This window comes from Mesoplodon densirostris, chromosome 7, assembly GCF_025265405.1.
Source record: "Mesoplodon densirostris isolate mMesDen1 chromosome 7, mMesDen1 primary haplotype, whole genome shotgun sequence".
Taxonomy (NCBI): domain Eukaryota; kingdom Metazoa; phylum Chordata; class Mammalia; order Artiodactyla; family Ziphiidae; genus Mesoplodon; species Mesoplodon densirostris.
The window spans coordinates 114,954,641-115,098,819 of record NC_082667.1 but is presented as its reverse complement, the minus strand read 5'-3'; the positions used below and the strand labels follow the sequence as shown (position 1 = coordinate 115,098,819).

The window sequence follows — 144,179 nt, the reverse complement described above, 5'->3', positions numbered from 1 at the left end:
GTTGGCCATCACAGCAGGACATGATAATGTGTGGGGAACATGGGGTAAGAGGCTGCTGGCCATGTGCACAGACAGCAAGGTGGCAGAGGGCTTCGATAATCAGGCTCCTTGTCAATACTGAGTAGGACAGATAGTGAAAGAGCGTAAATCTTGGTCACGGTTATTCTGATAGATTTAGGAAGAAAGGAAAGATTCAGGGTGTATGGGTAGGAGGCATCAGACTGGTTAGTAGGAGATGCCATTATCCAGGGCAGATGTCTGGAGGAAGAATAAGACTCTAAAGGAAAGGCTTCTGAAGGACTGAGAATTATTCATCTTGGGAAAGAAGGCTGAGGAAGAAAATAAGAGATTGATTTCTTTTTACTAATCAAACTTGTGAGATCCTAGAATGGCTTTTTATGAGACATGTTTTTCTTGTCTGGGGTTCCTTAAAGGAAGCTCAGATTGTGTTATCTATCTTAGTTTAGTTTAACCTTGTTCCAAGGAGGGTGGGCTGGCAGTCAGAAATTACAAATACACAGCCTGCCTGTCACCAGCCCCCCATGTCACACCCACAGCAGACAGTACAAAGCTGATCACTATGGCACTTTTTCCCCTGAAGCCAGGTCTGGCCCCAGATATTCAGGAGAGAATTTTAGGAAAGTCTGGGAATTTTCAGATGGTTGAAGGTGACATACAAGTTAGAAGGTGTTTGTCCTCTGTGGTTCGTGGATTTTGCGACTTCCCTTAAGAGTAGATGATTCTTCCTCCTAAATATCTCCTAACCACTGCTTCTTCTACTGCTGTGCCTTCTCATTCACTTTTGCCTAGATGACTGATAAATGTCTCCTAACAAACTCCCCTATCTCCAGCCTTGATTTCCTTCTCATCCATTCTCTACACTCTTATCAGATTTGCCTTTTTAAGACAGAGTTCTGATCATGCCATTGCCTTGCTTAGGTGCTGTGATGGTCCCACTTCCTTTTCAGAAGCAACCCCCAACACTTTAATGTGGGCAGGAAGGCCCCTTCTCATTGTCCTCTTCCTACTTCTCATTTACCCAAAGTTACCGTTGACACTGGATGATCTCACTTATATGTGGAAATTTTAAAAAGCCAAACTCATACAGAGTAGAAACCCCGGTGGTTGCCAGGGACTGGGTGGGGTTGTGGCAGGGGAAACATGGGGATGCTGGTAAAAGGATACAGACTTCCAGTTATAAGATGAGTAAGTTCTGGGGACCTAATGTACAGCTTAGTGACTCTACTTAACAATACTGTATTGTATACTTGAAAGTTGCCATGAGAATAGAGCTTAAATGTTCTCACCATTAAAAAAAAATAACTGTGAGGCAATGGATGTGCTAACTAGCATTATGGTGATAATCATTTCATAATATGTACATATATCAAATCATCACAATGTACACCTTAAATTTATACAATATTATGTGTCAATTATATCTTAGTAAAGCTGGAAAAAAGCCCACAAATTCACCATTATTCTAGGCTTACCAACTTACTTGGAATTCTTAAAATTCACTGTGCCGTTTCTGCTTTAATATCCATATACTGTCTCTCTTTCCTTCTTAACAAAATATACTCACTCCTTTTTTCCCGCCTAACACGCTTTCTGCTCATGCTTCAAGACTCAGCCCAAGTTCTCAATCCTTCTATAAAACGTTCCCTGACTTTTCCCCAGGACAGCTGGTAGCTCTTTCTTCAGCTCCTCGTGGCCCTTTCAGAGGCAAGGACTTGTCTTTTTCACCTTAGTATCTTGATGCTTAATCTAGTGTCTGGCACACAGTTCATTCTAAAATTTGATTAATAAAAATATACATCGAATGACATGTCAGTATTAGTTTTCCCCAGCCCATTTGGGAATGAATACAGTAAAAGAGAATTGAAACCAGGTTTTCTGACATGCACTCCCTTTGATTTTTCTCCATTTCCATCATTAGGTCAGGCTCTTATTACTTAGACCCCTGAAATGGCCTTGGAACAGGTTTCGTAGGTCCAGAGTTTCCACCAAACGATTCTGCATCCAATCTGTAAGCAAATTAATCTTTCTAAAATTTTTATTTATACCACTTCTCTGTCTAAAATTTTAACCTCTCTTTTTCTACCCAATAAAGTTGAAATTCCTTAGCCATATTTAAGGTTTCAAAATCTGTCCCTGAACTACTTCTTCTTTTTTTTAAAATATACATATTTTAAAATTTTATTTACTTATTTATTTATTTTTGGCTGTGTTGGGTCTTCGTTTCTGTGCGAGGGCTTTCTCCAGTTGAGGCGAGCGGGGGCCACTCTTCATCGCGGTGCGCGGGCCTCTCAGTATCGTGGCCTCTCTTGTTGCGGAGCACAGGCTCCAGACTCGCAGCCTCAGTAGTTGTGGCTCACGGGCCCAGTTGCTCCGCGGCACGTGGGATCCTCCCAGACCAGGGCTCGAACCCATGTCCCCTGCGTCAGCAGGCAGACTCTCAACCACTGTGCCACCAGGGAAGGCCCCCTGAACTTCTTTTACTGCTTTATCTAACACGACTTCCCAAGCAGAAGCTTCTTGTTGTAGCCACCTGCACCACTTCCTGTGGCCGATACATACCTGGCCAGTCTCTTGTTTGAAATACCTCCCTCTTCATGTCAGTCGTCACCACTACAGCTCTCTCCCCATCCTTGTGCCCGTTCTTCCTCTTCTTTTTTCACATCTACTTTGTGATTCCTTTTTGTACCACACCATTCAGAAGTAATCCCACAATTTCTAATCTTCCCCTGCAACACGTAGGTCATTTATACCACCCACTTGGAACTTGTCACATACTGCGTTATCTTGAAGACCTAGAACATTTGGGTTCTAATTCTAGCTTCACCATTGGTTAACAAAAATGACTTATTCATCTTTGAAATGGGAATGGTGATGGGTACCTATCTCACCTTTGTTAGAGTATGGCAGAGATCAAGTATGAAAATGGTATTTGTGTGAAAGTACTTTAAACTGTAGAGGGCTCTTGTTATATTTTATCTTTGATATTAGGTTGCAATTCTTTTTTTTTTTTTTTTTTTTTTGGCTGTGCCACATGGCATGTGGGATCTTAGTTCCCCGACCAGGAATCAAACCCATGCTCCCTGCAGTGGAAGCGTGGAGTCTTAACCACTGGACCGCCAGGAAATTCCCTAGGTTGCAATTCTTATGAAAACCAGACCTGCATCTTATACACAGGCACTTTCCCTTTGCATCCTGAGCACTTTGAAGCCTGTGTCTTGCACATAGCAGGTGCTCAGGAAATAGCCCTCGAATGAATGATGAATCATCTCCACAGGAAAGAGAGGGAGCCAGCTCCTTGTCCTCATAGGGTTTGTTTGTTGACAAATGAGACTAGGGATATCTAGAAATGTGAGATCATGGAGATTCTCCTTTAGAGCTTCTCTTCCCTCAAACCCCACCCCCACGTATACTCACACTCACAACTACTTATTCTTTTCTCCCTGCTGTCAGTGTGCTTTAGAAAGTAAATAGCAGAACCACGAACAGCTAACATCTGCCATTCATTTTACTTTGATGCTTGTGCTTAGGTGAGCCCCTGGACCCTTTGCCCAAGCAGCAGACCTAGGATGTGTTATTGGGCTGAGTGTCTTTTCTTGGTTACGATAAAAATGACAAAGGCCAATGAACTATTCCACCATGTTCTGGAGAGAGAATAATATAGTCAGAGTTGGAAACTGGATACAGATAGCTTTGTGCTTCTTGATTTTTAGTGTTTTATTAAAGTGGTGATCTAAAACATGTCCTCGAATGGACACTGCTGCAAAAGATTAAAGAACCGTTCTGAACATTATTTTGAAAATAACTCGTCCTCAGAATGAAGGGCCAGTGATGCATCTGGTACCACTGATGCAGCTGAGGCCCCTGAATAAGAGCTTAAATTTTACCTTTGTGGAATATCTGAGGCAGGTGTCTGGGTGTCACTTGAGTGCCGTGTCAAGCCACATTGGAACCTAAATCAAAAAGAAAAGTCAGTAACACTGATCCTGTCTTTAAAAAAAACGTATTGTGTTCATCATGGATTTTTTGGCATTGATTTTATTTGTATAATGCTGCGTTAAATATTATTTATCTTGATTGCTGAGATTTTTGGCTCTACATTAAGTCTGTGCCCAAGGCAAGTGCCTCACTCATCTGACCCTAGTTCCAGCTCTAATTCATTTGATTTTAATGTGTGTGTTTGTGTGTGCACCGGTAACGAATGAAATAGTTTAAAAGTTGTCTCAATTGCAAAAAAAGTGTGTGCTTCCTTAAGGAAGCATAGATTAAGAAGGTAATGAACATAGATAGTTCATATATATAGCCTGCAAAATCATGGAATAATCATTATCCTTATAATAACAGTGATTGTTTTTAGATTTCTGCTAGGTGTTTTCCAGAAGGCTTTGGTCACATGTGATAGCTCTCTTCTTGGAATTTATAATCTAGCAACATAGACATACATGCAGGGAACATTTAGATGTGGTTGACATTTAGTGAGCACACACAATGTTCTAGATGCTCTCTGAAGCAGGTTTACATGCTTTATCTTCTTTTATCTTTTTCATAGCAGTCCTGTGTGATAACATTCTATCCATTAAGAAAGAGACTCTTTTTTAGAGTACTTTTTGGTTCGCAACAAAATTGAGCAGAAAATAACACAAAGTTCCCGTATACCGCCCCCCGCCCATCCTGGCCAACATCTCCCACTGTCATCATCCCCCACCAGAGTGGGGCATTTGTTACAGCTGATGAACCTACACTGACATATCAGAGTCCACAGTTTACGTTAAGGTTTACTCTTGGTGTCGTTTGTTCTGTGGGTTTGGACAAATGTTTAATGAGACATATCAGTGTCCACAGTTTACGTTAAGGTTTACTCTTGGTGTCGTTTGTTCTGTGGGTTTGGACAAATGTTTAATGGCACGTATCCACCACTGTAGTATCATACAGGATGTTTTCACTGCCCTGAAGATCCTCTGTGCTCTCCCTGTTCACCCCTCCCCAACCCCTCACTACAACCCCTGGCAACCGCTCATCTTTTTACTTTCTCCATAGTTTTGCCTTTTCCAGGATGTCATGTAAGTGGAATCATACAGTATATAGCCTTTATTCAGATTGGCTTCTTTCACCTAGAAATATGCATTTAAGGTTCTTCCATGTCTTCTCATGGCTTAATAGTTCCTTTCTTTTTTAGCATTGAATAATATTCCATTGGCTGGATGATGATATATCCATTTTCATATGAGGAAAGCGAGGCTCTACACCAAAGTCAGAGTGAGCAGAGGGATGAGATTTGAGCTCCAAATCTCCTGATGCCAACTTGAGTGCTGTATTCACAGATCTACAGTTGCTTCAGATAAGAACTCAGAGGACATTGTCTAAATATGTATGGATGCAAAAGGAGAGTGCATTGATGGCATCTCGGATAAATGGTGAAGTCTTTGGAGCTTCCTTTTTCGATAAGGCATGTTTGGGACAAGCTGCCATTCTTCCTTTGGTGGTTCCAGAATTGTTTCATGGAGTGAAGAGTCCTTAGGAGGCTTTTAAAAGGCTTCTTAATGAAAGAAAGAGACTGAGATTTGGAAATTTCCCAGGCATATGATGTAAATTGAGAAATGTAGAAGGACATGTGAGTAAGTCAACTTCTTGAGAAACTCCCATGCAAAGCACATATAGTCTTATATACCAGCTATCAAAGTAGTACAACTAAAGGATGACAAAAACAGAACTCTTTCAACAGAATCAAATTTACATTTCTCTTATTTTTATATTTTTCTTCTCTACTGAATAGTGGATCTAAAGTGGGTATTAAGTTTGCATTTATTAAGTACTTACTGTGTGTCAGGCCTAGTGCTAATTGCTTTATATGTATTGATTTATTTAATTCTCATATGTTTATAAAGCAGGTTTCATTGTTCTGCCTATTCTACAGATAAGGAAATTCTGTGTCTAAAGAGAAGAGACTTGCCCGAGATCAGACAGAAAATATTTAACGGAGTGAAGTTTGAACCCATGTTCATCTGATTTCAGAACCAGACTCTTATTTACTATGTTTTGTAGAATCTGGCATCCAAAGTGTATTAAACTGATGTTAATTATCCTTCATCACATTTGATCATCCTCTCTAGTCTTCTGAAAAGAGTCATGCAGGAGAACTTAGCATCAGTAAACAAGCACTAAATCTGTCATTCAATAAGGATGTGCTAAGTACTTCAAGTTGCCCAAATGTGGCCTCGATACTCGTGGTAAGAGAAAGGAGAAACATGTTTTATGTCTTTGATATATCTGCAGTTATGTGTAGTTACACCAAACATTTCCACTTCTTAAAAGTAGAGAAGTAGGGCCTCCCTGGTGGCGCAAGTGGTTGAGAGTCCGCCTGCCGATGCAGGCGATACGGGTTCGTGCCCCGGTCTGGGAGGATCCCATATGCCGCGGAGCGGCTGGGCCCGTGAGCCATGGCCGCTGAGCCTGCGCGTCCGGAGCCTGCGCGTCCGGAGCCTGTGCTCCGCAATGGGGGAGGCCACAACAGTGAGAGGCCCGCATACCGCAAAAAAAAAAAAAAAAAAAAAGTAGAGAAGTAAAGTTATATTGTGAGTTGGCAAATTGGCCAAGTCTCATATATTACATCAACAGCCGTTAATGAATAGAAGAGAAGCCAACATTTATTGAATACCATGGCAACCATTTTATTCCCTCAATGATGAGGCATCATTTTGTTCATTTTAGAAGTAAGAAAACCAAAGCTCAGAAAAGTGATTCGTTCAATTACCAAAGAGTCAGTAAGTGGTAGAGTTAGGGTTCCCACTCACATCTGTTTGGCTCGAAAGCCTTTGCCCTCTCTAGTACATCCTAATGCTTCTTATTAAGCTCACTTTTCTGGATAAATGTTGCTTCTGTTTTTTACATGTTGGCCCTGTTGAATGTGGTACTCTTGGGTGCCTTGTAAAGACAGACACGGTTATTAAAAATGCCTATGAGGAGAAAAGATGTCAGGACCATGATGTAAGTTTAATGGTGGCTCTGAAATACTCAGGTGCTCTGTTAAGGGAACACTCAGATTTACCGGTCCTATTCTCTAAACTTCATATTCTCTTTCTACAAGGTGAGTGGAAAAATAGTGTCATAAGGACTCAGAAGTCTTGCCTTATCTATAAATTAGCTGTATGGCTTTTTGCAACTTTGGACATTGGTTTTCCTCAGTTGCAAAATGAGAAGGGATTGGACACATCATGTTCCTCAGCCTGTGATTTTATAACACACCTCTGATTTGAAAGTGTGCTTCAGCTGAATCTTCTTAATTCAGGCGTGTAAGCTGGATCTTATTTTCTTATTTTTCACTCTCATCACAGAGCATCAATTACACTTAGACAGCCTTCAGTGCTTTCCGTACTCGTGGTGACTTAACGTTTGTGTAGCTCTCACTGGTTTCTAAGGTTCCGTTACACACTGTCTCGTTGTCTCTCTCAATAACCTAGATGAACAGAAGCAGCATCAAACATAGGTTTGAGTTACTTCACTTCTTCATCTGCAAACTGTGCATGATATTAGCGTCTGTCTCCTCAACTGGCTGTGAGGAAAAAAATAAGATCATGCACATAGCACGCTTAGCAGGGCGTCTGCCAGCATAATCAGTGCTGAGCATGTGTCGGCTATTTTTTGGTGTTTTCCTCCAGATCCACATGTTCCTGATGACAGGGTTGGTCTAGAACCTCAGTGCTCAACTCAAAGAGAAGTGCTCTTACTCATACACTCTCCTGTTTTTCAAGGTCTGGGAGGGAAACTAGAAGGAAAATGTCTTCTGGGCAAAGAGTGGACCATTGGCTTTAATCTTGGGGCCATAAGTGCTGATATATCCAGTCAGTATGTCTTACAGTCACCCCCTCTGGGTTAGGCACTGTGCTAGGTGCTGAGGATGCTAAAATATAAGGATGGCCCAGTCTTTATATGCAGAGAGCTCACACATAGTGTGAGAGACGGATATGTAAAAAACAGTGTGCCAGGCTTTCAACAAATGTCATTTTAAATAAATAATGAAAGCAAGTGCAGGGTGCCTTGGCGTGGATAAAGAAGGAAGCACCTAGGTGCCAGGGGAATTTGGCAAAGTTCTGCTTGAGCTGAGAGTCCTGACTGATGAGTTGGTGTTAGCAAGACAAAAGGCTGGAGGAAGGAAGGACATTACAGATAGTGAGAATGGCGTGTATCATGGAAAGAATGTGAGAGAACAGGACACACTCAGGGAATGCAAGTACCTCCCTATGCCTGGAGCCCAGCGAGCGTCTGAGGGGTTGACAGAAACTGAATCTGAGGAAGAGGGTAGGAGTCATACTGCAGAGGGACTGTATACCACGTAAGGGGCTGGACATTTATCTTGAAAGCAATGGAGTAACATTTCATGATTTCGAACAACCGAAAAATGGCATGTTTGTTTGTTATAAGAGAGTATTCTGGTGTTTATGTGGAGAAGGATTGGAGATTACAATTACTGGAAGCAGGGTTTAGATTACTGCTACTGTCTAGGCAAGAGAGACTTTGGATACAGATTAAGACTTCAGCAGAGGCCTTGGACAATTGCCTAGGTCGATGAGCTCTTTTGGAGATATTTGGGGGAGGATTGGTTACTGGGAGTGGAGAGTAATTTAGAGGCAGGAAGTGGAGTTGACTCCCAGGTTTCTAGCTTGGGTGACAGTGAATGGTTGGCCATTATTGGCAAAAGGCAAAGAATGTCATGTGTTAGGGGGAGAAAAGGGTGCTGATGATAGCTCTTTTTTAGCCATGTTGAGTTTTAGTTTCCTGGGGGTCATTGAAACAAGTCTTGGGGGACTTTGAAAATATCTCTCTGGTGTTCTGGGGAGAAACCTAGGCTAACAAAAGGAATATGAGTGAGCAGTGTCAGGAAAGTGGGTAGAGGTTGAAGCTTCAGCTATGGAATGGCCCAGGGAGAATGGGAGTGAGAAGTCGTTTTGCTTTGCCTGTGTTTGCAGAGACCAGGGAGTTTCGCTACAGGAATGAGATTGTTGGAGAAAGCTCCTCTAAGAGCCACAGGTCCAGGCATATCACTGGGTCTGCAGAGTTATCAGGGAGCGATGAGGCAGCCAGGAGGTGATTTAGGCTTCCTCCTCCCACCCCTGCTCACCTCTGCCGTGTCACTGCTCTTCTGAGGCTGAATCAAATAAAGGTAAGGAGAAGGGAAACAAGAGTGCACTGGGCTCCATGTGAAAGACCCATAGTTTATTAGGACTGTAGGTGAACCCATTAAACTGTTGGTTGTCATGATGCTATTGTGTTATTTTTGAGTGTGTGTTCCCATTCCCAGATGCTGTTAGGGATGGTGGCCAATTGACCATCTTAATTATGGTCAGTATTCTTTTATGTGTGAGGCATGTTTTATAAAATTTAGTTGTTTTATTAAAAAAAAATTAAAGACTCTTCCCCCCCTCCCCCCACCAAGTTCCTTCCTCCAGAAAGCTGCTCCAGAGTCAGTAGTTCTCTGGATATTTTTCTCGGAAGAACTTCTCTTTTCAGTCCAGAATTTTATCAGCGATTCTTATGCTAAGAGGGGTCAGAAGATGAGGCATTTCTCACGTTACCCTTGAAGCTACTCATGAATAATGGCCTATATCACCTCCATTGTCTGCCCCCCAAACATAAGCAGATAGACAGGAAGGCAGAGGAGAAATTAAAGATTGCTGAATGAGCCAGAGGGGCAGTCTAAGGCTGAGATAGTAGGAATAGGTGAAAAATGCAAGATGCGGCAGAGGGTGACGCAGGGGTAAATGCTTGAGTAGATTAATCAACAGATAGAGAATAAGCCAGATTCTCTGGTTTAAAAGCAAGCAAGAAGAACAACAGAAAAGTATTGTGAAATACTTCACAGTGAGATTAAGGGCATCCCTACCAAAGAGGGATGTAGCTAAAATAAATGAGGGATCATTATTCCGGGCTGAATGCATAATGGATTAAGAAGTTCACAGGGCTTTTCACCGCCCCTTCATACTGTTACTGGTGATTTATGCTGCCGTTTCTGCTGGGGGGCGGGTGGTGGAATCTGCCTCTCAAAATACTTTCCTCCTTCATCAGTGAGCTGATTTCCTTAGGCCCCACTGGGGTTTTAGGTTTGTAGGGGTTGAAGAGACAGGAGAAGGTGCTAAGAGGGGTGACAGAAGTCCACATAGTTCCACACCGGGCTGGGGGGCCAGTAGGACCCATCCTGGGACATGCAGTTCTGTTTCTCTGTGGGAAAGCTGCGTGTATTTTTTTTTTTTTTTTGCTGCCTACAGGTGATGCTATGTATGAAAACGGTGCCTTTTCCTAACTTGAAAGCATCACACCTGTCTATCAGAAAACTCATCCAGGACTCTCAAGAGGGAGGCAACATTTAAAATGAAAACTTGGCGGGGCTTCAGTGCTGTGCCGGCTGAGTCATTTTGTAGTGAGGGGAGGCAACAAAGAACACACCAACCGAGGAGGTCACGGAGTGTGACGAGGATCTGTGAGGAGGCCCGCCGTGCTGCCGTGCGCGAGAAAACCAAGCCCTTTGTGCTGGGGCTCGAGCCCAGGGGGTGATGGATGCTTTAAGTGCAGAGGAGGCTCAGACCATCCTGTCCTGTGGCCTGGCTGCCGCTGGGCCCTGTGAGCTGACTGGCCAGGGGGCGGGGGTCTGGCCTTTTGTTTCAGTGTCTTCCAAGCAGTGACATCAGATTTGATGGGGTCTTGGCATCTTCTGAGAGGCAAATTTTATGCTCCTGTGTTTCTTATTAAAGCTTGTTAGAAGTAAGTAGAAAGGAGCCCTTTAATCCTAACGGGGAGGGAGAGCTGAGACTTTTGCATGAGAATAAGGATAAAACCACAGTAAAATCACTGCAACCCTCCAAGCCTTTCTTAAAAGGTTACCTCACGCAATAGCACCATGAAAACAGGAAGAGAGTAAAATAGCATTGCACTCTGGCCTGAATCTTCCTCGTTTTGTTTTTAAACAAGTATTTTAAGGCAACAGTTTCTTCTCCCTACCCACCCTTGTCAGCCCAGCACTAGCGAATGTAAACCAGTGGCTGCACTCCGGGGTCCTCTGAGAATATGCTTTGATTTAGCGGCAGTGGGGGCAGTTATGATGGTGGTGGAGGGGATGGTCTTCCGTTCCAGAGCTGAGAGGGATCTGATATGTGCAGAGTATCTCTCGAGTGACATGGTTCAGGACTGTTCTAAGGACTGGCTCATACTCACATCATGGACTCTTTGGATTAAAACGGTAACAAATCAGAATCTACCGAATCAGAATTAGACATGGAAAGGGCTTTGTAAGGTCTTTCTTGTCCATCGCACATTGCTGGGCTGAGAAGCCCTTCAGTTACCCTAGACAGATGAAAATCTCCACCATTGGACCCTATGTCCTTCCTTTAAATAAGAACCAGTATACAGTATTAAACACTCTCCTGAAATGACTACCTAGCCCTACCTAGCCAAGAATGACTCAGTTTTGTTATACTCGGAACACTTTCTCTCTTTTTCTTAACCTACTGAAATCTTACAGATATATGGATGAATTGAATCATTCATTTATCCAACAGGTATTGATATGTTAAGTGCCTAGAGTGGGCACAATGCTAAACGAAGCACTGTGGTGAATACAAAAGATATAAAGGAATAGTCCTAGTCCTTGAGGAGTGTATCATATTGAACAGGCAAGAAGGTAATTCATTAAGTGCCTAGAGAACAATGCAGCCCAGTGCAGTGGAAGTATGATACTGGGGGAGGGGGAGGGGGTGAGCAGGGGGACGACACAAGCTCTGGGAAGGAAGGCAGTGTCATGGAACAAGGCCCGTCTTGGATTGGCTTTTGAGGAATGGATTTAAGTTGGTAGAAGGATGAGGGTCTGGGAGAAACATCTTAACTTTTGTGTAGACTGTATAGGAGTTTAAGATTCCTTTTTTCCTTAGCGGCTGCTCCTATCCAAGCTGTAGGGACCATCTCATCTACTTTATAACCCATACTCTCCATCCTTCCCCAACCAAGGCTTCTATTATTCACGTTGGCAGTGCTTTGTGCTGGTTGCTCTCCAAACAGGACCCTGTCTGTGAGATGCAGATTAGGTGCTGTAGAGGAATTGGTTCCATGGAAAAGGCTCTATGAATGCCCACCTTGCCATTCTTCCCTAGTGGTGGGCGGTACTAGACTGGTGTTTCTTTCCACCTTTATCTCTTTCAACGAAGGGCTGGTAAACTTAAGTAGTCAATTGTTCTCCCATTATAGAGCATGGGGCCCACTAATTACAGCATAATTTCTGCTGGTCAATATCCGTAATTTCTTCAACGTCATGGATTGCTTCCTTCAAGTCAACGTTCATGAAAATTTTATACTCGAAGCTGGCGTTGCATCTTTTATATCACGATCATGTCAGCTTAAATACCACTTCCTCAGGGAGATCTTCCCTGCAAATCCACATAATCTTTTTCTCTTCTCAACCGTGGTACTTCAATCACAATTGGTGATGATGTATTTACCTGTGTGGTTACCAGAGTAGCGTTTGAGTCTCCCTCTAGAAGGTAAGATCCATGAGTCAGGAACATAACATACCTTGTTCGCTGCTATACACTTAGCCCCTACCCTAGGTACGGAAATAAATGTTTGATGGCTGGAGGAATGAATTTAAAAATAAAAGCGTGAGTGGGTAGAGATGCATGGTCTTGGGAACTAGGATACCTTGGGATTATTAGAGGCTGCTGGCTCTGAAATCACCCATGGGATCTCGAAGAAAGCAGTAGAGAAAGGAGCCTGCTGTGACGGTCTAGAGAAATGTCATCCCTGTGCTCTCAGCATGAAGTCAGCAGATCCTTGGAACTGGCATCCCAACTGTTTTAGAGGTGTTCCCTTTTCTGTGATTACAGGCTGGATGCCTCTAACATTGCCACAGGAGTCCATTTTATTGCAGTGTGGATTTTCCATTAGGGATGTGGAAGTCAGCTCGGAAAATCAGGTTTAGTTATAGCATATTTCCAGAGGAAAAGAAATTTCCTCTTATGTTTTCAGTTTCTTACGGACTTTTGACCTGGGGAGCTCAGCCGTGCATTCTGAGTACGAAAACAATAACAATAACAGCTAATTTTTATAGACAGGCACTGTTCAAGTGCCTAAGTATATAATTTCGTTGAATCTTCAAAACAGCTGTATGGAGTAGATATCGCTGTAATCAAATGCCCCTTTGGTAGAGGAGGTATAGAGGGAGGCATCAGAACAAACAAGTAATAGGGCTGGCATTTGAGCCCAGATTTAATTCTCCACCTCACGTTCCCGATCTGCCTCCTAACACAGGCTAATATTCAAATGCTACCCATGTATCAGACCCAAATATATGGACCAAATATGTTTTCTTATTTAGTTTTATAACAACCCTACGAGGTGAATACAACTATTGTGCCCATGTTACAGGTGAAGGCACTGAGGCTCAGAGAGGCTAGGGAACTTACTCAGGACCACACAGATAGTTTTTGGCACAGTTAGACCTAAGCTTCGATCGGCTTCCCTCTAAAGGCCATATTTCCAGCCACTGTACCTTGCTCCCTACACTGTCCCAGAAACGCCCCGTGTGGACCATTCAGTGTCGTGGCATTGAGGGGCTAGTTAATTGTGTGCCAGGCAAAAGCAGTAGAAAGCTGACAAGTTTTGCTACCATTATGCCACAGCCTTCCTTTCCCTGTACCTTAAAAAGGGGGAAGCGTTCTTTCTTTTGACTACCCTGTATCATCAATTGACCTGTTTTCCCTAATTGGAAACCCTCACATTTCCAGTACTAGCACACTTCTGGTAAATGAGCTATTTCAGTTTTCATCCTTTCCACTTGAACTGATGCTGGCGTTGCAAAGGGAGAAGGTGGCCCGAGGCAGGTGTTCCTCTCCTTTTATTTCAGACCAAACTCTATCTTTGTACCTATGAAAAATAAGGAAATCTAAATGATCCAAGACAGCTCTCTGTAATAAATTCATCACGTATTTCTTTGGGGAAGTCTAAAGCGTAGTTAAGTTTCTGCAAACTAGATGCCCAAATGCATTTGTGCTCCTTGGCCTGGACTCAGTCTGTCACCCATGCATCGTCCATGTGCTGGCTCAAGAGGCCAGCCCGACTCCTCCACCCTCTACACCCCCATGTTCTGTCTTCTCTTCAGGATGCTTTGGCTCCTGTCTTCATCTGGTTCTGTAAGGATGAGCTCAAGCTTGGTCTGATCTCTTCGAACTTTAATTTGTAAATGCTCTTGTCAGTACCTGGGTCTTGACTTTCTCCTGCAGAGTTTTACTTGATTAACCCCTATGACTCCTGCCTTCCCCTGTTGCCTTAAGGTAGAATCTTCTGCCTTAATCTCAACCCCTCTGAATTCAATTTCAGCCCTTTGGCCATCAAGGCCCATCCAGAGACCCAGCTAGTTTTAGCAGCTGCCTTTATCACCCCCAACATCAGCAGTACAACTTGGCCCAATCCTTAATAATAGGATATTTTTGTCTCACTGTGATAGCAGAAGTCTTTCAGTCCCAGGGATGATGAAATAGAAAAATGCTTTGACAGTTTCATTTATTAGAAAGAATTTAAATACAAACATCTGAATGGAATAGGTGGTCCTGAAACAAGTTTGAATATGTATACTTTATTATACTTAAAATATCAGTGGAGATCAGGATGAAAGGTAGGGAAATTGCCAGTTGAAGCGGAAAAGCCCCCTCAGGTTATATCCTTATCCCACAAAATGCACCAAAATAAAGGTTAGTTATATTACATGCAAAAATTCTTCATATAAAATAGCTCGAGGACAATACAGGTGAATATTTGTGAGTGAAAAGTACTTCAAAGTATAAAACCATCTGACGATATCACAAAGGAAAATACCAATAAATTTGCATATATAGAATATAAAGGTTCTACAAACAAAAAAATCATAAACAACTTAAAAAACATATTTCCAGTAGTTGATAAAGGGTATATATGTAGATATGTGTGTGTATAAGATATACATATGCATGTATGAACCTTATGACTGAATAAGAAAAACAGTAGCAACATAGTAAGGAAATGAAAAAAGGCAAACTGGTAACTAATAAAATAAAAAAGAATAAGTGGTCAGTGAATTCTTAAAAGATCAGTCCGATCTCACTAGAATTCAAAGAAATACAAATTAAACAGCACTACTAAATATGTAGTAGGTATTAAAATAAGTAAAACAACTAGTGAGACTGCAGAGAAATAAAAATTTCCTCCAATAGTTAAGTATGTAAATTGGCAGAAACTTTCTAAAAAGCAATTTAGCAAGATGTAAAAAAAAAACAAAAATTTTGATCCAATAATCCCACTTTCTATACTAAGAAAAGTAGTCAAATAGTTATATAAAAAGATGTTTTTTACAACCTTATGTATAATACAAATCCTAAATATATACTAAATGCCCATTATTGGGAAAATAGTTAAATAACATCTGTCGAATAGAATATTACATAATGTTTTAATATGTTTTGAAGGATATTTAAACACCACAAGTGCTTCAGTTATGGTGTTAAACTGAAAGTAGGAAGCAAAATTATTTACATTTTGATCCAAATGCTGTTAAAAAAAATGCCACATATTAATACATAAACACCCACATTTGTAAAATACCAAAAGTGGTTATCTTTAATTGCTATTATCATGGGTAATTTTAATTGTCATCTTTAAATTTTTTTTCTAAAATTTTGGTAGCGACTGTGTTACTATTATAATCAGGAAAAGTAATAAACATTATTAAAATGTGTGTACCTTCTTTACTTGAAATTTTGTTTCGAGTGTCTGTTCAATATGAGGAGAGAGAGGCAGACAGGAGGGTGTCTGCCTTCCTTCCCTTGTAGGATCTGGGCCAGAGAAGGTTGTTTGTGAAGCAGGGAACGTGCATCTCCAGGGTAGTAGACAGGAGTCCTGGTGAGTTGCATATGTCAGCATATGTCACACAGGGCCAGAGAAAATAAAGACCAATATCAAAAAGAGTGTTGCTAGCATTAAACCAGATGAAAAGACTACTGAAATCTGTTCCTCTCTAAGAAATTTCTGGATCCAGACATATCTAATCTCACAAACCTGTTCTCCTCCTGAAAGCTATCCTAGACACAAAACGAGTATCTGGTTTTTCAATTCTAGATTTTCTAGCAAACTACTCACCTGCCTGTATTGTAATTGTTGTGACGGCAGACTCTTACACTAGTCTGTAAGCTTTTTTTTTTTTTTTTTTTTTTTTTTTGCGGTACGCGGGTCTCTCACTGCTGTGGCCTCTCCCGCTGCGGAGCACAGGCTCCAGACGCGCAGGCCCAGCGGCCATGGCCCACGGGCCCAGCTGTTCCGCGGCATGTGGGATCCTCCCGGACCGGGGCACGAACCCGCGTCCCCTGAATCAGCAGGCGGACTCTCAACCACTGCGCCACCAGGGAAGCCCTAGTCTGTAAGCTTTGATGGGCGTAGGGACCCGCTGTCTGGTAGAGTCATGCTCAGTAATATTTGCTTAACTGAATGCGTGAATGAATGGACTTGGAAACTAAACTAGAGAATAAACAGAAGGGCAGCTTTGTAGCAGCTTCACACTGTTAATATTTTCTTTCTGGCTACAAGTTTTACTTGACTATGTAGACTATGTCTCTTTTTCTCTCAGAGTTTACCCATTGCTGATTTAACCTGTTGGCCATTTGGTCCCACTTTGAACTGAAAATCAGAGCTGATAAAGATCTAAGCGGAAAAAAAAAAGGATGAGAGGCTCAGGAGTGTGGGCTCAGGCATTAAATTGCCTGGCTGTGGAACTTGACTGTGCCATGTGCTAGTTCAGTGATCTTGGGCAGGTCGCTTGACCTCTCTGTGCTCTAGTTTCTTCATCTGTAAGGAGTGATGATGACACTAGAATGTACCTCATAGGGTTGCTGTGAGGCTTGAGTGGGTTGTTATGCGTAAAGCACTTAGCACATTGTTTGGCCCAGTATAAATGCTGTATAAGTGGTAGCTGGTTTTTTTTTTTTTTTTTTTTTTTTTCTGAAAAGCAGCAGACGTTCTCTTCAGTTAACTACAACTATCAAATTAGTATATTTTGGTGTCTGTAAACCTCCCAATGTTTCCTATCCAAACCATGCAAAGATAATGAACTTGATGTCTTCATAAAGCTTGCTATTTTGTAGCAATTATTTTAATCTCTCTCATCTGTCGTCTCCTTTCATTAGGTAATAATTATCATGACAAAGTAATAAAAAGGGTCCTTTAAAAATAGTTCTAATATTTCAGATGTCAAACAGCAATTACCACAAAAATTTACTCCAAGACCTGCAGTATTTTTCTCACTTGAATGCTTTGTAATTATTTTCATTTTATTGATATGATTTAAACATTTTCTCTTCTAGACTCTAAGCTCTTTGAGGACAAACATTGTCTTACTACCTGTATTACTCTTCAGAATATTTTACTGACCTACAAATATTTCTTAAATGAATAATTAGCTCTTTTCTCCTTTTATCACAAACACAGGGGACTCTCAGTAGTGATATTCTTACCTCTTGGCAAAGGTGTCTCTGACTCTTTAGTAGATGATTCCTTGTAATTTCATCTGGGAATTTAAAAATCCTGTTTTCTACCCTCCAACAATGATATCTGCAATGAAGAGAGGATCCACCGGAAGACTGGTTGGTGGTGACCATTCACTAGACACACCTCCTCCAGTAGAAGTGACTGCTGAGATCTCCCCTGTAGGTCTGAAACATGTAACTGTGCACACAAAGAGGTGCTGGAGCATATTACTCATCCTCTATTTCTTTCTGTCTTTTTAAAATAAATTTATTTAGTTAGTTAGTTAGTTTTGGCTACATGGGGTCTTCGTTGCTGCACACGGGCTTTTTCTAGTTGTGGCGAACGGGGGCTACTCTTCTTTGCGGTGCGTGGGCTTCTCATTGCAGTGGCTTCTCTTGTTGTGGAGCACGGGCTCTAGGCACGCAGGCTTCAGTAGTTGTGGCACGTGGGCTCAGGAGTTGTGGCTCGCGGGCTTTAGAGCGCAGCCTCAGCAGTTGTGGCGCATGGGCTTAGTTGCTCTGCGGCATGTGGGATCTTCGCAGACCAGGGCTCGAACCCATGTCCCGTGCATTGGCAGGTGGATTCTTAACCACTGCGCTACCAGGGAAGCCCTTATCTTCTATGTCTTACGCTAAATAACGTATTCATTTTTAAAAGCATTATTGTTATGGCAACAATAATACCCTTCTGTTATATAGTGCTGAAAAGTTTATAGAACGTCCTGTATACATTATCTCATTTAATCTGTACAGTAAGCTTGTATTTTTATTGCTAGTTTATATGTGGCAATCTGAGAATTGAGAGGAGGGAGGGGTTAACTGGTATGTGCCATGTGCTTTACATACATTATCTCATTTAACCTCGTAGCAGCCCTTGAGGTAAGCAGTAAGATCTCTGTTTTATCAATAGAAATCTTAAGTTTCAGAGATGCTTGGTAGTATATAATACAACTGAGATTCAAACTCTTGTTTGTCTGGCAACAAAACCTATGCTCTTCCCACTATACCAGTGGTTGATATTGTAACCTCCATGCCATAGAATCTACTTCTTAGGACTGAAGTCACTGATTCCACACCCCCCAGGTTTATTGAGGTGTAACTGACAAATAAAAATTGTATGTATTCAAGGTGTTCAGTGTGATGACTTGATATATGCATACACTGTAAAATGGTTACCCCAGTCAAGCTAATTAACACACCCATCACCTCACATAGTTACCATTTTTTTGTGTGTAAGAGCACTTAGATCTACTCTCAGCAAATTTCCAGTATGCAGTACAGTATTGTTAACTATAGTCACCATGCTGTACATTAGATCCTTAGAACTTATAACTGAATACCCTTTGACCAGTGTCTTCCCATTTCCCTAACCCCCCAGGCCCTGGCAACCACCATTCTACTTTCTGTTCCTGAGTTCAAGTCCCTGTCCACCTGTAGTAACACTAAGATCTGGACATGCACATGATTCCAGAGAACATCCTAGGACAGCCTTTCTTGGCTTCCTTCTTCCCACAGAGAACTTGTACTTGGCTTTCTCTGTCTTCTGTCTCTGGTGATAAACATGGAGGATTCAGACATCATGTTGCATTGTTGTCTGTCGCTGTTTGCATTGTCTTGAACCAAGGCAATGATTTGGGAATGGGCCAGCCTTCTTAGCATTCTCATCATTTGTTCCCTGTCCCCCTCTTTCTAAACCTAATTCCTTTCTACAGAATGCCCTAGAAAACTAGGATCACAAATTTGGCAATTTGGCTGGAATAGGAAGCAGAGAGCAATGGCTGCCCTGGCTGATCCTCTGACTTTCATTTCAAGGATGTTAGTTCCAAAATTCCCCAAAATGACCGATTTAACTAGATCTGTGGCAATGCGAGAATAGTATAGAGAATCTTGCAAAAAAAGATTAAGCTTGCTTCTGACAAAGCAATCTGATCTTTGGATCCTAGTAACTCTGGTTGGAAGGTAGAAGCACCTTTCAGTGTTCATTTTTGGGTCAGGGAGTCCTTGCTCAATATGCTAAGAGAATTCATTTTCCTTGAGTGTTTTTCCTTTCAAGTCACGTTTTACTGCTGGAGTTACTCAGCGAATTAATAGGTATAGAAATGCAAAGCTCTTTTCTTATTACATTCTATCGATCTGATTGCAATGTCATTAATTGAAAGACTAGGAAGATGTGATGGATAGTTCGGCTCAGGATTCTACATTCGTTTTGGCCCAGATCTGTTGGAAGAAAGCTGCAGAAAACTGAAAGAAGCTGTTTGGTCTGACGTGAATTCTTCTTTCTTTGTCAGTCCTTGTGAGAGCATTCAGTCCTAGTGAGATTTACCATGTGTAATTATAAGCTGTTTTTACTCTTAAAGGAGAATCAGAACTTAGGATGCTTATTTGTAGAGTTGGAAAGAATCCATTTTGTACCTGTCTTTTATAGGTGACATATATATGACATTAAAAAAAAAAAAAACAGTTCTGACAGAAACAAATTCTGACTCAAAAATAAGGAAGTGGGCATTTTGCTCCTTAAGTAATTTCATTTGGAATATTGTGGTTGTGAAACATTATTTTCATTCATCACCATTTCAGCCATCTCCTTTTAGTGGTGTGTGAAACTTCAGAGATTGGTATGTGGTGAAGGATTGTTTTTTAGAGTTATTTTCTTTTTGGATTGTTTGACCTATAATCCCTTGGATTTCCCCCATAAATTTAAATTAACTTGAGAATTTTGTATATGTATGGATATGCCATATATATATTTAGTAAGTGTACTCTAATATGAAAAATTTAAAGGAATCGTTAAAATATTTTAATCCTCTATGTGAATAAAAAATTCCCAGGCTCGAACAAAACCATGTCAGATTATGTCTAATTTGTTTGCAAAGGCCAAGCTGGACTCCTTACTTTCTGCTTATGCTTTAATGAGCTGGGCTAGTTTTCTCTTGTGTTTATTATTTTAAATGTTTGAAGCTTGACGTGAATGGGAGGAATACTAAAATTCAAAGCACATCTATATGACAGAAGACATCATTTATCTCTTGCTTTTAATAAACGTTGTTTGGAGACGTTTCGAAGTTTAAGACATGTTACTAATAATACATGTCCTGCCAAATATTTTTTTATCTTTAGTCTATGGTATTGGAATGGTTTTTCTCAAGGTGTGATTACTTCTCCTGGTTGTGCTTTTGGATGGTAGAATAAGGCATCTGTGGAAAAATAGGAAGTGAGCAAATTGCCACGCGGTGTGACCTCATTTTGGAACACATCTTGAAAACGTATTTCATGCTTTCTGAGCGCAGAGACAATGGATTGTGGTTTGGGGTCCTCTTAACTGACCTTTCGCTTGGAGAGAAACGTGGGCTGCTTCCTCTGATCATCAGCTCCTCTGAGAGTGAGAAAGAGGCTGTTAGGATGTGAACGCTGCAGCTAAGCGGACAGGCTGCCTTACCCCTGATATTATGTCTAAAAATACATCCTCGGAGAGGCAGGCATATGCTTGCGCCTCGGTATGGAGGAGCTCTCGCCTGTGTTCCTTGCTATACCCATCTAGATGCTGGAGTGAGAGATTAAATTATCCCAGAAGCCCTGCCCGTTTTCGATTTGCCATTGTCTCTGCTTCTTCACCGCCTGTGAATGGGGACCCTCGATGCAGGGCTTTCAGAGACCTGCCGGTGCTGATGGGGTCTGTGACTCGCCGCCAGCGCCTTCTCCTTCCGTTTTGCTCTGTCCCAGTCATGCTTTTCTTGCCTTTTTGGGAGGAAGAGAGCACGGGGCCAGGGTTGCAGTTGCACATTTCAACTCCGTTGTCACTGCTGTGGCTGTTACTCCCCTCAGCAAGAGCCAAGGAGCAAACAGGACGGTGGGTCACCTCGCCAGCTATTTAGCACCGTTCCCCTTCCCCTCTCAACATGGTTAGGATTTTTTTCTGTCTTAAGTGACAGGGTTTGAAGGGTGGCGGTGGCGTGTGGGGTGGGGGTGGGGTTCCTGAGCCTCCCTCTCTACCGGCTGTATCTTGTTAGGGACCTGTTTTCTCCTGATTTCTACCACCTCTCCTCATTTTGAAAGCTTGCTAGATTCTCCATCCCTGTCCCTGCAACTCAGTTTTTAGGGTCTGTTGTTGGAGTTTTCTCTTTGAGTGTTATCTCCAAATTTCTCAGCTTCTGTAGTTGCGTCAGAGGTTAAAAGGGGTAAAATGATTGTTGGAATCATTTTGTCCAGGAAGAAGGAAAGCAGGATCGCTTTTTAGAGTGACAGTGCTTAAGAAGAGGGATCCATAGGAGAGGGAAGTAAGGTGGATCTTTTGCAGCCCTTGCCACAGCTTGGCTGTAAATGCATGTCTTCAGGGAGACTTTCTGTCTTATTTACAGAGTTAGGAAAATATATTAACCTTCAAGATATCTCCCATACCTTATTAGAAAATAATTTCAATTCTAACAACAAGTGCTGAGGAAAGAAATGCAGCTTTTTATGCAACAGAAAAGAAGGGCAAAATCACAGATCACATCAGAAACTAAGTACACCATTCCCTTTGCAATGATCGGTATTCAAAAGTGAGTAAGATCAGCTGCTACTTATTCCTCCCTCTTTCTTTTGTATATTCAAGTTAACAGTATTTTGATGGCCTTGAAAACTGAAGGGCAAAGCCTTGTTTTTCAAAAGGGTTGATTTTTTGAGGTTTCTGCAAAATGAGATAAAAGAATTCTTTATATTGTTTCAGATGGTTATCAGGATATATCTAGTGCAGGTTACAACAGATACATCCAATGTAAGCTGGTATTCACAACGTGTGCAGTTAACAAATACACACACACACACACACACACATGCATGCTTATACACACTCCAGAAGAAACCCACCTAATGTTAAATAAAATCCAGACTTGAATTTAAACCAAAATAGTTTCATCTATTGTGGAGAAGAATTAGCCTTCTTATATGCTTTTCTATGGCTGAATACTTCCTTCTCCTTTCATCATTATTTTATTAGTTTCTTTCATAAAAGCCACTGAAATGGACAAAGAACTCTGTAGTTAATTTAAGTTCTGGTGGCAGTTCATTAAAATGGGAGCATGGATCAAATATGTCATAAACTCTTATCTGTCACCTGGTATTTCCTTTCAGTTCAGCTTAATACATTTTATTTCCACTAATGCCAAAGAAACATATATGCCTTTAGACACTCGGTACCTAATTATGCAGCTGGATACATTAATAGCCTGTAATATTACATAGGTTTGAGCGTTAAACAGGAAAAGGCACTGTTATTCATAGCCAGCAAGTTCCCAGGATCCAGCAAGGTCCCGGTGCTGGAGTATTTGCTTGTCTTTCTACCTTTGTTCCTTAAGAGGCGGTGAAGGTCTCAGCTATTGCTAATTGATAGTTGTAGTAACCGCTATAGGCTCCTTAGATCAGAATTGCATGCAGAGATGAGTCTTGATTCAAACCCTAAGGAATGCACACTCTCACTTACTTACATGGGCAGAAAGTCTTCATACTAACAGAGGTGTGATGGAGACTGCAGGACATAGAAGAGAGGGAGAGAAAGAGGGGGTGGGGGGATATGGCTGACAGCAAGTAGACCCCTGCAAATAGTTCTAAAATGCATGTGCAAATGCAGAAGCCTTCAGAACCATCCAACAATTCAGACACCCTTTTTTATTTCTTCTCTGCGGGACACCTCCACCCAGACTATTCACACACACACACACACACACACACACAAACAAACAAACAAACAAACAAAACAGGAAAAGGTGAGAGCGCTGCCATCTTAGCTCAGAATTCATGTGATTTCCTTTTTTCCCCCCTGCCTTGTATTCCTCCATCCATTGTCCACGCAACCGATGGCAGCCGCCCTTGCTCTTGAATGCAAGTGTCACAGCAGGAGCAGAAAGAGGGTTGAGGGAAGGCTTTGTCAAAGCTACCGTTGTCTACTGTTTCTTTGCTTTCACCGCTCTGCTTTTTTTTTTTTTTTTTCCTGAGGCTCTCCCTTACTAGTGGCCTCTGTGCAGGAGGAGGGAGAAATTTCAAGAGTTAGAAGAGTAGTAGAGGATAGCCGTTTTTCTTGCACACTGTTTTGATAAACAGCTCAGCGATACGTTCCTGGAAATTAGGAAATACAGCAAGAGTGGGAGGTTCTGGTGGGACAGTGAGGGGGCGGGGGTCTTTGGAGATTGCTCCAGCCTAGATGACAAGGGCAGTTTCTTTGCAAGCACTTTCGTGGTTGTATTTGTTTCCTGCTGCATTTTCAGTTTTAAAAAATCATGAGAAAAGTCTCATTCCTCTCTCAGGTTTTCCATTTGTTTATTTTTTGTTCGGCTCAACAACTGGATGGAAATTTTAAGCCAGGCCAGATCTGCTGTTTGTGATTTGCTCAAATGTTGAAATCAGTTCAGCCTGAATTGGTAGTTGTCTTTTTCAGATCATTTAAGCTTGCACGTGAGATTTGTTTGGTAACTTTCCAATGTACGTTACAAAAAATGGTTTTGACTATCATTTGTATGGCTATAAATCTTAGGGTTATGCTGTTTTTCACCTAAACTAGCCATAGCTGTTCTTTGGGGTGACATTTATGCACAAATGATTCTCTTCTATGATCTGGCCAACTCCTCTGATAAATCTCAAAGCTGCCAAAGGGTACAGTGGCACACTCTCAAAATAGATTTTTAGGAGAGTATTTCAGATGGGCATTTGACATAAGCGTGAAAATACTGGGACTTTTTCTCAGTGACTTTAACGTCATATAATTTGTATTTCTTCAAATAAATAAAAGTGATTAAAACTGATTCTATATAGAAGGAATCAGAAGGCAGATTAAATTTGAATTCCATTTTCCAAAACTTTTGCTAAAAAACAAACACATTTGCAAATTTTATAAGCTTACTTTTAGCTTAGAAAAATCATATACCTATATTAGTTCTCCATAGTTTTTTTTTCCTTCTAAATACTGTACTACCTAGAAAAAAAGTTATTCTAAGTTGATAATTTTTTTCTCAAGCCATCTAACTTCTGGCATGAGCCCAGCACTCCTGATTATTGTCAGAATTTGCTAAGATTCAGCATTTCAATTCCAAAATGTATTTTAAGTCAAAAGGGGGATATATCTGCATGCAAAGGAAGAAGTTTTTTCTTTTGAGGAGCCATTCCATTTTATGACACATGCTGTTGGGTTGATGTTCAGTATGAGCTCATGATTTCTTTCTTTTCCAAATAATGATTGTAGTCTGCATGTGAATATAGGGGTAGAATACCTTCTCGGGTCCATAAGAAAACACCCTCAATTGGAAGTATAAGATCTTCACTATTATGAGCAGCCACTTTGGCACCCTGCAAATACATTCTCTTCCTTTCCATTTTCATTGCCTTGATTTAGGGGACTTGGGCCCAGCCACCCTGCCTCCTTCTTTTGTGAAGAGACATTCTGAAATGTCTATAGAAAGCAAACTTCTCCAAGAAATGCAGAGCGGGCCACGGTTTGAATGCAAGTCTGAATTTAATTGTGGCCACCCTGGTAGCACACTGTTTAATTTCCAGCACACATCTACATGAACCTACAGTAACTCTAGGCCAGGAATTGTGAACAAGGAAAATTTATCTGTGATAAAGCATATCTTTTCCAAGGAGTAGTCACTTGGGGTTGATTCAGAAGTCAAATTTAAACAGATGTTTCCATGCCTTTGTGTCCTGGGAAATTGGCATTGCTAATTTGTTCAGAGCAGTTTGGACAGAAAGAAATGGAGAGCTCCAACTTTTGACCAATTCTTCTTTGGTAAAGGGTGAAATGAGGGGAAAATGAGAGATATCGCAAGGCTGGCTAGTACTTCCACTTGAAAATACTAAAGACAAAGAGGTTAATGAAAGGCTCAGTGTCTCTATGACTGAAGTGGTGTATAACCCAGCCCCTTCTGCATGGCAGACAGTGTAATTCTCCACGGAGCTGGGAAGGATGCTCATCCCCATGGGAGAACAGACTTGGAGGGAACCCCATCTCTCAGCCTGTGCCACCTGCAGGTAGCTAATTTCTGCTGGATCAAATTAAAAGGAACAGCTAAGCTTGTGGCCAAGGTCAGTCCCCAGACATTTTAAAGGAACAGGTTCAAGTTCAACCATTAATCCAAATATTTCACAATATGGTTGTTCCAGTTGATATAAAACTTCCAAATCATGCAGAAGCCCCAACATGGGCTTTTCTTGAAAATGGAAACCCTACCTCTAATATTATACGTATTGAGCACAGTGTGATCAAAATATTATTTGTGCCTTAAATCTCCTGGGCCCTAAAAATACAAACATCTGTAAAAACTAAAGGGAAAAATAGCATCTTTGGCATGTTAGAAGAACAACTTAACCAAGTATCAAGCAAAAGGTCACAGGTGTGTGTATATGGAAGATAGGATATAGCTCTTCTACGTCTCTTCACCCATATGCCCCCAGGCTGATTTAAAATAACCACTAAAATGGCAGGGTATGGTCCAAAATACAAAACTCATTTTCAGTCCTCTCATTCATTGAAAACAGTTTCTTTTTCAAAAGCGTTTACTCCATTGAGACGCTACAGTTTAGTAGCAGACATACCTTTCAAGGGTTTATTGCTTTGTAAACTCTTTTAGATTTGTATTTTCCCCTCCAAATTGGGAGAACAAAGTGGAGCTGCCCCTTTTTAAGTAGATAGCACACCTTCCCCTACCTAACTGTATGAGACCTTCATAGAGAAAATGCTATTTAACTTCCTTTGCAGTGTAGGGTTCCTAGTCCTCAAAAGAAATACGACACACATTAGCACTGGACAGAGTCTTCATTTTGCTAATCAACCAGCACAACAAACTGTCCTTGTGATATTTGGGGAAGCAAACAGAAAGCTCCTAATAGTTTGGTAAATTAGCAAAGAGGTGGCATTTGGATATGGTGTTACATGTTCAAGGAGTTGTGTTTTAAAATAAGTGGATCTGAAAAATGAGGATTCCATCAATAGAGGGATGCTTTGATGCAGCTCTATTGTCTCCCCAGATTTATTTTTCTAAGTCAGGGGGCATGTAGGCACTAGTCCATTTGTATAAACTTGCTAGGCTAACTGTACATGTTTAGGATTTCCTTAAAAAATAATTATCTTATTTTGACAGTTGGTGTTTTAAGGATAGCATAAAACTCCCAAGAATATTCTAAGAGAAATGATGTGATAATCCAGGGCTGGATTTTTTTCCATATTCATTTAATGTAAAATTCTATGGAAGAGAAACAGTGATGATTTGGCAACAATTCCTCCTCTACTCGTTTCTCTGAGTGTAGATCTGGAAGGGTGGGAGAGGAAGTGTAAAATGCCTACCCCAAAACTGCTAACAAGAAAGTTTGTGGGAGGGTATTAAAAGGGAATCTAACAAGGAACTATCTTCAATATCCTGTAATAAACCATAATGGAAAAGAATATGAGAAAGAATATATGTATTACTGAATCACTTTGCTGTACAGCAGAAATTAACACATTTTAAATCAACTGTATACTTCAATAAAATAAATTTAAAAAAATAAAAAAGAATCTAAGATTAGGCTTCCTTCAAAAAGTGAGCGATTTTGTAATGCCTCTCTAACCTTCAGTCCCTTTACCTAGTCCCCATCCCTTCGGGTGTTCTTATCCCCACACTTGCCCCGGCCACTGGCAAGGTAGACCTAAAGTAAAGCCCAGCAGGAATCACAAGTGCCTTGACCCCAGTGAAAGCAGCTCACCGAAGCATAAATCAAGAACTCATAGAATAATTGTTCAACCTTTTGGAGGAAACAGGTTACTGTTAACTGCTGCAAAATCTTTTCCCAAAAAGCTAAAGTCATTTGACTGTCACAATCTAATTCATCTTCATACCTTTGAAAGAGTTTTGTTATTTTTTTTCCCCTGACATAAGGGGAAAAAAAATAAGGGGACACTGAGGACCAAAGGGAGTTTTGGCTTATCCAGCGTTAAAAAACACATGGTGCTGAATCCCGAGACAAAGACCTGATCTTCCTAGCTCAGCTCCTTGTGCTAGCATGCATCACTTTTCAAGGACACACTTGAGACCTCAGAGGAATTCAGTGGCTGCTCTGGGTTGGTTGGTGGGGCCCTACTGCCTTTAAGAAGTTAACAATCAAAAGGAAAAGTTGTTTCGATATGATGCACTTGGCTGGAACCAATTTCCTGGTAGAGAGAATCAACCCTTTTGCCCACTTGAGACATTTTGAATAATTTAGAGCTTTCTTTACACATAAAGCATTAACCAGGTAGGACCTATGGACATTAAGACGGTTAATGCTAGAAGTGTTGAAACTTCTCAAAATGTTTGTTTCTTTTCACTCCTTGCAAATCTGAGAAATGATCTGAAATGGCAACTCAAGTCTGTAGCGTGGTGATCTTAACTGAGACCTGTCCTTTCTATATTAGGACTCGTTATTTTGGATATTCTAGACCACTCCATGTTATACAAATGAACTTCAGTTGTAGGGATAATCAGTCAGAATCATTTAAGCCCAGACCAATCTTTTTTTCTAGTGTCAGATTTCACAAAAGTAGTCTGTTGCCTCAGTTCTTGATTTCATTTCGTTCTTCTTGATGGAGCCTTAAAATACTGCATTGCAGCTAATCATACAAATGACCTCACTGCAGAAAGAAAATGATCTATCCTAGATCATAGAATTTTAGAGTAATCATGATTCTGGGGACATTTAAATACAGTGATAAAATGTGAATTAAAGTTCACTTATATCCTGTGTCAGGGTCATTATTTTCTGCGTCCAAGTAATTTCATACCTAAACCTACCTGGAAGAAACTAAAATTTTTTGACATCTCTGCTATTGTGATATATGATGATGGTGGCCATGCTTTGCATCCCTCCTCCCAGTTGATGTGCTATGATCAATGTTGAGCTTGTTCTTTTTATTTAACTCAAGTTAGTGTAATTTCCCAACTTCTAGGAAAGCTGTTTCCTCATTGGTTGCTCATTACCTAACTTAATGTTTTGGATGATGGTGTCAGCTAAGCTGTGCCCAGGCATTCAAGAATCGTTGGGTAATTTATAAACTTGTAGAAGCATATTTGTGTTATTTTACTTAAACAGTGGAGAAAAAGAGAGCTTTTGTCATGTTTGTGCTTTCTAAAAGCATGGTAATTATTATTACTGCCTAAAATAAAACCTACCACACAGTGTCTTCCTAACTTTTATTTTAATAATAATGTGAGATTAGATTTATTTTCATAAATATCATGATATTTTAGTTTAGTTTTTAAAAACAAAATTCCAAAACCCTTCAGTTGTGGATAAAGCAATGTTTTTCATTATCCAGTAGGCCTATGTATTATGAATGCATTGAACAGTGATCCAACCCTCAGCTTTGTTGGACTAGAGCTTATCACATAAGTAGACATTATTTTTACTCCTGGTTGAAGGTTAGTATGGCACATGCCATTCTGGTGAACACATCAGGACAACTGGAGAGGAGGGAGATGGCCGGTCCAGAGAAATAAGCTGGGAATTGGAAAGTGACAGATGCAGCCTTTCTAGTGATGTGACAAACCATGCTGAAAAGCAGGATATATACAGGATGACGGTTGGAGTTGGGGGATGGCCACTGAAAGACTAAATCCCTCCTTTCCTGGAAACACAGCCGAGAGGGACACTGCATCCTCTCAAGGCAGGCCTAAACTTATTCAGGAATATTCAATAAGAATGTGTTCATGGACAAATATTTTGTTGAATGTTTGCTGTCAGTCCAGGACTGGAGGAGATGTTGTTGAAATTGTGAGAAGGGTAAAAGATGCAGCGAGGGTCCTTGAAGAGCTTATCATCTGGAAAGAAATCACCAGTAAATTCAGTTCAGTTATTCCAGAACCTTGGTGGGTGGAACTCTTTGTCAGGCACTGTGCAGCATGCTACAGGGCAGAAAAAGATAAAGACATAGTTCCCAGCCTTAGTGTACTTACACTCTTAGGTAAGGATATGAACTCAGAAACAGGCTTTTGCAGTAGAAGGTGGTATTGGCAGTGTGCTGTGGTGGCAGAAGGAAGTCACTGCTGCTGCTTAGAGCTGGTAAATGCTTACTGAGGGGACACTATCTAATCTGGGTCTTTTTTTTTTAAATTTTTGTTGGAGGATAGTTGATTTACAATGTTGTGTTAATTTCAGGTGTACAGCACAGTGAATCAGTTATACCTATATCCACTTTTTTTTTTTAGATTCTTTTCCCATAGAGGTCATTACAGAGTATTGAATAGAGTTCCCTGTCCTATACAGCAGGTTCTTACTAGTTATCTGATATTTGGTAGTGTGTTTATGTCAATCCCAGTCTCCCAATTTATCCCTCCCCCGCTTATCCCCTGGCAACCATAGTTTGTTTTTTACATCCGTGATAATCTGGATCTTGACTGAAATGTTAATTAAGTGCCCAGTAAGATTCCAGATTCTTCCTTGAGGCTGCGGATTCAAAGAAGGATAAGATGGTGTCTGTCTTTGAGGAGTTCACGGTCTAAATTAGAAGACAAACGGGTTATGAACCCCCCCCCCCGCCCGACACACACACAGAGTAGAATAGGGTGTAACTATAACAGAGGTATAAACAGTTACTTAGGGGACCACAGGAGGGACCCGTATCCTATTGGAGGGAGTCAAGAAAGATGGCCTACCTGAGCTGTTACTCAACAGATGAGCACTGTGAATAGAATGAGATGAAGGTGTAGAGAAGGGAATAACTAACTCTGCCTGGAAGAGGGTGAAAATTGGTGAAGACTTTGTGGGGGAGATGGCATTAGTCTGGACATTGAAAGTCAAGTGGATTTTCCCAGGTAGGGGTAGACAAGAACAGAAGGGAATCCCAAGAAGATGAGGTGGCGTGAATCAAGACCCGGGGTTGTGGAAGGGTGTGGTATGTCTAGAGGTACAAGGTCAAGTTTGGTTTGGCTAGAACCCATGGGGCATGGAAGGAATGGGGGGAAACCCAGTCAGGAAAGTGGCCGGTAACCAGAACGTGAAAGCCAGACTGAAAATCTCTTGTTTGTTTGCTTGTTTCTGAGAGGTAGTGAGGAGCCATTATAATTGGAGGTTTTGAAAAGTAATTTGGGCAGTAGAGGGGGAAGGGATTGGAGAGGAGAAAGGTTAAAACAGTGGTTCTCAGCAGTGATGGGCAGTGTATCAGAATAACCTGGGAAGTTTTGCAGGATACACAAGCCCAGTTTTTTCCTTAGTCTTCTGTCTTTTCCCTCCCCCGAGTTTCTGATGGCATATGAGGCGATGGGAAGGTAAATAGGGGTATTTTGAAAAAGCCTGGGGGGTGATACTGATACATTCTGCCCTCTGCTATTGCATGACTCTTACTCTTAAGTCAAGAGATGCTCCAGGAGGGCTGAGAAGATGGAGATGAGAAAGGCTGATTTGAGGGATGCGTGAGAGTTGGAATTAATAGGATGGATTGGAGGAGGCTATGGTGAAGAAACATGAAAAATACTTAGGTATCTAGTGCAAGCAACTGAGAAACTATAGACTGAAACGAGCCCACAAAGAGGAGGTTTGACAAGATTGTGGATTCTACTTGAAGTATGTAGAATTTGAGGTCTCTGGAGGCATTTGGTAACATGTAAGCTGGAGTTCAGGAGAGTTTAAACCACACACACCCAAGTCAATTATGCAGCAGTAGAAAACACCACATCAGTGTTTTTAAAAAGGCAACAGAAAACCAGAGACAAGGGAGATTGTGTTGGCTGGAGCAGACAGGTACGTCTTTGTGGAAAAGTGGAATATGAGTTGCATCTCAAGGCATTAATAGAAAATTCAACTTCAAGCGATGAAGAGATTAAAAATGGAGATTATGTGCCAAAAAGTATGGGGTAAGAAGAAAAATGCTGTTTCAAAAGGGCAGGACAGTAATATAAATGACTTAATAATAAAACCTAATATACCCTCATTTATTTTTCACTCCTAGAAGGAGCCATTATTATTCACAATTTATAGATGAAGAAATGGGTTCAGAGAGGTTAAACAAATGACCCACATGAGGCCAAGTGGAACAGTGGATCCTTTACCCTAGACTCTTGTTGTGATCCGTGAGGTTATGTGTCCTTAAAGGCAGTGTTCATTTCTTATATGTTGTCAAATACCTCCTGGCTAATGTGTAGCCTGAAAATAGAGTAGACCTGCAAAAGATATCTGTTGAATTACAGAAACGAATCAGTTCTTTTGTGCATCAGTTTATAGTTACTTGCCATCTACACTTAAGACTAAATGTGGCATGTAACGTTATAGGACTGAACATTACCTTAGTAATTTTCCAATCCAACCAGCTCACTTTATAGAGGAGGAAATTCACGCTCAAGAAAGGAAGTGACGTACCTGAAACCTCACACCCAGTTATTAGCAGAGCTGAGCCAGTACCTTGACCTCGATTTCTGTACCCAAGGCTGTTCTCTTGTAACATTCCATCCCAGGGAACCATAACACTTCTCCCTCTTCTGAGCTCTCCAGAGCTCGAGGGAAATGAAAAACGTGGATAGGACATAAGAGGTGATTTGATAGGTGAGAACTTTGACTGTCTTTGTAGCCATCCCATCCAATCTTGCATTTAATGGCATGAATAAGAGAAGGCTGACACAGAAATCAGACACAGGAAGTAATGAGCAATTTGGATGAGAAAAGAACAAGCGTAACAGTGACAAACAAAGCTTAAGTGAGGTAGAGACTTCTTCCACGTGTTGTCATGGAATGCTGTGGAGTCACCTGTGTTTTGTTATCTTTTAAGTGCAAAACATGGTCTCACCTACCCAGGACAGATGAGAAGAAATACCATCCCAGGCTAGAGAACTGATGAGCGAGCGGTGCAAGGCAGGATGGAAAGGGTCCAGGGCTGGGATTCAGGACCCCTGGGGATGCTCATGAGCTGTGTGATTTGGGGGACTTTGCTCTTTCAGGTTTCTTGTCTGTGAACGGGAGGGTTAGATTAGGTCTGTCTAGCTTTTGTCTGTCACTGGAGCTCTCAGCTAAACCTCTGCCCACAGCTGACGAGCCCCTCCTTGCCAGCGAGTGGGTTGGGGCAGTGACTTGGGGCGGCTCTGCAGTGTCATGGATGTGGGCTCCTAGGGCTGAGCAGAACCCCTGGGGCTGCAGGAGCATTGAGCGTCAGCCTCTGCGCTCAGTCAACACCATGTGGGTCCCCTTGGCTCCTCTGTTACCTTCAACTTGAGCTGCTGGTATTCAGCGGAAACCCCACCTCAACCAGTCAGCAGCGGGGAGCCCCGTCTTCTCACCTGATCCCCGGCAGCCTGTCCCCGGGGGCTCAACTCTGCTTCTGGGCCTCTGCCCTTTACCTACATTCTGAATAAGGACCATTGCTAGATCTCACTCTTTATCTACGTATCCCATCCTGCCTCTCGAGTTCTACCCCTTTGATTTTTTTTATGGCTCTTTTTTTTTTTTTTTTTTTTTTTTTTGTGGTACGCGGGCTTCTCACTGCTGTGGCCTCTCCCGTTGCGGAGCACAGGCTCCGGACGCGCAGGCTCAGCGGCCATGGCGCACGGGCCCAGCCGCTCCGCGGCATGTGGGATCTTCCCAAATCGGGGCACGAACCCGTGTCCCCTGCATCGGCAGGTGGACTCTCAACCACTGCGCCACCAGGGAAGCCCCTATGGCTCTTTTTTTTTCTTTTTAAAAATTTATTTTTTAAATTAACCTGCAGTGAAACTGACTTGCTTGCACAGTCATATGAATTTTAACACATATACACGTTCATGTAATCATCACCAAACGCAGGGCACAGAGCAGTTACATCAACTGCAGAAAATTCTTTCATGCTCTTCCTTCGTAGTCACCGCCTCCCCTCACCCCCAGTCCCTGGCAGTGCTGAGACGTTGAACATGTTGTACAAATGGAATCATGCAGTGGAACTTTTTCTTGAGAATGGCTTCTTTCACTCAACCTTCGAGGTTCATTAGTGTTGTTGTATGTATCCATAATTTGTCCTTTTTAAATTGCTGAGTGATTTTCCAGTGTATGGATGTAACACGTTTGGTTTATCCATTCACTGGCAGAAGGACATTTGGATGGTTCCCAGTTTGGGGTGGTTCTATATAGAGCTGCTATAAATATCCATGTACAGGTGTTTGTGTAAACATAAGTTTTCCCTTCTCTGGGGTAAATACTGAGAAGTCACAGTGCTGGCTTGACCCCCTTAATTTTGACCACTTCCCACTTTTTTTTTTTTTTTTTTTTTTTTTTGCGGTACACAGGCCTCTTACTGTTGTGGCCTCTCCTGTGGCAGAGCACAGGCTCTGGACGCGCAGGCTCAGTGGCCATGGCTCACGGGCCCAGCCGCTCCGCGGCATGTGGGATCTTCCCGAACCGGGGCACAAACCCGCATCCACTGCATTGGCAGGCAGACTCTCAACCACTGCGCCACCAGGGAAGCCCGATCACTTCCCACTCTTGAACTAGGTTTGCCCCTCTTGTTGGATTTCTGATACTGGACTCACTCTGCTGCCTTCCCTCTTCCTCAGATGAGCGGGCCCATCTACCAGTGCATTTCTGGTTCCATCTCTTCCCTCCCCTGGTCCTCCTCTTTCTGGCTAGGACCTTCCAGCACATAATAAAACTGGAGCCCATTTTGATTAATCTAAATCTTTTCCGGCTCTGAATTTGTGGTGATTTGGATTATTGCACCAGTTTTGTAGTGCCCTCTGCTGGCTGATTCACAAAGCTGGCTTTAGGCCTATGCTAGGGGAGAACTTGTAGGTGCCGTGGGAAAAAGAAAAATAATTGGGAAGGGACGTGGTTGTGGCGAACTAACATTGTCGTGACAGCCTGACGGGGACTCTTCCTGTATTTGATGCTACACATATAGAGAAATGCTGTAATATTTTTGTGGAACCCTACAATATTGTGCCTGTCTTCTCAATTGTGGGCAAAGATGGGCTGTCTGGAAAGCTGGACTCAGCCTGGAGCCTGTTACCCAGATTGCTATTTTGTGAAGATATCCGCATACAAATGACTCAGATCTAAACATTCAAAAATGCTCTTGGAGGGCCATCTGGTTCTTGTTGGTTCTAAAAGCCTCATTCAGCCTGGTAGATGGATCCAGTACAAAAGATAGTGAGGGCTCTTCATTCAGGTTTAAATAGGTTCCACTGACCAAGAAGAGAAGCAGCCTTTTAAAAATAGCTGATACTGATGCTCCCAGAGCCGGAGGATGATGATTCTGCCTCGTAGGTCAGCGGGAGTCTGATAAATACTTAATTGATGATCATGCACTTGCATGGAGGCTTTGGAACACACGCACACACACACACACACTCACACACACACAGAAACACAATTTGGTATCATCATGGAACGCGTGATAATTTGTTTGGTATCTGAAACAGGCTGGGAATTAGGCTGACCCAGCATGTCAGGCAGTGAGGTCTGTCCGAACCTCGGGATCCTCGTGATGTGTCATATTTAATTCGTGAAGACAGCGCTGCCAGCCTTGCCGTTTGAATGGTGGTGCTGATGGATTTGCCATTTGCACTCGCTAGCTACTGGCCTTTCTGATCAAAGGTATGGCCATACATTCTGTGACCAAGGATCAGGGAGTGTCTCCTCTCTGGGAGGCTGACAGGCTTGGAAAGGGAGGGAATCCTGTGCTCTCAGCCGCAGCTTTGCGCTCCGACCAATTCCAGACACAGACTGGGCATCTAGGGAGAGGGATGCTGGGTACCGGGGAACGTGAATTTGAGGCAGCCGCATCAGCAAGCAAAACGCATGACATGGCGCTCGCTCCTTGATTAACCTTTTGTTTCTCTGAGCTTTACCTTTCTCATCTGAAAGTGGCACAAGGGGAGGTGTGCTGGTGCTTGTGCTTTCTTTAGTTTATGCAGACAAAACCACAGTATCTCCTGTATTACGACGGTGTAATTGATACTTTAATGCTTTCTCACAGCTGAGGATGTCAAGTTATTGGAAGCAGGGATTGCATCTTACTTCTCTATACCCGCCAGCTCAGCACAGCACTTGGCCCAAAGAAGAGACAAAAAAGGGAGATTGGTAAATGCTGTGGGTAGAGGTGTGGCTTTTTAAGGGCATCCATGAGTTTCATGAAGTTTATAAATGTTGGAACTTTGGGAAAATCATTTCACCTTTGCCTTGGGTAATTTGTCTTTCTCGTGTGCCCTCTCAGTAGAGATGCTGGTGTTCCACATTGGACTCATCTCTCCAGGACGGTAGCGCTCCAGGAAAAATTCCCTACTCAAGGGGAACCGAGAGCCTGGAGGATCTCTTAGAAAGAAACTGGTAAGTCCTTACCAGCCATTTTCTAAACAAATAACTACAGAGTTCACCTCAGTATCCGCTGTCCTCCTCTGAGAACACCAAGCAAAAGCTCTTAACAGTCAAGAGTAAAAGTTAATGATTTGGAACTTTTTCATTTGTCCTACTATGTCTCTCCTCTGACAATGGCACTTAAAATGATTTCTAGCTGTTAATGGAGAAATTTTGCGTGATCGGTTTTTATAAACCATCTGGTGAGGCTTATGGTCTGCAAGGAAGACTTGGCAGGACTCTGCAGGTGATCAGCTTTCTTCCACACGGGGTCCCCTCTTCTGTCAGTGTTCCACACTTTCACAGAGTCTTAATAATTTTGCGAGTGGTTTCTATTGGACCCTAAACCTAGCCTGGTCTCTTGCCATGTAGCTGGGGCACCAGAGACTTAAGTTACCTCCTGATGAGTTTACTGATGATGGTGACTGCAGTGCCTGTATTTTTAAAAATTCGGTAAAATACATATAGTATAAAAATTACCATCTTAACCATTTTTAGGTGTTCAGCTCAGGGGTATTAACGTTACCATCATCACGGTCCGTTCACAGAAATGTTTTCATCTCACAGAAGTGAAACTCTGCACTCGTGGATCAATAACTGCCCATTCCTCCCTCTCCTGCCCTGGCAACTGTCATTCTACTTTCTGCCTCTGTAAATGACAGGTGCTCTAAGTACTTCATAGAACTGGAATCATATAGTATTTGGATTTTTGGTGACTGGATTATTTCCCTTAGCATACTGTCCTCAAGGTTCATCCATATTGCAGTGTGTATCAGAACTTCCTTCTTTCTTGAAGTTCAGTAATATTCCATTGTATGTATATATCACATTTTTTTTTCATCCATTCATCTGTTGATGGACACTTGGATCACTTCCACCTTTCGGTTATCGTGGAAAATTCTGCCATAAGCACAGATGTACAAGTATCTCTTTAAGACCCTATTTTCAATTCTTTTGGGCATGTACCCAGAAGTGAGATTGTGAAATCAAATGGTAGTTCTATTTTTAAGTTTCGGAGGCACCATCACGCTGTTTCCCACACTGGCTGCATCGTTTTACATTCCGCCAACAGTGTGCAAGAGTTTTGATTTCTCCGCATCTTTTCTAACACTTAAACTTTCTGTTTTTTTGATAGTATCCATTCTAATGGGTGTGAGGTGGTATTTCATTGGAGTTTTGATTTGCATTTCCCTGATGATTAGTGATGTTGATCATCCTTTCATGTGCTTATCTGCCATTTGTGTGTCATCTTTAGAGAAATGCCTATTCAAGTCCTTTGCCCATTTTTGAACCGAGTTCTTTGTTTTGTGGTTGAATTGGAGGAGTTCTTTATATATTCTGTGTCCCTTATCAGATACACAATTTGTAAATATTTTTCTCCATTCAGTGGGTTGCCTTTTCACTCTGTTAATCATGTCATTTAATGCATAGAAGTTTTAAATTTTGATGTAGTCCAATTTATCTCTTTTTTTTCTTTATCTGTTTGGCTTTTAATGTTACATCCAAGAAGTCATTGCCAAATCCTGTTTCGAAACTTTTCCCCTACATTTTCTTCTAAGAGTTTTACAGTTTTCAGTCTTACATTTAGGTCTTTGATGTATTTTCTGCAGTGCTTGTTTTTACCCCTTCCTAGACACTGAATTTCTTGAGCACAGAGACTGTGGCTGTTCATCTTTTTATTCTTAGCACTTAGAATATACCTGGCACATAGTAGGTGCTCAGTAAATTATAGTTGAATGCAACAACTTTATCAGACATGATGAGACTAAATCAAAGACTATATTTATAGTGATTTGCCATTTCCATAATAATAATTATAGCAGACTGTCTTGGGGACCCAAAAAGAAATCTCTGAAATAAAAAAAAATGTCATACTGGTTTCAAGGGCTTTTTGGCATTTTATGTATTTATGTTTTCCTGAGGATGTTTAATGGCATATTTGAATATTTGTCACACTAATTGTGTTCTCATCCCACTTGACCCCTAGTGCCTTTCCCATGAGCTGTATGCGCCGTGAGCCTCCATCATGATGAAAATGATTGGTCAAGGTTGTTCTGCCATGCACGTGGGTCCCTGAAACCCTGCATCAGCCAGTGGAGGAGGTGGGCACTGGATTGCTAGCTGGCCTTGGGAAACTTATTCCACACCTCTGTGTCTCCCTTAGTTTCCTCATTTATAAAATGAGAGTGTGTACAAGTTTCCTTCTAGTTCTAAAATGATGAAAGTTTAGGTATTGGTGATTGATAGGACATTTCAAATAGGAGTAGAAATTCAGCCACTTCTGGGAAGAAATAAAGACAAGATTCACCCCCATCCGGCCTCTCCCCGAGAACCTTCCTGCCTCAGAAACGACCTGAGAGTTGGGTAGAGAGACCGCTGTGCCACCTTTGCAGTTATGTTCCTGCTCATGCCACATGTGAAGGCAGGGAGGGCAGGGGCTGAGTTGAAAACAAAATTCCTATTATAGTTGTTGTTGTTGTTATTGAATCAAGGACGTCTTCTCTGCATCTCAGCCATTCCAGAGCCAGTTGTCGTGTGCCTGTATATGTGTGAGGCACAACCAGCTTGAAAGACAAGAGAGCTCTTGTTTACACTATTAGCTGAAACCACGAGTACCACGCTATACCCCAAACCCCATACATCCCACACGTTTCCTGGGTGGGTTTCTGCCATGGGAGAGGCAGTTACAAGGACAGCCTCCCTGGTGGACACCCCTGCAGGAGGTGGCCTGAGGTGTACCAGTGTCTGGCTCTGAGGCCTGCCTCTGCTGTGGCCATCATTTGACCTTTCTGAGTCTGGGTATTGGGTCATCTTTACGGTGCCAATCAAACAGCAAGGCCTGGCAAGGGCATCAGGGAAATCTGGGTTCGCACCTCTACTATTTCCATCTGAATGAGGTTTGGGAATGTGACTTACCCTCACTGGGAATGGGTTTCTACAAATGTAGGGATTTTATCTGCTGTTTTGCATAGAGAATTGGGTTGTCGAAAGAAGGGGCAAAACTAACTTTTACTGGACACCTTCTGTGTGCTGGGTCCTGTGTCATATGTTTATGTAAATTATCTTGTTTAATGCTCAAATGGCTCCATGAAGGAGCCATTGTTAGACTCCTCTTAGGATGGGAAAATTGGTGCTTGGAGCGTTGAAGTGCCTTGTTCAGAGCCACACAGCTTATACACAGCAGGAACAGGACTCCAACGCACAGCTAAGTGATGTGGGTCTAAAGCCAGCGCCTTCCCTGCATCATTAGACCTGGACATAGAGTAAAGTGAGTGTGTTCTGTCCTAATGGGGGCCCCGTCTCGCCCTCCTTCCTCGGCTCACAGAGCTAATTTGCTTCCCTTCGGGCTTCTGAGAAGGGGAGCTCTCTCAGCCTTTGAGTCTTCTGGCCTTTACCTTTGCTGAAGAGCAGATACCACCTATTTTCCCGAGAAGCCATATTTTCAAGCAAATGAAGTAACTTTTGGTTAAATTTGGGGGGTGGGGCAAAAATGATCCCCAGTACAGAGATCCAAGCACAAGTAAGGTGCCTCTACATGTGCTCCTACCTTGCAGTCATTTCTTTTCCTCCCTCTTCCTTTTTCTAAACGTATTCTTCAAAACCTCGTTTTCCTTGGGGGCCCTGGTAAGTGTGATCGTGTCCAGATTTCCATGCTGGGGCCCGGGGTTCACAAAAGGCCAAGTTGACGTCCATTCTGTGTCTGGCTTATTTGATGCCAGAGGAGCGCTGGGGTCTCCTGAGAAGCCAGGAGAGATTTGCTTCCTGCAGAGGTTTGGATAAGCCCCAGCTAATCTCCATGGCTTCTTAAGGGCACACCTGCTTGTCTGCCAGCCAGCAGCCTCCTCGCTCATTTCCCGTGGGACAGCTGGGGTCAGAGGGCCTCCAGAGAGTCTTTTATCCCCTGCCGAACCACCAGGCCCCCCTCAGCAGCACCTGGGTCCACACAGAAGACTTCCTTTTAGGGGAGGTTGAGACGTCCCTCCCCGAATGGGGTCTGGTGTCCTCTTCCTTCCTTCTAAAAAAGCATTTAATTCAAGCTTTATCATGCATGGCTCAAACTTTATCCCACTGGGGTGAAGCTGATCTGAATTAGTTGCTGGGCTGCTGAGCTGTGAACACATAATAGGTGCTCAGTAAATAAAGATGCTGTCTGATTATGCTCTGCTTGGCATCCAGGAAAGATACACTGTCAGCTTTCCCTGTGTTTCATCCCCGGAACGTAATAGTAACACTGATAATATTAAAACGGCAGAGAATTCAAAAGTCATTTTTGTTTAGCTGTGGAAGTTAGAGGGTCTCTCCTCCCTCTTTTCCCAATGAATATTGCAGAAAGTGAGAATCAAAACAATGGATACTTCCTTTCCTCCCAAGATGGACTCTCCCCTGGACCAGCAGTGGGCACTGTGCCTGCCCTCACCCCATCTTATTCAAGCAAAGTAGACAGCTATATCAATAAACAGCTATATCAAAAGGGATTGAGAAAGAAACTGAGCTTTTCGTTTCTAAAAGTTTAAAATTTTAGTGTCTAGTTTGAGTGGGTATGTGTATGTGCCAAGCTTTTTGTGTAGGTCATCTCAGTAGATCCTCACAGCACCACTTTGAGGTTGGTAGCATCATCCTGATTTTAAAGATGAAGAGACTGAGGTACAGAGAAGGGAAAAGACTTGCTCAGTTTCACCCAATGGTGAAGTCATGGTTCTCGTTCAGATCTGGATGGCTCCCGGGTCCCTGCTCTTTCCCTTTCACTCTGTTTCCCAGGGTTGGAACAATCGTGAATGCATTACATCTGCTCATCTGAGATCCTTTCCCAAATAGCCATTATCCACGAAAGGTTCTTTGGACATGAAAAGCTTCTCACTAAGTCTGGAAATATGGAATCAGCTAACCCAAACCTTCAAGTAATTGGAATGATTCTTGTATATTTCAATTTTAGTTGAAAGAGAGAAAGGAGTGGCAACGCACTTAGTTGAGGAGTTTAGGCAAGGCGTTTACTTCTTGGATGCACATTTATTTCAGTATGATTTTTTTCAGCTCAATAATAATATACCTTCTATTGAACTATGACTTCTAAAGTTTAGAAGGATGACCCAGAGGTGTGGCAAGGGCATACATCATTAAAGAGGACCGAGGAAGAGCATAGAAGGAAAAGAGTACTGATTTTGAAAGTCTTGAGAACATTGGCTTGAAGCCCCATGCAACCCATAGGTCCTGGCTCTAGGCAAATCCATCACTGTAGCCTTCAGTTCCATCAGCTGCTAGGTAGGCATGTAGTGCCTCAAAAGGTTGTTGTGAAAAGTCAATGAAATAGTATGTGTATCAGTCACCTAGTGCAGGGAATGTGCATTGTACCTGCTCAGTAAATGCTAGTTTTCTTCATAAAACAGAAAGTTAATATTTAACCACAAGTAAAACAAAATGGATATTGGTCACTTAGAATTTTTCCATTTTACTATTTGGGTGGCCTCTGTGAAATGGGTCAAGCAGGCTGGGGAGACTCAAGACCATTTCCCTTGGCGAAAGGGCCCTGGGAAATGTGCTCCTGATGTGGAATTTATATCCTGGCAGTCAACTCTCTGGCTCCTGCATTATTCCTGCTTCCATCAGTGTAGGTCCTCACAATGATAGGCCATATATTGAACAACAGCAAATGACAACAAAGATGTCGAGGTCTGAGTAACCCACAGTAGAATTTACCAGTTGATTGCTTTAAGTCAACAACCCAATTTTCTCTAAGCAGACTCAGTCAAGGGAAGCAAATGGTGTAGTACTAGGCTGAAATCTCCTTGCTTTCTACATTTCTCTAGCATCCATTGTTTTATGCCTCCACTCTCTGCCTAAGTATCTCACTCGCCTTCAGAGGTATTTGTTCTTGTTCCTGTGAATCCAGACAGGCCAAGTGTGCGCCAGTAACCCTGACACTCTGAAGAACATGAGGAAGAGAATGGCCTCGAAACATGTTGTATTTGCAGATGAGTCCTTAACACTGGGGTTTAGATTACTGTCTGACTTTATAGGGAGGCAGACCTTGGTGTGAGTCCTTGACTTACTGCTTACAATCTTTGAGCTTTAGTTTCCTTATTAGTCAGATGTATCTGGCTCATGTAATAAGTTCTCAATACATTTAAGTCATTAAATGAAATTTGCTTTCTGTTTATCCTACTGTTAATAACCTCATTTAGCTACATCCCAGTCTCTTCTGAGACTGACGTGTAGTTTATCCCTGTCATTCTAAAAATAGTTCACATTATCAGTGTTTTCTCCTTGGATTGGCCAGATGGGCACTGCACTCTTTGGGGCTTCTCGGTTGAAGTCAACACAGTACTGTAACCATCCCCGGCTCCAGCTTTTTCTTTCCTTGCCCCTCCCTCAGTCTCTCCCCACAAGGACCAGGGGGAGTCCCAGTGACAAGGTCGACATGGCAGATGTAGGGCTTCCATCAGGAGTCCTGCCCGTGGAGGACATTTTATTTAAATTTGCAGTGATTTGCTTCTTACTGCAGATGCTTCTCTTTAGCATTATTGATCTCCTCTTTCTACTGAGCCACGTCAGATGTCTTTGACCCTGGTTTGCACCAGGAGCAGTGGAGGGGCCGCCCGAGACCGTCTGGCATTGTGATTGAATTCAGTTCCTCTTTATGTTTGCATAGGCCTTTTTCATTCTGCCTTGAAATGGGTTGTGCCATTGCAGGTGGGGTCCAGAGTCTGCATCCTTTGTGTCACGCCTCTCAATATAGTAACGACTTCTCTCAGGATCAGAATCTCTTTCCTGGATGGATCAGCCTGTCCCAGGGTGGGAAGGACTCTCAAAGCTTGGGTTTCTTCTCTAGGAAATTGGCCAATATAGTTTCTGAATAAAACTAGGAGGGGTCTGGAGAAGACATTATTTAATGAGCACATATAAACAGAAATGATAGCATGAGATGGGAAGGAAAGGGGAATAAAGACTAAAAGTAGGGACGCCATCTTCTTTCTTTTTTCTTAGAGTTGAAAGTTTTCCTGAGTTATCTCTAGGGCTTTAGTGAGAAAAGAAGTCAGGGGAACTGTTTCTTTACTGTTTTATATGACCCATCCAAAGAACAGCTAAAAATATTAGTCTCCCCAGATCTCTCTGGCCCATCACACTGCCCTGCCCCAGCATGCCACAGCCCGTGAACTCAAGCCCATTTCTTTTCTCTTTTATTCTGGATCCTGCATGATAATCCAGGACACCTGCCATTTGTGCTGTCTCGTGATTACTGCTTCTGGACACTTTGAAGCCTTGAGATCCCTCAGAGAGAAGAGTAATAACCCTGGGGGAGATAGAATAGCCCTGCTTGAAGCATTTAATTTTCATAAGAGAATGATGATAACTTAAATCAGTAGCAAATATATTGCAGAGAAATAGGCCCCTGGTCCACAGAGAAGGGATCAATAAAGGCTCTGCCAGCGTGGTGAAGTAAATCAGGGAGTTGGGGTAATTACTTAAATTTTCTCAAAAACCTCTGCTCAGAAGGGGTTTAATTTGATTGCTTGCTTTAAATTTATTGTCCCCTCAATTCATCAACTTTATCAGATTTTACTTGTGTAGGCCCTATCTCCTCTCTCTGTCCATTTCTTTCTCTCTTTCTCCCCGCCCCCTTTCTGTCTCTCTCCCTCTCTCTTTTCCTCTGTGTGTGTGTGTGTGTGCGTGTGTGTATTTTTCTAGGCAGCCGGAAATTGAGTGATGATCCTCTACCAATAATCTCATCCTTAGTCTAAACTTCATTTCCTTTCAGGACTGACAATATTATCAAAATTGTTAACAAATCAGTGTGTTAAATTACGGTTCCTAGGAGGTGAAAGACACACTATCACACCATTACCTTTAGTACAGTTCTTTCTGTATAATATAATTATTTTATGTTTTTGCTGGCATGGCTAGCACTAAGCGTCCCAGTACATCACATACACTCTGTTGCTTTAACCTGTTGCCATGACAACCTCAACATTCTCCCACAGCAACAAAATTTAAATATGTGTCTATGAATATGAAGAAACAACTATAAGATTAAATAAAGTTCTACTAACATCAGTCTGTTTCATATAGCATTCGAGATGATTTCCATAACAACAATTATTGGATATAATTGCATGAGATGTAATCCATAATTAATCTTTCCTGGAAAAGTACAAAGTAATCAGGTTCTTTCATAGGCAAATGGGTGAATACCCTATTCAGTTATTCACCATCTTTTGAATGTCTATGTATGCCACTGTGTTAGGCTCATGTATTAGTTAGGGTACACTCCAGTGACAACCCAAAAATATATAAAGATTTTTTTTTTAAATGAAAGTATAGGGGCTTCCCTGGTGGTGCAGTGGTTGAGAGTGCGCCTGCCGATGGAGGGGACACGGGTTCGTACCCCGGTCTGGGAGGATCCCACATGCCGCGGAGCGGCTGGGCCCATGAGCCATGGCCGCTGAGCCTGCGCATCCGGAGCCTGTGCTCCGCAACGGGAGAGGCCACAGTGGTGAGAGGCCTGCGTACCGCTAAAAAAAAAAAAAAAAAAGAAAGGAAGTATAGTTCTTTCTCTTGTAATAATCCAGTACATTGTTTCTGGTCAGTAGTAGCTTTCTTCAGTGCAGTGATCTGGAGACCCAGGTCTTTCCATCACATAGCTCCGCCAGCAGCTGAGCCCTTTTAACTTCTGCATCTAGCTAGCAGCAGGCAGAAGAGAGCATGGAGATGTGGTGTGTTGTAAACACCCTGAAGGGACATACATCACTTCTGCTCATTTTCCATTGGCTAAAACTAGTCACATGGCCGCACCTAGGTGTAAATGAACCTGAAAAGCCTAGTCCATGGCTTGGTAGAAGCTTCTCAGCAGCAACTCTATGAGAGCAGGAGAATCATGAATTTTAGTAGGTAGCTGGCTTGCTCTGTCACCATGCAGGTAGATAGAAAGAAGAGGAAGGTGTGCTTCAAACACATGAAGGGCTCACAGCTTGCGGGGAGAAAGTCATATGGTAGTAAAGGAGTGAACAGAGTGCCACGGGGAGAGGCTGCTTCTGCTTGGCAGGACCGGGGAGGTTGGTGGCGGTGCCTTCACCGCAGTGGTACCTTGGATTGCCAAGGAGATGTACCCTATAGTAATTGTAAAATACTGGACTTGCTTGATAGCATGTGTGTAGGAGTAGGAGGCTAGAGGAGATGGGAGTGAAGAGGAATAATTAGATAATGTAGTTGTCTCTGTTGATTCTCAAGTGATAAGCCTGTATTTCTCCCTCACTCTCCACTTGCCTTATCATGAGTGGGTGACCTTGATGAGACATTTTCAGTGTGGTATCTTTGGTTTCTTTTAATCTCCTGTCAGTTGCTGTCGCTGTCAGCATGACTTAGCTCCAGTGAAACATTCAGCTTTCATTTCTGCCTTAGCAGGAATGTTAAATTATGAGGAAATGTCAGGATGGGAGGAAGCCAAACACACGGTGGACACATTACTTGAGGGGTTCATTGAAGGACACTGACCTCTTCTCTCAACGTTACAAGGATTAAGGAGACCTGTATTTTGACCTTCTGGATTCTTCTACAGTTGGAGTTGATATAACTTGTGACTTGAGCACTGTCTGTCTCGAGTGCTGACTGCCATTGTATTCTAGCCAGGTGCATTGTAATGGACACCTACTTGCCTGGAGTGAGAATGACCAGTTATATCAGTTTACCAAAAGGCTCCAAGACTCTGGACATAACTTTCATTGGTGGGTGAGGTGATTGTCCTCAGATTTGTGGTTGTAATGTTCTTTGAGGCATGCTCAGGAAACAAATACCAAAATGCAATGGTCACTGTAAAAATGCTTTGAAAAGTTATAATGACTTCAATACAAATGAAAGAAGGTACAGAGTAATGATTTCAAACGGAGAATTTCCCTAGTGACACTTACACGAAGCACTGGTCAACTAATCTATCGTACCTTAGGAAAAGCAGAAGTTGGGTTTGTGTGAGGCATTTTAGTGACTCTCTGGGATGCTCGCCAACCATAGTAGGCATGGCAAGAGATTAAGATGGATAAAAGAAAAGCCTTCAAGTATTTGGAGATTGGTTTGGGAGACACAACCAACAAGCATGAAATAATTGACAAAACATGAATTTAAATGCATAGACAGGCAGGAGAAACAGAGGCAGTTATTTGGATAATTGGATCAAAACCCCTTATCAATGAATACTGTGCATTTTTATACATTTTGCCATACAAGAGATTAGTTTTCTCTCTTTGAATGCTTTTTTTTTTTTTTTTTTCCTGCTGTACGTGGGCCTCTCCCTGTTGTGGCCTCCCCCGTTGCGGAGCACAGGCTCCGGACGCACAGGCTCAGGGGCCATGGCTCACGGGCCCAGCCACTCCACGGCATGTGGGATCTTCCCAGACCGGGGCACGAACCCGTGTCCCCTGCATCGGCAGGCGGACTCTCAACCACTGCGCCACCAGGGAAGCCCCTGAAAGCTTTTTAAGGAAAAAAAAAGAGGAGAATTTCATAGTTTAACTTGGTTTTCAGAAATTGGCCCTTAAGTTTTGGTTGTGGCTTTGCTTCTCCTTCACTCTAAAATAGTATGTATTTTAATAAAATAAAAAAATGAAAGTCATAGACAAAAAATAATAAATACAGGCTTCCCTAAAATGATCACTTTATTTTCTGCTTCTCTAAAAAATAAAATAAAAGTCAGCCACCTAGCAGCCTGAGCCTGCATATCTGTAAATCTATAAATGTAAAAGCATCTCATATTTTTCTAGAGGTCTTGGATTCTAAGGGTACACAGTGAGTGTTTCTACTTTTCATTATGGTTGCTTTTGATATACCCCACATTTGATTAGTTGAATAATGGAAGTTTGAATCATGATGTAGCCTGTCTGCTCCCCTCCGCTTTTTCTCTAAGGGCTGGTCTTCCTTTCACCCTATTCTTTATTTTCTCTGGACTTGAATCTCTTCAGGTTCAGTGCATGGACTTCATGAAGTTCTAGACCTCAAAAAAACCAGGTGCCTCCGAACTCTTCTAATTTATATCTGTAACACTGATGATGTGTTGGTTAAACAGTTTACTCTTTTTTGTGAAGCTTTATGTTCTCTGTTTGGTTGTTGATGGGAGAGGTGACCCCAACTGTCTAAGATGCGCTGAGCTCTAAAATGTCTACATTGACTTTGGCCAGAAAAGGACACAAGCTAAGACCCACTACAGACAGGTGTGTCTGAGTGATGAGCTGGGGCCAGGGGAGTTTATCCTCAAGGCACATAGTTAGGCCCTTGGGGCCCAGGCAGCATAAAGGAACACTGCAGAGTGTTTGAGTGAGAGTAGAAGTGACCATTTTCAGCAGTTTCTCCCATGTAATGAACAAGAGGGCTTTCCAGCAGGGATGGGAGGTCCCAGTGATGTCCATATTATAGAATAACCTTGGTGATCTTCTTTTGAGTTCATTGAATCATACGGCTTTCCAGTTAGAGGTCATATTTGAAGTCTTTGGCTCTAATTTTCCAACAACTGAAAGGCTTCCACATACAGTACCCTTGACTAAAGGCCATTCAGCCTTTTGTGTGGACCCCAAAGTTGTATCAGTAATAAGAAAATGCCATCATTTTATCTCTCTCCCAACTAATTATAAGTTTCAAAAGAGCTCTGAGTGGCTAACATGAAGATCAACTAGCTAATGTAGATCCCAACCAGAGTTTTAATCACGGTAGCATCAAATATTCTGCATTTAATATTGGGGAGTAACGGCTGACTGTTAACTGCTTTGTTAATAAGAAAGCAGCCTGCAGTTTTAGAAAATCAAAGCATCTTCAGTATCAGGTATATAGTCATTTAAATCCCTCCTCAAACCTGAAATGCCCCTACTCTGGCAGTGTTTGAATAAGGATTCATGATCAGTATGGGAAGGAATTGGGACCACTGACTGAAACCGACTAATACTAAACTACTAATACTTTCTGCTTCTTATCTGTCTTTCTGCTTTATGCTCTTTTCCTCCCTTCTAATCCCATTTTTTTCCTCCTCCTATTCTTTTTTTTTTTTTTTTTTTTGCTGTACATGGGCCTCTCACTGTTGTGGCCTCTCCCATTGCGGAGCACAGGCTCCGGACGCGCAGGCTCAGTGGCCATGGCTCACGGGCCCAGCAGCTCTGCGGCATGTGGGATCCTCCCGGACCGGGGCACAAACCCGTGTCCCCTGCATTGGCAGGCGGACTCTCAACCACTGCGCCACCAGGGAAGCCCCCTCCTCCTATTCTTTACAACTCTGATCTGTTCTCCAGTGTATAGATACCTTGTGATTAACTGTGACAATTAAAAATCCCAGACCATTTTTACCCGTTTTTATCACAGGTACTGCTAACCTGGAGTGTGCATACTGGGAGGCAAACTAATTATGAGTGTATCTTAAGCAAAGTCAACTTCAGAGGTAGATTTGCGTGTGTGCGTATTTGTTTATTTATGTGTGTGGAGGGGAATTATAATAATATATAAAACAGATGTTTAGAATTACCGTCTCTCTAAACTTTTCCATAGCAATGCTCCTCTGCATTATGACCACCCATCTAAAGTACATTATGTCTTAGATTTCTATAGCCTTAGAAATAACTAAAAAATATGTCAATCATAAATTTTTTTAAATCCTCAGAACACACCCATATATTAACACATCTTATTGTTCAGTGTCAATATTGTTTTTGCTCAGTTGGACTATATTGTATCACATCTTGTGCACATGGGCTGGTGGCTGCTTCTGGGGTTTAGCACATATCTATTTATCTCGCTAACACTTGATAAATGGCAGTGATAAATGATCATGTACTTCCCGGGAGCACAAGTGTATTTCCAAAGGTCAAGGCATTTGAGTGATCTGGTGATGCTCTGAAGGTGGAAATCAGGAGCCACAGGACAGAACAATAGGAAAAGCTGCAAGTGAAGTTAATCAGGGAGTGGGGTGGCCCCGAGCTGGGAAGCGCTGCATGGCAGGACTCTTGTGCTTTCTCACAGATACTCTTTCACAGCAGTTCCTGAACTCGGTCAACACATAAGCTTGGGACCTAGTGATGCTAGGGCCTCTGAGAGGGCCCTGCATTCTCTGTAACTGTTTGTGTTAGAGTGAAATGTGGTGGAAATCCTGGAAGGAAGCTGCTTCACTGTCTTGGAGACACATTTTTGTCATCCTGCTCCCTCAGAGGCATTTTCTGTAATCATCTGCTTTGCCACTTAAAAAGCCCTTTACTGGGATTCACTAATGAAGCTCACAGTTCCATGGACTGTGGTTCCCATTTTTCAGAGCCTGGGTTATTAGATACAGAGCAGTTAGGGTAATTTCCCAAGAGCAGACTGTTTTTTTTTTTTTTTTTTTTTGCGGTATGCGGGCCTCTCACTGTTGTGGCCTCCCCCGTTGCGGAGCACAGGCTCCGGACGCGCAGGCTCCGGACGCGCAGGCTCAGCGGCCATGGCTCATGGGCCCAGCCGCTCCGCAGCATATGGGATCCTCCCAGACCGGGGCACGAACCCGTATCCCCTGCATCGGCAGGCGGACTCTCAACCACTTGCGCCACCAGGGAGGCCCGAGCAGACTGTTTTGATCCGAAATGAACCTAGACATTTAGGATGCTAGTTCTAAAATGCTACTCCCCAGCCTTTCTGGATCTGAATTGCAATTCTTTTATGTATGACTTACTGAGTAATGTGTTTATTCGTTCAACACACATTAACTGAATGTCATTTTGTACTAGGTTAGATGTTTGAGAAACTAAGGCAAGTAAGATGTGGTGTCTGCCATGGAGGACTCCAGTCTAGAGGGGGAGAGAGACATAAACAAAAGTCATTGCAGTATCATGTGGCTGATGCATCAGAGAGGAGTAACTGAACAAGTGCAGATGACAGAGCCCCCAGCTCTGCCTGGACCCATCGGAGGCTAGCGGGGGCAGTTTGAGTCCTGACGAATTAGTAGGAGTTTGCCAAGCAGCCCGAAGGGGGCAGTGGTATTTTCCATTCTGACTTACGTAGGTAAGCAGCATCCTCACTTCCTTTCCTAGAACCCTCCTTGCTAAGAAGGTTGGAACCACCTGATGGATGTGAGTTTCCTCAACTTCTTTCCATATCCGAATTTCTCCTCATCTTCACCTTCCTGCCCGTCCCTCTCCTTGAATCAGAGGAGGAAGCGTCTTCCTCTTAGCTGACCCTAGAGCTCCCAGCAGAGCCACACAAGCTCTCCAGATTCTCTTCGCGTTTGCAGATTGGCTACAGCTCTCTCCTGCATCTTTATTCTTCCTCTACTTATAAGTGCCACTCTGATCATGAACAAGAGACAACCTTGTCTGGAAGGGGGAACAACGCCTTTGAACTAACATCCATCTCTCGCCTGCCTTTTGTTACCAGCATGTTTGAAAGGTAAGCCTGCGTTCAGGAACATCACTCTCTGACCACCCCTTGTGACTTGGCTTCATCCTCCACCCTTCATGGCATCTGTGTGCTCCCTTTGTGGCACTCCCCACTGTGCCACCACCTAGTGGCTCTCTAGCTCCCCCTCCTTTACATCCCTGTAGCATGTGACACAGCTAACAATGACTCAGCTGCTTGCTTTAAAGCTTCCTGTCCTCGTGCTTCCATGACGTAGCATTCTGCTGCTTCTCTTTGCTGTTACTTCTCTTTCTCACCCTTGCTAGTTCTTCCTTCATTTTCCCATTTGGATTTGGTAGCGCTCATCAGCTCTTTCTTCAATAGTTTTATGATTTTTGTTTCTCCTGAGTCTTACCATAGGCTGGCTTGCTTTATAATGTTCTTTTCAAGGACTGTATCTTTTTTTTTTTTTTTTTGCTGTACGCGGGCCTTTCACTGTTGTGGCCTCTCCCGTTGCGGAGCACAGGCTCCGGACGCACAGGCCCAGAGGCCATGGCTCACGGGCCCAGCCGCTCTGCGGCATGTGGGATCTTCCCTGACCGGGGCACGACCCTGTGTCCCCTGCATTGGCAGGCAGACCCTCAACCACTGCGCCACCAGGGAAGCCCCAAGGACTGTATCTTATTCATGATGACAAGAAGCAGCATTGCAGAGTGGCTGGGAGTGCAGTCGGAGTCAAGCAGCCTGGGTTTGAATCCTAGCTTTGCTGCATGACCTTGGGTAAATTACTTAACCTCTCTGTGCTTGTCTCCTTACCTGTAAAACGAGGGTCAGGTCATAAGACCTTTCTGACAATATTGTTGTGCGGATCAAATGAGTTAACACATACGAAGTGCCTAGAACAGTGACAGGCACATGGTAAGAGTCTAAAAGTGTTAATTATCTGCATTTACATCCACCATAGCACCCAGCTCATGAGCGATACTAATATTTCTTATATACATTTATTTTAAAATAAACAATTACTTATAAGTAATCAACATTCTGTAAGTTCGTTATTACTTTCGAGAGCTTACCCTTGGCAGACTTTGGCCCAACCATTTTCTTGCTTTACCTCTTTTCATCTTCAGTTCAACCCTAGAAATAGATGCCATTTTATCTCCAGTTTGCAGGTGAGGTAGCACGGTCTCTGAGAGGTTAGGGGGCCTGTGCAAGTTCCCGCGGCTTGTGGTGGAGCTGCTCTGTGGTGGAGAGTGATGGCTCTTAACTATTGTGCTCTTAGTAGGTGTTCCCTAAGTGCCAGCTGATTGACACATTCAGGAATGTTCCTCAGCCTCCTCCTAACGGTCCAGAGCCGTCAAACATTGCTCCGTGGTGAATACCCACTCTGTGTTGCTATGTGGAGTTTGAGAATTACGGCATTTTATAAAGTTACAAAGCCAAAGTTGGAATTGCATTGCCTTGCATTCACCTGGGTTTTCTAATTATTTTACCGATGCTTCTTTGGATTCACTGTCACATTTTACGTTCTGAGGGCAAGGGATGCTGCCTTCTACTACTTTCATGTGTCCTCTGTAGCGTCTGGGGCAGCCCTGTGTTCAAACGTTTCTTACACTTACATGTAACAGGCCAAAAGTTTTCTTTTTTTTTTTTTAATACTTAATTTTTTTTTTTTTTTCTTTTGGCTGCACTGCACAGCTTGCAGGATCTTAGTTCCCTGACCAGGGAATCAAACCTGCGCCATCGGTAGTGAAAGCGCGGAGTCCTAACCACTGGCCTGCCAGGGAATTCCCCAGGCCAGAAGGTTTGACAGAAGCAAATTCAGCTTGAAGGACCTTAGAGACAGGATCCCTCCCCTTCACCTCTAACCAGCAGCTCCTCTGAAAAGACTTCCCGGGTCCCACCCCCTTCCACCACCCTACCTCCTCCTACCTTCAGGTCAGAACTGGTCACCCCTGGTCTGCCCAGCCCACTCCCGGCACTCATGACACCTCCCCATTAAATGACAGAGCACCCTGGCCTCGGCAGTCTAGATGACCTACTCCTGTTACAGGTCAGGGACCTATCACCCTGGGTCATCTTCTTTGTGCCTAGCTGTGCTCAGAAAGTAGAAGGCTCTCAGTAAATACGAATCCAATAAAGAAATGAAGGAGGCTTTTTAATGAAGCTTTCTGAGTCTCCCTAAGAATTTGCAGATGGCAGTCGCACTTGATTCCTTGGGGGCTTCAGGTAGGAGTGGGGGAAGATTTAGTCCCTGGGAGTGTGTATTTTCTGAGCATGACGCGCAGTAGGCACGTGGTCAGGTGTTCTGCGGTTGGCTCGCCGGGCTGTCTCTGTCAGCGCTCCTTCCCCCTCTCTCTGGCTACCCCTGAAACATCACCCACATCTCCACTCCCACCCAGCTAAGGCAGTCAGGGTACCAGTGTCTCTAGACCTTTCCGCCATACCCCTTGGCTGAGCTACCGCTAGAAACGAGCCCCCGTTCCCATACCCCTGCATTCTCTTTATTCCCCCAGAGAGTCCTGTTAAGCACAATTATCTCCAGGGAACTTTCGGATCAAGAAATGTCGTTAATTTTCCTGTGCGCCAGGTCAAGTTAGCATAATGATTTTTTATTTGTTTGCTTTCATAAAGCCCTTTCCCTTCTTGAAGCATTGTTGCATACTCTTTTTCATTTGGACAGAGCAACAGAGGGAGTTTAATAATAATGTCGGCAAAGTAAAATGAACGATCAGTAATATTGCTCAGTGTCTGGTACCAGAATCAATACTTTATATATTATTCCATTTAATTCCTAAGTGGTGGCTAACGGCGCTCTAGAGCTTGGACTGATTGGATTTGAATCTTGGCTTCCTTACCAGCTGCATGACTCTGGATAACTTACTTCAACTCTCTATGCCTGTTTCCTTATAAGAAAAAGGGGCATTTACTAGTAACTGTTCCGTGGAGTTGTTGTGAATAGGAAATAGGATAATGCATGTCCAGTGTTATGTACAGTGTTTTGCACATAGTGGGTATGTATAAGTATTATTTCTCACAGTAAACCTCTTATAAACGATTTTAACAGATGGGTCAAGAGAGGCTTCAGGTCTAGAGTCAAGCTCCATGGATTAACCACCATGCATCCCACCTTTTAGGTACTGAAAATCATGCATTCTTGTTAGATTGACTTGAAGACTTGGGCCAACTGGTCTTGAAAAGGAATGAAAGCTCCGACACGCCACTGTCAGATAATTGTGAATTCTCTTTTTCCCAGGTGGTAGGTGCCAGGCCCTATAATCTTTTTCCCTCATCCCTACCCCCACCAGACTATAGGAATAAACTTTTCTGTTTGCAAGGGCAGTGCAGTTCCCCGCTATGGTTCAGTGGTCACATCCCAGTCACCGACCTTCCCACCAGCTGTCACGCCCTCTACCTGCTGCCAAGTGGCCCTGGAGGAATCACCCGAGTGATTTCCTGCCCCTGGAGACATCAAAGCCGGCCCTCTCCCTGTCCCCATTCTTCTTAGTGAATGCACCGCTGCTCGATATAAATAGGGACAAGTGTTCTGCAGCCTCGATGACTTGGGGAGAATTCAGGTCCACAGGAGGGGGGCTCGAGGGCCAGGGTGGGGAGGGGAAGTCCGGAACAGCAGCCAGGGATACAGCCAGGCACTCAGGTCCTGAAAGCACCCATGAATATACCGGCAGATGAGGTGTATCATCATATACCCGACGCCCTGTGTGGGTTTCCAAAGAGAAGCCTGCTGCCTTGAGTTATTATTTCTATATTGTATAATAATCGGGCCACTGTTTGGAGATCATGTCAAAGATAACAAAGCCTCAGAAGCCTCTTCTGCCACTGAAGAACCAATCAACCTAAACTAATACTTTAATGACCACTTTTCCCAACGAGAAAACAAATTCAGGCAAAAAAAAAAAAAAATTGATGGAGGTTTGCTGAGAAGAACCTTGTCTGGTCCATGAAAAGAAGAAAGAGACGTCTGGAGCCATGGCAATGGAGTAGGGATTACTTTGATCTGGAAAATAGGTTTCTTTCTTTCTTTTTTTTTTTTTTCCCTCCAGTGGTTTTTCTCAGGCAGCCAAGAGATGCTATTGAGTTTGATGAGGGAGGCCCTTTCAGAATGAAGGGGCACCTCGGACGAGAATTGAATGACCGCTTTCATGGGCAGCTACTTTAATAGTCTCATGTTTGAAAAATATGCAATTAAAGGAATACTATTACAAATAGCCCCTATTTGTTGCTTTAAAAATACTATCGATTAACTGAAAAATGAGAGCGAGGTGTGCAAGATTATTACATTAAGTGTAAACTGCAGATTGTAGGAGGGAAACACAAACACACAGGCACACACGACCCATGTCTAACACCCAAGGAGCCGGAGAGAGGGCACCTGTAATGAATCAGAAGCTCTTTATTTCTTTACATATTGAAAATGACTTTCAGAGAAAGTCTTGCCCACCGGAGTCTTTAATCACTTTCTTTGTGTCAGTACTGTTAATAAAAATGTGTTATTGGTTAAGAATTCAATTTCTTGTAAGCATAATCTGCAGCAATTGGGGGTCTTCATGCGTGAGAATGACGCTTTTTAATGAATGCTCCTTAAGTATTTTAAATGAAACAATGGGGATCCCTGGGCAGTTTGATCTTGCATTTTCCACTGATACTGCCTTTACCTTACAGCTCCCTGCCAAGTCCCTCTCCATCCCGCCACCTGCCTGTGCATCACATCCTGACCCCTCTCAGATCTTGCCCTGCGTTAATTGGGAGACATTCAGCAAACAAGTGGATGTTTGTCTTTAGCGGAGGATAAAGGAAGACTTTGTCCTTCCCAAAATAGACAGAAACATCTCTGGTTATTCTTTTAAGAGATTTCCAAAATTTTTGTCCAGGTAACCTGCCTCGTTGTCATGGCAACTGCTGGATGGTTCCTGTCTCTGCTGTCTTGTCTTTTTGCCTTCCTGGATTTACTTAACAGTTTTATAACTGATATATAGCTGCCATTTAGAAGTGGATTTCTACTCTCCTGCATACCGGTGGAAAATAAGAAGACTAAAAGTGTAGTTACTATTTTTAGGCATTTGATTTTTTTTTTTTTGTTCACCCTGGAAAAGTTGACCACAGATTCGTGTGGCCCTATATTGTGTACAAATTAATGCAACATCCGGGTGAAATTAGTTTTTCATTTTCTTTTTTAAGCTAAATTTTGATAAGCATTTATGATGAGCTAGGCACTGTGTTAAGCCTTTTAACTCTATTTAATCCTCAAAACAAATTCATGTGTTGGCCCTGTTATTGTGCCCATTTTACAGGTGGGAAGCTGAATCTCTGGAAGGTTGAGGAATTGATGTCATGCCACGTAGCTCCCCAGTGATAGAGCTGGGAGGTAAATCCTGACTCCACAGTCCAAGTGTGGCTATGTCACAGGTGTTTGAAGTAGTCTCCTCAGAGATGACCTATTGTTCTACCATGCAAGAATGCAGAGCTGGGGATTCAGGCCTTGTTAGCATGAAGGGTTTATATCAGGCCCAAGTAAGCGTGTCTTCACGGACAGGGCCATTTGACATGGAAATGGGAGACTGTGAGTCAGGGAATCTTCTTAAGAGTCTGACAGTATAGAAGGATCCTGTCTGGAAGCAGAGGGATGAATTAAAATAGCCCTTGGGATCTTTCAGGGTCCTCTGATTTCATGGGGTGGGGGCAAGCTGGTGTTTCAGGGACGGTCTGCTTGCGGGGAGGCCCTCCCCGGCCCCTGGGGCAGGTGGGCAGGGGCGACAGTAGAGCACAGCCCCTGGGGACCCAGCACACCAAAGGCTTCTGTGTAGCAGAACTACAGGCTCCCTTTACGGATAGGCTGGCTGCCCCGGGACTCAGTCACTATCCTATACCCCAACTGGGAAAAGTCCATCTCAGAGTAACGAGAGCCTCGCCTGGAACTTTAGAGCCCAGATTAAACTCCTTCAGTTTACCTACATAGCCTGCTTGAACTCCGCACAAGTCCTTAATATCCACGGGGCCTTCGACTGGACCATTCTTTCACTCCCTTTTCAACGATTCATCTACTTGAGAGGAAGGACAGGATACTGGTGCAAGGTGTGGTCTCTGAGAGCCAGGTTGCCTGGGTCTGGTCTTCCTCTTACCATTTACTAGTAACTTGGGGCAAATTCTCCTCTGTCGGCCCCAGTTTTCTTATCCATAGAATGGAATAGTGAGAGCATTAAGTGAGGTGTTCCATTCAATACCTGTTGATAGTCATTATTATACAGTTCTTAAAATTTCACGCTAGGTACCAAACTCACCAAATAACTGTCTCATCACCCCGCAGGTCAGGGTAGCTGCTGCTGCTTTGTGCTTCTGTGGTACCTGTGCTTCTCTTAACCTAACACAGTTGCTTCTTTGTCTGCCTTCCTTGATAAACTGAGCAGATTTGGGAAGGGAGAGACCCTGTCTTGCTCACCAGCCCACAGCGTAGTGTCTGTGCATGCTGTTTGCTGTGGAAGTGTATCAGGAATGGTATAGCTAGGCTAGACTCAAGTAGGGCAGGTTTTGTTAATGTCTCCCAGTAATTATTTGAGAAGGTTTCTTTTGACCTACTACTGTCTTGGGCACTGGTGGGGAGAGAGAAGAGATGCATTTACATATTCTGTGCCTTCACAGGAAAGCCAAGCAGTATAGTATGGTTCTAAGACATGACTGACCAATGGATGCGACAGTAGAGAGCGATCAGTATGAAATGGAATCTTGTTAGAGAGACATATGTCAAAGGCAGGGCTTCCGGTGAGCCAGACAGGATGCGGACGATTCGGTGAAGCAGAGGGGAGTGATTCAGGAAGGGAGAAGAACAGGAGTAAAAGTGCAGAGCTGGAGACAACCACTGAGCAGATGCGGGAGAGTGGGGTGGGTGGAGGGTAGACTGAGGGGCTGGGTTCGTGAATCCGCAGCTCTGTAGGCGATCGGCTCCAGAGTGGTTGAGAGCGTGGATCTTACAGTCACAGTAGGCAGGGTTGGAATGCCGGCTCAGCTGCCTACTGGGGAGGTGACCATGGGCAGAGAGACTGGCCTCATTAAGCTTCGGTCATCTTTCCTGTAAAATGGGAGTAATAGCATCTCTCATCAGGTTCGTGGGAGGAGTCCGTGAAATGATGCACAAGGGGGTCGAAGCCTGACGTATAGTGAGCGCTCAGCTATTATTTGCTTTGTTACCAAACATACCTCTCTGAATTAAAAACAGATTTTTTTTTTTCTCCTGACTCTGGAGGTTGATGAGACATGTTTCATTTCGAGGTCCACTAGGGAGATTTTACCTATTGTCCCAATTTTATAATCAATTGAACATGCATTCAGCTACATGAATTGAAGTTACAATTTGCAAAAGGATGATCGTTATTTCAGTAATCTGACAGCCTTGTGAGGTAGACTGGGGGACTGGGCTTACTCTCATTTTCTAGTTCAGGCACCCGAGGCATGGAAAGTTTAGAGAATTGTCCCAGGGTTGTGCAGCTAATGAGCAGGGGCACCATGGATCCACTCAGGACTTCTGACACCAGTGTGATCTTCCTCCCTCCCCCCAGACCAAATGGGCGTGTATTTCCAGTGACTGGCTTTGATGAAACCCAAGACCCACTGATGTCTGCCAAATCCTTTTAGAACTTGTATCACATAATTTATAAAACTTGCTAAAGTAAGAATGTATGAAGGCATTTCAAGGGCAGTGATTTTGCATTCATCTCTAAAGGACTACTGAAAGAAGAATATAAAGAAGAAATCAATTTACTGGATATCAGCTTCAAAAGTATCAGAAATCTATTGTACCAAGTGGATAGAGCCGGCAGGGACCTTGTGCTCACTGCCTCTAGACAGACCATAGGCATTATATATGCCACGTATGCTATGGCTCATTGTAGAGATTGTTGTTTATTTTCAGCTCATGGAGTTGATGCTATGACATATTTTATTTTTTGTTTGGAGTACTTGGCTCCATTAAGTGATGCTCTCAGAAAGCCTGGTCACCATCTTCCAGCAATCAGAAGGGAACCTTTTTAGGAGAGATTTGGGCAGGTCCTGATAGTGTAAATTCCTTCTCAGGTACTACAAGAGCAATTGAAGGCTTCTTCCATCCTGGAAACCTAGTACATCCTGTGTTTGAAATGACTTCTTTGGAGACTGCTAGAGATTTTTTTTGTGTGTGTGTGATACACGGGCTTCTCTCTGTTGTGGTCTCTCCCGTTGCAGAGCACAGGCTCCAGACGCGCAGGCTCAGCAGCCATGGCTCACGGGCCCAGCCGCTCCGCGGTATGTGGGATCTTCCCGGACCAGGGCACAAACCCGTGTCCCCTGCATCGGCAGGCGGACTCTTAACCACTGCGCCACTAGGGAAACCTTGCTAGAGATTTTTTTAGCCTTATTTCTGGAATTCATGTGGTGATACGCTACTTTCATTTTGTCTTGAAGTAAATACAATAAAAGATCTGAAGCACAAGCATGTTTAGCTTCTGATGGTCTCTGGGATACAAGCGCATGTAACAATGGTTATCTGTCATTGATCTTGCTTTATCTGGGACCAAGACATTTGATAATTTGATTATTGAGCACTTTTAAAAAAAATCCAAGAGCCATCAGTCATTGTTCAGAGACAAATTTCACAAATGAAATCAACAGTCTAGTTAGGACATTGGTGCTCGTACTGCATAACTGAGCCATGTGTCAAATTGCAAATTTGGGAATTTCTTTTCCATTCTGTTGTGGGGAAAAGGGTGGTATTTTTTGGGTGAATCTTCAAAACACATGGTGCAAGGTGATAGAATGTTGGAACTGAAGGCCACAGAATAACAGATATCCCTGAGGTCCTGATTGTTTCCTACCAGAGAATAGTTTATCTACATACAGAATCATAATTCAACTTGATGAAGAACCCTTGCTTTGATTATAGGATTTAAGAAATTCCACATATACTGTTACTGCAATGGCTATACAGTTTATACTAATTTACAGTCCTCCTTGGGGATTTCCTTCAATGATAAGTTTTAGTATTTTAAGTACATAATCAAACTTTGCATTTGAAGACTTTGTTTAGTATGTGTCTACAGACTTGGCTCCAGGTCTAGAAATTTATCTGATATTGACGCCCTGAGTCATCAGTACCACTCCCAGGTTTTGTTGCGTTATCTATATCTAATATACATTCTCCATACTTTGGGTATGTTGCAACGTTTGGTACCCTTAGACTCACCTCTTCAAGTGGATAAAACCTGTGTCACATATTTAAAAGGATCTAAGATTGATTTAAAACTTCAACCAAAAAAGGGGGTAGGCAAATGAAATTCTGTGAAGAACGGAAGTTACTCACAAGCAGTAAGAATGATTTTTATGCATCTAAAGGACGGTGGAGAAACTGCATTACTATAATATATTAGAGGGCTGTCCATCCCTACGTTGGCTGAGCTATATAGAGGTGGCTGAATGAATCCTAATGAGAGCATTAATAGATACCATGTCTGTTAATGTATAACTGATTATGCCATTGAAAATATTGTCAATGAATGTAACGTATTTCAGGCTATGTAGCTTATTTTACCAAAGATTGTTTTTCTGTGGGACTGAATGGAGAAACATTTGTCAATAAGCCATATTATTTTGTGGAATTTTTGGAAATGCTTATAGTAGGGACTCAAGATATATTTTTGGAACAATTCTGATAGACTCTCTCAAAATGGATTAAGATGCTGTTAGTTCCATTGCAAAGTCCTGCTGAAAAGTCACAAAATGGAGCTAGGGTATTAGTTTTCTGTTGTTACACTTATAATTCAAACTGAGAAACTTTTTTTTAAGAGAAGGAATACTTTTTGGAGCAAGGCATCACTACATCCAGGAAGAAACTATTGTTAAAATTAACATCTTTTAGGTTACTTAAGGCAATTAGACACTTGTTTTATCCCAAAGTAGTCCCCCTGGAAAATTCCAACATCTACATATAAATATGTCAGGGCTAATTAGTCCTAAATTAACATGAAATTCTTACTAATATCTTACTGAAACCCTCTTTCTGTGTTTTGGTTTAAATCGATGTTCCCCTAGAACTATACTCAATATCTTCTAATAATCTATAAGGGAAAAGAACTGAAAAAGAATATATATATATATATGTGTGTGTGTGTGTATGTGTATGTATGTAACTGAATCATTTTGCTGTATACCTGAAACTAACACAACGTTGTCAATCAACTATACTTCAATAAAAAAATTTTTTAAAAAATAAATCGATGTTCCCCTAATATGGACAAGGGTAGCAGCCATCATTTTTTTTTTTTTTGTATAATCAACTCTACCTTCAAAATATATCCCTAATCCTTTTATTTCTCTCTATCTCTATTGCTACCACCCTGGTTCACGTCATCACTGTTTCTCACCTGGACCACTGTGTGAGTACTCGGTGACTATGGGACTGCTAGATGGCCTCCGAATTGGTCACCTTGCATCTTCTCTTACCACTTCATGATCCAATCTTCACATTGTAGCCAGAGTTGCATTTTTAAAGGCATGGCAAATCATGTCACTCTTTTCCTTGACATTCTCCAATCATACTTAGAATAAAATCCAAATTCCTTACTTGGTCTACACAGCTCCATGGCATTCATGTATGTGCATTCATTTGATTGTGTGCTGGCATCTCAGATCTGCAATGACCTGCTTGAGATTGGGAAACTTGATAGGATCTCAGTGACCAACTGGCCGGGAGAGGGTAGATCAGAGCTAGAATAAACACAGCTGTAGGAATGTAGTCAGGTCACAATATCAATAGGGCATGGCAAATTTGGGTCCAGTGTAGGCTGGACTCAATATTCTTAGAAGGTCAGTCTGGGAAGGGGATATTACAACGAGGTTCTCAAAGCAGTCACAGTACTCCCTAGGCTGGTGGTAACAGGTAAGGTCAGAGTGCTGCCTGGCAGGGTCCAGTCCTGCTGTAACATTTTGCAAATCACCTGCATTTGGAATAGGACTCCAGTCCAGGAGGGGATGGGTTTATGTTCTGGAAACCAGTGGTTGGGGAACAGGAAAGAGAAAGGAAAGCTTCAGCTTGGTGGACTGAAGTACACCCAGGGCAGAATGACCCCTTGTGGGCTCCACCTGCTGTGGGCCTCCTCAGAGCTCACATTCATTCAGGGCCAGGCAGTTTCAATTTTTCGCTAAGGCTACAGTGCTTCCCCAGTGTTCTTATCTATGATAAGCCTTTGAAGGTGACAAGAGAGTCTACATTTTCCTTTGAGCTTAGTAGGGTCATTCCCATAGTTTCTTTAAGCATCTTCTGATTGGCTCACAGAATCACCTCTTCACATTTCTTTCTTTTTTTATTTCTTTCATAAAATACATTAATCCTTTTAAGATCCTCACATTGTCCTTAGGGTTAACCTCCAGCACCCTTAATACATCATACCCACCCTAGTTTGTCTATTAATTTTTTTCTTGCTGGGCTATGGTAATGCTTTTTCTTCATTTTTACTGTTTTTGTTTGTTTGTTTGTTTGTTTTACAACTTAATTGGAGTATAATTGCTTTACAATGGTGTGTTAGTTTCTGCTTTATAACAGAGTGAATCAGTTATACATATACATCTGTTCCCATATGCCTTCCCTCTTGCATCTCCCTCCCTCCCACCCTCCCCATCCCACCCCTCTAGGCGGTCACAAAGCACCGAGCTGATCTCCCTGTGCTATACGGCTGCTTCCCACTAGCTATCTACCTTACGTTTGGTAGTGTATATATGTCCATGCCTCTCTCTCGGTTTGTCACAGCTTACCTTCCCCCACCCCATATCCTCAAGTCCCTTCTCAAGTAGGTCTGTGTCTTTATTCCTGTTTTACCCCTAGGTTCTTCATGACATTTTTTTTTCTTCAATTCCATATATATGTGTTAGCATACGGTATTTGTCTTTCTCTTTCTGACTTACTTCACTCTGTATGACAGACTCTAGGTCTATCCACCTCATTACAAATAGCTCAATTTCGTTTCTTTTTATGGCTGAGTAATATTCCATTGTATACATGTGCCACATCTTCTTTATCCATTCATCCTATGATGGACACTTAAGTTGTTTCCATGTCCTGGCTATTGTAAATAGAGCTCCAATGAACATTTTGGTACATGACTCTTTTTGAATTACGGTTTTCTCAGGGTATATGCCCAGTAGTGGGATTGCTGGGTCATATAGTAGTTCTATTTGTAGTTTTTTTTTTTTTTTTTTTTTTTTTTTGCGGTATGCGGGCCTCTCACTGCTGTGGCCTCTCCCGTTGCAGAGCACAGGCTCCGGATGCGCAGGCTCAGCGGCCATGGCTCACGGGCCCAGCCGCTCCGCGGCATATGGGATCCTCCCAGACTGGGGCACGAACCCGTATCCCCTGCATCGGCAGGCGGACTCTCAACCACTGCGCCACCAGGGAGGCCCTATTTGTAGTTTTTTAAGGAACCTCCATACTGTTCTCCATAGTGGCTGTACCAATTCACATTCCCAACAGCAGTGCAAGAGTGTTCCCTTTTCTCCACACCCTCTCCAGCATTTATTGTTTCTAGATTTTTTGATGATGGCCATTCTGACTGGTGTGAGATGATATCTCATTGTAGTTTTGATTTTCATTTCTCTAATGATTAATGATGTTGAGCATTCTTTCATGCGTTTGTTGGCATTCTGTTTATCTTCTTTGGAGAAACGTCTGTTTAGGTCTTCTGCCCAGTTTTGGATTTCCTGCATTTTAATTTTCTGTTTTCTTCTTAAAAAGGAATTAAACTTTCACAAAACTCTGAGGTACCAAAGACTGTTCCTTTTTAATATCTAATTTCCTGGTGGAGAGAAAGACATGAGTGTTCCCTGGGAAGGTGCATCAGATAGCCTTCAACAGACAGGTCTTATTCTGGAGGCAGGCAACAATAATGAGCATAGCAGGGGGTGAAAGGTGATGCAGCGCATCTTTGAGAAATGAGAGTTTTATTGTCTTGAGGTGCTCTCTCATCTGAAAATTGGATATCAAGGCAGAGAAGGGAGAGGCAATTAGATTGTTTCAATGGGAACATTTTCAATTGTCAGCAATAAAGACAATTTTTAAACCATCAGCAGAACATTAGCGTCGGTTACCAGTTGTAAATGTGGGGTTCCTAGAAATCACTGAGGAAAAGGAGAGCCGGTGGGTCACCTGCCTCACTGGTTTTGGCCGTGTGCTACCTGCAGGTAGGTGGATGGGATGTGCTGAAGATACAGAACAAAAACGACTAACAAGAGAAGGGATTAGGTGTGGAGCAGAGGCTATGCTGAGCATCTTCTGGACCAGGTCAATCAGACATGCTCATCCTCCTCATCTCCCTTGCACCCATATCCAGCACGTAAAGATTTTGAAGTGTAGTTTTATTTCGATTTAGTTAATTTCAATGACTCTATGTGGCTAGGGGCTGCCATATTGGAGAGAACAGGATCATAGGTGAGCACAGTGCCTGGAACTGGAAGCTATTCCACAAATACTCATTGACTGACAGAATACATGAAAATACAAATGAAAAAAATCATGAAAATAATGAACGGACAATGGCAAAATAAATGAACACCTATCTCCTTGCCTCACAGGGTTGCTGTGAGGATTGAAGGATTTACTAAACATCCAAGAACTTTAACAGACTTTACAAACGGCCATTCTTGAGTAAGGTACTATTTGGAAATGCATTACTTGAAAATGCACACATGAGTGAATTTTATTTAAAATTCTTTGTGGATGGAAATCTGAAAAATGTAATGTGTATTTTGTTATCGTCTTAAAACTTAACTCCTCTTAGATTTCACTTATTTCATCCGAGTGAGGGGGTATAAGCAGGTTGGATTTCAAGTTGTATTAAGCTGGTTAACTACCAAGAGTAGCTGTGTGCCTAATGCCAGTCCTTTTTGCCATGTTATCAACTTGTACTTCTGTTGTCATCACGTTTGACTTAAAGGCCTCTTTCACCCTCCGTCTCCTTGGTTGTTTACAATCTCTAAATATATATACTCTAAATAGATAAATAGATATACTCTAAACAATCAAGTAAATAAGCTGTTAAGAATTATATGCCAGTGAGTGCTGGGAAGGCTCTGACTGTCCAGTTGTATATGATCAACACATACAGTGTGTATGTCCACCGTGTCTTTACATCCGATGGACAAAGTGGTCAGGAAGGCATTTTCTTAACAGTTAACTCAGAATTCAGACACCGTTCGACCCTTATTTATTGCTGGGCTAAGGCTTTATCCAGAGGCAAAGTATTGCCTTTTATAGGATTGTGATATTATTGTTTATTTGTTTTATTTCTAGGTACAATCTAAGTTAAACTCCTTCTAACTTATAGGAATCCGGTGCTTTATACAGGCTCGCTCTTTGCAAAAGGATGGAGGGAGGACTAGATTAGATATTAGGCAGTGTTAGCTCCATCCATGGCTTAGACAGAAACCTCTATTTGACTTAGAATGAAGGATATAAATGCTTCGTTTTGCTACTTTATTGTGCCGTTAAAAAATGAAATAATTTGGACAGTCTTGTTTTATTAGCAAGAATTGCAGCCTGTAGGTTGTTTGGGAAAGGTTCTGACTGATCCGTGAGAAAGTACAGGCGTGGTCAGAATTGGCCACTAGCCTTCAGGCTTTGTGGTGGCCAGGACAGTGTGTGCCCAGCACCAATGACACATGGGCACAGATTAGAACTCCATAGATAACTGTTGAGTGACTGGTGAATGAATGATGGGTGAAAGAATCAACGTGTGTATGAAAGCATCAACAGCGCATATAACTTGCCATTAGCTTTTTGTGGAATGAGATATGTCCCAGCTCTTAGTTAGGCTGGGGAATTTGTGCTACCTTACTCGATTGCCTGGGAAGGCTTTCCCTGGCACACTCAGACACAGCTGTCTGTTCAAATATGATCCAACAGCAGTCTGGTTTGTCAAACACCAGAAGCTGGTCAGCTTGGTCCTTTTCACATCTTTAAGCAACATGAAATGAATATTACAGAGCTGTTCTGAGTCACCTGCTGGCAGTCACTGTTTCCCCAGGGCCAGCTGAGTCAGAGACAGCCACTAGCTCCAGTTCAGTTTCTCTGATGTAATTGGCAATTTTACTGGGTAGCTGGAGGGGGCTCGCCTTCACCTCCAGCAGATCTGGCTAAGTCGGACACAGCAGAGGGTCTGGACAGGACTGCTCGGGGACAGTTGGGCCCGGCTGGGCAGGCTGCAGGACTCTCCTTCTCGGTATCTCATAGAGGAGCTGTAGTGCCAACAGTGGCCCTGCGACCATGACAGCTGGCAGGGGCAGCCCGTGCACTCTTCTTGCCCAGGGCCCCTGGTTGATGGGGAGCAGAGAACCTTGGTCTTGGGGTGGCCACAGCCTCTGACCCTGAGTCAGCGGCAACCAGTGGCCAGTGTTTATTTTTATTTTTGTTCTTTGAGGGATGTAGTTTTATGAAAGTAACTAAAAAATAAAATCAACTGAAATAATTTTCATATCAATAAGAGACCTCGAAAGAATGGCATTTTGTTTGGACTTAATGAAACTATTCTCATGCTGGGGGAGGTAGAACCTTCTTCTTCCTCTTTTCTTTCATCTCCACCCCAGTCTTTTTCCTTGTACATTTTGTAGTGGTCCAGAGCATATGAGGGCCAAGGTGACTGCAGAATCAGGGGCCTTATAAAAGAGAGCAGCTTAACAACAGTGGTTGTCAATAAATGAAATCAGCAAGTCCCAGCACAGCCAGAATGCAGGTCATGAGGCAGAGAGACTGATCAGCACTATCGGAGGGGGCCCTTGGACACGTGAGCTGCCCAGAGGCCCAGAGGTAGTCCTGGAGGAGCTGGGGTTCCAGCCAGTTTGCCAGGGGCACTCAGTGTATACCCCTCTCCCCTCTTTGATTTTAACTCTCTGAACCTTTGAGGTCTGAGAAACTGAGTTATATTTAACTACTAATTCATGTGACTGCATTGTCACCTGCACAGAATTAAGCATCTCAACTTGCATTTTTCCTGATGCTTTTGGGAGACACAGAGTACAAGACGAAAGGAAAAAAAGATATACCATCATTTACTACCTTTGAGGAATTTCAGTCATGTCACAGAGGCTGTAAGTACAATGTTGACAGAAGTGCCAGACATGTCAATTCTAACAAAGATGATTGAATGAAAAACTTCACCAAAAGCTTCTGTGAGACCCTGATTCATATCAGCTGTTACTGGAGGAGGGCTTCTTCCTAAAGTTATGCCCTGGCACCCCTGAGGAGCATGTCTTTCAGGAACATAGACCCGAATATTCATTCATGTGTAGTTTCCCATGTTTATAGCTGAATATGAAAACCCACAAGTGCCCCACAAAGAACCGTTTCCATAAGATATGGACAGAGCAGGTAGGGGTCTTACACAAATGCTCTAGGAAAAGGACAGGAGCATTAGACACCAAGAGCTGACTGAAGGAGTAATCCTGCTATTAAGAAGTCACACTTGACTAGTTGCCAGCTGATGAATAAGTTGAGTAAACAAAAGAAAAAGCATTTAGGGCTTCCCTGGTGGCGCAGTGGTTGAGAGTCCGCCTGCCGATGCAGGGGACACGGGTTCGTGCCCCGGTCCGGGAAGATCCCACATGCCACGGAGCCGCTGGGCCCGTGAGCCATGGCCGCTGGGCCTGTACGTCTGGAGCCTGTGCTCCACAACGGGAGAGGCCGCAACAGTGAGCACCAAACTATGGCCACCATCAAACTAATGGAAAACATTATACTAGCCAATTTAAAAAAAATTTTTAATTCTAACTGATTAATCAGAACCTCACACATGCCAAGTACAGTGCCCGGGATCCAGAGACAAGTATTAACAGTTCCTGCCCTTAAGAAGCTCAGAGGTTAGTGGAGCTTAAAAATCCTACAGGGCAGCTGAGTGCTTGTTACCTCTCATCCTATGTCAAATGATATTAATACTAAAGCAAACCAGTTCATTCTCTAATCAAGTTTCTTATATGAAAAAAATTAGGGCTTCCCTGGTGGCGCAGTGGTTGAGAGTCTGCCGATGCAGGCGACATGGGTTCGTGTCCCAGTCTGGGAAGATCCCACGTGCCGCGGAGCGGCTGGGCTCGTGAGCCATGGCCGCTGAGCCTGTGCGTCTGGAGCCTGTGCTCCGCAACGGGAGAGGCCACAACAGTGAGAGGCCCGTGTACCACAAAAAAAAAAAAAAAAAAAAAGACTAGGAAAAGGTTATAAGCAATATTATTGGGAATAAAGCAATCAAATGTTAACATTATATGATATAATCTGTAATCTACACCCACCATCTAGTATAGCAATTTTTCTAAAATAATGTAGTAGCTCAGAGGTTAATCTATTTGGTTATTTATGCCAGAATCCCATTTCCAAGGAATTCCAAATCCCAATCCTAGCCTAGGACCTATCACATCTCCTTGAATTCTTTTTCAAGTGGAAAACTGCAGTTGTTGCCTGGAATGGGAAATGGAGACTTCTGACCCACCACCTACTGGAGGAGATAGTGCCTGGATCCTAGAACAGAGGTTTTGCTTAAGCTTGATGGAATCTGATAATCCAGGTAGCTACAAAAGTTACTAAGCTGTTGTGTGGACAGGCTTAAAGCCTCATCTTGGTGTCAGAGAGAGAGAGTTATTCTCCATTTTGGGGGTTATGGAATCCATGGCACAGATAATTTTAAGTGATCTTTTATGGTTTCACTGAAAAGTTGTTGCAAAGCTAGGAAGTGAATTTCCACTCCTGTGTCCTCTTCATTAAGAATTTGAGATATAAAGTCCTTTATGTTTCCTCTTGATCATGTTTCCTAGGGGAGGTGGGGATGACTAAGATGGATGTCTATGAAAGAATGAATATTGATGATATATTATGTAAGGCTCAATGCAAGTTGTGAATCCACCAGATGCTTGGAAAGTCAGCAGCTTCTCTATTATGCATTTCCTTGGCCTAAGCTTGGATGTTTTCCAAAAAGCAGTTACAGAAGCAAATGGAAGGACCTGGTGGGTGTGAGTGTGTGTGTGCATGTGTATTTGTGTGTGTTGTTAAAATGAGTAATGTGTGAGCACCTTTCCAGTCTTCCTTTAACTGAATGATGAGCTTAGATTTTATAGGAAATCAAATTAGAGGCTGAGAAAACCCTGATCCTTACTTGTAAGCAAGCTGGCCTCTAGGCAATCATTTTTACAGGAACCAGGTCCTTACCGCTAAGTTTGCTTAGCAACACGTTTTCTTGATGATGGTTCTCAAAGCAGAGGAAAGTGAATGGAGGTCTGATTAACCACAGGCCATAATGGCTATATCAGTTTCTTTTGTAAGTGAAAGATTGTCTTTGCATATTCATAAGGGGGGGGGTCTCAGCAGCACTGCTGGAGCTGTCAGGGCTGCTAAGCTGCGCTGGATTAGTAAGTGTATGGGAGGCCTCCCAATGGGTGGCCCTGGGGACATTGTTTCATGATCGAGGAATTCAGATTGTACAGAATTTACTCACTGTAAAAGTTGTCAGGCATCGAAGGAGGTTATAGAATTTATTTTTCCCATAGATCTTCAAGGACAGAACAGAAACTCACTGAATAGGTTGGGTTCAATACAATCCTGAAGCCTTTGAAATTAACTATTACTAGGATGGAAGAGCCAGAGGAAACATAGGAACTGAGAAGCATGAAAGTCAATCCAATTATCTCAGCAGCTGGGGGGGAGGCTAGTATATAAATTGGACATTGTGTGGGATGAAGGATACATTTTGTATTTTAGGATAACTCAGATTTTCCTAATAATATACCGCTGTAATGAGCTTGGACAAATGGCTCTAACCTATTAAAATGTATGTATATACCAGAGTCATCTGTATTAGGAAAATAGAAGGCTTATATCATTTATACCAGAGTCAACCAATTGCTAAAGAGAAGGCATTACTTCATTTATATACATATATATAATATATGTGTGTGTATATATATATATATATATATATATATATATATATATATATTTGCCTTTTGAAGTTACTTTTAAATGCATTATCTCATTTAATCCTCCAGACAGGCTGAACTAAATGACAAGGATCTGGGCTAAGTTACTTACATCCTGCCTTGGAATTACTGACAAGGCTAAGATTAGAATCCAGTGCTCTTTCCACTAAAGCACAATTGCTTCCTTCTGAACACTTATAATCTTGGCATTGTCCAATTCTACAGTTTTATAAAAGTGTAATTATGTCAAAGAGTATTCCCTTCTAGAGCCTTGAATCTTATTAGGTAGATCACAGCTACCTACGAGTAAATCAGAAATAGATTTCCACACCATGGTTCCACTCCAGCCTACATTTCACAAAGTCTAGGAGTGAGGAACGTGTCCACGGACATTTTGTGAAAGACAAAGGCAAAGTTAAGACTTAGACCTCACAGCAGCTTTAAAACAATCCCTACTCAAGAGGCCGACTTAGCCTAGTGAATACACACACTGAACAGTAAAGGCATTTCAGGGAATTGGTTTTGCCTGTGAGCTCCTAGAGACCATTTTTGGGTCTCTAAATTCAGCTTACAGGAACCTTTAAACAAATGTAGGCTGCATTATTCTCATTATTCAATTATGACGGTCTTTCCCCCAGCATTTTAATTAGCACTCATTTACTGAGAATTAAACTGTCATTTTAGTTGAACTCAAAGGAGTACCCCAGGGACAAACATTCCACAAGATAATAAAAGCACCATATAACTCTGATACTTCAACAATTTAGACTAGAGTCACGACAGGGTTTTTCTGCCAGCCAGTTCTGGTGGGACTTCGTCATGGCTGTTTACGGGGGTCGGGGGATACCATCGTTCTCACCTGAAAACTTGAGGCCTAATCATCTTGGATCAAGAAAAGCTGATGTTTGATTCCTGTGTGATGATATTAAACAGAAAAGTCAAAAGAAAAGCTCAGCATGTTAGTGTTAGACGTTTGGGTTCCAACCCTGGTTTTGCCCCATGACTGCTGTGTTTTCTAGGTAAGAATTGGCCCTGTTTTCCCACAGGTGCCATGGGTACAGGAATAGCTGGTTAGCACATGGGGCTGTGACTGTGGCTTTACCTGCTTCCTAGATCTGTCCTCATCTCTTCAGATCCATGGCTTTTTCTTGGCATTTACACTGTGAAATATTTCATGTCTGAGTGTAGCAGGAAACTCTCAAGACCATGAGATGGAGAAGCCCTGTAGAATGTCCCATTGTTATGTCTGAAAAATGCCATTTCCTTTCATTTCTGGAGGTTCAAGAGAGAACCAGTGGGGTTTTTTTTAAGCTCACTTGAGACATGGGTCATCTTACAGACTTTCATGCCTTCTGTGCCAACAGCCAGGTGATTCACCAGCTTTGAAAAGCTGAATGACCTTAGTTCATTAAAACAAGCATAAATCACAGGGGCACAATCAAAATGTACAGACTTCCAGTCATAAGATAAATAAGCCCTGGGGATGTAACATACAGCATGAGAGCTATGGTTAACAATACTGTATTGTATATTTGAAAGTTGTTAAGAGAATAGATCTTTAAAAATTCTCATCACAAAAATATTTGTAACTGTGTGAGGTGATGGATGCTAACTAAACTTTGTGTGGTGATCATTTCACAATATATACAAATTTTGAATTATTATGTTGTACATCTTAAACTAATACAATGTTATATGATATCTCAATATCAGTGATATCTCAGTGATATCTCAATAAAGTTGGAAAATACAGTGTTATATGATATCTCAATGTCAGTGATATCTCAATAAAGCTGGAAAAAAAGGTCACAGAACCACAGGATTGTAGAAGAGACACGACCGTAGCAATCCAATAGCATCTAGTGTCCCCATTTTACAATTGGGAAGACTGAGGGTCAGAGAAATTAGGTGACTTCTCCAGGATCAAATAACTTAATTTGTGGGAAATGAACACTGGAGCTCAAGTATCCTGGTTTCCATGTATTTGTTTTCTCTACATCCACGAGGCAGTGTATCGTAGCAGGGAGGACCAGGAACTCTGGAGTCCAAATGCCTGGGTATGAGTTCCAGGTCCATTGTTTCCTACTGGGTCACTTTAGGAAAATGTCTCAATTTTCATGTACTTCTCTCAGTGTCTAACATATAGTAAAAGCTCAGAAATAGTATCTGCTGTCATTATTATATCTCCCTGTTTTCTACAAGTCCTTACAGCCACCTGAGAGTAAGAAGCAGGCATCCATGTTTTGTCTGACTGTCTCCTATCCCTGACCTTCTGCCATGCCTTGTACCAGCTCTTTGTGCTTTGTATTCAGACCTCACAACATCCATGTAAGGTAAGTGCTATCCATCCATCTTTAAGAGAAAAAAAATGGACACAGAGAAATAATTTGTCCAAGACCTGTAGCCAACAGATCAGGACTCTCGTTAATTACAAAATCTAGACAACTTCCATTATGTCAGGTTGATATCCCTTGTAGTTCTAAGTCTAGACCATTCAGATGTTGGCTGCTGTCTTTGAGTTTTTGTTGCTCTTGTTGAGGGGCAGGGTGCAAGCAGTATGCGTCTTCCCAAAACATGTTTTGGAAGTACATTCTGTTGTTTGCCGATGAGATGGCTTCACCTCTAAACCTCTAACCCCTCAGCAGTAAAGTTTCATCTCTTCTTACCTTGGCTTCCCTGAAAGTCAGTTAGGTGGAGAAGGAAGTTTAGCAGTCCTATGAGAAGGGAGGGTGAATTTCTAATCTAAGTGAGACTGTCTGTCTTTTTTTGTTTCTTGAGACTGTTTGCTTTTAACAAGACAGCGAAGAAAACGCCTTCTTTTAAAAACCAGGCAAGGATAACGTGAGAGAGGAAAAAGTAAGAAAATTCATTTTTTTCCTCCTCACAAAAATCTCTAGTAACATTCGCTCTGCTTTCATTGATGTTCTACCCCATTGATGTTCCCCACACAGAAGGATGCTTAAGTCCAGAGCTCTTACAGGAGTTTCCATTAAATCCTCATTTCCTTTTAGTTCGAGTTCTCTTATTCTCATGTGTGATGTTGAATCTTCTTGGCACAGCTAAGGGGGAAGAAAAATCTATCCTGAACAGATGAGCATCTCTCCTGTTCGCATCGATTCGAGAAAAGGAGCTTCTGCTGCATGCTTTCATCAGGACTGAAGAGTTCTGACGTCTTCCCTATAGGTGCAAAATTGCAGGCAATAGGAAGGACTGAACGGTGGTTTCCCAGAGGCCACCCTGAAGCAGGCATTGGCCAGTTATTCTCTTGAACATAGAGTAACAGCCAATCGGTCAATCAACACTGATTTGGTCTAGGTGCTGGAGTAGCACCAGTGGACATAATGGTATTATTGTCCTTAGGAGTTTTTAACCTCTAAATGAGAAGGAAAGCAGGAAACACATAAATAAATTCAAGATCAGACCATAAGTTAAGAATTCTGCATATTAAATAGTAAGTTGTAATTCACTAAATGTTTGTCTCTGCGTTACTGCACTGAGTCCTCACGAGGATGGGTGGTGGTTTCCTAGGTAGGCCCTAGAGTGGGAGACACGTTCTCTTTGGCTGTCTCTCCCTGTTCACTTCCTTTCACTTTGGGATGGTGCTGTGCCTTGAATCACCCTTTCTTCCTTTCATGAAGGTAAGAGTCTCCTCCTCTATTCGAGCTCTTTGTCATCCTCTTGTCTTTGTCACTACTCTCTGCCTAGGTGAGCTCATCCAACCCAGTGACTTCATATATCATCACTGATGATGCTCCCAGATTTGTATCTTCATCCCTATCCTGTCACTTGACTTCTAGATTCTTATATTTAACCACGTAACTAACTCTAGATGATGCCTTTCATTAGATGCATCATAGGAATCTCAGTGTAAAGATATCCAAGATGGAGCTCTTGATTTTCTCCTGTTCCCAGACTCTTTCTCATTGCACCCAGCCGCCATCCGCCCCCCCCACCCCCGCAGTCTTGCCTCTAAAGAAAAAGGGAATCACCAGCCACTCAGGCCAGAAACTTAGGAGTTACCCTTCATTTCTGTCCTTCCATCATTCCTAACATCCAGTCTGTGCGCAAGTCCTGTTGACTGTCCATCTACAATGTACTTCAAACTGTTTTCCTCTTCTTCTCCTTTTAATACCATACCAACCCAAATATTCATTGTGTGCTGCCCAGGTTACTGCAGTGGCTGTCTAACCCAGCTCCCTGCTGCCCTTCTGCCCTTCCATCCCACCCCTGAGAAGCCATTCCCCTGCTAGGATCTAGAAAGACCTTTAAAAAACCAAACCAAACAGCTCATGTTTTTCCCCTGCTGAAATCTTTAAATGACTTGCAATTCTACTTAGAAAACATCTCAGCTCCTTGCCCTGCCTTAAACACCATGTGGCTCTGACTCTCCTCCCAACCTCATTCCAGGCTCCTGTCCCCTCTGTCAGCATTTCTCAGCCCTCCCTGGCTTTCTGGCACTTTCCGGAGCACTCCAGGCTCTTCCCTGCCCTATGACCTTTGCACCTATTGCTTTCGTTCCCTCTCTGGCTCTTAGCTGGGCTGCTCTTCATTTTCTGTGCTTCATTTTAAATTGAACGTTTCCTGGGCACTCCCTCCCTTTACTTTGTTGTCCATCACGACACCTGGTTGACTTTCTTCTTAGAACTTATGTTTGTCTGAAACTGTTTACCTCTGGAGGTGGAGTAGTCCCTGTGTTTCAGGCCAGTTTCCCAAATTTCTCTGCCTTGGGCGTAGATGCTAAGCCATCTACAGCCTTTTTATATCAATAGCTCCCACAGTGGCATCTTCTAGGATCTAGTCTTACCCTGATTTCCAACAAGGTTAATGGATTTATCCAAGCCACCTAAGAGGCAAGTTTTCTGTTTGCCAATCAAAGCTCTTTGCACTTTACTTAAGCTTCAGGGACAGGGGAGGTTAATGGGTGGATGGGTTTCAGGATACGTGAAAAAGAATATGACTGGCGACCGCCAATTATTGAGGCATTTGCCCAAGTGAATTTCGAAACCATCTGTCAGTGAATTTCGCTTAGCTACTATTTGTGTCTCTTCTCTCTTTAGTAAAATGGAAAGAAAACTCTGCTCACCCTCATGTAGACACAACATAAAGACTAATGAATTCTTTGAGCTCAAAAAGCACACTTGCTACCTCTCTGAGCAGTTCATTCTGGTTTTATTCCACAATGATTTTAAACCCACCAGAGGCAGCTTCTCAGAACAAACACTTTGGGTTTCCACTTGCTTTATTTCTTGCCCATAACATTGTCATCCTTGTTAGGTGCCTGCTGCAGAGTAACCTTTGCTGGAGAGAAAATAAATAAGACAAAGGAAGAAAGACATGACACTGAAAGAAAGTGGTTGGGTCAGAATGCAGGAGAGGCCAGTATGAACACTCTCCACTCCTGCCTGTTTTAATTATCTCCCAGTTTAGTTCAAGGCTAGCTTCCCGGTGGCTGTCATGAGCTGTGACTTCAGCTCATGGTATTTGAATACATTGAAATTTAACACCAACGACATCGTAATGATGCTCAGTACCACACGCTAATTAAAGCCAGCCAGCGGCAGTCATAGGACTCTACGTGCAGCAGAGAATGCAGTGAATCTGATGCTTAAGAGAGACAGAAGCAGAGCAAAGAGGGAATCAGGAAGAGTGAGAAATCTGAACTCTACACAAGGAAGGTAATTTCCACGTATTGGCCATCATCTGCTCCTCCATCCTTGTAGCTCGTAGGAGATACCCCTGCTCTGGTTTTGATTCTTCAGAGTGAGGAGAGATGGTGTGGTTCAGTTGGGAAATACTTAAAAGTGAACACACAGGGCTTCCCTGGTGGCGCAGTGGTGGAGAGTCTGCCTGCCGATGCAGGGGACACGGGTTCGTGCCCCGGTCTGGGAAGATACCACATGCCGCAGAGTGGCTGGGCCCGTGAGCCATGGCCGCTGAGCCTGCGCATCCAGAGCCTGTGCTCCGCAACGGGAGAGGCCACAACAGTGAGAGGCCTGCGTACCGCAAAAAAAAAAAAGTGAACACACAAAAATGCTTCATTCCACAGGGAAGAAAACCAAAGCCTAGAACAGGAGTCCAGTGAAAAACCCAAGCTTCAGCCAGATCATTTTTCATACAACCACTTAAAGTGTGAGGCTTAGCAAATGATCAATGAATTGATAATTCATCTGATTAATCTGAAATATTGAAGGCCAGGCACCAGTGGTTTTTCTCTACAGACAGGCTTCTGCTGGCTGTGCCATGAAGTTTGCATGAACTCTACTGATACATAGAGACACAGTTTGGGGTAATGTCATCTCTGCTGATTCTCCCCTCCTCTTCTTAGCCCCAACTGGTCACAATAAATGGCACCATCCCACTTGGTTCCTTAAGTTGAAACCCTCGGTTTCATCCTTAGGTTCATCGTTGATCCTCTCATTCTTTTTGTGCTGACATTCAGTCCATTGGAGGTCCTGTCCACCTGCCTTCATGACAGTCCCATTCAGCCATTGCCCATCTCAACCACCATCTTAGTCCAAGCCTATGCTCTCTCCCCTGGACACTGGGCAGGACTCCTGACCAGCCACCTGCTTCCACTCATGCCTTCCTACCACCAGCCCCCTCAGAGCAGCAGAGTATTGTTGTGAACGTAAACCAAACCATGTCACATCCCTGCTTCAAACCCCACAGTGATTTCCCATTGCATTTAGAGAAAACCCAAGTCCCTCACCCTGGCCTGTAAGTCCTTACATGAGTCCTTAGCTCCAGCTAATGTCTTTGACTTCATCTTGTCCCTCTTTCCAGTTTGCTTACCACACTCTGTTTTATTTTCTTTGTGGCACTTACCACTCTCTGAAATTATTTTATCGTTCCTTGTTATTTGGATCCCTCTCTCTAGAATATAAGGCATACATGAGCCGAGACACTGTCTTATTACGCATTTTATTCTCAATGCTGGGAACAATACTGAGTGCACAGAAGGGTCTTGCTCAGTAAATCGTTGTTAAATAAATAAACGAATGAAAAGATGAAACTCACCATTAGCATCACCACCATAGCAGGTGTCACTTTACACGGGCTTGTCACGTGCCAGGCACATGACCTCAATTAATCTTCACAACAACCAAATGATAAAAGACTACTATTGTCAGTTTACAGATGAGGACCTGAAGCCCAGAAAGGTTAGGAAACTTACCCATGATCACAGGATATAAAGAATGAAATGAATCTATCTGGCTCCAAAGCCTCTGCTTTTCCAATCTCACATTGAGGTTCACTGTACAGACAGTAGAGCTTTGTGGGGCATCGGTCTGAATCCATTCACTTGTTCTTCTATCTTGTCAGCTGTTTATTAAGTATCAGGTATGTGCTGGGTGCCATAGGAGGTGTTGTGAGCATCGCAGTGCATGAGATAGAATCCTTGCTTTCATCTGTCTTGGACTCCAGTGGTTATTTGGTTAATGCTCATAAGAGCATTATTCTGACTGTATTCATCTGCTGGAGCTGCCATAACAAAAGGCAGACTGGGTGGCTTAAACAACAGAAAATGGTCTTCTCAGACTTCTGGGGGCTGGAAGTCCAAGGTCAAGGTGCTGGCAGGGTTGGATTCCTCTGAGGCCTCTCTCACTGGCTTGCAGATGTTCACTCTCTTGCTATGTCCTCACATGGCCTTTTCTCTGTGCACATATATCCCTGGTGTCTTGTCCTCTTCTTATGAGGACACCGGTCATAGTGGATTAGGTCTCGACTGCTGTGACTTCATTTAATCCTAATGAACTTTTTAAAGGACCTATATCCAAATAATATTAGGATTAGGGCTTCATCCTGTGAATTTTGGGAAGATCCAATTCAGTCCATAAGACTGATCACCTGAAAATATAAACTCTTTCTTTAGAGGCATGAATAAAATCTGAATTTCTAACTGAATGAGTATCGGTGTTGTCTAAGTCCTGGATTGAACTCATTGGTATTAGTATGTGTTGCCTGTGTTAATTCAAAGCCCAAGACTACGTTTTATTAAGAGGTACACAATCAGTTATTCCTAAGAGAGAAAGACCTGGAGAAATCTTATGGTAAATAAGAAGGGTGCTAGCACATGTGGCATTCACAGTAGCATGGGATGGCCAGAGAGGAACAGGTTTATCTTGAATATAGTAGCAAAGGCTATTTCTGCCACCCATGTCTTCATAAGTGTGTGAGAGACTTATGTCCGTATTGGATTTTCATATCATGTCTTCTCCTGGCAAAAATGTACAAAGATGGTTCTGAAGGGATTGTGACTGCAGACATGAGGTGTATTCTAGCTGGGTTTGAGTAATCTCTCCTAACTGATTTTGCAGAACAGTAAGCTTAATGGTTGGCTGAGACTTGGCTATTTTTATGATGCCTTGCCTGGAATACCAGCATGGATCATTCACACGGATGAAAGGGTACAGTGGTTTAAAAATACTTTAAAAATAGTATATAAACAAGAATATCCTTATATTTGAGTTCACAAATATTTTTTGACCCTTTGCCTGTATTAAAAACATGGAAAATTTTTATTTTCCTTAGTACTTCACCAATTAAACCCATAAAAGCTCTAAAGATCAGGGCAGAGTGTGTTTACCTCTTTTTATCTATCCACAGAATGTAGTAGAGAGGCCTGAACAGGGTCTGCCCAAGAAATTTCAGATTTGTGGACAGATTTTTGGAAAGCCTAGTTAAACAATACAACTACAACAATAAAAACAGTATTGCATTGTTATTAGAGAAACAGCATGGGTAATGGAAAAAAAGTGGATATAAACCTGTTTGAATTCTGTCTTTAAGTTGCTGTGAGGCTTAAGAACACACCTCCCACCCTACCCCTACCCCCCACCCCCAAAAAGCTCTGGATCTTAATTTTCTCATATGTAAACTGAGGCCGTAGGTCTGGTTCCAAGTTCTTTCTAAAATGTCCTGTTTTATGGTGATGGGTGATGATTACCAGTTGGACTAATGGCAGGGTTGCCCGACTTCGCAAATAAAAATACAGGTGTCCTGTATTTCATGTCAACCTTAATATTAGAAGTTGTACTGAGAGGCCCCTGGAGAATCCAGAGTCATCAGGAATAAGTGTCGTGTGCATGGTCTGCACACCCCATAGTAGAGACCTGGCTGCTTATGGTAATTTTTGGAACTTGTAGCATTTCAGAGTGGTTTTGGATTGGTGGAAAATGTTCCTCTCCCTATTCATATAGCCCAGGACCCAGAACTTAGAGGATGCGAGGTGACTAAGCAGAACAGACACAACTGTAATGTATCCGCAGCTCTGTGGTGGTTGCCTAGTGGGGCAGGAGCCTGCCGGTAACACTTGCTTTGCTAGGGGCTGCCAAGTTCATGCTATGCCTCTGCCCTTTCAGACTCAGGCTTCCATTGGCGTTCCGGAAGAATTTACATTCATAACTAGGTGCTTTCGTGAAAGAAAATACAAACACGTCAGGTTCTCTTCAATCTAGAACCAAACTCAGCCCCAACCTGGCCACATTCTTACAGGATGGGGAAGAAAAATGTTCTGGGTCAGAGAAAACCATCTCCTTGAAGAACGTTAGAAATGTTCTGTGCACAAGAAGTCTCTATAGAAATCAGCAATTTATTTGTTCTTTATACCAGGATAGGGTTGCCCTTCCAGCGTTTTCAGAGCTGACTTCTCATGGTTCGGGTCAGACACTATAAGTAAATTAGCCAAGTTATCCAACACCATGGCAAAGAAATTCTAAGTGTAGCAAAACAAGGCATGTGGGTTCTGGGTTTTGGGGTCGTAAATACAGGTTAGGAGCTTTATACTAATTACGTCTATCCCTTGACACATTTCCTTTTTAAGGTTAAGTAGGTTTAATTACACAGCTTCTTTTCCCATCTTTGCTTCTTTTTGACATTACATAAGATATTTTAGGAACAGGGAAAGGTTAATGGGCCTATGATGGGGCCTAGAATTAACTTCCTTAATTAAGCCTCCAGAAGACATCTTTTCATTTCTTTTAATGACCTGTCTTGGTTAAAAAAGACCCAAAGCTCCTGCAGTTTTGTGCGGGTCCTGTTTGTGTAAGACCTGCACGATCCCTCATAGGGTCGGAGCTTTGTCTTTGGTGGTGGTCCTGATTCAGAGAATTGCTGTCACCAGCAGGGGGGCCAAAAAGAAGAAGCATCTGGTCAGTGTTGTGACTTTGGAAAATTTGTTTTTGTGGATTTGGACATTTACAGTCCATTATCAGTTTATTTTCATAGAATAGATGGATAAATAAGTCCTTCCTCAAATTATGCTCAGCAAGTAATGTAAATTAAATTATACTTTAAAGGTACCAGATCAGTAACAAACATCTCGATAGTTAAACACCTTGCCATGAATCTTCTCTCAAACTCATTTTCATACTCTTAATTTCTCTTGTTATTTAAGAATTTTTAACATGTTTGTCTTAGGTGAGGGTCAGCTGTACATTCATTTCTTCCCTCTTTTTTCAGATTAGATCTCTTTGAGGAGCAGTCATCATTGGTGAGATTTTTACAGAGCCCATTTCAACATGATCAGTGCTCTAAATTTAAGGACACTTTCTGTATTCCTAAGTCTTTTGGGTTCGTTTATCAATATCTCACTTATATTTCTTGATATTACTGGAGCAAAATATATATGCTATTAGTGTTCTTGCTTTTCCCAGGTGATAATTCTAGTGGTATTTCCTAATCAGTCATATGTATTAGGATCTCCTTTTAAAATGATGTATCTAAATCTCTATGTACATCTCCAGGCCATAGTGGGCAGGTTCTGATTTAGAGAGATGTAGCAGCCCAATGAAATCTAATCTGTGTTTTTCAGAGTGCCCCAGGGGATATTGATATGCACCCCTCTCTGTACACGTGTTTGGAAATGCAGGCTGCTTTCCAGGTCCAAGCCCAGGGCAGTGGACAGCTTCTGTTCCCTCTTCTGTGAATCTGCTCTCCTACCTGATCACCTAACTGTCTGTAATGGCAATCATTGCCGAATAGCGTCTTGTGACATTGACCTCAGCGCTGAGCATGAAACAGAGAGCTGTTATTATCTGAACTCTAGAAACGTGAGAGTAAATGAATGTGCAGTTCATTGAAAAGGCTTGTTAGGGACAAAAATCCCGAATCGTGTTCCAGGTGTTTCCACTGATGTCCCCTCCCTGGTAATGGAGCAGTAATGATTTGTGTCTTATTATGCAAAGCTACTTCAGTTTGTCAATGGACATCCTGTGTTTTGTTACAGAGACCGCTTATGGAGCCTAGATGGATGTCTAGGGAAACGTCTGCAAAGTGATGCACTTTTTGTTTTTAACTTTTTTTTTATATGGAGAATAGTTGATTAGCCATGCTGTGTTCGTTTCAGTTGAACAACAAAGTGATTCAGTTACACATATACATGTATCTATTCCTTTTCAATTTTTTTTTAAATTTTATTTTTGGCTGTGTTGGGTCTTCCTTGCTGCGTGTGGGCCTTCTCCAGTTGCAGTGAGCGGGGGCTACTCTTCGTTGCGGTGCGCAGGTCTCTCATTGCAGTGGCTTCTCGTTGCGGGGCATGGGCTCTAGGCGCCCGGGCCTCAGTAGTTGTGGCTCGTGGGCTCTAGAGAGCAGGCTCAGGAGTTGTGGCACACGGGCTTAGTTGCTCCATGGCATGTGGGATCTTCCCAGACCAGGGACTGAACCCGGGTTCCCTGCATTGGCAGGCGGATTCTTAACCACTGCACCGCCAGGGAAGCCCTCAAATTTTTTTGCCAATTGGGTTGTTACATAATATTGAGCAGAGTTCCCTGTGCTGTACAGTAGGTCCTTGTTGGTTATCCATTTTATTTATCTATTTATTTTTGGTTATCCATTTTAATATAGCAGTGTGTAATGTCAATCCCAAACTCCCTAACTATCCCCACCTTGCTTCCCCCCCAGGCAACCATAAGTTCATTCTCTGTCTGTGAGTCTGTTTCTGTTTTGTGAATAAGTTCATTTGTATCATTTTTTTTTTAGATAGCACATATGAGCGATTCTCTTTCTCTGTCTGACTTACTTCACTCAGTATGACAAACTCTAGGTCCATCCATGTTGCTGCAAATGGCATTATTTCATTCTTTTTAATGGCTAATATTCCATTGTGTATATGTACCACATCTTCTTTTTACATTCATCTGTTGATGAACATTTAGGTTGCTTCCATGTCTTGGCTATTGTAAACAGCACTCCAGTGAACATTGGGGTGCATGTATCCTTTCTGACCATGTTTTTCTCTGGGTATATGCCCAGGAGTGGGATTGCAGGATCATATGGTAGCTCTATTTTTAGTTTCTTAAGGAACCTCCACACTGTTTTCCTGCACCAGTGGCTGCACCAGTTTACATTCCCACCAACAGTGTAGGAGGCTCCCTTCTCTCCACACCCTCTCCAGTATTTATTGTCTGTGGATTTTTTTGACGATGGCCATTCTGACTGGTGTGAGGTGATATCTCATTGTAGTTTTGATTTGCATTTCTCTAATAATTAGCAATGTTGAACATTTTTCCATGTGCCTCTTAAAAATAGCACCGTGTCTTTCTTGTTTCCCTAATTCAGATATTATATAGTGCGGATGCCTGTCATCACTCAGCATTTTATTCATATGACACACCCTGAGTTTAATTGTATTAAGTATCAGCATTAAGTATCCATCTTAAATAGAGTGGGAAATAAATGATCCTATGACTGTCTTTTGCTGTCTTCTTCAGGACAGGACTAGAATTAGCAGATTAATCTGTAAAATAGGATGGCCAGACTGGGAGGTGTCGGGGGCATGTGGCCTGGGGACAGAGGATGTGCTGATGCATCTCCAAGTTCAGAGCATATTATCTGAGGTGTAAGGAAACCCAAAGAAGTTAAATCATGGAATCTACAGTAAACAGCCCATGATCAAGAGAAACCAAGAAGCCAGAAATAGGTGGAAACTTTTCTGGGTCTCTCCTTCCATCACCTGTAAAATAATTCAGTACCTTGTAAATTGGTTTGTTGTGAAGATTAAACTTGTTAATACACATGAAGTACCCAGACTGGTGCCTGGCACATAGTTAGGTTGTATTAATGTGTGAAATAGCATTATTATTATTATTATTGTTTTCATCAGCAGGAACTGGAGGATAGGGTGGGTTCTGGACCTCAGCAGCTGGAGGGGTAGGTGGAAGACAGGGTAGGGGTGTAGCTTGAGCTCTGAGCAATAATGCTTAGCTGGAGGTCCTGAAATCTTTCCCGCTCAAGGGCCTCATTAATCTTGGAGACCAGTTGAGCTGAGCTTGAAGCAGACCATCCTGTGAACCCCAGTGTGGGCATATGGGGGAGCCCAGTCTGAGACCCAGTTTCTAGAACTGTCTTCTCCAATTGAGCTCACATCTTGTCTCTCCCCCCTTTTGAGAACACCATCGGGCCTCAAAGGAAAGAGCTCTATGACCACCAGAGAGAGTGGCTGGTGTCCACGTTTACTGTCAGCTCTGCTTTAGGCTGTAATTCCGCTGATCTGTAGATGACACAGGTGGTTAGGTGTTTAATAAGTGATTTAAGGTAGATCATTTCCCTTTAGGGTGGTGGCAGAGCTAACATAGCTATTTTCACTAATAACATCAGTTCAATTCCTTAGCATCCATCGTTGGAGAATCTCAAAGATTAATCCACTGAAAATATTTCCACAGCTCTGTGGTTGCTGTGTATTCTTCACAGTTCCCAGAGATAGGTGATACCTATTTTCCACAGCGATTATATTCATTTAATCATGTAAGTCATCAGACAGTCATCGAGTGCCTACTGTATGTTGACAGTGGCACTTGATTCTCAAGATACAGAAGAAGAATGTGACGTGGTTCCTGGCTCCAAGGTCTCGTGGAGCAGTGCAAGGACAGAGACAAGCTGACAAACACCGCAGTTCAGTGAAAGTGCTGATAATAGAGCAAATATGAAGTGCTGTCGGGCTCCAAGGATGACCACCTCTCCCTTGGTGGTAGAGTCATGGTAAGGAACAGCCTCATAGAGGGGATAAAAGGAATTATTTGGTCTTAAAAGATAAGAAGTGATTTATCTGGCAGAGAGAGAAAAACGAGTATTCCCAGTGGAGAGGCAGCTTGGGCAAAGGGAGAGGCATGGAACACGTGTCTTAGGAGGTTGACATAAAAGTGGGAGAAATAGGATGGGGCAGGTACAGAAAAGCAACATCACCAAAGACCTTGCTTCAAAAACTTGGAAGTATTGACTTTATCAGAAATCGTTAGAGGACTTTAAACCAGAAGATAACATGATGAGGTTTGCCTTTGAGAACATTCTTTCTGATGACAGTTTGGAGGATGCAATACTACATAGGGAGATGAGGAGAGACTAGTTTAATGCCCATGTTATAGACGATAAGGACCTGAGCTAAAGCAGAGCAGTGGGGATGGAAGGGAGGACTCAGATTAAAAAATCTTTTAGAGGTAAAATCAAAAGGGCTTGGTGGCCAGTTGGATGTCTAGAAGTGAAGGAGAGGTACTTTAATACCAAATATATTTACTCTTGGTTATCACAGTCCACAACGCATTTTCCTCCTCCAAACGGTCCAAACCATATCCATTTTTTGCTCTTAGAGAAAAAAAATGGAGGTGATCTTGCTGCTGGAGCAAAAAAAAGAATACATTTTAAGGAAGTATTGGATTTTATTGGGGTCCTTTCTCCATTTAAACACCCAGAGAACCTGAGGTGGTCCCCTTACTGAAACCTTATAGATGGAGCTAATGGAGAAGGCAGAGAGGCAAGGTCTTCATCTCTAGATCAGTGCTTCCCGCATTTAATGTACATACAGTCACCTGGAGATCTTGCTAAAATGCAGATTCTGATGCAGTGGGTCTGGGATGGGGTTTGGGATTCCACCCATTTAACAAAGCTCCCAGGTGATGCCAGTGCACTTGACCTCAATTTGAGCAGCAAGTCTCCAGATTATTTATTATTCCCAGAAATACAGCTTGTTAGTGCAGTGAGACAGCCACCACCAGATTGCACCAATAGAGGAAAACAGCACACGCCCCAGATTATGCTCCCGCTGGTCTTTCAGGTCTCATCTTGGTGGGGCCTCTTGGGAATGGGGTCTGTCCCAAGAAGAGAGCTGACAAAGTCATATACAGTCATAGACGGTCTGAGCCAATAGGTGTCCTGGTGTTTTACAAAGAGCCACTAAGAATCTTACCACCATGCTGCCACTGGCAAGTCTCACTGAGTAATGAAGTCCTGACTCAAACCTGAAAATAACTCCAACCCACTGGCCTGCAAACAGTCCCACCTAACTAACATGGGATAACATAAGTTTTGTTAAACTTGCCGTGGGTTGAGGAATATTTTGGGTGAAGTTATAAAAGCCTCTTTTAAGCCATTGCAATATTTATGTCCCTGTCGCCAGAGACAAACAAGACTGGAAATCTGCAAACTGGCTCCTTCTTATGAGTCAGCACTCGTCCACATTAGGCCTCTACTTGCCAGCCGTGTCGTGCTTAAGTTACAGTTTGTTTGTATGTGTCATGTGTCGACTCTTGAATCACAAGAGCGTAAGTGCTAGGGACCAGGACCAGATGCCAGGGTTGGCATGGCCTGGTGGGAGACGGGCACTGACAAATGGCCTTGGGTGGCTCAGACCCAAGCTGGCCTGCTCTGGTTGCCTGAAATAGAGAGGAAATTTTGCTGTAGAGAGACTGCAGTAATAGGCTCTGAAATGGAGAGGTGTGTGGTATGAGAGAAAGGGCTGTCTTGGGAATCAGCAATAACCGGTTATGTGATTTTGGATGAGGCGCTTTGTCTTTCCTGGTCTTGATTTCTCTCTCTGAGAAATGAGTAGGTCGGCTAGGTCAGTAGTCCTCAAACTTTCCTCTGCAGAGCCCTGCAGTCCTCCTGGAGGAGCCAAGAACATCAGACAGGACCTGCCCAAATCCTTTCCAACTCTGAGTCATGTGAGTTGGTAGGTCCCCAACATGTCTCTGCCTTTGGTTCTCGGTGTCCTGGTTATCTCTTTCCAGTCCGCAGAAGTGTTGTCATTTGTGAGGCCTTTGATTTAGATTTTGGACTTCCTACAAGAGTCCTATCTATACTCAGCACTGATAAAATTCTAGAGGATAAGAAGGCTTCGGAAAAACTTAGCTCTAACGCTGCCCTCAGGAATTCCATGAGCATGGTTCACACATGTGGAAAATACTTACAAGAAGGGATATTAACAGTACAAATGTGATAGCATGTATTGTATCTCCAGAGTACACCTCATCTTAAGAAAACGGATTGATTTTTTTTTTTTTTTTTTTTTTTTTTTTTGCCGAACGCGGGCCTCTCACTGCTGTGGCCTCTCCCATTGCAGAGCACAGGCTCCAGACACACAGGTTCAGCGGCCATGGCTCACGGGCCCAGCTGCTCCGCGGCATGTGGGATCTTCCCGGACCAGGGCATGAACCCGTGTCCCCTGCATTGGCAGGTGGACTCTCAACCACTGCGCCACCAGGGAAGCCCTAACCTACTTTTTGAGAAATGCATTTATTTGGGTTCCTGGACCATGAGCTGGAGTTACATGGCTTGTGCAACCACTAGACTTATCTTTGTCTCAGAATATTTCTTCTAAGCAGCCTAGAATCTTAGCATCTCATTTAAAAGAGATTGGCTTGTTTTCATTGTCTCCGTTGTGTTTATATATGTTGAAATTCTTTCTGTGGACTGCACTCACATGGATAGTTACTATCCTGATTTTCCCAGGGTGGTTGTCCTCTAGCAGGATGTACAGGTATACAAGTGCTGAAGTGCCTAGAGGCAAAGTTCAAAGTGGCTCTGTAACATACAACTTGTAAATACAAGGGACCGTTTCACAAAGGATTTCGCTTTGTAACACTGACAACAGCACCTTAAAGGCAGCAGGCATACTTGTTGAATGACTGAATGGCCATTCTTCTGTTTATTTGTTCCATGGAGTTGACCCCTTCACAGAGCTTTGTCTGAATTACTGTTTTCTTCTTTGGAGAACTGAAATAAAGCTATGCTTTTCCTAATAACTAAGCTCTCATTATGATTCACTTAGCCAGCTGGGGCTTCATGGTTACCTGACTTTGATTGGTAGAAGCTGTGCACTGTCATCTTACTCTTCTGTTTCCTTGGAAGGGTCCCCCTCATTGGCTCTTCCCCTTGAGCACAGAAGAATCATTCAACACAGAGGCTACTGACAAAAAGGGACATTTTGGGTGTCAATAGGGGTAAGTCATGATTAGTTAATAGAAGCTTGATTCTCAAAAATCTCGGGGATTTTTATCACACTCAATATGGTTTTCTATTGGACTGTGTCAGAATATGCAAGTTCATGTGCACAAATTTTGAATTCGTTTAGATTTTTTTCTTATTACAAACAAAAACCTGATGGAAACATGACATTAGAAGGTTGATAAATTGGACTCTGCTTCCGATGGGCCTGAGAGCATCTCTAGAAAATAGTATTATGTTCCTAGGGAATTGGCATTTTAAAACATGGTGTATGAGAAAGGTGGTTAATAAACTATAAAAATTATGGAATTGTAGGCTCTAGGGAATCTGTTCTGGAACTCAGTGGGTAAATGGGTCCAAATCATTTAGCTAAGAAAAATATAGGTAAGATAGCATGAGACATGAGTGCAGACATACTGGGAGAAGGGAACAGAAGACTGGACTTTTTATCTCCTTGCTTGACCTTGAGCTGGAATTATCTTGTCCATTCATAAAGCAAGGACAGGAATATCTGCCTCTCACTTTTCAGTGATCTTTGGAGGTTTGTTGAAATGATGATGGGAATATGATAATGTTACGTGTCGTAGCTATACAATGACTCATCGTGATACAGCTATGGCAGAAGCATAGACATTGAAGCCACCCAGACCATTGTTCAAATCTCAAACCCTCCCACTTATTATGATACCTTGAGAAAGGTATTCAACTTTTCTGAGCCACAGAACTATGACATTACCTTTAAAATGGAGAGAATAAAGGTGTTGGGGTAAAAATGTAATGTAAGTATATAAGATACCATACTTTACACAGTAGATTTTCAAATCACGGTTCTCGTTATCATCGTCATCATATCACAGGCAAGAAATAAGAAGTCCACTTCCTAAGCATTCGTTTATTCAACAGATGTTTTGAGTGTTCACTGTGTACATTGGAAATTAGATATGATTTAATGTCAACTTACGATGTCAGTGGAGACAAAATGAAATCATGTGAATGCACATACAGGCAATATGATGCCCTTAAATAAAAAGTTAATGTTCATAACTGACCAACAAGATTTAAGTTGCCCACAAATTGTTTTGTTTGTTGTTGTGTTTGTTTTTAGATTTGTATAATAAATCATTCATATCCTTGCCCATTCTTCCTTGTGATTAACAACATATTTGCAATATGGTCACGTAGTAGATTAAAACTGGAACCTAGCTAATAAACTATGGGCTCCTTTTAGTGCCTAGGTAGAGCGCATGTAGACTTTAGATTTTATTCTGGAGGAGATAGAAGCCATTTGAAAATTTTGAGCAGAGGAGTATCGTGAGCTGACTATATTTGCAGAGACTTATTCTGCCTCTCCGTGGAGAACAGATGGTTAAGGGGCAAGGGTGAAGGCAGGGACACCTTTGGATGGTCATTGCAATGATAAAGGGTAAACATGGTAGTGACTTGGTCTTGAGTGGCAGTGGTAGGAGGCGGTGATACACGGTTAGATTCTGAATCTGATTTGGAGGTAGAACTATAGAATTTGCTGGTGGATTGTAGTGTGATGTGAGAAAAAGGACTCAAAGACTCAAGCCTGAGTCCAGAGATTTTGGACTGAGTGATGGGAAGAATGATGTTTCCACTTAATGGAAATGAAGAAGACTAGGAGCAAGTGGGACCATTTTCAGTGAAGATGCAGAGTTGACAATTGGATGTTTGAATCTAGACTTTAGGGGAAATGTTGAAGCAGGACATAGAAATTTGACAATCATTGGAGTTTAGATGGTATTCAGTGTCAAAGGACTAGATCACCAGAGACTGAATGTAAAGAGAAAAGAAGGTGAAGCCCCAAGACTGAGCCCTAGAGCCCGTCATTATTTAGAGGTCAAGAAGGTGAGAAGGAATCAGCAAAGGAGAACAAAAGGCAGATTGATGGGGACATAGAAAACAAACTTATGGTTACAAAAGGGGAAGTGGGGGGAGGGATAAATTAGGAGGTTGGGATTAACAGATACACGATACTATATAAAAAATAGATAACTGGGCTTCCCTGGTGATGCAGTGGTTGAGAGTCTGCCTGCCGATGCAGGGGACACGGGTTCATGCCCCAGTCTGGGAGGATCCCACATGCTGCAGAGCGGCTGGGCCCGTGAGCCATGGCTGCTGGGCCTGTGCTTCTGGAGCCTGTGCTCCACAACGGGAGAGGCCACAACAGTGAGAGGCCCGTGTACCGCAAAAAAAAAAAAAAAAAAAAAGATAACCAACAAGGACCTACTGTGTAGCACAGGGAACTATACTCAATATTTTGTAATAACCTATAAAGGAAAAGAATCTGAAAAAGAATATATATATAAAACTGAATCATTTTGCTGTATACCTGAAACGAACACAACATTGTAAACCAACTCAAATTAAAAAATGCAAAACAGAAAAAAAAGGCAGACTGACAGGAAGGAGGAGAACTTGAAGAGAGACTGGTGCATCAGAAACGAGAAAGGCAGTAAAAAAGTAAGATGCGGGCCTCCCTGGTGGCGCAGTGGTTAAGAGTCCGCCTGCCGATGCAGGGGATACGGGTTCGTGCCCCGGTCTGGGAGGATCCCATATGCCGCGGAGCGGCTGGGCCCGTGAGCCATGGCCGCTGGGCCTGCGCATCCGGAGCCTGTGCTCCGCAACGGGAGAGGCCACAACAGTGAGAGGCCCGCATACCGCAAAAAGAAAAAAAAAAAAAAAAAAAAGTAAGATGCATTTAAGGAGACAAAGTGGCCAACTGTGTGTCAAACGCTGCTAATAAGCTAAATAAGATGAAGACTGAGAACTGATTTTTGGATGTGGCAAAGTGAAGGTTCAGTGCTAACCTCGGCAAAAGCTGTGATGCCGAAAAGATTGGAAAGGTGACCTGATTGGAATGTGTTCAAAAGAAAAGAGGAAGAGAAATAGAGACAGTGAGAATAGACATCTTTGCTATGAAGGGCAAGAAAGTAATGGGGGAGGAGGGGAGAATGATTCAAAGAAAATGTAGGGTCTCAGCAGGCATGATGTTAATAAATATGACCCAGGCTCTGATGGATCAGATTGGATGCTGGCTGTGGGTCTGGAGCAGAGTCTTGGTGGGCCTGCTGATCCAGACTTAAATTAAACCTTTTGGTTGCCGGGCTATGGAATGTCCAGGAGGTCCCAGGGGAGAGGTTGGGTTGGAAAAGTAGGCGAGGGGGTACTTGGGAAGCTCAGTGTAGTGGGTGTTTATCAGCAGGTCCAGAAGTGTTTCAGTATTTCCATAATCAGGATGGTAGTACCAGTGTGTTCCAGCTGAACATCTGCCTTGGATCCATAAAGAAAGTTTTTTCTTTATTACCTTCATTTTTCAAGTTGAGGGTATTGCAGCATATTTCCATGATGATGAGAATGACCAGAAAAGAGGGAAAATTGGAAAATGTGGTGATGTCAGCAAGGTGAGAATTACAGGACCTCCTCGAGTTGGGGGGTGAGGATGGGGCTAGTGCATAAACGAAAGGGTTGGTTTTGATTGAAACACAATCTCTTTGTTCCTTAGGACAGGAAGGCACACAGAGGAGAGGGCTCCAGACGTACGTTAGCTGCCAAGTGGTGGTGGAGGGCGTGTGGGATTTCTTTCACGGTTGCTTCTGTTTTCTCTGGGAGAGAGGAAATTTATTGACACCCCACATTTTTCTCTTCCTCAGAATGACTATGTACCTACACTTTATCTGAGATGTATGTAGAATTCTGGGGAATCCAGGTTATTAGACCAACTTTGGATTCAGAATCTGCGTCTCCCACTAAGAGACATCAAACCACGGAACTTTGGTCCTCTTATTCCAGTGGATGATTATTAGAGCCCAGTTTCCTTTGGAGCCAGTTTGTTTGGAATGTGATGAACCCTGGCTGTCTAGTGCCCTGCTTTGCTATGGAGTGGCCCAGAAAGGAAGCATTTCTTGCCTGGCACAGTGCTGTATCCAGGGCCACCACTGAACCTGACTCAGAGTAGGTAGGTGTTCAATAAATATTTGTTGAATGACTACAGGAAGGAAGGAAGGAAGCAAGGAAGCAAGAAGATATTATTCAGTTTGCATCAAGAAAAGGCACACCAATCCAGCCTAGTAACATATGTTTCTGCTCAGGAGATTTACATCTTGTTTATAACTAATTCCTCAGTCGCATGTTTGGCATTCCAAGATTTTTGCCTAGCCTCAGGAATACATCCAGAGTGGCTGAAGGATGGCAATGCTTGATTGCTTGCCTCTCCCTCTACCTCTGAAGTCAATCTGATGCTATCTGAGTGCAAAGACACAGACAGGGAGGAGGTTAATGCAAATTTAGCCAGGAGTCTAGTGCCACTTCACAAAATATTGATTAGGTGTCTGATTTGCTCTCCCCTGACAATGGGCCAAAGGAATGAACCAATGAGGTGGGCTCAACGCCAGCTCGTCATGGTCATTCGATAAAGCCAGGCAGCCAATGAGCAGCTGCTACCTTTTGATTGGGTGAGAGGCCAGAGAGGGGGGAAACCATCTTAGCAACAGCAGGAAGGATTGCACACGCCCTTGCACAGACCTGATGCCTTACCACCCTGCTGCAGGGAACGGTTGCCGATTGTGTCTCTCAAGGCTTTTGTTCAGCCACAGTCCTAGCTTCCAGAGGACCCGTTTCTTTTCACAGATCACACTGCTCACCTGGTCTGTCGGCTCATAATCCCTTTTTAATGGAATGAGGGGGCGACCTTCCTCTCTCTGCCCTCTCCGACGCACATCTTATTAAGAGCCAACTTTGATCTGCAGGTAAACGGCCCAGGCTTTGTTCTCAAAACGGGCTGTTCTGACCCCTGTCACTACCCCACCACTGCCCTTCCCGACACCACATGCAGATGGGGAGGGAGGTGGCGTGGAGGCCAGGCCCACGGCCCACCTGTTGTTTCCTGTGCTTTCTGGAAGAACCGTAGAAGGGGTTTCCCCAAGCCAGCGCAGGCTTCTGTGTCGCTGTTATTTTCCGTACAGGCTTCCCCTTCATTGTTCCCTGGCCTTCACAGCCAGGGCCCAGGAAAGCTTTCCTGTTTCCAGCGTGACACTTGGCAATGCCTTTCGTAGCCATGGGTTCCCAACATTTAACATTGTCATTTGAAAGGCTTCCCTCTTCTGGTCTCCACTGGGTTTTTATGTTTTCTGAGCAGCTGCCCTTACTCCCCAGGTGCCAGGGCCTTGGGGGCTGCCTGCCAACCCTTGGTTTCCCCAGATGAGTAGCTGCCGTGGCCTCCTCGTCTCCCTTCTGTGCCCCCACCTCATATCCTGGCTCTGAGTTTATTTTGAGGCCAGGGGTGACGGGGGGGAACTGGGGGGCTGCACACGGGTTCCCAACATCTTTCTTTCCTCCAAGGACTTTGCCGCCTTGCTCTGACAGCTGCTTTCAGCATGAATCTTCGATCCAGGAGCATCTGTCCATGGATTATCCAGTCCCGCTGGTGGCTCTTAACTCATGTTCCCTGCTGACAGTTATAGTTCTGTCTGCATAGGAAAGCCTATCAGGTAGGACAGACTTCACTCTAAGCGGTGTGTGGCTGTATTTTGTACCAGAGAAAAGGAAGTTGAGATCATGTCATAGGAATTTTCCAGTCCAAGAAGGATTATTGTCTAGGAAATGGTAGCCAGCTGTTTTCCATCTTCTTGCCTAGCAAACAAAGGGGAATGACCTGAAATGGAAGCAAGGGAGAATTAAGACAGACATGAAGAACTCATTTCTGAATACTAGGCTTAACAGAACCTGGAGGATGTTACCAAGTGAACATTTGGAATTACTTTCTAAGTGAGGTATGATCCCCGCCCACTCGAGTTTTGTTTAGGTGTCTTCTCTCACAGGTGCAGTGGGATGGACGTGATGACCTCCAGAGCAGCACAGCTGGGCTTTGGAGTTAGACTGGCCTAGATTTAAGTTGCAGCTTTGCAGCAGCCCCATAATGTGGTGTTAGCAAATTTCTTAACTTCTCTGAGCCTTTGACAAAAATCTGTACAATGGAAGTCACCATATCAACCATACTGTTTTAAATAAAACCATATGTGTAAGGCGCCTCGCTTAGGGCTTACCATGTAATAAGCATTCAAAACTGTTGACTCTTCCTCCCAATTCTAGAATTCCCAGAGCTTCATTCCATCAGTGGACCTACAGATACAGTATTATTAATCAATTTTGAAAATTGAACATCTCCCTGGAGCCTAGCTTCCTGAGATCTGCCCATGGTTTCTGCCCATGACAATTTATGTTTTAGGCCGAAAAAGAAGCCAAACAAGTGATATAACAGGGCATCCGTGTGGCAGGGCAAAGCTAATGCCACTTGTGCAGAATCAGTGCGTGTAATAGGAATGGGCTGTCTACCCGGGTTAGAATCATCCAAGAAAACATTGCAGGAAGGTTGGGTTTTAGTTCAGGAACTATCATTTATGTCCTTTGACTCTGTTTTCTTAGCTGTAAAATGGACACAATAATAGGATTAAATGGTATTGGAAACAGATGAAATGCTGCAGGCATGTTTGACTGCGAAGCTTATGCCTTAACCAACACACACACACGGCCCTCATCACAAGACATCCAATCAAATATTTTTAATGTGTCAAATGAACTGATAAAAGGGATAGCTATGAATGACAGCTGGACGGAATTAATCCTGTGCTGCCGAGGAGCTCCACGACAGTGACCTCTGGTGTCCTCCCTCCCAAGCAGCCGCAAAGAGACACTTCCCCCTCTGTGGATTGTGATTCACACATACACATTTTCCCTTTTATCTCCCCATTTGCATGCTCATATTAGACATGGATTTGGTTGGACCTGCGTCTGTTGAGATGGCCAGCCAATAACAGAAGCCCCACGGGGACGAATGCCGTCTGGTTTCGGGAGTGGGTCTAGCGAGTGAGGTCTAGGTCAGGAAGCTGCTAGCCGCCGAGATGGGGAATATATTCAACTGTCATCACTTTTTAATTAAAATAGCCTGGTGGCATTTGCATCCCCCCACTCCGTCGCTCTCGACCCTCTGTCTTGCACTGGGTCCTCCCGCAAAACAGGACAAGTATCTTCTCCCTGGTCCAGAGTCTCTGGGGCTTGTTCAGAGACCATGAGAACCCTGACTTTAGGAGTAAACAGGCACAATCCGTGTTCTCTCCCCAGCTCCACCTTTTGTAATGGCAGGGTGGTGAGAACATATATAGCATGGAAATCTGTAAATGCTACAAACCAGGGCTTTTCCCTCCCTGGAGAGTGACACATTAAACATGGACCATCACACCCCTAGAAGAGCCTTGGGGTAAATTCCCAGCTGGTAATTCCTGAGATTACTATCATAACATGGGATTTTCTGTACTCTAGATTTTCTTTTTCATTTTCTATCACATTAAATCGACTTGTTTCATTGCTTAGATGGAATGGAAACTTGAGAAACAAGATGGGCTCATTTTTAGAGCCTGCTCAGCTGACCTAAGTTAAAATCCCTGCTCCTTGATTGCTTGTCACATGCTTTGAACTTTTTTACTTAACTATTTTAAGCCTTGGTTTTCTCATCTGTAAAATGGGGCTAATAATAGTATCCACTACTTAAGGTCATTGTAAACATTCAGTGTAATCTTTCACTAAAGCACTGAGTGTGGTACCTGGCATGAATCAATTGTGCCGTAAGTGGAGGCTATCTTATGAGTCAGTATTTATCATTCTGATTGGGGGACACGATAAAAAATTGATCAGGGGTAGACTAGCCATGTGTGATTAGGCTTGTCATGAATGTAGAAGTTTAATAAGGACATTATTTGACACAGTTATCTGAACCATGTAACAGAAGTGTATGAATAGGGTGCCACAGCACTTAATTAAAATGTTTATTACCCTGGTGTTTTCTGCATTTAAAGATACTGTGCACAACAAAACGTAGCACAGTCCCCACTCTCTCAAATTGGTATAATACACAAATTATATCTTCAGCACTTATAGCAATATGCAAATAAAGCATCAACATAGTTGCAGCTTCATCAACACAAAGCATTTATTTTGTGCCTATTTTCCATAGGTGCACCAGAACAAAATGATTTTGGACAAATCCAGCTCCTACTCTTGGAGTTCATGGTATATAAGAGATAATACAGGCAAACCTTGTTTTAGTGTGCTTCACTTTATTGCGCTTCGCAGATAGATTTTTTTTTTACAAATGGAAGGTTTTACAACCCTGTGTAGTCAGATGATGGTTAGCATTTTTTAGCAAGAGAGTATTGTTTAATTAAGGGATGTACATTGTTTTTTTTAGACATAATGTTATTGCACACAACAGATTATAGGATAGTATAAACATAACTTTTATAGGTACTGGGAAACAAAAGAATTTTTGTGAATTACTTTATTGTGATATTGGCTTTATTGCATTGCTCTGGAATTGAACCCACAGTATCTCAGAGGTATGCCTGATACTGAGATCTAGCATAGGTGGTAAGACAGATCGGAGATTCTGAAGGCAGAATGAAAATTGTTGCACCAGGAGCTAACTCATAGAAAGGTGAAGTTTCTTATCTGTGTGGTGAGATAGAAATTCGTTTTAGGTGAGTGTGAGTAAGCCTCTTTGGAATCTTATACACAGGCCAATAGGCTTTGATTAAAGTCTGTTGCCTAGGTTGACAAATTTTAAATTGTTTTTCTTTGAAGTGCAATTTTCTTCTTCACGGTGAGCCATGAGGGGCCAGTTGAGCGGGGACCAGTGGCAAAGCTCACCCAGCATTTACCAGTCTGTTCTCAGAAGCCACCCCACCCCCGCTGCACTGGTTCCAGTGGTAGCTTTAGATTTAGTGGTTCTCCACAAGGCTCTTCTGTGTGATGAGTCTTCACACTCTCGAGATAAGTACCCTCAAGTCACCCTGCATTAGAATCACCTGGGGTGCTTATGGAAATGAAGATTCCTAGGCCAGAGTCCAGCATGATAAGTCATGGGGGTGGAACCTGAGAAGTTTGCGTTTGATCGTGGGCCTCGGATCACTGCTGTCCACACCAAACCACTGCTCTAGATCCTACCCTTTCAACATTCATCCTATCCCAGGCCTTCTTATTACTTCTGCTGCTGCTGCCTTAGTTCACTCGTCTAGCCTGGCTACTACAGTCCTCTCTTAATTGGTCTCCTCGTTATGCTCTTTATTAGTAATAGTAAGCTAAATAAAATTCAAATCTTACAGTGTCAGATCCTATATAAGATCCTACAATCAGCCACTATTTTCTATAGGATGACTTCGTCTCTTTACTAGGATAAGTAAGGCGCTCGCCAGCCTTGCCTCCTGCCTCATCCCCTGGGTACCCCTTATACGCTGCAGCCACGCTAAAGGCGGGTCCCTGAGTACACTCTGCGTCAAGGGTCTGGGCCCTTGCTCGTCTTCTGGCATCTGGCTAGAATGGCCCCCCATCACTCCCCCCACCCTTATTCCGCTCCTGGCTCTCTGACAAATACCTACTTTAACACAACTGCTCAAGAATTACCTCTTCTGAGATGACTTTGCTGTCCTTTCCCCTTTTTGTGCCTGCATTCTCCCTCCCGTCTGTATTTGCTTTGACGCTAGCACTTACAGCACTCCGCTGCAGTGTTAGTTGACAAGTCTGTCACTCCCTTGAAAGCACAGCCCATGTCTTTCTCCTCTTGGTATCTCAAGGCACATATTAATGTTTTCCAGAATAAATGAATGAACCCATGAATTGTACAACATGGAACCTAAATTTATTCCCAGACTAAATTTGCAGCCTAAGAGCTGTGGCCACATCATCCTTCTTTTCATGATGTATATCTTATCAAGAGTTTTGAAGATCACAAGCAAAATGAAACAACTTGGAGTTTCCCACATGTGAGTGGGCTCAATCCAGTTTGACTAACACATTCTAAAGCCCACAGAGTGTTCCTTCCCTTCATGATGTGGAGATAAAAATAGGGAGAATGAAATAAATGAAACCAGTGTCTTTGTTATATAAACCACAGGGTAAATTGGGGTAAATGAGCAATCTTTATGGCAAATGTAACTGATCTTTCTGGAGAGTTATTTTATTTAATTGATTAATTTAATTGCCTAGCAAATGAAATCTGAAAATACTATCCCTGAGAAGACTTACTTGCTACAAATCCCTTCTCTTCTCTAAACCTCATTGATTCCAGTTAATTTTCCATCATGCCTCCTCTCTGTCTACAGTGTGCTTTGAGCATTTCACATTTTCTTTCAAGGCTGAAGTTCAAAGATCGGACACAAAGAGTGGAAGATTTTCAATTCTACTGTCTAAGGCATTTCAAGAATCAGTGGTTGCTCTCATGTGTTGCTGGTGGGGGTGTGAAATGGAATAGCCACTTTGGAGAACAGTTTGGCAGTTGCTTAAAATGTGAAATGGAAATTGAGTATGAGACTTCTCCTTTTCACCCCTACGAATTTACCCAAGACAAATGAAAGGTCGTGTACACGTAAAGACTTTGTACGTGAATATTCACAGCAGCAAAACCATAATACCCCCAAAGTGGAAACAACCCAAATGTTCATGAATTGGTGAATGGAGAAACAAAATGTGGTATATCATACAGTGGAATACTAGTCAACAGTAAAAAGAAATGGAATACCAATGGGTTCTATAACATAGATGAGCCTCAAAAATATGCTAAGAGAAAGAAGACAGTCACAGAGGTATTTATACTGTGTAATTCCATTTATATGAAATGTACAGAGAAAGCAAATTTATAGAGACAAGAAGCAGAGTGGTGGTTGCATAGGATTGGCGGGGTAGGAGCAGAAGCTGCAGCTGGGAGGAAATTTGGGGGGTGATTGACATGTTTGAAAACTGGATTGCGGTTACAGTTGTCCAACTCTCTACATTTACATATAATCATTAAACTGTACAGTTACAATGGGTGGATTCTGTGGTGTGCAAATGACACCTGAATAGAGCTGTAAAAATGGTTGACACTGGCGCTTTGCTACCTTCGTATTTTTATTATGGTGGTGGTACACTTTCAAAAACCTTTCCCAGGTAATATGTCTTAAAAGTCTTTAATCACAGCATCTAGATTTTAAGTTGGTTTCTTTCCTTTTCTATGAACCCCTGAGGCCCTTCACCTTTATACCGGTGGAGACATATTCAGACTGTAAAAACTTTTTTCTCCTTCAAACTAATTAAGCTCTGATGACATCAACTGTATTTGCAGTGCACCTGATTAAGGCCATGATACTAATTAAATTCTTGAATGATTAAAAATGCAAATTACCAGACTGGGTTGAGCAACAGGCTTGCTTCTGGGCTCCAAAACAGTAGGGAACAACAAGCTTCATCTCAGGTGATGGAGCTCTCACGTCTAACTTGAGTTGAATGAGGCAATATTAACTGTGAATGACTAAGATTTACCTACTTTTTATGGGTCAATATTTCATTTACAGAGGCAACACATTTCTAGGTGGCTCATACCTTTGTGAGTACATTGAGAAGTGTTGTATTGGGATGGAAGGAACCCCAAGCTTTGGAGTTAGAACTGAGTTCAAATGCTGCCTGTCACTTACCAGTGGTGTGATCTGTGGCTAATTATTTAATTTCTCTGAGCGTGTATATCTTTATAACAGGGAATTTGATTATCTAGCTTGAAGAACTTGGGGGCTAATTAAATGAGATCACTTATGTCACTGGGCCTAGCATATAGGGAGCATTTAATAAGTGGGACCATGGGGTAGCTTAGATAATAAGCTCTTGGTTCATTCAACAAATATTAACTGAGTGCCTACCATTCATTTACTCCTTCAATTTATTATTTTATTATTATTTTTTTATTTGGCTGCATCGGGTCTTAGTTGCAGATCTTCATTGTGGCACACGGGCTTCTCTAGTTGCGGCGCGCGGGCTTCTCTAGTTGTGGTGCGTGGGTTCCAGAGCACGTGGGCTCAGTAGTTGCAGTGCACAGGCTCAGTAGTTGTGGCACACAGACTTAGTTGCCCTGCTTCATGTGGGATCTTAGTTCCCCGACCAGGGATCGAACCTGCGTCCCCTGCATTGGAAGGTGGATTCTTAACCACTGAACCACCAGGGAAGTCCCTATTCCTTCAATTTAGAAAATATTTATTGAACACCTGCTATCTTTCTGGTAGTATTTTTAGTGTTCAGGATCCATAAATGAATTTAAAAAGACAGATTCACACCATAGCAAAGCCTACTTAGAAAATATCTATAAACATAATAAATAATTAAATTCTATGATATGTTGCAAAGTGCTATGTCCTATGGCAAAAAACAAAGTAGGATGGGGGGGGGACCTAGAGTGATGGGACTGAGGGAGAGGATGGATTGCAATTTAGGGTGATGAGGGGAGAGCTCAGTGAGTAGTAAAAAATGAGCAAAGCCTTGGAGGAGGTGTGGGAGCTGGGCATCACCCAGCAGCTCTAGGGAAGAGCCTTGCAGGCTGAGTAAACAGCCAGTATATAGGGCCCCAAGTGTCATGTTCCAGACACCTTCAAGGAGTACTGGGAGGCCGGTTACCATGCCAGACGTTAGATACACATGGTCACCCAGTGGTCAGAAGTGAGTTCAAACTCTGTCTCTGTCACTTGCTAGTTTGGTAATCTTTGGCAAATCTTTTAATTTCCTTGAGCTTGTATCGGTTCATCTATAAAATGAGATTTGAATATCTGTTTCAAAGGATTATCTGTCCCAAAGGATTGAAACAGTCATTTACCCCAGTCATCTCTGAAGCTACAGTTTGTAAATTGTGCTTCAGCAGAATGGGAACTATGGTTTTATCTGTGTCTGGTTCTGATCCACTTAGTTACGTACAGCATCCTGACACGGAGCCTATTCTAGGACTTCGGCGTGGTTGGTGGGGCAGCTAGGAGGTGAGACCGGCCGAAATAGAAGGACCATTCTGAGATGTAAAAAGGAATGAGAGAGAGAGCATTAATTTATTCATTCAACCAATAGATAATTGAGTTTCCGCTATGTTCCGGGCACTTACTGCTTGGAGAAGAACAATGTGGAGTGTGGTAAAGCGTTTTAAATACTGGGAGGATAATACATTTTATACATATGTAAATGTGTGCCTGTGTGTGCATGTACCTGTGCAGTTTTTCTCAGAATCAACCATGTGCCAAAGGTGACTCAGACATGGATGGAACCTTTATCAGGGACTTCCAGTGAACTGTGGGTTGGGGGTTGAGAGAACAAGGAAAGGACATGGGAGCTCCTTCAACTTCGATACTGGCCTTCTCAGATGTTTCTCTCCTTCTGTCTCGCTGGCTGTGGACTGTGTTCTGGAAAGAACACTGGATTGAGTCAGAAGACCTTGGTTCCACAATCAGCCCTTCAGGTTTTAGCTGTGTGACTTGGGCTTGTCATGTGACTCCTCTGAGCTTTATGTTTCTCATTTATGTAATGGAAATAAAACTTCTACGTCACCTGCCACCCAAACGTCAAAGGTCAAATGAGGAAATAGATTTGAAATCATTTGATAAACTATAAAACTGAACGTGAGTTGAAGGAGGTGCAGGTCATTGTTGGAGAAGGAGGCTGATAGGACACGGGGATGGGTAGTTATCTGTTGTAGGAAAGAATGGCTTTGGAATTTCTCCAAAGAGTAGACATTTGGTGCTAATTTATGCACATTAGTTAATTCTGCTTTGCTGGGGGGCTCAGATGGGACTCCCTGATGGATGTGCCATCCATGAAAGAATCATGAAAGCCACATGGCTCAAAACTGTGATCCTTTCAGGGATGGAACTAGAGAGACAGGCTCTTGAGAGGCACAGGCTTGGCTGACAATTTCAAAATCGTTTGCTCAGTGAAACCCTGCTGAACCCTGGGCAGCGGGATGAGTAGAGAAAACGCTTTCGTCCTAAAAACTGTTAGGTTCATTTTCCACCCCGCTCCCCAGTTATCTAGGTTTTACATTCCAGGCATGTAGGGATACAGTCACCCAGTGGTAACTGGTGATGCTGGGCCCTTCTCTCCAAGCTCTGAAACCATCTGGGCTGGCTGAGAGTGAGAAGGGAAAAGGCAGCACACTTTTCAGGAGGAGAAAAACACCCTCAAGAGTCAAACTTGAGGCAAGTTCTTGGAGAAAAGAGAATTATTGAGGGGGAAGGCAGCCAGATGCTCTGTAAAAGCATGTGTCTGGTTATAGCATAAATTGAGGATGGGCAAGAAAGAATCACTGAATCTTAAGAATTGTTGAACCTTATCATGGGCGAGACTCAGGTGAACCACAGATGCCCTTGTATCTCTGTTTATGTGTTGGTCTTACTCTCCACACAGTAAGCTCCCAACCAAGACCAAGTTTTGGAAAGTGCGGAGTCCTAACCACTTGACTGCCAGGGAATTCCCTAATCATTACATTTTAAAAGCAGATATTAGATGTTTCTAAATAGAAAATGATTTATTTTACTGGGAGAGTTTATACAAAGTCCATATTTAGTATCTTCCGTAACATTTGCTAATTTAAAAAGTAAGTAATGAAATTTAATTAATTTTATTACTAAGTCTCAAATAGAATCTCCCAGATTTTTTCCAAGGTATCCCAGTTATGCAATTGTTATAGCTTCCTGTGTGTGATGATATAAAAAAGTTAGGGCAACATTGCCATAAATTATTCTTGTTGCAATTTTTCACCCTGGGAGTTGGGGTGTAAGTGGAAAGAACGTTAATCTTGGTGGAAAGGATTTGTTAGAGAAATCCAAGATGTTGCTATTTTTTGCTTTTAAAGTTCCATTTGCTAAAATAGTGAAATAAGGAGGGCATGTTGAGCTTGAAGATATTTCACAATGCTGGACACTGTCTGATGGGGTTGGCTGTGTTTCTGCAGGTTCATACCTTGCCAGCTGCATCTCCCTTGCTTCTTCCAGGACAGAATGGGTTGAAAGAGCCAGCAGGAGCTGACAAGGTAAATGTCACTACATCCAGCTGGCCATACTTTGAAATTAAACATGGACTTAACAGATTTCAAAGTGTAGTAGAATTCATACAGTTCATGAAACCACATTTAAATGAAAAGCAAGCAATAACCCTCCTATTTCAAAACATCTGAGCAAGTGTTTTTATATTGAACAAAACACTTAAACTTCATTTCTCTTGAATAAATACACCCAGTACAGGAGAAAAAATACCAAATGGGTCTGAAATTGACCTTAGATTACTCGTCCAATATTGTGGAGGGAAGGGGCTTCCCTGGTGGCGCAGTGGTTGAGAGTCCGCCTACCGACGCAGGGGACACGGGTTCGTGCCCCGGTCCGGGAAGATCCCACATGCCGCGGAGCGGCTGGGCCCGTGAGCCACGGCCGCTGAGCCTGCGCGTCTGGAGCCTGTGCTCCGCAGCGGGAGAGGCCACAACAGTGAGAGGCCCGCGTACCGCAAAAAAAAAAAAAAAAAATTGTGGAGGGGTGTGTAAGGGGTACCCCCTTTCTTCTGGAGGGCTGGCTGGGGAGAGAGGTCAATGCTGAGAAAGTACATCTGCAGCTTTGAATGCGTCTCCCACCCCTCGCCGCAGGGGGACGGGGAGGGGGGAACAGGCGTGAACTCAGGGGTCTCAGGATGAGGCTCCCATACTTAGCAAATAAAAATACAACAACACATGGAATATCAGGGATATATTTATACTAAAAATTATTTGTTCTTTACCTGAAATTCAGTTTAAATTGGGCATTCTGTTTTCATCTGGCAACCCTACTTAGAAAGAGTTGGAGGGAGAGGGATGTGAGAAAACATGCAGAAGCAGGACAGGAGCCGACAATAGCGAATTTTATAGCAGGAAGATGGTGACAACAGCGTCATTCCCCTGTCATACACTTGGAGTGAGATTTGCACAGGATTTCTAAGGACACACAGGGCAAGGTGCTGGTCAGGAAGGGCTTCAGATGGGATCAGTACTGATTCTTGAAGAAGATGGAAAACTAACCACAAAAGGAAGATGGTGGGAGATGAGGAAGGACATTCCAGGCAGAACGAAGCAAGTCCAAGGCGTGGAGGATGAAACAACTACAGTATCTGAGTCCATGAGGCCTTTCTGGTCCCACCCAGAGGAATTCCTCCTCCCTTCCTCTGTGCTCTCCTGGCCCTTTGATGGAGCCTAATCGCTGAGCTCGTACGCTTTCTGCTATTGAGACGTCTGTGAGGTGGGCCCATCAAGTTACAGGTGCTAGGTTATAGAACAGACTCAGTTACTGTCCTAGTTGAGCAGTAAAGCCAGCAGCGAACTGAACTGAACAGACCCTGCTTTTTGCAGAAGATTGAGAACAAATACATCAAATGCTTTTTCTCAAGCAATGCAACCTGCTGCATATATGTACATGTACTTAAGTAAACATAGAGAATTGATTTATAAAACATCAGACCTTAGGTATCTAGGATTGCTTCCCCACAAGAGAAATAGCAACGTGAAAGTAAATGAAATGGAAAACTAAGTAAAATTCCTTGCATTCCCTGAAATTTATCCCCAAGCCAACCTACACTGCTTCAGTATATGAGGTAAATTCTCCATTGCGCATCCCATCAGTCTACTGCTTTTGAATGTTCTCTCTCAGAAGAGACAGATTGTCCTATATCCTGTGTTTGGCACTTTTACCCCCCTGCTTAGAATTCCCCAATTAAAGTTCTTCAAGTTACGGTGCTGTGTAAATAAATAAGTAGGACCATGCTTTCTGCCCTTTGGGGCACAGAAACTGAGAAGCCTCGAGTGTCTGTGGGAGGGGAACTTTCTGGCCATCCTGTTCCCATAATGGTATGATTTGGAGGCAGCTTACCCAGAGATAAGAACATTGAGAAGGTGGCTTTGTCTAGTAGCTTTAAGATGGAGATATAATCCCTTTTTGTGTGTATGTTTGAAAATGTTGCTTTCCAGAACTTTACCAACCAGATTAAGTGCTTTTGTTGACATCGTTTGTTTTCATTTTGTTGTTGTTAGGGGGAAGGTTATTTGGAGAATTATACTTTACCCATCAGCCGTCTAAGGGGTCAGAGTGGTCTGAGCCTTTCAACTCTAGGAGTGTTTATCTTGCTCCTGAAGTTAATATTGTATGTTGTTTTCCCTTTTCTTTGCACATGTCCTAAAGATGCTGACCATGCAAGGATTTTACTCAGGCCTCTTCCGACCTATCTTGGTTTACCTTTACCTGAGAAATGCCCGTATCTGGCTGTATGTTCCATGGGGATAGTCTGCTTTTTTTTGGCACCATGCGGAGAGCCTGGTCCCCTTTGCCTTTCTCAGCCCTAGCGCCTTTCTTCGGGGCAGAATGAATCCCATGCTTTCTTTGGGCCCCACCAAGGGTTGGTTTCTGCTCTCCTGCGCCACCTGCTGTCACCTGCTCCAACCACAGCCTTCCCAGGCTCCAGCCCCAGGCTCCCCGCAGGAGCCCATGCCAAAACCTCAGCCCAAGCAGATGTTACTTAGGCTGCCAGGTTTCTGTCCCGGTCTTATCTGTGCTGCCTCCACTGGCTCACCCGATCAGAATCCCAAATGTCCCCAGATGACTTGCCTCAAGTCACGCAGACCCTGAGCTCCTTGGCCAGAAGAAGGGAGGCTGCCAGTGTAGGGGTTGGTGATCAGGGGCTCGTGCCAGCTTCCTGAATATGTGGTCAGTGGAGGCCAGCCTCCGCCCAGCAGTGAAAATGCAAATAGATTTCTGTCACAATGTCAACACACCCAGGCAGGGCACTGATCTTTTCATGGGCTCATCAACGTGTCCCCAGTATGTTCCCTGACTGGGCCACTAGTTTTCTCCCAAGTTACTCAGAAACTGGAAAGTTTGTTTTTTTAGCAGTCTGGACTTTCTTACATTCTCACAAAACTTGGTGATTCTAATCAGGGCACCACAAAGAAAGTGGAGGGCTGCTTGTTAATAGGTTAAGTCCCCCTGTTTATTCCCTATTCTAGGTTAGGGATCTCTTGATGGCTGGGACTTCAGCATGTGTTTATTCTCTCACACACAGTCTGGCACATAGTAGGTGCCTCCCAGAAGCTTGTTGAAATGCACAGATTCTCTCTGGCCAAAATCCTTCTTGAAAGTCCTTTTCTATTTGTCTATTAAAAGTAAAAGCTGTCAGATCTGAGATTCTGATTGTTTGTCCTGATTTAAGCCTGAAAGAAAGTCTGACTTGGTAGAAAGAAATGATGAGCAATAGCAGTGATTTCTTCTGCTACTCTCATAAGAATGAGGATGGTCACCAGCTGAGGTTAGAATAAGTAGCAACATATGTGTGCAGGGGAGAGTTGGGTTAGCTACGAGATAGAACTTCCTGAGAGCAAAGGTTACAGGATACTCATATAAATTACAAGTGGGGGTTTATGCCAGCAACACATCCATTTAGTTCAGTAAACATTTATTAAGCTCCTACGTCGTGCCAACACTGTGCTGGAAGCTTGATAAAATACAGTGCCCGACCACAGAGAAGACTGAGACACATAAACAATTTCAAGTCCTTTCCTAAGTGCCATGAGAGAGAGGTGTGCCTGGGGTGTTGTGGGAGCATGATGAAGGGGTACTGATTTGAGCTGTGTCGTCAGAGAAGGCTTCCTGGAGGAAGTGGTACGTGTACTGAGTTTTACCACTGGATGAGAGGTATCTCAGTGGATAAGTGCAGTCAGTGCATTCCAGGAAAGCTGGACAACTGGATTAATTGATATAGAAACATCTTTAGATGATAGAAAATCCCTTCAGTCCTACTGAGTTGAGTCATCTGCAGAATGACATTGTGCCATAGGAAATGTCTTACAAACCTGGTGACAAGAAGGGGCTCAGTTTTCTGTTCCACGTTTGATCTGTCAGACATTATTAAGATAGCCTTCTGTAATTTTAGGAGGGGAAAGGTAAAGGAGGGAATCTTCTTTTCTTCATGGATCATGGTCCTTTCAGCAGCCTCTCTGCTCCAAAATTGTGAGCACTGCAGAGCTGGCATGGCCTTGATGCATCGGACTTGACATATTTGGGGGCTGCCCGCAGAGCCATGCTGATGGGAGCCCCAGACCAGGCATTCTCCATGCGTTCCAGGAGGCCACAGAGAGGAAGGCTGGGGTTGGGCCTGCCTGCTGGCTCAGAGAGAATAAACACACTGCTGCCTAGAAACTCTCTCAACAGCTTCTCTTTGAATTCCAACAGATTATTTTACCAGGCCCCATTGTACAGGTGGGAAAACTGAGGCTGAAGAACACAAAGCCACTTCCTAGGTCCTGGGGAGTAACGGGTGGATGCTGTGTATTAATTTAGCTTCTTGTTTGTCACTTCAGTGCCTCAGCTAGTACCTCCCCAGGGTGGGAACCTCTGAGAGGCATTTTTCCCAGAAAGAAGTGCTTTTGAAATGGCAAGCCAGTTAGTAATGGCCCGTTTCCGCTGTATACCCGGCTTATTGGGCTGGCATGGTGGGGTTGGGGGTTCCCCGCCTCCTCCAGAGAGGTCATTCAGCCCCAGCCATGGCAGCTGGTGTCTCCGGGCCCTGGACCACCACCGGAGAAAGGCATCCGAGGAAGGACAAAGAGTGCAGCCCCGGCTGCGGACCTGAGCCCTCCACGCCCACTCGCCAGAGGCGGCCCTGGCCGGGTCGGTGCCAGGCACTGTGCTGCTTCTCCACCCCCTTCCTGGGCCTCTCTGCTCATCTGCTTGCTCTCAGCGCTCCAGCCATCCTGAATGGGTCTTTGTGTGCGCCCCAGGAGCTGGCTCAGAAGAGCCCTGATAGAAATGCTGGACAGAGATATCTCCTCTGGATCCAGGCGCCACTCGGCGCGGTGCCCATCTTGTGGAAGGCAGGTCTTTATTGTGCCGCCGGCTTGTTCCATATCTGGGAGCGAGCTGGGGCCTGGGTGAATGGAAGAATGTTCTACACGCCTGCACAGTGGGGTCATCACCAGGGCCAGGGGGATGGCAGTGCCTTGGTCACTTCCCGGAGCTCTCTTTCCCACTCTTTCTCTTTGCTACTTTGCCCCCAGAGGTGACTCTACTCATATTAATACCAAGAAGTGCAATTAAATGGTCACTCCTTATGTGCCAGGCATTGTGTTAAGGGTTTTATCCCTTTGAATTAAATCTCCCCAACAATCCTATGAGATATGCTCCCATTATTATCCCCATTTTACAGGTGAAGAAACCAAGGTGGGGAATATTAAGGAACTTTCCCCGGTAATTCTGAACACAGGTTGGATGGGTCTTAGGAAGTCCTAAGCCCCCTTTACACTTGGCCCCCTGAGAAATCACCAGCTCTAGGATGCTGGCCACCACGGGAAACCCAAAAGGAGGCAAAGCCTGGTTCTGGCAAAATGCAGACAGCCTTCTGGCCTTCTGAAGTCCCATCTTGTTTATACTGTCACCCCTTTGTGCTTTTTAAAAAAAATCAAGAGTAACATTTTATTTTATAAGAGAGAAGAAACTATGGATGTAGAAGGAAAAAGTTGGGGTACAACTCCATAATAAAAATTTTGCTAAAGAGCCCTACCTTCACTGCCAGGAAATAGAAAGGTTTTGCGAGGCAAACACCACCCGAGGGCTAAAGCCCAGGATTCATTTTCGGGGTCACCCCCTGCTCTGGCCTAGCGTCCCGCTGTAATGAGAGGATACAGGTTAATTCCCAGTAGCCGACCCTTCAGCGCTCTCTGGGCAGAGGTTGAAGTTCAGGCACGAATCTTGCTTTGACTTTTTTCTTAGTAGATAGAAGCAGTGGTCACGATGGCATCTACATTCACACACATATGCCAGGGCTGTCTAGCTTGAGAGGTGTGGTCCAGAGCTTTCTTATGGAGCAAAGCTCAATGGCCCTTTTCAGGGACAGACGTTTTAACCATGGATTTGAGAACAGCCCCGTTAGCTGAGGCAAATGGCCAGCTGGGAAGGGCTGTTGTTTCTCTGTTGGCAAAGAGGCTAGAGCGGTCTATGGTCAAACAAACAAACAAACAAACAGAAACAGCAAGAGAAATGCAGGTTAGATCTTAAGAAGAACTTCCCAACTGTGCATCATGGCACATTGACAGTCAGGCAAAATAAGTTGTCCTTCAGAGTCTGTTCGTATTTGCTTGTTTCTTTTCTTCATTTTCTCCTTTATTTTTCTTTTTTAAAGAAGAGTTAGCTCTTCACCTTTCTAGGCTGTTATCGTTGTAGTCTGTGTTACTTCTGGGGAAAGGGGAATGACTGTTATAGGCCTTATGTAGAGGAAGATTCCTTTATGTCCATCTTTCACACATGACAAGAAACTCTGCAGAATTGGAATCCTCAGATTTGTGTGTGATGTGGTGTGTCTTCCCCTCTCCCCCACTCCTAGCTGCTCTTGCATTCAGCCCCAGAAATGGCAATGCTGTAAAGATGGGCAAAGTGACTGAGTAATTTTTCTATGTGTTATTCTCCAAGTTGCTTTCTACAGTTTTTATGCATTACTCTGATTAATATCCAAGGATCTTTACCCAAGCATGTTTCTCCATTAAACCATTCCTATCATCATGGGATATTATGACCGTCTAACTGTGGTGATCATGTTTTGAGTAACTGAAGCATAAGCACAGAAGAGAAATCCCCATCCAAGTCAAGAGGATAGTCTGTGGACGGTTAAGGTCCTGAGATGCAGGGAATCGAACAAAGAAGAGTCACAAACACCCATCAGCTCTCCTTCTCCGCTCAAGCTGTGGTCATTCTTTGATGTTTTTCTTAGGAGTCACTTGTTCCTTTTTTACTCTGTTAATCTCATTTCTGAGAGTGGAACTCACTATTAAAAGAAGTAATAGTTAGGGCTTCCCTGGTGGCACAGTGGTTGAGAGTCTGCCTGCCGATGCAGGGGACACGGGTTTGTGCTCCGGTCCGGGAAGATCCCACACACCACAGAGCGGCTGGGCCCGTGAGCCATGGCCGCTGAGCCTGTGCATCCGGAGCCTGTGCTCTGCAACGGGAGAGGCCACAACAGTGAGAGGCCCACGTACCGCAAAAAAAAAAAAAAAAAAAGAAGTAATAGTTAAAGATAGCAGAATTCAAGAGCCTGAGGGATAAGTCAGGGTGGACACAGGAAAAGGACTTTTTGATTGGGACAAGGAGGATGTATAGGAGAGAAACCCATTGGGACAGGACAAGTGAAATTCACCTCCAGTACATGGGCTACTGAAGTTTGAACAACTTTCTGAGTCTCAGTCCTTTATTCATAGGATAACATGTGAGTCCCTGGACAATTCCCTCTTTGTGAATAAAGCTATCAATTTATTCATTGGATTTTGGTCGATCAGCAATGCAGAATCACCACGTTTGGACTGTGAACAGCAGGCAGCAAAGTATCACCGCGAGTGTTTGAACAAAAGAGTGACGTGATCAGGGAGGCATGCATCAGGGAGACTCAACCGAGAGTCATGTGTAAAATGGATTACAGTGGTATCGGGAAACTAAGTGGGAAGATAGAGCAAAAGCCCAGTGGAGAAAAAAAGTGAGAACTTCACCAAGGATGATTGCAGCAGGAATCAAAGAAGAGGACTAATTCAGGAAATGCAGTGGAGAAAGAATGGACAGAGCTTGGCAACTAAGGGGCCATGAAGGAGGGGCATGAGAGGGAGGGATTCACAATGACACAGTCGCTGTGAGATTTCCCCAGAGAGCAACTGGGCATTTGTCCAGTGGCCAGTGGGAGTAACTGAACTTTCTGCACTTTTCTTGCTGAGAATCAAGGAGGGAGCGGCAGTGGCCTATTCACTGTGTAAACTTACCCCTATAACCTATCATTATGGGTAGACTATGGCCTTGACAGAGAGTGAGTGGGATCATATGATCCCATTGCCACCGCTGTGGCCCCACTCTTAACGGTGATGATCTCTAGCCTTCAGGTTACTGTGAGTTAGTGGGGCTCTCTGCACACAGAAGCAGGGAGAATCCCCCAAAGAATTGAGAGGGAAAAATTTAACAGAAAGTCATACAGAGTGAAGTAGGTCAGAAACAGAAAAACAGATATCGTATAATAACACACGTATGTGGAACCTAGGAAAATGGTACAGGTGAACCTATTTGCAGGACAGGAATAGAGATGAAGACGTAGGGAACAGATGTGTGGTCACGGGGTGGTGGTGAATTGGGAGATTGGGATTGACGTATGTGCACTGCCATGTGTAAAACAGAGAGCTCAGCTCAGTGCTCTGTGATGACCTAGCTGGATAGGATGGGGGGTGGGTGGGAAGGAGGTCTCAGAGGGAGGGAATATCTGTATACATATAGCTAATTCACTTCTTTGTACAACAGAAACTAAACACAACATTGTAAAGCAACTATACCCCAATTAAAAATATATATTTATTAAAAAAAAAGAGGGCTTCCCTGGTGGCGCAGTGGTTGAGAGTCCGCCTGCCGATGCAGGGGAAACGGGTTCGTGCCCCGGTCTGGGAAGATCCCACATGCCGCGGAGCGGCTGGGCCCGTGAGCCATGGCCGCTGAGCCTGCGCTTCCGGAGCCTGCGCTTCCGGAGCCTGTGCTCCGCAACGGGGGAGGCCACAGCAGTGAGAGGCCCGCGTACCACAAAAAAAAAAAAAAAAAAAAAAAAAAGAAAGCTCCATGACGATATCCTGCATGACCTATTTTAATATTATTGGGTGACATTCAGTGTTTTAAATTACTTTGCACCCTCACTCTTCTTGTCACCATTTTCCAATCCATAATTCCTAGGCTCTGATACCAGATTTCCTTGGCATTGAGAGTGAAATGGGAAAGGAGTGGCAATTGAGTTCTGTGTTCATTGCTGTCGTGCCGTCTGAAGACAGCAGGCCCTGGGAAGTGTGGTGAAGATGGCATCTTATTGGCCTTCAAGATGAAAGAGTTCAGTAGGGGACCACTGGGCTTGTCTCACTGGCATCTCCCTGTGGGCCTCTCAGATAACCTGGCAGCACATTCTTTTACCCTGACTCCAGGACAAGAAAGAATATTCTTTCAATAAGCAAAGCCCAGATGACTAAAAGCTCTTTCTTTAAAAGAAAGGCCCAGGGGGTTTCCTCTTATGATCCAGGTTGGTCTTTGGCCAAGGACCTATGAAATCCCCTGAAGATGAGCATCTCTGGGGGGTCCAGCTGTATTCTTAATAAAGTGCAAGAAATTTGACTCTTCTCACAACCTCACTTGGTTTCCCACATTGAGGCTGCTTTTAGCCTAAGCTATCCTTTTTTTTCTTGGTTGGAAATGCCAGTATCTGCTCTTCATCAGTTGATATAGGAAAACTAAGCATCCCTGTTGTTAGGTCAGGCAAACCTCAGTTTGTAAATTTTCTTCCAAAGCATGGAGATGGGGTTACTTCCTTTTTTTTTAAATTTTAATTTTAATTTTTTGGCTGCATTGGGTCTTCGTTGCTGCGCACGGGCTTTCTCTAGTTGCGGCAAGCGGGGGCTACTCTTCGTTGCAGTGCGTGGGCTTCTCATTGTGGTGGTTTCTCTTGTTGCAGAGCCCGGGCTCTAGGTACGCAGGCTTCAGTAGTTGTGGCACGTGGGCTCAGTAGTTGTGGCTCGTGGGCTCTAGAGCTCAGGCTCAGTAGTTGTGGCGCAAGGGCTTAGTTGCTCCTCAGCATGTGGGATCTTCTTGGACCAGGGCTCGACCCCATGTCTCCTGCATTGGCAGGTGGATTCTTAAGCACTGCACCACCAGGGAAGCCCAAGATGGGGTTACTTCTGATTGCCAGGTCCCCACAACGGCTGGAAACTGCTGGAGAGCTTCTGGGTCAGACGGTGTGGTGGGCTGTTGGATGAGCCCCTTCCTGGGAGGGTTCTCAGTATCAACCCTCTTTCTCTAATGCCAGGCTTTTTGATAAAGTCACTGAAGCCAGCTTAGGTCCCTAGAATGTATTTACCCATCTGCAAATAAGACTTGACCTGATTTCCGTCTTCTAAAAATGGCAGGTTTGACCCCAGAACCCTTTAGTTTCCATCTGAGTAGGAAAGCTCAGTACTGAATGACTGCTCTAGGTGTTTCTGGATACATGTGGGTCATCTTGCTGTATGAGAATGTGTTCAAATTTTACTTTTCAAGAGACCCTGTTTCCCCCACCTGAAGAATACCCTCAGACTCGGAGCATGAACCTGCAACTCTGTCACCTTAGCCATGCACTGATGCCAAGAAATGAGGAAGTACTTCTGTGACCATTTTCTTCTTGTTGTTGTTGTTTTTGCAAGGCCGTTTGGCTAATCTTGCAGGCACTTCTCAGAGGCAGTCAGTTCTCAGTGATCTGCACATGGATTACATGCCTTGTGAATTGTTCACGGATAATTGTTAATTCCATAGTGGCTGTTTGACAGCCACTGCTTGACAGGCTCCCATGAAGATAGTCCTCAAGGCTTTCCCCTCAGCTAGGGACACCTGGGAAACATTACCACATTCTAACGTTCGCATGATAGAAAATAAATGGGTAGGTAAACTGATTGAAAAATCATCATATAACAGTTTCCAAATCAGAAAAACCCCACAAAACTTTGGAGTAATCCTTTATGGAATTGGATTATTTCTACCCAAACATCCCTCCATGATTATTAAAAAAAAAAAAAAATCAAGCCATCTATAGACTGACTCCATCTTCTTCCCAAAGCCACAACTTACAAGAATGTAATTACAATATTGAACCCTGAACTGAGTGGAAGTTCAGGAATGAGAGAGGGTATTGACACACATAAATTCTTCTGCCAACTTGGGATCCCATGGGGCTTGCACTAAAAGCTTCCCTAGCCCTTTCTCAAGACAGTCTTCAAGGGAGCTGACTCCGAGCCGTCTTATCCATCATCTAAAATGGAATGAAACCCAATCGAGCAACATAAAACCAAAGCAAAAATTAGTTGTGCCTCATCCTCTCTTTGGTCAAAGCCTCCCATGCCTCCGCCACCTTAAAAGTGGAGCATGCATTTTCTGTGTGCAGAGACTGCACGAAGTGGGCCCCCTGCTCTTTTCAGGGAGGGAATGTAAGCAGATCCCCGAAGAAACCACTTGGCTCAGCGATTTTAGGGCTTGTTGTTATTGGCCTGGCCTAAAAGAATTCAGCGAGCTGCACCTTTGCCAAGGAAAATGCAAAAGCTTCCCCAAAACAGTCGTTGAGGGTCATGGGCTCATCTGTGAACCCAAGTAGGAAAGCAAGGCAGACAGAAAATTCAGGAAATTGGAGAGGCTCCTTAGAGATGGTTTTCTCACTTAGCCATGGGCGGAGGCCAAATGAGCTGAAGAGGTCACGCCAGGCAGGGTGAGTGGGGTCCAGAGGGGAAGGAGCTCAGGCAGAAGGCTTCCTCCTTCCATCATGAGCTCCTGATTTCCTTGAGGAGTAGACTCAGTTTCTTGCCCAGTCTGGCTCTGTGCCAGTCCCCAGCAGTCCTCTGCTGGGCTTGGCATCTGCCCCCTTGCTCTGGACCCTGAGAAGTTGTCAGGCAATGCTCTCTGCCACTCTCAGGCCAGGAAGAAACTTGCCATGGCCTGACTCCTGCTTCTCTTGGCTTCTTGCATCTCTTTTTTGTTAAAAATGTGAAAATCACGAACCCTATTTTTGGACGTCATCTTTCTCTGAAGCACCCTACAATTCTTCGTAGCAGTTTTACATTTGGCTCTACCAACCCCCACATCCCCACTATTTGTGACCTCCATGTCGATAGGCCTGGTGATCCCAACTATATAGCTCGTGCTGACCATGGTCCCCAGCTGTAGTAGTTCTAAATCAACGATTGTTAATTGACCGATAGTAATTAAGATTACTATGGGACATTCTTTTTTTTTTTCTTTTTTTTTTGCGGTACGCGTGCCTCTCACCTCTGTGGCCTCTCCTGCTGCGGAGCACAGGCTCCGGATGTGCAGGCTCAGCGGCCATGGCTCACGGGCCCAGCCACTCCGCGGCATGTGGGATCCTCCTGGACCGGGGCACGAACCCGTGTCCCCTGCATCGGCAGGTGGACTCTCAACCACTGCGCCACCAGGGAAGCCCTGGGACATTCTTTAGCATGACTTTTTACTAACACTTTGATTTCTATTTCTATCACATGTCTGAGCATATAGGAGGTGTTCAGTCAACACTTGACAGATTCAGATTTTTCTGATGGATTAACAATCTTTTGCAGCCAGGAAGAGACTAAGTCTTATGATGAGTCTAGCTTCCTCTCTGCTTCTTCCCACTCCGGAGATCTTTCAGGGCTTTGTCTCTTGCATCCCCCTAAACATTTACCCTTATCCCCACCCCTCACCATCTCTTGAGACCCCATGATAGTTTTGGAAACATCCCAAGCATCTTGGACCTCCCTTGAGGCTCTCTCCTCACTTCTCCCTACCTCTCAGTTCCCTCACTGATCTTGTGTTCCTCCCTTTTCCTCCACTCCTAAACACTGTCTTTTCCCTCCTCCACTTAAGCCCTCCATCCTCTCTACTCAATCAGAGGTCAATTCTTTAATGCCCTGTTTCTCTTGTCTGCCATCCCTACCAGCTTTGCACTCATTTTTATAACTCTGCCCCAGTCCCCATCATACAAGCAAGTGAAATACATACCATGTACCAGCATCCCTCAAAGGCCCATACCTTGCTTTCCTCCTTATTAGCAACCTTCACCATTTTAATTTCTCCTGCTCCTATTCTTCTATCTTCCCACCCGGCACTGGAAGGCTTGCACATATACGCAAAATATAGCCTGACGAGCAGCAGTTTCACCTATGCTTTTTACCAGTACCATGTGTCATTAAGTAGTGGCCACTCACACTGGAGGTGGTATTTTATTTTATTTTACTTTATTTTTTCACTTTTTCATTGAAGTACAGTTGATTTACAATGTTGTGTTAGTTTCAGGTGTACAGCACAGTGATTCATTTATACATATCTGTCTACCTTTCTGTCTGTTTATTCTTGTTCAGATTCTTTTCCTGTATAGGTTATTACAAAATATTGAGTTCCCTGTGCTATATAGTAGGTCCTTGTTGGTTATCTATTTTGTATATAGTAATGTGTGTATATGTTAATCCCAAACTCTTAATTTATCCCTCCCCCACTTCCCCTTTGGTAACCAGAAGTTTATTTTCTGTCTGTGGGTCTATTTCTATTTTGTAAATAAGTTTATTTGTTTTGGAGGTGGTATTTTAAAAATTTACTGTAATCTGACTTTTTATAATCCTTATTAATATTGGGTTCTGTCTTTATACTCTGATACAGTGCATATTAAAGGTACCATTTTTCTTTGCCTTTGTTTCCATGTCTTGCTGATGCATTTTACATGTGCTAATTTCCCCATTGGAATGGCCAACAATGAAATTAGCTTTGGAGGCAGCATTCAAACAGAGATCAGGCAACACTCAAACAGGGAAGATAAGGAAGGAATTCGGACATGAGGGGTGGGGGTCTTTGACCAGTTGGCTTCCAAACATCTCTTTTAAAACCGGAGATTCTCCTTAAACTGATGAGAGGGTGGGAGTGTGGCCTTCTCCTTTGTGTTTTCCACTATTCTAAAGGGCATTTGCCTCACCTAGGAGGTACTTAAATATTGGAATTCCTGAGACAGTAAAATAAATAATTCTGTTCAAGAGAAACAGAGGAAAAGGTGTAAGCACATTTTGCATTTAGGTGATCCTTGAATATATTAGGACATGTGATCCCCAAATAGGAGTTATACTCTCTGTGTGAGGATTTCCTGCGTTTCTCTTGTCCACTTTCTCCTCTTGGAACTCAGGTTGTTCAGAGACCCCAACACGCTTAGAGCTAAAGGGATTCCCCAAGGGTTACTTCAGTCCAGAAGGTCTTCCTGCCTGGGTGCATCCTTTGACCAAAGAACTTCCAGTGACAGAGCCCTCCTGACCTTCTCCAGGCAGGAAGTGATCCTCCTAGTTTTGGATTGAGCTGGCAGGGTATTTTTCTTCTGTGAGTCAACAAGCATTTTCTTTGGAGTTTCTCCCCCTTGGTTCCATTGTATTCCCTGAAAGCTAGAGCAAATCCCATCCCTTCCTACCTGAGCGCCCTTTGGATATTTGAAGATAGAAGTCATTTCCTGTACGGAGTTGTATCTTCACCTGCCTAAACATTTCCTCTTTTCCAGATTCCTCCTGAGACGACTTCTGGTCCCTTCTATCCTATGGTTGCTCTATTATCAGCATACTCCAGTTTGCCTGGGGTGGAGCAGAACGGGATGCTCCGACCAGCCCAAAGGGAAACAAGACTATCCCTCCCACCCAACTCATTTTCCTCTTCTTCCACCCATGAGCATGTGTCCTTTGCGTGCTCCAGACCCTCTGATACCTTCTCTTTGAGAAGTATTCCTGGATTTTTATTCCGTTCTTCACAGCAGTCCTGTCACTGAAGGTCCTCAGGTTGAGATCCAATTACATGAAAGGAATCTTTTTTTGTTTGTTTGTTTTTGCAGCTTTCCTTGAATTCTCCAAATCCTTGTTGCTGTTTTTTTACTTGAATTCAGTTTATAACAACATGTAAGTGTCTTCAGGGTGGGTTGCCTCTTTCACATTCAGTCCAGAGCCCAGTATAGGTATAGGTATAGTATAGAAATATTTAGTGAGTTCATATCATGACTCGACACATCTCCTTCATCACATTATTTCAGCTCCTTTTGCCCAGGGTATTTCTGTGTTTGTTTTCTCTTTGGTTCTATAGTGTCAAGGTTGCTTATGGAGAAAGAGCCAGTGAAGAAGCGATGGTTTTTAGTAAGGGGAATTTTATATTTTTACTCCCAGCTCAGTCTTTCTGTGTGGTTCAGTACAGAGCTGCTACCAACATCAGGGAGGTAATGGAGTTTAAATAGACATCAGTGGGAATTGGCTTGAGATTTGGCTTGCTGAAATTAGTATGCCATGGCCTGAGTCCCCTGGCCAGGACAGTTAGAAGAGTCACGGAGGCAATGTGATATGGTGAGAAGAGCTCTAGGCTGAAATAGATTTAGGTTTGACCCGTATCATGGCCACTTATCTTGTGGGCAATTAACCACTCTGAACTCAGTTTCTTCATCTATAAAATGGGGTTAACCCAACTCCATCTCAGAAATGGTATAAGGGTGAAATGAGATAATGTGTCACCACACACGTGGTGGCTTGTGAACTCTGGCTGGGGCACTGTTGTCGTTCTGCAGCTTCCTTACTCGGTTCTGGCGAATAAAGAGCATCCCAGTAGGCCCACTGGTTGTTTCCCCAGCTTTTGACACAATGACACAGTCTCTCCGGCTGGCTCGGTCTGGGTCCAGCTGTCTGTGTCACACCCAGCACGTGGTCTTCACGGCCACCGCGTCGGTCAATACTCCTTAAGGGTGCCGCTCATTGCCCTGCGCTGAGGAAGGCCCCGGAGCCCCACCACCCCCGCTCTGCCGAGACAGAACACAGTCTAGACACAGGAGGCACGGGGAAGTTGGGAAACCTGGGCCCTTAGCTCCACCGATGGCTTTTCTAGAGCACTGGACACCTTTCTAGGTTGCATGAGCCTCCCATTCTGTTTGCAGAAAGAGTGCTATATTTGACTTCCTACTTGACTGCCAGGGTAGGTGGGAATGACTGAGGCGGAATCTCTCCGGAGAAAGATACTATGTGAACATACAGTCTGTTTCCATCAAGTGGGGAGCAGGAAGTTGCCAGGACTCCAAAAGGATGGGTGCCCACACTGGCCAGAGTCCAAGAGCCTGGACCGTCTCCCTGTCCTCAGACGGCGGAGACCACGCCTGTCCCACCAGAATAGCCCTGTGTGAATGTCCGACTTTATGATACATTTGTGCTGTTGAGGGAATTGGACGTGAAGAAGAGGCAAGTGGTTGCCAGTCACCACGTCCATACAGAGTGTAAGCTGTGCAAGCTCATGACTCCATACTCACCTGGACCAGAGACCCCCAGGCATGGGGAACTCTTGTCTCTCCCCAAAGCGGTTCCCTGATTAGTTACAGAGGGGCTCACACAGGGGCTGTTATTCATGGCTGGAGCAGGACTCCACAGCCCCGGGGGTGCGCACCCCGGGGGTGTGTGAGCTCCTCTCCCCCTCCTCCCGGAGGCCCTGACCCGCCTGGGTACCGCCTTGCCATGCCCTGCATCTTCCACAAGGGGGAGCCCCCGGAGGGCAGCAGAGTTTGGGAAGCGCTGAAGTTCTCTCCTCCTGTCCTCTTAACTGATTTTCGCGTACCCAACTGTTAGATTCCTTTGTTGCAATGTTGGGGCCTGAGCTGACACTTCTGGAAGCTTCGGGTGAGAACCACAGCTGATACGCCATCTTTTCTGGTTTGTTGTTATTTACCTAGCCTCATCAACTAAGGTGGAAAAGTAACAAAGAGCTTGAAGACTTTCGTGCATCCCAGGCCCTGGATGGAGGCAGGCGGCTTCAGACAGCATCAGACAGAGAACCAAGAAAGCCGAGGGGCAGCCGGAAGGTGCCTGTGGCTGCCGAGCCCAGGTAGGTACCCGGGAGAGGACAACGGAGGGGCACACGGGGCACAGAGCCCCCTGATGGTGGGAAAAGTGGATGGACAGGAGAGGCGGAGGGGGAGAAGTGCAGACAGGACCTGGGAGACTGAGGGAGAGCGAGGGAGGAGCCCCAAAGGAGTGCAAAAGAAAAACTGCTCGCTCGTAGGTCGTGATGCAAAAGACTGACCACAGAGCCGGAGAGGGAGGGTTTGGGGGCTGAATCAGAGACTTAAACTTGTTTGAAGTTGGTTCCAACTCAGCTGCCCAGAAACTTCACAGGACATTGGAGGCCAGGAGTTTGCGAGCAAACGCTCAGTTGCACAAGAAAATTCAAAGTGAGTAAGTGTGCCTGGAAGTCGCTCTAGCCGTTCTGGTTGTGTGTCACAGGGCCACACCTACTCCGGCCTTTTGACCTAAACGAGGAAGAATTCTGGGCTGAGGGCAGTGTGTTCAGGTTCTTCCCACTCTGAACCAATGTCTCAGGCCTTCCCTCCTTCCGTCCAGTTTCCCACAGTTGCTCTCAGGAAGGACTAGGGGTCAGGTTCTCATTCTGCCATTTAGCGAGATTAACTCAAGCAAGGAAACCTCTCGTCTCCGTTTTCTTTGTCTATAAAAGGGAGATAATAATGTATTCCTGATGAGCCTTATAGGATTTTTCTGAGGGTTGAATCAGTAAGATAATGTGAATAAATGCTCTTAATGGATTATGATTGCTAGCCAAATAAAAGATAGCATTAATAATAATTAGTTAATATACCCTTACTGCTCTCAGCAGGGTATTTTCTTACGGAGCTTTGGAGGAACCTGTGTGTGTGTGAGTGTGTGTGTGTGTATCTATATATATGCATGTCTTTGGCAAATAAGTGGGAAACTTTGTGTTCTTTCCCTTTTAGCCATCTTCGAATGTTCTTTTTCCCAGCCTCGGCTACATTTTTCTCTGTCTCAAACATGCAGCTAGTGATTGATGGTGTCTGCTTTGCTCGCTGGAAGCATGGTCTGGCTGTGTCCTGGACTCTGTGCCGCCCATGTCAGTGTCACACCGTGTCTCAGGCACATGCTCAGACTGAATGTGCTTGGGAGAAGCGAATAAGAGGCTGTGTTTTTAATCCCGTCACCATATTCCCTGCCTGGGATGTTCTTTCCAGTCTGCTTGTTACTTAATTCACTAAAATCCCTCACATGGGAAACTGGGGTCTGCATTCTGAGTCAGGCTGGTTGAGGCGACCTATGAAGGCTGCTGAGGTTGGCTTTGATACCTGTGGACACGTTCACCCTTTCTGCGGGTTCCAGATGAGTGTGGAATACGGGGAAGGCAGTGTAGACTGGGAGCAGATCCTTGGACTTCACTGAGCCATCTCTTCCCCTTCTGTCAGGTGAAGTCCTTACTAGCCTTCCTTGCTGCCTCCAGATGTAGATGGGAGACACTCCTGAGATTATATCTGAGCACACCAAAAGTTTGTAACTCGACAGTGTTGCATAATTATAAGGTATCATCATTGTTATTCTGCTGCAGGTTTTTTACTAGTGATTTATCCGTATTTTACAGCTTGCATTATTTTAAAAGCTATCTTTCCACAGATGTTAATGTGCCCTCCTTTTCTTCTCCACCAATTGACTGATAAATATTTACAGAGATGCTCAATGATACACCTACTCACCTCCAAAAAGTTGGTATCCCATCCAAATCACGTGTATACGTGCACAATATGTACATAGACTGTATTTTCCTACAACCTCCAAGCACGTATGTATCCCTTCTCTTTTCAAGCATGTACTTACTCCCTTTTTAATATAAAATATATGCAAATATATATTGGAGTAAAAGACATATGCTGACATTCACATGGCATACTTACTTAGAGAACAGATTTAATGGGCAAGAGGAAAGACACATCACCCTATCAGCATTCCAGCTCTTTTCGAGTCCAGAAGTGACCACAATACACAATTTGTGTGGTTACAAAAAAATCATGGATCAATTTCTGCCCTGTTCCTAGTAATGAATATCAATATCTTACCTCTTGCAGACAGACTCTTAGCAGCTTTAGATAATTTTAAATGAGTTTTTTTTTAAATACACTTGCAAAGTCAATTATTTTGAATCTCATCTGAAGCAATTAAAAAACATCCTGACATTTAAGGTGATACTTTTTTCCCAAGTAAAATAATTATAAATAATACTAATTATGAGCAAATCATTCAGTTACTCTCAGTCTGGTTCAACCTTTAGGTTAATAAACCAATCCATTAAAATTCATCTTGCTCAAAGGACCAATTTGTTAAAAAATGTAGTGACCTTTCACCACAAGTGTGATTGATATTTTCTTCAACAATAATCAGAGCTGTCTTTCCCAGAAGAGAGTGTGGTCAAGTGATAGGTGTAGAAAACTAGGGTTCTTTTATGCCTGTCTCAGTAATACTTCTCAGGTACAAAATGATGTTGATGAAGATGGTGATGGTAATACACAAAACTAAAACTCTGATTTCAAAAAGTACCTAAAAGAGATGTCTGTAAGCCTCAGGACAGTTGCTCACAAGAAGTGACAAAATCATTAGCACCGGGAAAGATTTTAGTAAGACCTTCTGTCTGCCTCTGAGGTTTCATTTCCTTCAAAGATGTAGGTCAGGGATTTGCAAATATGGCCCATGGGCCAAATCCAGTCTGCCACCTGTTTCTGTAAATAAAGTTTTATCGGAACCAAGCATATCCTGTCATTTGCATATTGTCAGTGGTTGCTCTCCTGCTATAAAGGCAGAGTTAAGTAGTTGCAGTAGACCCCATACAGTCCACAAAGCCTAAAGTATTTCTTATTTGGCCCTTTACAGAAAAAAGTTTGCTGACTCCAGGTGTAGGGTAATGAAAACAAAAACAAAGCCAGTTGTCTTTGAATTTACGCCAACAACTAATATTTAAGCAGCACTTTACAGTTTATAAAGTGTCTGAATTTACGCCAACAACTAATATTTAAGCAGCGCTTTACAGTTTATAAAGTCTGACCACGTTCTTTTGCAATTTAAAGGACAGAGAAATTGCAGACTTTTCCATGGTCATTCAGCCAGTAAGTGGTGTGGGTAGGACTTAGCCTCTAGAGAGTGAGGGGCCCCGCCTTGATGGCAGCCTGGACGGAAGTGGCCTGTGGAGGTGGCTCTCAGGGGGAAGTGATGGCCGTCCATCTCTTTCATCTGCGCAGAAGTGCTCGTTGCTGAAAGATAGTTGAGGAAGCAAAACTCTTGACATTCTGTTCCCTCTGTATCTGACCTTGACATGGGTGATTTTAACCTTGTTCTGCTTCTACCTCCCTATTCTCATAACCAGAATGGTACTAATAAACCAAAAGGAGAGGAAGGTGCTTTGCAGTCAAACAAAGCTAAGCTTTATTGCTTCAACTCTCGCTTATCCGCACTGAAGGAATATGACCACCCTGAAATTGGCACTGGGGCGCAGGTATTCTGAAATAGCCAGTAACAGCAAAGTCTTTGTGGAGTATGCTATCTTTTTTTTTTTTGCAGTACGCGGGCCTCTCACTGTTGTGGCCTCTCCCGTTGCGGAGCACAGGCTCCAGACGCACAGGCTCAGTGGCCATGGCTCACGGGCCCAGCCGCTCCGCGGCATGTGGGATCTTCCCGGACCGGGGCACGAACCCGTGTCCCCTGCATCCACAAGCAGACTCTCAACGACTGTGCCACCAGGGAAGCCCTATGCTATCTTTTTTAAAGTTTGCTTTTTGAAATGGCAATACCTCTCAACTATGTTTTCCTTTTACTGGGTTTATGGTCAAAATTATATTTTCTCACTTGAGCTTGTTGTATCTACTAGCAAGGTGGGCCATAGGAACTGGATATAGGAGGAAGGAAGGCTGGGATGAATACCTTGCCTTTGGGATCTATGGATATAAACCAAGTTCTTTGCAGAGACCAAAGACTTTCTGAATCTTATATTTTCTTGGAAAGGAGATAAGGGATAAAATGAGAGAGATGAGAATTAAAAAATTCTAAGTCAGACCTTTCCTAAAGATTCTGAGCCAAAGATAAGGACTTAAACAATTGATCTAATTCAGATTTTCCTCTAACAATGTTTATTTGGAGTGTGCACTCTGGCACGCACCACTAGGAGTTGAAGGAGTATCACATTGACTAAGATTCAGATATTCTTCAGGAAGTGATTTATCAGAGAAATGAACATGCGTGTACGTGTCTATAATGCAATTAGAAATAATTAATGGAAAGGGAGCACAGATTAAAAAATCTGCGCATGCTCAAAGAGACATTATTCTTCCTTATTGGAACATCACTGATGATGCTGTGGAGGAAGTGGCATTTGGTGAGACTTAGAGAGTATGTAGATTTTAGACATTTGGAAATAGTAGGAGGTGGGCATTCTAAGAGGAAACAGGGAGCAAAGTCACAGAGCAAAGTATAGGATTTGTATGTGATCAGAAAATCATTCATCTTATTGGGAGCATATGGTTAATATAGGCATGCAGGAAGGTATGGCAGGTGAAGAAGGTCAGAGCCAGAACCTAGAGGGAGTTGTAGATTTAAAAAGTTTGGTCTGGGGCTTCCCTGGTGGCGCAGTGGTTGAGAGTCCGCCTGCCGATGGAGGGGACACGGGTTCGTGCCCCGGTCTGGGAGGATCCCACATGCCGCGGAGCGGCTTGAGCCCGTGGGCCATGGCCGCTGGGCCTGCGTGTCCGGAGCCTGTGCTCCACAACGGGAGAGGCCACAGCAGGGAGAGGCCCGCGTACCGCAAAAAAAAAAAAAAAAAAAAAAGTTTGGTCTGTTTTCAGTTGATGATGAGAACCATCACATATTTTTCTGCAGGAGAATTACATGATCATACCTGTGATTTACTGGAGAAGAGTGTAACAGATGTTTGAAAAGAACTTGGATGCAAGGTCGCAGTTAGAATCTAGAACAGTGGTCCAGGCAAGGCGAATAACGTTCACTCCTTTGTCTTGTGCTGTGTTCACAAGAATGCTCCTCTACAACCTGACTGTCATAGGTTATGGCACTGGCTGGGGGCTTTCTGAGGGCATTTATTTAATGACATGTCAGTGGCATTTACTCATAAAACCAAAAAGCCATTCGGGCCAGAAATAGGGGTTTTGGTTACTTCCCCAGACAGGATGCAGTTGGGGTGATTATACATGTGATTCATCGAGGTCGGGAAACAAGTCCTCCACAAACAAACACCCCTCCCCTCCAAGCCCAGTGACTCACGGCTTCTTCAGTTTGGAAAGCTCTGGAGTCCAGGCAGAATGTGAGGTATGATGTTAAATCATAAATCCTCAGTGTTCATTGTTACAAGAGAAACATTTTTATTCATTCTTATGATCATTGAAGCAATAAACATCGAGTGAACTCTTACTATTTTAGGCACAAGGACATGGAGTTATAAAAGCATAGTTCCTGCCATAAAGTATTTTCCAGTTTACCTGGGAAAACAGATATAACATAAGTAGAGTATTCCATAAATGTTATAATAGAGAGATGCAAACAGTACTAAAGGGTCAGAGGAAAGACCTGTAACTGCTCTGGGAAGGGAGGAGTGGCATTGGAGTTGGGTCCTGCACAATGACTGTTCATCATGTATTCATTCGCTCATTCAGCAAATAATTATCGAGCACTTACTATATGCCAGGCACGGTTCTAGACAAGAGATTTCATACTTTTATGGCGCTTGCTTTCCAGCAGGACAACTTGGATATTAAATAGAGCTGGGAGCCAAACAAACAAGTTGCTATACTCAGGGAATTTACATTCTTGTAGAGGAACATTACAGAGGGTGGCAGCTAACACTTTGTTCCAAGAAAGAGCAGCAAATGCAAAAAGAAACGTGAAGCCAGCCCTACTGGGAAAGAATGGAGAAAGGAACTGCAGGTTTGGGGGTATCCAGTATGACAGGAGGGCTTATTTACAGACCTTAAATTGGATGCACAAGTCTCCATGCTGTTCTTTGGCTGGAGTTGACAGAAAATGGAGACTCTCCTTACATGGAGACACACAGCATTGGGTCCCCAGACATTCTGATTTTGCAGTGCCTAGCAGGCTACTGGGGTCACTGATTCAGGAATCTGAGTACTGTGGTTTGGACTCACTGATGATTTTTCCGTACCTTTGTCTGACTGTCCTGCAGTGACCTAGTGCCATGGGGCTAAAAATTTAAGACACTGGCTGCCTCCTTGCTTAAATATTCAGGTCAAATTCTGTCACAGCCAACTCTGGCTTGGAGGTCATGCTTGATTCTCGTTTTATCAGGTTGTCTAAAATAACCTGGCCATGAGGTGGTTATTGTTATGGTACTCACTGGAATGGGATCTGACCTATATAAGGAAAAGAACTAGGACAGAAATAGCTCTTCAGCCCATCACAGACTGGAGAAATCCAGTATAAGCAACTGCAGGATCACAGAGCTGGATGGGACTCAAGGTGACTTAAGGTTATATTGACACCTGCCTCTAGGCAGATATATGCCTGTCTGGAAATTTAATATAAATTCTAGAAGTCATTATTTTAACAATACGTAAAAATTTACCCATCCTGAATAGTATAGTTCCTTTCAGGGCAGGGATGCTGCCTAGCCTCGGGCAAAACATCTTTGAACCTCCTATTTTACAGTAGACCTCAGAACCCATAGCGTATTCTTTTGGATATACTTAGTAGGAGGAAATGGTTGTCTTTGGAGGCTGTTTTGCATTTTCTAAAAACCAAGTGCCGTATCCAGTTGGTCCAGCTGAATGATACCATTTTTGATTAAAAATGAATTTAAGGGCTTCCCTGGTGGCGCAGTGGTTGAGAGTCTGCCTGCCGATACAGGCGACACGGATTCGTGCCCCGGTCCAGGAAGATCCCCCATGCCGCGGAGCGGCTAGGCCCGTGAGCCATGGCCGTTGAGCCTGCGCGTCCAGAGCCTGTGCTCCGCAATGGGAGAGACCACGACAGTGAGAGGCCCACATATCGCAAAAAAAAAAAAAAAAAAAAAAGAATTTAAATGCACTTATGAAATTATGAGGTGACATTTTTGTTTGGCTCGTAACCGGTTCAAAGGAGACTTGTCAGCACTTGCAAAAGTAATAAGTACATATTCTCCCAGATGGCTAATTTGAGGGTCTATGAGCTCTGGTAAACGGTACAACTTCTCATTCTACTTGGTCAACTACTTGAGGTCAAGGTGTGCCTTGTCTCAAAACACCCACCTACCAGATGCATGCCAGGGGCTAGTTATAGAATTAAGTAGAAAACAATAACATCATCACTTTACAGTCGTATCATGAGTTCTTTGCCCATTGTGATTTTTTCACCAAATGTGAACCCTGTTATCACTTCTTACCTTGAGGCTAATTACCCAGCAGATGCCAACAAGGGCAGCAGTCTGTGTGGACACAGCCCTGTTCTGGGAAGAGAGTTCAGCTTCTGTTGTGAGTCGGATGGGTACCTTGGGGAAAAGTGCCCAAGCCTGTGTCCCCATCTTTAAATAAAGAGATTGAACTCGATGATGGGAAAAGGTCCATTTGAGGAATAAAATATCGAGTAGCTACCTTGCGCCTATCTCTGCATGTTGTGGGAGATATTAGTAAGGTCTTAGTGTGGATCTGGATTCTTGTGTTTGCAAGTGACAGAAAACCAGCTTGACTAAGTTGAGGTAGAAAACCAAACTTCAGCAAAGGCAGGGGTCCACCAGACTCCAGACATCACCAGAGTCAGGGACTCGAGCACTTCCACGACACCCTTCCTCCAACTTTGTCCTCAGCTTCTCTCTCCCAGTCAGCTCTGTTCTCTCAGATTTGCTTCCTTGGTGAGCCTGAAGAAATTTTCAAAACCTCTGGGAAGTCCTCTGGGCCAGGGGGACAAGATACCGTGCATGACTTGTAGCTGCTGTTAGAACCGTGAGGTTGGCTGGAGAGAGGGGCCGCTCCCCCAGAGAAGGGGCTGCTGTACAGCCCAAAAGTAGATAGAACCCCTCTAAAGCCTGCTGTCGCCCTTTGCGGCCCACTCCCACCCTTTTCTCTCAGCTCCACGCCCATTGGCTGGGGACCTTCTACTCTTCTTGAAGCTTCTGCCCAACTTCACTGTCTCTGAGGGCCGAGCAGCACAATCCCTACCTGTCTGCACTCCCAGAGCACCTTGAACCCATCTGCACCCCGGATGTTGCTTGTCGTGGTCTCTATTTTTTTTTTTGCGGTACGCAGGCCTCTCACTGCTGTGGCCTCTCCTGCTGCGGAGCACAGGCTCCGGACGCGCAGGCTCAGCGGACATGGCTCACGGGCCCAGCCGCTCTGCGGCACGTGGGATCCTCCCGGACAGGGGCACGAACCCGTGTCCCCTGCATCGGCAGGCGGACTCCCAACCACTGCGCCACCAGGGAAGCCCTGTTGTGGTCTCTTGATCGGTCTTTCTCCCTCATGAGACTGGGAACTCCTCAAAGGCGATAACTTCCTTAATTGGTTTTGTGTTACTGTATGTATTTATTAGATTACTTATTTATTAATTATTGACAGCCTACTGTATACTAGATTCTGGGGATTGAAAGTGAAGGAACCCAAGATCGCTGTTCTCAAGATACCCAAGGTCAAGTGCGGACATGATAAACAGACACTTGCAGTACAGTGTGGTGGTGTGAATCCTCCACAGACGACTGCACTGGTGCTCTAGGAGCACATGGCACCCAGGAGGGTCTCCTCCCTAAGCGAGGACAGGGGTTGAGGAGTCCAGAGAGAATTTCCGAGAGGTAGGAAGGGACCACCCCTGGTCTGTGCTGGGTTCTGTTGCATAGGATTGAACCTGGTTGTATAGGGTCTAGAGGGAGGGGACATTCTTCAGGGGTCTCTGAAAGTACAGTGTAACCAAAGGCTTATGTTTGAGTGGGATAGATAAGGCAGATATTCATTAAATAATTGGTAAATAAGACAGTTTTAAATAAAGTACTAGTTTTACTAGTACCTTTGCACAAGGAATACAGAAAAAATTGAGATTACCAGGAACTTATAAGGGACATCCTTTGGAGCACGTGGGTAGTACTTCACTTCATGGGGAGTTGACGGTGCTGAAATCAGAGAGGCTGGGTTTCCATCTCACTCTGCCAACTATTAATTTGGTGATAATCTCTCAATCTCTGATTTCTACATCATAAAATGAAGACACTAAGTTCCACCTCTCAGAGTTATACTGAGGATAAAATAAGACACGTAAATGAAAGTACTTTATAAACTGTAAAGCACAATACAAACTTAAGTTATTCTTCAAATGCATTTATTGTTACAACAGAGAGTTCTTAATTGACAACAATATTTGGAAGTATGAAAAAATGAATAAATACCGTTACATGGAAAGATACAGTGTTCGCCTTGAGAGTTATGTTAATTTTACTCACTGGCTAAACACTGTGGTTAATGCTATTGCACAATGCATCACACATTAACGAGTTGACTGACTTTTCCTGTATCTCTCACTCTGAGGATAGTGCAGTTTGACTCAGCTGGCCACGTCACAGGGTAGGAATTAAATCGTTTGGATGTAGTGATTATAAGGTGTTCTCTCCACCAAGTGAACTGTATTTCTGTAGACAGAAGGTTCGCCTAAGGATTTCCCTCTAGCTATACTACTCTAAGAGGTGAAACTTTCCCTTCAGTGCCTCTGTTTCCTCCTCTTTGAATAATCATAAATAATGATAGTATTGTAAAGAGTCACACTCACACAGAGGATCTGAAGAAGTGTGATCCCATTATATTCTGTGTGAATTTGTCTTAGGTTCTGCTCAGGTGTGGGAGAGGGCAGGGAAGTACAGCCAGCAGATACAGAATGACCCTCTAAAGGAGTCTGAACTTTGAGTCCTTGAGTATATCTCAGAGACTAGGATGAAATACTAAATTTTAGTTGTCCCAGTGGTTTAGGCACACTGTAAAACTAATCATTCACTCCATGTGCTCCTCCAGTTTTCCAGAGCTCTTGGCCATCACCTGGGAAGGAAGCCCTGCCTTGTCTTCCACGGACACCACCAAGGCCAACCCAGAGCTGCCCATTATAGGAGAGAATGACTCTGCTGCTTCTTCATGTTGCTGTGAGGGTAGCCCTGAAAATCATGGAACGAGGCATTAGAGATTTGTCACTCACTCTTATTCAGTGATGAACCCAGAGTCCATGGAAGTAAAGGCTTATCACTCCCAGGCATGGGGTCAAAGCCATGGCCAGTTGGTAGTTTTCTTTCTCCACCCATTATTCAATTTACCTCGTCTTTCTAAAAGTTATGTAAGGAAAGAGAACGTGGCTCCTTTTTGGAATACTAGACCTATGAGATTGTAGTACAAGTTCCACAAAATAACAGGGTATTCTAAGTTCAAACAAGTTTGAGAAATTCTGAATATGTCCCCAGTAGAGATACAAAATGTACATGCACATGTCTAAGGCTGCAAACAATTGAACTCAGCTTTCCTAAAGTTATTTGACTCTAGAACTGTTTTATTTAGTAATATTCATTAGCATCTTGAGTGCCTCTTTTTCTTCTTTAGTACAGTTTGGAACATGCTATCTTCAGGGAAGCTTCAGTAAATCTTCCTATTAAAGGCTGAAGTCTATGTCTTAGATTGAAGAAAAGTTGAACATAGCTTAGATATGACCTTGTAAATAGGGAATACTTGTCTACCATCCCCGAGATTCTTTTCAACAGCCCATTCTTTATTAAATTGGAGGTTTGCAGGGAGGGGAACTGAAATAAGCATTGGCGTTCTAGTTCGTTCATCCGGTAAAGCTCTATTTTCAAGATTAATTCAGAAGTGAAGTTTTTCTTCTTTCTCATTAGACTGGATAGATCTCATGGAAAATCCCTTGAAAGCGTTGAAATTGATGCCCTTCCCTCCCCTCTGCCCTTTTGCCTTCCTTTGTAGAGAATGTCTGGATTTGATTTATAACTATTATGGTTTGTATTTGATGGAACCCTATGGAAATCTATTCGCCAAGGGAAAGAGTAATAACTAGTAGTTTTAGCTGTAGTCACAGAAAAATCCTTTCCTCTCCTTCAGTCTTTCCATGGCTCTGTGATCATAAGCCATACCTTTAGTGAAACCTTTCTAATAAGTGCTAAGGTTGTGTTCTCTTTCCATAGCTTCTCCAAAGTATGTTTTCTTCCTACTGACAAAATAGTCAGGAAGGTAGTGGAAATGGGATCAACTCCGTTCATCATAGGCTTCATTTTATTCCTCTTCTCAGCGTTCATTGATGAACTTTCTTCTCCAGTCACTGGTTTCCCCTGCATTGCTTCAGAATTTATTCATATCATAGGATGTCATATTACCTGTGGTGACACAATGCTTTGCAACCGACCTCAATCCATTCATATATGTATTTTCTCTGCCAACTAGAACTTAAAGTCTATTGGCAGTAGGTACAATATATTTACATCTTTCGCATTATCTTCAGAGTCTCATTCGTATATAGTGCTCTGTACAGAGTAGACATTCATTTATTTGAATTGATGTAAGAATAATTTCCATGGAGTTGAATGTGAGTGAGGATAGCAGCTCCTCTTTGGGGCTTAATATCTCTGTGCCTAGAACATAAATATTGGAGTCCACCTGACCTGAGTTCAAATGCCAAGCCAAAGAAACATTAATGTGTGCTCTTGATCAGGTTACTTCCCTGAGCTTCCATTTCCTATACATAATGGAGATAGTATATCTACCTTTTTTAAAGCACTATTGAGGATAGTAGTTAATAGTTTAAGTTCTGGTGTCAGACAGATCTGAGTTTGAATCTCATCTCTGCATCTTACTTGCTACCTGATCCTGAGCAAGTTAGTGAGCCTCTCTGAGCCTCATTTCCCTCCTCCTAGAACTGGGATCCATCATAGTATTTATCTCATGGAGTAGTTTGAGTTAAATAAAATAATGCCTGTAAAACTTAGAATGGTACCTCATAGCTAGTAAGAATTCAGTCAATGTCAACCATTACTATAGAAGAACCCCTAGCATACCTGGCACTGGTGGGCTCAAATAAACTCTAGTTCTTTCTCCTGCTAATTCTCATCTTTAAAATAGTTGCCACCAGCAGACACACTTTTTAGACCCGTTGGCTAATGGGACTTCATAACTTTTGTGTATGAGTGGTTCTATGACTCTTTTACCTGTCTTAAATGGCACCAAAGTCTTCTGAAGAAAAGGCTTTTATGTGGGGGAGATCATGAACATCTGGATTAAAAAGAGTTTACATTCTTAAAGTGAGTTGGGTTGGAGATATTTTTTATTAAGCATAGCCATTTTGTGATTTGATTTCCCCAGGATATGAATCAGAGAGAAAAAACTGAAGTTTTGTCCCAGAAAAAAAGGGGAGGACAGGCAGAGGATTTTTCACTGGTAAGGCAGTTTACACACTTGTCCTTTTCATAGTGACTCATGGTCTGTGATACATTTCATAGCGATGTCTATGAGTTTCCAAATCTGGAAGAAGATATATCAGCCAAATAAGGGAGAGAGAAGAAAACAGACTTTTAATCCACCTAGTTACCATTCACAGAGCTTTAGAAGTAGAACTCCAAAAAAATGGCTATTCCAACACCCCACGTTTAGTCACATCTTTAAACCCATTGAGAGAGAGAATTAGCTTATCACTTCCAAAATATCTTCAGCAGACCAGCAGAGGAATTCAGTCTCTAGCTCCAGTGTTCTAGAAAAAGTTCTTTCTTCCCAATCTCTTCTCTTCCCCAACCCTCCCCCTTTCTTTATTTTTGCTATAATTTGAGGCTAAATCTTCACTCTTTTTTAGCTGTCATATTGTCTGACCTAAGTCCATCTTAAAATGAGTTTGTAAACTTTTTAAAAAGTTATTAAAGCTTACCCCTTAGTCTTTTTATTTTACTATTTAAGCAGTCTCAACTCATTTAAAAAACTGTCTTAAGTCCAGTTTTTCCCTACTTTACATAATTTCGGGTTACTATTCTGAGGGTGTTTCCCAGATAGTCTAATAATAGAGTAAAAAACGCCAGCACTTTGTTATATCCACTTGGGTACCCCCAGGACCTAGTGCACTCAGCATACAAGTGCTTAAATAAATGTTGAGCGAATGCATAAATATGGCTTCATGTTTGTATAGCTTCTAATACTTTATGGAAAACTTTAACTTCCTTAAAAATTTGTCTGAGGTTCTCTTACTTTCACAACAAAAAAATCTTCCTTTCAGTTTTAAACCCAGTAAGTGGTAAAATGGAGACCGGACCTTAAGTCTCCAATTCTCAGCCACATAAGTTTCTTGACTTAACTTGAACATTTTCTAAAGCCAGAGCTGCTGGTGTTTTGAAAAATACAGACCCCCAAACTCAACCTTATACTCAGATAATGGAGAGAATGATGGAAGGAGTGCATACCAGTTGTAACATGTCTTTGTTTGGAAATATATCTGAACATCATGTTATGTTTTCATTGTAAAATGTGATTTGTTCAATAGATAGCTTTCCGTCTCCTCTGACCCTGAGCTCCAATTCCACTGCCTTTCTGCAAGCTTATCACTTTTTTTTTTCACATAGTATCTCCATATTTTGTTATGGCATGAACTATTAGTAGGACATGACAGGGCACTTTTAAACTCTTCATCAAATGTACATGGTGCCTTGATTAAATGGTGCATGATCAGTGTAAGGGTCTCAGGACACCTCACAATGCAGTCCTTGCTGGTCCAAGATTTCTTTAGTGCTGAAATCAACCAGCTTTACCACTTATTTCATTTACTTTGCTCGAACTGACAATGGTGGGTATTAAATGATTAGGGAGACAGGGTATCTTGAATTGAGATCTTTAAAGTCAGGGACTGTGTCAGAAATTTTTTTTTTCTCTTTTTTTAGTAAGCACTGTTGCATTTATTAATTTATTTATTTTTGGCTGTGTTGGGTCTTCATTTCTGTGCGAGGGCTTTCTCTAGCTGTGGCAAGTGGGGGCCACTCCTCATCGCGGTGCCCGGGCCTCTCACTATCGTGGCCTCTCTTGTTGTGGAGCACAGGCTCCAGACATGCAGGCTCAGCAGCTGTGGCTCACGGGGCTAGTTGCTCTGCGGCATGTGGGATCCTCCCAGACCAGGGCTCGAACCCGTGTCCCCCCCGCATTAGCAGGCAGACTCTCAACCACTGCGCCACCAGGGAAGCCCACAGTCAGGGACTGTGTCAGAAATTTTTATACTCCCTTCCCCTAATCCATGGTCTGGCACAGAGCAGGTGCTTAATACGTATTTCTTATATTGAATTGGCATTTATTAGAAAATCCCAGACATCTGAGACTCAGTCTTGACTTTGTACATAACAATGTGCCCTTGAATAGGTCACTGAGCTTTGTTGTGTCATCTGTAAAATGGGATATGTATCTACTCTTAAAGAACTAATGAGAGTGTGAGAATTACAGGAAGTTGGGCTTTACGGAATATTGGTTTTGGATTTCACAGACCAGGCGGAGTTCTGTTCTTTAAATAAATACTTTACAAACTGATGGTCTTTGTGTCATAATCCTCTATCAAGCAAATAATCAAAGCAAAGTGACTCTTGGTGACCTACTTGTGGATTCATATTTGTAATTAGAATGTCATTTTTGACAAATTCCTACAACCCTCAATATCTATTTTTTCCCCTCAATTCACATTCCATTGCTATAGTCTTTATTGTTGAAATGGAATTGTCAACTTGAAGCTAATTTGAAAAATGGTTTGCTTCAATCTGGGTTCATAAATCTTAACAGGAAGAACGAAGAGCCAAGTAGCGCAGAGCATTGTGAAATCATTAAATTAGGCTCCTGGAATATGTGAGTAGTCTTCTACTTTCTCGTTAATCTGAAGCAGAATGCCCAGAAGGAGTATTTCATAAATGTTAGTGTTGGGCGCTGGATGACCTACGAGTGTATTGCATTTATCAGTGAAGGCAATCTGTATTCTAATGTTACCTTGTTAAAAAAGTAAGTCATTGTAAACTTGAAAATGAACCATAATGATGATTTCTCTCATTTTGTTTCCTCAGTGTTTCTTAAACCAAATGCCTAACACAAAGTAGGCATTAGAATCACCTGGAGGACTTGTTAATTCACAGATAGTTGGATACTATCATCAGAGTTTCTGATGAGGTAGACTTAGAGTGGGATGGGTCCCAAGAATTTGCAATTCTAACAAGTTTCCTGGTGTTGCTAATGCTTCAGGTCCAAGGACCACACACTGAGAGCAGTTACCTGATCTCCCTTATGATTGCCAAGGCTGATAAAAACAAATATTCCATGAACTGCTCCTCTTTTTCAAACTACTTTACTAAAATGGGACTTTGAAAAGCCATCAATGGCACAAACCACAGGTGGACGTCCGTGGGTCAGTGTCTATATAGAACTGTGATGAACACTAGAAAAAGAAAGCCAGATTTTTTTTTTAAGTTAATCTTCTAGCTCCTTCACACTGTTGTGGTCTTTTCCAAACAACTTCTTGAGTCATCTGAAAACATATTACCTGAATCTTTAAATGCAAAAGAAGGAAGATGTGTCTCCATTTTCCCCCAGATTGTCATTTTTGGTTCCATACTCTCTTTCCTAGAAAATAGACCATGTATTCAGGTATGTATTCAGGTATCTTCTCTTCTTGCTTTAGGATAGACTTAGATCCTAGACAATAATTCTCTATCAAGCTATTTTAAGTCAAGCCCTTATTTCCTATAGGCACGATGTTATCAGTTCAGGGGGTGTTTTTGGGTGTATTTGTGTGTGTGTGTGTGTGTGTGTTTTGTTTTTACTGGAAGCCTATTTCATTCAATTCAATTCAACACCCATTGAGTGATTTCATATGCCAAGCACTATTCTAGATGTTCAGGAAAAGACATGACCAAGATCTACTCAAATTCCTGCCCTTGCAGAGCCTACATTCTAGCAGAGACAGACAGTAAACTTAATACATAAAGCAATATATAATGTTCCTGGTAGTAGATGCTATGGAAAGGAGGAAAATAAAGCAGGATAAGAAGGTTCAGGACTTCAGGAGCTGGCAGGAAAGGGTCGAGTGTGCACTTGCAATTTTAAATAGGGTGCCATTTGAGAAAAGACCTAGGACAGGTAGGACTGTAAGCATGTAGTTATCTAGGGAAGAGTGTCACAGGCAGAGAGAACAGCCTGTGTGAAGGCCAAAGGGCAGGAGCATGGCTGGCATATTTAAGGAACAGCAAAGAGGACCGTGGGGCTGAAGCAAAGTGTGTGAAGGGGAAGTAGTGATAGATAGGAGAGGTAGTATCAGGGTGAGGTCATGATCATGTAATGTTTGGTAGGTCACTGAAAAAGACGTTGGCTTGAATCTGAGTGAAAAAGGAGTTATTGCACAATGCTGACTTTTTAAGAAGGACCTGTTCGAGTGTTGTGTTTAGAGAATACTGAGTAGGGCAAGGATAGGAGCTAAGAGGCTGGTTACAAGGTTATGCCAGTAACTCAAGCAAGAGATGATGTGGCTTGGGCCATGTGTTGATTGATCAGTACAGGTGGTGAAAAGCAGTTAAATTCTATATATTTTGAAAGTAAAGAGCAACAGGATTTCATGAGAGATTGGATGTAGAATGTTAAAAGAATCCAGGTGTTGGCCTGAGAAGCTGCAAAGATGAAATTGCTATCAGTTGAGATGTAAAAGGCTGTAGGAAGAGCAAGTTTGTGGAGAATGTTGGGATTTTGATTTTGGATATACTGAGTTTGAAATGACTATTAGACACCTGATGGGAGATGTAGAGTTGGTTGCTGGTCATGCACATATGAGGCTTATGAGAGTATGTGGAGTATGTTTGGGCTAAAGGTGGAGTCATCAGCTTGTCAGTATTGAAAGTTTTGAGGCTGAATGAGACGATCAAGGGAGTCGGTGTAGATAAAGCAGAGGAGAAGAAGAAAAGGACTCAACCCTGGGATTCTCTAGCACTAAGAGGTCAAGAAGGAAAAGAGACACCACCAAGGAGAGATTGGGAAGGAGTGACCATCCAAGGAGAAAAACTGGGAGGGTTTGGTGTCCTAAAAACCAAGAGAAGGAAGTGTACCAGTTAGAGGGGAGTGAAAAATAGTGTCAGATGCTGCTGTTGGGTCAAGTAAGATGAAAACTGAAAATTTACTCTTGAATTTCACAACTAGAGAACATCAGTAACCTTGACAAGAACATATTTGGTGGCATGGCGATGGTTAAGGTCTGCTCTAAATAGTGTAAGAGGGTGATAGAAGAAGACTTGGAAATGGTGAGGAAAGACAACTCTTGAAGTTCCTGCCGAAGAAAGCACAGAAATGGGAGGGAAACAGGTGAGGAAAGTGGGGTCCCGCTAAGGGTATATTGGTGGAAGTGGTGGTGTTTGTGTTTGTTTGGGGTTGGGAGAAATAATGATATGGTTGTGCAATGATGGAAGTGATCCAGTAGAGAGGGACAGATTCGTGTTTTAGGAAAGATAGGAAAGATTCCTTAAGCAATTTCATTGGGTCTGCAAATAGTGATAGTATCTAGAATCCAGGTGGAATATTCGGCATCCCAGAAATCAGGGATTTTTATCTATGGTAACAGGCATGTTTGTGGGGGAGTCATGCTGGTGGGGCGGTAGGTGTAGTTGTCGAGACCATGTGTAAAATCCCTTTTGATTGTTTCAGTTTTTTCCATGAGGGAAGAGCCAACATTATCTCGTAAAATATCAAAAATGATTCAAAAGAAAATACAGCCCACATACATGCCTCTTCAAATATTTATTCAGAAAATAAAATAAAGCCAAACATAATATGAAAAGTATGCAATAAATGTTTCATTTTAGGAGCTTTTCTAAATAAACTGAATTGACTGAGGTTTTCAAGTAGAGATGTAATATCTTTTCAAGTAGGGACTCTTCCTGACGAATGTCTCTGCATCAAGCATAGACATTCTTTGTTGCTCTACTGGCCTTCACATTTATTTAAAATTAGGGGTATTTGTATAGAAATTTTTATTTGCCAATTCAATGTGCATGAATGTCTACGTATGACATTTTTTCAGGTGGTGAATGTGGGTAGAACGTCTCCGTGAGAACTCTTCTACAGTGATCTCTTGCTCTCCATTTCAACAGTATGGGTGATCACTACCATCTTGTCAGTGGGGTCAGTTTGACATTTTGTAGCTATTGGCTGCAGTTCTTAAGCAGATATTAATAGGAGTTATAGCCATTCTTATTTATGATGAGGTCATAAACTTAATCAGAGATAGGAAGCACCTATATGATTAAAAAAGAGAGATAATGGGCCCTTTAAATAGTTTCCTCTCTGGGGTAAAAAAAATATGTCACTTTCTGGAGGATTGAAACTGTATCTTAGTATACAGTATCAATGCTTTGTATCTTAGTGCTTTGCTTGAACAAAATTTGAAAAACATAATTCAGAAGGCATTCCGTAATGTTTTGCAGTGATAATAAAAAATACTTATGTAAGATGGATGGTTAGAAAATACTCATTGGGGTTCTTCATATTGGGGAACAAGTGAGTTTGAAGCAGAAGAAGATAACCATAGTACTGAACTCATAGGGTTGTAGGGAAAATGAAATGATATTGCCCATATGAAGTTCTTGTTACAGTAGACGGCTCATGTAAGTGTCCAGTAAATTATTATAGTAGGTATAAGGTGATGGGGTTCCTTTGGAAAGAGACAACAAAATTGTCAAAATTAGGGGACTGTTCTTAGTTAGCTGTGGTTTTTCTTCTTTTGGGGGGTGTCGGGGGAGGGTGGCAGAAAGTTATTACAGCCCAAGATTACTTTATTGAGAACCAACCTTTAGCAGTAGAACCATATAGGGGCCAAGAAACGATCATTCAGCTTTTATGTGTCAGGGCCTATAGTAAGCATCTAATGTATACATTTTATTTGGTCCTTACAAAAGACCTGCACAGTAAGTTGTATTAACGCAATTGTATGGATGAAGGAATTGAATTGGGGAGAAGCATTCAAGTGCTACAACAGGAAAACTCTCTGCAAAATTTTAAGTAAATTAAAAGACTGACCCCATCAACTAAGCTACTCACAAAAGAGCAATATCCTTACCAAGATCACAATGTGATTTGATTCCTAAGCTCCCATTCTTACTATACAGGTTATTGAATAGCTCATCTAAATCCAACTCAAATCCAAATGCCTGTTGCTGGCTTGGTCAGAATCAAGGAGTCAGCTTACTTTGCTATCTTTCATGGCATTCAGTTCATGCTTCCAAACAAGTATGTAGAAATGGTTCACACTTTGGTATTAAAAGGTTGAAGACAAAAGGAAAATCTCATCTTTTTTCCCCTGAGGGAAAAAAACTCTTCCCATTCCCGAAAGCTACAACATAGTTTCTTTGGAACCTGGTTGCACTTCATACTCAAACTAGTAACACTCTGGTTGATGAGAAAGAGAACATTCGCTCTCTCTTCCTAGAGGAATGCTGAAATTGAAAGAACAAAAAACCCAAAAAGAATATCCAACCCAGTAATTGATATCTAGTCTCATAGTCTGTCATACAGAGTGAAGTAAGTCAGAAAGAGAAAAACAAATACCGTATGCTAACACATATATATGGAATCTAAAAAAAAAAAAAAAAAAAGGTTCTGAAGAACCTAGGGGCAGGACAGGAATAAAGACCCAGACATAGAGAATGGACTTGAGGACACGGGGAGGGGGAAGGGTAAGCTGGGACGAAATGAGAGAGTGGCACAGACATATACACTCTACCAAATGTAAAGTAGATAGCTAGTGAGAAACAGCTGCCTAGCACAGGGAGATCAGCTCGGTGCTTTGTGACCACCTAGAGGGGTGGGAGGGAGACGCAAGAGGGAGGAGATATGGGGATGTATGTATACATATAGCTGATTCACTTTGTTATACAGCAGAAACTAACACAACACTGTAAAATAAAGATGTTAAAAAAAAGAGCATTAAAAAAAAAAAAGAATATCCAACCCAACTTAAAAACTTTTCTATTCAGAACAAAAGAAAACCCAGTAGAACAATAACTTCCTTTTTTCAAGGGGAACCAAATGGTGGTATCTTGGTTTTAACAACTTTCTGGAGAATTCTTCATTCATGGTAATCAATTGATTAACAGTGAGCAGCTCCATTTGTGAAGGAAGCAGGAATAGTTTGGCTGGCAGAACAACTTACAAAATTCTGTTCATGAATATTACGTAAATTCAATAAATTCACTCAGTAACGAATATGTGCAATATAATATTTTACACCCGAGTTTAGTCCAAAACAAAAAAAGAAAACACCAGCATTTTGAAAAAAAGTTAATGTGGAAATGTCAAATCACCCGCTCTTAACCTTCTCTATTTTTTTGTTTTTTCTTAAGATAGGAAGGTGTAAAGTCTCCACTCAGTCTATAGCCATCTGAAAATAGGAAAAATGATTCCAGGACATCAAAAAAATTTTTTTTTCCTTTCTATTACCTGAGGTGGGGCGATGGGAAGTTCTCATTTGAGAAGGGACAGGAGAATTTCCTGGGTTTCCATTATGAGTTTAGTATGAGAATAACTACGTGCAAATATATGAAGGATGCTTACTTTTCGATGGGCGAAACCGAAATCATTCATCCATGTCCACAAAGACCAGTTTAGAGAAATTGAAGCTAGTTTTAGCACAGAACTTAATGGCTAAAAGGGTAGATAAAGACAGAAATTAGTTAATAAGAGGAGTCATGATTTTCTTTTTTCCCAGAGAACTTAAAAATCTGTGTAGGCTCCATCTTGGATAACCTAGGTGCCTTTCTACCTGGAGACAGGATTCAGCAGCAATGATTCTCATGGGCGCAGAGGATCCTGGGAAAGTCTTCCTTCCTCCCTGTGTCAGGACTTGTTTATACAGTGTATATGCTTTATACTACAAATGAAACTTCATTTCACTTGTTTGACAATGTCTCATTGCCCAGTGGCCAACTCACTTGTTCCTTTTGGCTGATGGCAGAAGGGCTGCAATCCCTGGAGAGGAGAAAAACAATGAGAGGGCAGAGACCCAACCCAGCTTCCTCCAGCTTTAGTCCACTTCACTTGAGGAGTCTATGACTCATCCCTGAGTTCCCCCCACCCCCAAGCAACCTCCATCAAATCATAGTCCCCAAATGTGTTGTTGAACATTTTTCTTTAGTGGTGCCATCTTGTTCCGAGATTACAGGGAATGCCGATTTTATTAGAGTTCTTTCAACAAACTCGTTTAATTGTTGCTGCCCTTTGGCAAGTGCTGAGTCACCCTCAGTGCTTCATAGCATTCCAGGAACACCTCATCCTTCTAACTTTCCCTTTTTTTTTTTTATGTCTTCCTTTTGTTTGGTTTAGAACAAGTCTCTCCTCTTTTTTCCCCAACAGACTTGTCTTTGGAAAAGACTCAGAAGAGCCAGTAAACTTGGCTTCTTCACTTCTGCTTCTCATGTGAGTATAATTTATATTTCTAACTATTATGCAAGTGTCATTAAACAGCATATTTCCCCAGGTTTTTGTGGAAGAACTGCTTGTTTGATCTTTGCGACGCTAGCACTCTTTTAGAATTAACCACGGAAAAACTTGATGACACTTCCGTGCATCTTGTAAAATTCATCTTCGGGGTAATTTTATGGTGTGTGTTTTCCCCCTTGAAAGTTTTAAAGAGCTGGATTTCTCTCTCTTTACAGAGTGTTCTAGCAGCTGTGTCTCATTTGCTTTTGCAAGGGCATTGGAAGAAATTGCTATTTTGGAAACTCCTTAACATATGGGATAATTGTGTACAGCACTTTACAGTTTGCATAGTGCTTGCCCATTATTTTACCTAGTCATTTCTCATAGAAGCCCAGGACATATTATTTACATTTTCCAAAAAGAGAAATAGAGGTCCTGAATAAATAGCAGGAGCTTGGCAGGACAATTTATCTCACTCTGGAATTAATCAATAGATTAAAATCTCTTCCTTCAGATCCTGTAATACCTATGACCAGAAAGCCTCATGCTTTTAGACCAACACACCCACTATGCATCTGAGGACTATGTGGTCCACTAGTTTTAGGTCTACCCTAACAAAAAGCTGTCTGAGTGATTGGACATTGGAAACTGTGCTGTTTAACTGCTTTTATTAAAGTGATGCTGTGGATGGCTAAAAGCGCTGGATCCAGGGTCACACTGCCTGGGTTTAAATCCAAGTTCCAACCTTTATCAGCTGTGTGACACTGGATGAATTCCCTGACCTTTCTCAGCCTCATTTTTCTTATCTGTAAAGTGGGAATATTAGTTGCTCCTTCTTGGAATTGTGAGGCTGAATTGACCGAATTCATGTAAAGCTCTAAGCATTGCACCTAGCACAGAGCAAGCCCTCAGGAAATGTTAGCTGTTACCATGCTGTGATTCAAAAGGTAGCTCTCCGGTCATTTTTTCTGAGATTCATTTAAGTTGATTTGTTTCATGAAATTACACAAGTGGCTCAGTCAAGACCGGAGATAGTTGGCAGTCGTAAGAGGTGGTTGGTGGGGTAGACAGACCTTATACTAGTACTTCCTCTGCTCTTAAGAGCTGTGATCATCATAACTTCTCAGTCTCTCTATCATTCTCTTTAAAGCACAAAGCTGCAATGCTGTTCCTCCCAAATAGTATGGGATTTTGACAGAGTCCTATTCACTAGTACCCACTGTATTTCATCCTAGCACTTTTGGAATGGAAGCACACAAAAAAGACAAAAGATGACGTTGGTTTTCTTACAGTTCCAGGCAGAAGTAAGGTATAGAGGAAATAGCAGGGATCTGCCTAGTTGCAAATGTTCTCTTGTTGGAAGACAGAAAGAAGACTGAGTCTCATGTCTGCCTCAGGTTTGCTGGGTAAACTGGGCAGAGCACTTTGCTTCTGTGTGCCTCAGTTTCCCCACCTACAAAGAGGAATTATAATACCCACAGGATGATCAACCTGTCCCCCATTTGCTGGGACTTTCCCATGGCAAGTGCCGCGTCCCCAGAACCTCCTCAATCCTGGGGAGACTGGGATGGTGGGTCACTCTGAATATCTGCCTCTCATCTTACTGGGGTCACCATAAGGGCAGTGGATATGAATGTGCTTTGAAATTTCATGGGCTGAACAGTATAGGCAACCCAAATCTGAACACCTAAGTTCCCAGAATAGTGCTCTGGGTTATTGGAAGAAAAACATGGTAATACAGTATATCGTTTCTTAAGTAAGAATATCATACTTTAATACTTGGTACATATTTTATAAACTGCTTAGAAATGTATGATGTGACTGGCAAATTCCACTAATGTATATATTGTGTTTTACATCATTCTTAAATGTTTAAATACATGTAATTGAAAGTATACAAAGGCATATTCATATAAAACAGGTAGGACAATTACTTTCACATCACTACAAAGATAATTTGCATTGGAAAAACCTCCTTTGAAACATCTTTACTGCCTGAAAAGTTCAGTTTTGCACCCAAGGCATATTTTTGAAAGGATTACCATTTACAATAAATGGATTAGTGATTTGTCTTCGAAAACTTCAAAGGAAAACAAGATAGTCTGGGGAAGATAACGTAACTGAGCATCTATTTGGTATTTAAAAAAGAAGAACACACCACAGGATAATAGTCCGTTACTGGGAATTAACTTGAGGCAGCGGCATCAGTGTGTAAACGATGTGCAACAAAGAAATTTTTTTTTTTTTTTTTTTTTTGGCTGCGTTGGGTCTTAGTTACAGCAAGTGGGATCTTCGCTGAGGCACGTGGGATCTTTTGTTGTGCGGGCTCTTCGTTGCGGTGTGCGGGCTTCTCTCTAGTTGTGGCATGCAGGTTTTTCTCTTCTCTAGTTGTGGTGCACAGGCTCCAGAGAGCGTGGGCTCTTTAGCCTGTGGCACGTGGGCTCTAGTTGAGGCGCACGAGCTCAGTAGTTGTGGCACGCAGGCTTAGTTGCCCCGCGGCATGGGGGATCTTAGTTCCCCGACCAGGGATCAAACCCATGTCCCCTGCATTGGAAGGTGGATTCTTTACCACTGGACCACCAGGGAAGTCCCAACATGTGCAGAAATATTAACTGAAGTGCACACTCAGGAATTAGAGTAGTTTCCCCAAGATGATTCATTTAGTTTTCTTTCATATCATATAGAGAGTGCACTTGAGTGGAACTTCAAAATGTACAAGTATGCATTTGTTTGAAAATTCAAGTTTTTTTGATGGACTTTTATTGGTGTTTTACCTAGAGGCATCCAACCAGAATTCAAGCCAGTGTAAAGTCTGTAAGTGAGGCTTTTTGTAGACATGAATAACAAGATAAATAATACAACAATATGTATTAGTAAATACAATGGCATATATTAGTAGAAGCATAAAAACAAGTTCAGTCAAACTCAGTTGCTTACATTAATAGAGAAAAGTAATATTTATCTTAAAAGTTAGACTCCTAAAATATAACAGCTTGTTTTCTGCCTGGCTTTTGAAATGGAACATGTAAACCTCTAAAAAGATATTAAGATACTTGAAGACCCTGAACATGTCACAGAATTTTTCTTTATCTACCCCAGAGGACCTACTGCAGCCTTGGGTACGTGACAGATGCTCAGTAAAATCTTGTTAACTTATATTGAGTGTTCTATGTACTAATAATAATTCAAAATAACATAATGAAACCGGAGTGAAAAGGGCATGGTCTACCATTCCACATTCAAATTTTTTCCCAAGGAATGAACTACTTTGCCTCTCAGACAGAAGCAAAGAACTCTTTCAAAAGCAGAGCTGAAGGCTGATGGAGTTATTGTTGTTTATATTTCCCTGGACAGAGGAGTAATTCTGTTGGCTTCAAAGGCCTTTTTCTTCTACCTTCCATCACGACATGCTCGTGCAGGAAGAAACCTTCATCCTATTCCTACATTTTACAAATGGAAACCCAGAGGAGGGAACAATTTGCCCCAGGTCAGATTCAGACCTTCCCAGATATTTGTTAACCTGAGTTTAATTTTTCCAAATTTCACCAAACAGCTGTAGGGACTTTTCTTGGCCCCTTTTTAGTCCAGGAGACTCCCTCCTCCCTCTTCCTTGCCCTCCCATCCATTATTATCCCAATGCTGCTGCTCCTTCAACAACTCCACTGCCTTCTGTCACTTTCCAATGGCATTTTGTTTGCTCTCAGACATCACACTTGAACCTCCCCTCCAAGGTCTCAAGCTAAAGGAATCTTCTAGATTACCCAAAGTGGGATATAAATTGAAGGGCCATTCCTGCATTTCTTCTTAGGCCTGCAGCCTTGGAAACAGTGATGCATAGCTCCGGGCTCATACTGATTACTCTCAAGCTTCAGTAGTGCGAATCAAGGCTTTGCTTTGTGGTTAATTTAGCTGATGATGAGAGCAAGCTGAAACTTGTTGAGGACAGACATAAGTTGGAACAAACCGAGGTCATAGCTTGAGCAGAACCTCCAAGAAAACAGATTGCTTATGGCTCTTAGAGCATCCTTTCCCCAACAGTAGTAGTGAGGCAGACCAAAAGTAGAAAAATGACAGTCTCCTTTGAGGGGCATATGAGGGCACAAAGATTTTTCAAAACTCAGCCCCACAGAGAGGAAATCTGCTTGATATTTATTCAGGCCCCTTTCTTTTAAATCTTGATTACCCTTGGCTCAGCTAGGTGCTAAAATTTGTGCACCAGCGACAGGTGATTCTTACGTAAGGATGGAATCTTGGGTGTGATAAATTTGGTCTTGAGACATCTCAGCTCGCTTGCTACAGATGGCAGTGTCATGATGGCAGAGTTAGAGAGTGGTGTCCTGCTGGGCTGTGGGCTGTGTGTGAAATGGCTACTCAGTTCAGAACTAACTGTCTGAGCCAATTCCTTGAGCCTCAAGGTCATGACCAAGGGGCTCAGCCCAACTATAGGGTTGACATTCATTCTAGCAACATTCTTTCCTGCCCCCTTAGACACTCCTGCTGACTCACTCCTACTCAAAAGTCCCACAAGAATCAGGTAATCTGTGTAATCTGTGTTCTTTGTGAATATCTTTGTAATTTGAGGTCTTTGTCTGTTGTGATTAACCATTGTTAGGTGTGAACTCTATGTTTGTAAGGAATTGCTTATACTACAGAATTTGCATCAACCTGGTTGGTTTGGCCAAGGAGGTATTTTTACCCACTACATCCCTGTCGGGTCCTGCAACTTTCAGGGCACAGGTTCTTAGCCTTTGTTTTGAGGACTCTGGAAATCCCCCCAAAATGCACATACACACACAAATTGTACACATACATGTCTCTTTTTAGGGAGACCAGCTTTCATAAAATTATCATAGAAGTCTGAGATCCAACAAGTAGTAAGAGTCACTATTGTAGCTGAAGGAAATGTTCTGGAGCATCCTTTGTTCTCTTCAAGTAGATTTCCCACTTTGAATTTTAGATGGAACTTGATCAGAGGGTGGCAACATCAGGCAAGCTTTGGAGTCCCATAGCCTTGATTCTGGCTTAGACCCGGGCTCTACATTTCCTGACTGGGCAAGCTTAGACATACCACTTCTGTATGCCTCACATCCTTATTTAGACAACAGATAAAACGGGGAAGATATCACCTACTTCGTTATGCTATTGTGGGAATTAAATGAGAATATA

General features: G+C 43.0%; 1 long non-coding RNA gene across 1 annotated transcript; it reads left to right on the top strand.

Moving 5' to 3' along the window:
• The first annotated feature begins 35,706 nt into the window (after window positions 1–35,706).
• LOC132493191 (uncharacterized) lies at window positions 35,707–127,916 on the top strand. The gene is made up of 4 exons (XR_009532964.1): window positions 35,707–35,801; window positions 101,149–101,226; window positions 117,486–117,637; window positions 127,581–127,916. It is a non-coding gene; the product is annotated as an uncharacterized LOC132493191 (long non-coding RNA).
• The last annotated feature ends 16,263 nt before the right edge of the window (window positions 127,917–144,179 follow it).